Genomic DNA, 119,204 nt, shown 5'->3' with positions numbered 1-119,204 from the left:
CAGATTGTACTTTATTATATTGAAATATATTAGAACATAATATAATATCATATTTGATGTTATATGAACTGTATTTGTTGATATTTTTCTTAATTCGTATTTGTTGAATAGTATCATTCAATCTCAACGTATGTCGATCACATAGACATGTTATAAATTTATCTTTATAAATCTATTGTGACGTACATTTTATTTTATTTTTTACGTGTTAATCAAATAACTTGTGCAAAGCTAATACGTATACTCCACTTGGTTAGTGTTTCTTCTACATATTATATATATAAGACAAGTTGTGGAAGTACTATATTATTATTAATACACTTGAATTAACCAAGCTTAAGTCTAATTACATGTGTAATTTTCAGTGCATACGACATATGCACATACGTGATAACAACGTACTCTTTGTTAATTAAGATTCCTAATATATGTATTAAACATAACCTCGATAAATTGTCAAACAACTAATATCAATTTACTTAACTTTTTTACATTAATTTTTTTTCGAGTGCTAATTATTAAATACACTTTTAACAAAAAGAAAAAAAAAAGAAGTTAAAAAAGAAGAAGAAGATGAGAAGTAATATATTTAATATTTGTAGGGGGCCCAAATGATAAAATTAAAAACAAATGTTTGAATAAGTTTAGTTGCTTTCAAGCAACTTTTGACTATTCTCTTTTGCTTGCATGATTAACAATCCACAAAAATGACAAGGTCATAGCATTGTGTTTGTGCTTTAAAAGCTCTCCTTTTTTTCCAACGTGCTTACGATATGAACACTTTATATCCTCGGTGCATTGAACGAAGAAAATGTATGCGAAAAGAAAGAACCTCTCAACCTCATATCATTATTTTTTAGCGACGTTTGGTCATAAGTAAGGGGAAAGCTTCTGTCGGATTGGACTTATTATAATCGAATTATATTTAAATTACAAAAAAAGCCAATATGAAAATATGTGATCAAACATAACTAAGTAATCTCTTGAATTTATTAGATGAACATGTTATTTAAATTTTAAACTCTGATGACGTCTTTAACTAATAATTAATCGTACGGTAATTCTATTTTAAATAATTGTGTTGTGGAAGCAAAGTTATCCTAGATCTTTATTCTCGAGCGTGTATGTATTTGTTCTAAACGGGCATGATAGCTCGAATGAGAATGTGACAAATGTAAGATTAAAATTTAATATGTAGTAGATAGATATATAACATCTAAATTAATATTACCACCACAAAAAGATTTTTTATAGAGTGGTGTAAAAGATTTCTAACATCTCTTTCAATTCTCTGGTTCTAGACAAACATGTAAGGAAACAACTCACACGTCCTGGCTGACATGTCGTTTTGTTTTGTACTTTTATTTATTTATTTTTTGGTGCCTCTTTTGGGATTTTAAAATGAAAAGTATTTACTGTAATTTATTTTGGTTTCTTTTTTCTCTGAACTTTTTGCAAAGAATATTTCAGATTTTTTTGCCCGGGGGGGGGGGGGGGGGGGGGGTAGACTTTGACTACGAATCTATCTTAATAATATTAAACTATAATGAAAAATATTTTGTTAAAACGTGCAGGCATAATACGATACCGTTTCGTTCCTCGAAACTTGGTTGTGCAAAATGCCTTGGAATGTCTCTTTAAATAGAAAGGACAAGGATTCGAAATATTTCTATTTCATTTCAAAATTTTTAAAAGATTTCGTCTTCAATTACGGTTTAACGCTTTAATTACCCTCATCAAATGCGTACATAACAACTTAGATAGGACAATTTATTTAGGAAAAAATTATTTCTAAATAAATTATAATGTCAAAAACAAAAGAAAATACAAATGCGTACATATCGAAAATAACAAGTGGTTGTACATTATATTTGTTGTATCCAACTGTTTTTCCATAATAGATTATTTCTTAAAATAACCAAAACCGATAAATAAATTATAAAATAAAATTGTTATATATTTCTTATTAAAAAAAATCTTCTATGTATATACACACACATACACACAAAATGGTTAGCTAGTGATCAACTTTGAGCTTCATCAATCAGATCAATGGTTTGATAAAGTTAACTGTTTAGATTACTTCATCAATCATCACAAATTTGATGTAGGAGACTTTTGTAATATTACAATTATAAATATCAAGTAACATTCATGCTCTTAAATGGGTTCAAGCTCTCGATAACTAACACCTAATTTATTTAATCGGATATTAGTACACATTTCCTTTTATGTTAAGTGAGAGTGGAAATCTAGATGGGCTGTAATAAACCTAGTTTAGAGTAGTGCCATTGTAATATTCATATCAGTATTTAAAAAAAAATAAAATCAATGTATTGTAATGTAATTTAAAAAATAAAAAAAAAATATTGAAAAATTAAGTCAATTGAAAGTTCTTCTCTTACTCTTCCTCATCCTCTCGGCTTTATATATATATTCAAAGATACAAAACCACCCCTCGTCCTTCTTTGAAACAAAAACTGTAAAGTTTGACTTTTCAAACTCTTTCAAATCTCAGGCAACCCAAGGGGGAAAGCCATGGCAACGTCCCTGAGTTGTTCAGCGGACCAACTCGCCAGCTTCTTTGGCCCCAACGCCACCGACGCCACGTCAGCAGCCTCCTTAATCTGCTCCCAACTCGAAGCCATCAACAATAAGTTCACCGACACCGCATACGCCGTCGACTCCACCTACCTCCTCTTCTCCGCCTACTTAGTCTTCTCCATGCAGCTCGGCTTCGCCATGCTCTGCGCCGGCTCCGTCCGCGCCAAGAACACCATGAACATCATGCTCACCAACGTCCTCGACGCCGCCGCCGGCGGCCTCTTCTACTACCTTTTCGGCTTCGCCTTCGCCTTCGGCACCCCCTCCAACGGCTTCATCGGCCGCCACAACTTCGCCCTCAAGTCCTTCCCCACCTCCAACTTCGACTACAGCTACTTCCTCTACCAATGGGCCTTCGCCATCGCCGCCGCCGGCATCACCTCCGGCTCCATCGCCGAGCGCACCCAGTTCGTCGCCTACTTAATCTACTCCTCCTTCCTCACCGGCTTCGTCTACCCCGTCGTTTCCCATTGGTTCTGGTCCGTCGACGGCTGGGCCAGCGCCTCCAACACCGGCGACCTCTTGTTCGGCTCCGGCGTCATCGACTTCGCCGGCTCCGGCGTCGTCCACATGGTGGGAGGAATCGCTGGGCTCTGGGGCGCCTACATCGAAGGTCCAAGAATCGGCCGGTTCGACCGCTCCGGCCAGTCAGTCCTACGTGGACACAGCGCGTCCCTCGTGGTCCTCGGCACGTTTATGCTGTGGTTTGGATGGTACGGATTCAACCCGGGATCCTTCACAAAGATACTTAGCGCTTACAATACAGGATCTCACTACGGCCAGTGGAGCGCCATTGGCCGTACAGCTGTCACCACCACATTGGCGGGGTGCACGGCCGCATTGACGACACTATTCGGGAAAAGAATCTTGTCCGGACACTGGAACGTCACGGACGTCTGCAACGGCCTGCTTGGCGGGTTCGCTGCGATCACCGCCGGATGCTCCGTCGTGGAGCCCTGGGCCGCCATCGTATGCGGATTCGTGGCCGCCGTGGTCCTGATCGCATGCAACAAGCTGGCCGAGAAGGCAAAGTACGACGACCCTTTGGAAGCCGCACAGTTGCATGGGGGCTGCGGTGCATGGGGAGTCATATTCACTGCTTTATTCGCCAAGGAGAAATTTGTCAACGAGGTGTACCCGGGTAAACCCGGAAGGCCTTACGGGCTGTTCATGGGCGGCGGCGGGAAGCTCTTGGCCGCTCACGTGATCCAAATATTGGTTGTTGCGGGTTGGGTTAGCGCCACCATGGGCCCGTTGTTTTTTGTCCTTCACAAGCTTAAGCTTTTGCGGATATCGCCCGAGGATGAGATGGCGGGTATGGACCTGACCCGGCACGGCGGGTTCGCTTACGTTTATCATGATGACGATGATGTTCAAAGCAATGGGATTCAGTTGAGAAAAATTGAACCCACTGCTACTACCCCATCTTCGGTTTAGTTTAGTTGATTATTTTTAATTTTTAATTTTCTTTTCTATTTTTGGGTGTTTTTGTTTTTTTTTTTTTAAATTGCATGTGTAGTAATGTATAAGATAGTGTAATCAAATTAGCATTAGGGTTGGTGGATTTTAGATATGAGTGGATGGTTCGTGTAATGGGGATAATGAATACTTGGACCATGATCGTTTGTTTTTTTTTCAACTCCTAATTGTTATTCAAATCATGCCAAATTAATATTTTAATGCACGAATTTCAATTTGGTCTATTATGTTTTATTTTTTGGGAGAGAGCCAGTTGAGTCCAAGTTGGAATGTGAACGTGTAATTTCCCTTTTTGTTTGTTTTGTTTTTTTTTTTTTTTTTGTTTTTTGTGGGCTTTCTTCAGATCAGTGTTGGGTTTTTATTCACCGATGCATGGGAGCCATTTTTATGGTCCCAGGAGGAGGGAATCTTGTGAAGATGCGATAAAGTTGGAATCTGGATAACGTGAAATAACAATTAATCAATCAATTGTGGTAAAGAAGATTACACATGTTAGAGTTTGATTTGTGTTCGAGATTAATTAAATAATTAACCAGCAAATAAAGATTCGCCGTGGTCTCGATTCGCGTTATACATATGCAATATGCATGATCAATAATTCGCTGTGCCATTTCAGTGGCCTAGATTCACGTTGGATATGCAATATGCATTATCAATATAATTCGATGCGCCAACTCATTTTTCAATTTCCAAGGGACTTTTAGGTTTATGCCTTTATGGTATTACATATCTTATATTAATTGAAAAGTTGTACAATCGAGAAGGGCCGGCTAGGGTTTTGATTTTATTCAGCCAATCCTTTGAGATCTGATTTGTGTTTAATAATTATGTACATGTTACCAACAATGGCCTAATGGGTGTTATTCATGTAGGAGATCTAGCACGACCTCAGAAAAGTATATATACAAATTCGATTAGAATAATATTTCTACATGCATGATATGAAATTTTTAAAAATTTAGAGAGTATAAATAAGGAGAGAAGGATTCTAGTTTATCAAATGTATAATGTGATTATACATAGTTGATAAGAAAGTAAAATTGAAATAATGATTTTTGTAAAAAAAAAATTACTAATACTTAAACATATATCTCTTCGAACTTGCACATACACGTGAATTAATTTTATTGTAGTACAACTCGTATTTATAAGTTTATTTGGGATCATGTTCATGCAACTAAATTTAGGCCAAATTCAGTCTCATTCAATTAAACTCTAGACCTCATATGAACTAGTTATGGGTCTAACAATTTAATTAATCCATCAGAATACATTGTTAATCACATAATTAGATACTTTAGTAATCATGTCCAATAATAAGATCTTGTTTGATTAAACACCGAATGCTTGAGTGAGAAGATAAATTTAATTTGATTGTGATACATCAAGTATACAATATCGTCATGTTGATGTTTCATCAAGTGAAGAATTGCATCATCTTCTAGATCACCTTTGCCATCAATTAACAACTAGTCATCAAGAAGTTATTGACTAATGTTGTAAAATGAGAACTCCGCACTTTATAAAGTATGAACGTGTGGATGTCCCCATCTAAGAATGACTCCCAAAATATAATTAATTTCGCTATACTTGCCTTCTTCAAACACGCATCAAAATGGGTCCGATGCTATCCAATAAAGTTCAAAAGCCGAACTAATTTTGTAATTAATCTAGAGAGCCCCTACCGTCCTAGCATTAATGGAACCTAAAGTGATTACTACACGCGAACTTGAGGATGATTTTGCATTGCAAATTCTGCAACTTGCCGAACCGCTTTGGTCATACATCAATTTCTGCCGAGAAAATAATTCACTAGCTGCCAATCCTCCGGGTTTAGTGGCTTATTTTTCATTTCAATGAGTGGTAGACCTAAGTCATGGGTGAAGGATAAGACTTTTAACGGGGGTACGGTGCGACATATTTTATGTGCTTAAATTCTGCAGAGATTAGTTTTTTTTTTTTTAATAATACTGATTATAATTGTTATTAGAGTAGATATTAGTACATGTCCAGACATATGACGTCAGAAATATCTCTACTTCACTCACATTTCGTAAAGGAGATAAACTTATAAATTAAGTCCATATAATTTTCTTTTTATTGAGAAAAGTTGAGCCTATAATAACTCGAACCACTATCCTCATAATTTTTCTTAACTTTAAAAGTAGTAGCTCACTACTAGACATTAATTAGAAACGTATAAAGCTCGAATCTCATTCGCATCACATTAAAATTATGGAGATGCTTGATTTTCATTTATGTAAACATTAAATCTTTGTTGCTGTGCAGCGCTTAACCCTTTTGCACTGTTTGAACAGCACCAAAAAGAGAAAAATTAAAGAGCTGAAAAACAAGAAACTCAAAATTAATTGGCCTCTTTAAAGATGGAGAAAATTCAAAAGAAAGACTTTCATCTAAAGATAAAAAGCAAGTGGTGGAAGTTAGTTGGTTTTTTCGATAAGCAATCAATGTCAGTGTTCTAATAATATTCACAAGGCGAAGACTTATAAAGTTGCTTTGAAAACTTGGAACAAAGTGAAAGAAAAGTCATAGGATTTATCAATAGAGTGCTCTTTTTAGCACGGGCACGGCCGCCATTCAAAGTAAGCGTTCTATTATTATATGCCACTCTAGAGCACCGTACAGTATCAGTGATGCCGTATAAGGTTTTTCTTCTTCTTTTTGTGCTTGACTAAGTCATATGTTCACAATGCAAGTGGCCCCTGGCGGTGGATGAATCAAATCATTACATTGCTCACAATTCACAAGTTAGAGACAGTAATGGCCGGTGAATCTAGTGACTTGTGGGTAAGATTCTTGTCAACGCAATTTGCAAAGATAGTTGCTCAAGCCCAATAAGAGAAAGAGGTAAGAGAAAAAAAAAAGTAAAAAGGGGTGCTTAATCGTCTGATAAAGTGAAATTAGGTTACTAATAAGTGGGCTTGAAATTGAATTTTGCTCGTTCTAGGGTTCGAATGAGCCACAAAGACTTTTCTTTTACGAGAAAATTTTATTTCTGTATATTCTAACACTATATGACACATTAAATTATGAAGGTGAAAAAAAATTTAGTACATAAGCGAAAAATATAAATCATTCTTGTAACGAAAGTAAGAGGTTGTGAGTTCAAATTTAATAATATGTTTTCATAAATAGGAATGGCAAAAATCCCCACGGGGACAGGTACCCTAGAGGATTTTCCCCATTCGGGAAGAGTATGAGAATAATTTCATATCTAATTTCTTATTCGGGAAAGGGACGAGGAAATTTTTTTACCCAATTTCTTATTCGGGGAGGGGACGGGGATGAGGTGGAATCCCCATCCCCTACCCATTTCTCCAATTTAATTTTTAATTTTATTTTAATTTTTTAAAATTACTAGTAAATAAATAATAAAATTATAAATATTGGTAAAAATAAAAAATATCAAAATATTTATATTATTAAACTTTTAGGCATAATTAACTAATTAAATTTATAAATATTTATTTAGGACATTAAAAAGATCGAGTAGATTCTATTAGCCCAATTATTTTTTTTAATATTCTTTAAATATTTTAAACTTAAATCTATTATTTATTTATTTTTAGATGTTATAATTGCCCACAACGAATCACAATTTTAATATATAATTTAATCTAATATTTGCTCTTGATTTGCTCCGATTTAACTATTGTGTTGTAAAGGGAATAATCCACATTTATAAAGTGCCCACGCCACCATTGAAAAAGTTAATTTTGAATGTAAATTTGATTTTATTTGTAACAATTTTGTATTAAACTATTAATTTGTTCATGATAGTTTGTAAAAGAAGTTTGTATCCCTTGTATATTACGTTACTTACTAATTTAATGTATGTGACTTTTGTAATGGATATTAATGTAAGATATATTTCAAATTTTATTTTTATTTAAATTTTTTATTTTAATATGATTAACTCAAAATCGAAAAAAAAAATGTATTAGTTATTCGGAGATTAGGGACCCTCGGGGATCCCCTGTTATTATTCGGGGAGGGGATGAAGATTCTCTCAAATAATTTTGACAGAGACGGGAGGGGATGGGAACATACGCAAAATCAGGATGGGTACGGGGAGATTGGTCCCCTCCCCTCCCCTCCCCATTGCCATCCCTATTCATAAACTATCATTGAGGGGATCGTGGAGTTTGAATGGAAGTTATGCAAATGTTGGTTTTTTTTTTTTGGGATAGATGTTGGAGTTAATTCCCCTAACCTATAAAAATTTAATAAATAAATGTTTCAAACTCTATGGGATTGATTGCGGGTTGTAAAGTGTAATTAGTTTGAAGGAGGGTGTTTGTAATAGCAAGTAGCAACTCCATTTAATAATTAGGCTAAGGCCCAATTTGGATTTTCAGTAATATGAGTCCAGACCAAGTGTGCAAATGCATGCAACGATAAGAAAGTGAAAATTATGAAGGAAAAAACAGCTGAAATTTGTGGGGTTCTCTCTTCATGGAGCTCCTCACTGCAAGCTCTGCTACATTTTCTCCCCTATCTTCTAATTTCCCCAGCTTCACATTTAAAGCCACTATTTCCAAGGTAACCTTTCAACAAAATTATGTTTCTTTTTTTAAAATTTTTTTTCCATACGTATACATTAACTGCACAAACGGTTTCTTCAATCGTATATGTTTGATAAATTTGAATAAAGCAAGAGTCTTTTATTTATTCAGTGGTATAATGCATCTGGGTTTATTGAATTTTGTTATTTGGATTGAGTTTTGTCTATGTTCAGTTGAATGCAATTGTATTGATTCATAAACTAGAACTGCGCAACATACTAGTTCTATGGAAGAAGATTACTCATGAATTGAGAATTAATCTAATTTTTAATTAATTAGGAAATGGTTCAGACTCTGAGCTAGCTGTTTTGTGTGTTAAGTTAGTTCATTTATGGTGACTGTGATATTGGGAAGTGGATTGCTGTCAAATTTGCAGAATGTAACCATTATTTTAATGATAGAGATGCCATTTTGGTTTATAACTTTGATTGGAATTTGTACTAGTGCAGTCATGGAAATCTCACCCGGGGATTGTAGAAGCTCGACTACAGGGTTTCTTGTTGCGTACAAGGACAACTATAAGTAAAAGACTCGGAATTTGTTGTAATTCTGTTGGACCGTTTAAAGAGGAATTCTTGTTTCAGCACTTTTGCCAGCTGAACAAGGGCTTTTCTTCTCAGTGTGGACTGATTTCTATCAGATATAGGAGCAGCCTCTTGAAAGTGAGAAGTTGTTCGGACAGAATCAGGCAATGTGTTTCTGTTCTTTTTGTCCAGTTGGTTTTTACTGCGATGCTTGTGACGTCAACTACTATTGCTCTTAGTGAGACTCCATCTTGTAAGTTGATTTTTTTTTTTTATAATATAAAACATTCAGGTCGCTGTAAAATGCGGGAAGGTTAGGTCATATATTTTACTCCGCATCTTAATTCTCTTCTCCTTTTCTATTGTGCAGTGGCCCTCAGCGAAGAAAATCGCCTCTTCTTAGAGGCATGGAGAACAATTGATCGTGCGTATGTTGACAAAACTTTCAATGGTCAAAGTTGGTTTCGGTACAGAGAAAATGCACTGCGAAATGAGCCAATGAACACCCGTGAAGAGACATGTACTGACAATATTCTTTTCTTCACTTATCTTAGTTATTTTGCTGAAACTCACCAAAGAAAAATGATGCTAAAATAATTGGATTTGACTTAGATCGACATGCTTTATTGTATACTTATTGATGATTTTAATTTGACGATTTCCTTTATATTTGGATGATAACATGGTCATTACCTGACTGTATGTAAAACTTCCAACTATATCTTGTGCACCCTTCTAGCTGTTATCAATGGGGACATCAAAATATTTCCTGAAGCAACAACATATTATGGTATTAGATTGGTAGAAGGATCTGCAAACAAATGATTTGGGCAACAAATAGACTGCTTGCTGATTAATAATATTACAATTAGTTTATGGTTTCTTCTGTGTCTTTTATGTGTACCACCTTTCTAAGCCCTAGAGTTGTATCTACTTGCAGACATGGCCATAAGAAAGATGCTTGCCACATTGGATGATCCTTTCACAAGGTTTCTGGAGCCTGAAAAGTTCAATAGTTTGCGGGTATGAGATATTTTTTATACTTTAATCTATTACTTTTATTATTGAATATTGGGAAGCAAGGATAACAAATCTATGTTCCCCATAATAAGCTTGAAAAGAACTCATGCTTATTTGGAGATTACCCTTAAATCTCTTTATATCTTCTTCAAAGGCAGTCTGGCACACAAGGGGCTCTTACAGGTGTAGGCCTATCAATTGGCTACCCAACAGCTTCTGATGGATCATCAGCTGGACTTGTTGTTATTTCTTCCATGCCAGGAGGTCCTGCAAATAGGGCTGGGATTTTGTCTGGAGATGTTATTCTGGCAATAGATGATACAAGCACAGAAAGCATGGGCATATATGATGCAGCAGAGAGATTGCAGTAAGTGTGTTTTTCATCTGAAGGCAAAAATCTATCTATTTATTTCGATGACTTAGATAGAACTAGAATTCTTTTGATAGCACCAGTCTTCATGCTCCAAATATTTATAGAAATATTAGTTTGGCGTTTTTCGCATTTAGCAGTTACCTTTTCCTTTGATTTAGCTGTTGTTTGCCTCTGTTATGTCAGAGATTTGAAACATTTACCTTTTGTATTTTTTCCGATGTTTCATTAATTATCTCACTGTCCAAGAGCTTCAGAAGAAGTAGTTTTCCATGTTTTTGTTAGTGACAGTGTAGTGTAGAAGGAAGGACATTCTTTGATGGTTTTTAGTCATTCTGCAATATGTGCTCCTCTAAGACGCACTAAAATAGAAATTGGTAAATTTGGAGCAGACCTGATGTAAGTGAGTAGATGATGCTGCCTGCTTTATTACGTTGGAAACAGGGCTGTCGATACTAAACATGTTTAATGACGATTGCTCTGATTATCATTATAATACCTGCACTTATTGTTTGGTTAGTTGATTGCTCTTTCTTTTATTTGTATGAGAAATCCTTCTAGAAGAGTGTATATTTTTGGGGTCACATTTGCTTCTACTGAATGACAGGGGACCAGAAGGAAGCCCAGTAGAATTAACTGTCCGCAGTGGAGCTGAGATAAGGCATCTAGCTTTGACGTAAGTTCTTTATGGTGAAATTTCATATCTCAGGGAAACTATTTTTCCTCCTTTTTTTTTGGATTAAAGAGTTTTACATATCACAATATAGATTTTATAATTTCTTTTTAATGTTTTACTTCATATTTCACCATCTTTACTGGGTATGTTCACTTCGTGTACTCTTGTGATCGCTGAATAGATTTAACCAACTGCTGTTTTCCAGGAGAGAGAAAGTGTCACTGAATCCAGTGAAGTCTAGGCTATGTGTGGTTCCTGGTCCTGGGAAGAGTTCACCTAGGATTGGTTATATTAAGCTAACCTCATTTAACCAAAATGCTTCTGGTAAGTGGACATGAGTAGTTACTAGTTTGGCAGGATGCATAAGCTGTCATAAATGTTGCAGCAGAACATTTACTTGCCTTCAAGGCCTGAAACCTCATTGGATTGGAAAAAGAGGGAAAAAAAAAAACTTGTCAGTGATAAATGAATAGTGTGCGTAACCTGTTTTCATTCACTGAAGTTCATCGTGTGATGGTATATAAATTGCTCAAAGACTACATGATCCACATCTCCAAATATGTGACAAGTCTTAGATTTTGATATAGTTATGTATTTTGCAAGTTTGATTAATAAAAACACTAAAATATGTTTTTTCTGTTTAGTATTTAAGATGCTTGATTTACCCCTTTAAAGGAAGCTTCTTGTTATTTTTGCCATGTTGCTCTATGGCATGATTGAACAATTTGATGGACTGCTTTTAATTGAAACCTTTTTCAGTTTATCTGAATTTGATTTCCTTATACTCTTCTCCAACTTCTATTCTCTTTAAGCTTATTTAGTGTGAGTTTTCATGGTTTATAATCTTGTATATGTACTGCAGTTTGCGGTTCCTTTTTCCTATTGAGAATTACTTTTCTTGCAGGGGCTGTCAGGGAAGCAATCGATACTTTAAGGAGTAATAGTGTCAATGCATTTGTGTTGGACCTTCGAGATAATAGGTGATTAGCTTTTGAACATGCTCCATTCTTAACTTGGCCCTTTGGCAGGCTTTCTGAAAATTTGAATTTGCTGCAGTGGTGGTCTTTTCCCAGAAGGAATTGAGATTGCCAAGATTTGGTAAGTGAAATTAGCAAGGAGGATTAATGCTAAACTCTATGACCTTATGATACTTGATTTTAAAATTCATATATGGGTGCTTTAATTTTTATGCATATTGGTATCTTGTTGTTGATTAAACGTATTATGTTTTTTTTTTTTTTTTGTGTGCGTGCGTTTGTGAAGGGATGTGTCTTTATTTATTTTTCAGTTGAATGCAACAGAAATTTAGTAAATTCAAATTCTTGATTATTTCTCTTAGCACTCTTGCCAAGTTAGATGCGAAATATATTCATCATTCGATTCTAAGTTTCAGTCATGAGAGACAATAGTTCATTCTTGTTATGATTGTGATATTCCTGCTTATTTGGGATGTACTTTTGTCCAATTTATCTGTTGTCATTCAAATTCTGTATATTGAGCCTTTTGCCTCTTCAGATAAATCAAGGACGCTTTAGACGTCTTTCATATCTAACATGATTCCTGAGAGCTATTGAGCCTTCTCCTCATACCCTTTTCTGATTATGAAATTTAATCTTCAGCTCCATTCTTGAATGTTGTTGCCTTTGTCGTGTCAAGTTTTTTTCTTTCAAACTTTTCTTTGATGATTTGACCTGAGCTCATCAGGATCTCATCAAACCTCGGGGGTGGTTTTTTTTTTTATTATTTTTTAAAAGTTCATCAATAATGAGTGATAGTTTGTAGGTCAGTCCAGTAAGCTGAAATTTAAGGTTTTCTCCACAGCTGAGTAGTAGGACTGTTTATACCGCACGAGCATACACGAAAATTGGATTTTATGAGCATCAAATATAAGTGGATATATAATCTCGATATAACAAAATGAGCAAAACCAAATTTATAATTAGCATGAGCCCTGAAATGAAAAAGTTCGAGCTTACTGTTTGCAAAATAAGAAAGATGCAACTGGTCCATGTATATTTTGAGACTCTTCTTCTTCAATACGAGACACTGTGATCTCATTTTCTGCATCTGAATAACTTGTTATGGATTGAACTTTTAAGGATCTTCTAGCTTCAGTTACAATGTGATCACTGTTTTGCATTTTTATATCAAGTTTTAATTAGTAGTCCTTGCATAAATTCTAATGATTAGCTGTTTCCATTCAGGTTAGATAAAGGGGTGATTGTGTATATTTGTGATAGTCGTGGTGTTCGAGATATCTATGATACTGATGGAACTGATGCATTAGCAGCTTCGGAGCCCCTAGCTGTGCTGGTATGCTTTTTTTTTTTTTTTGGGAAACTGTGCTGGTATGCTTTTGTGTATTTCATTGTTTTAGAATTTGGTTATCCATGATACTTAATTTTTAGGATACATGCACCATTATCTCTATCTAGTCCAATAAATACGTGTTCAGGATATTCAATAAAATTCGAGCTATATTCATTTCTTATGTCTCTCGGTTCGTGGCACAATCATCTTAGTTTGTATACATATAGTTCTTTTCAGTTTTCATTTTATCTCCTCTCTCTCTGTGTTTGTATCTCAATCCTTGTGGATTTTATTTTCAAATGGTGGTACAACATTATTGATGTCTGTTCTGAGCTTTTGTCAGGTGAACAAGGGAACTGCTAGTGCGAGTGAAATATTAGCTGGTGCATTAAAAGACAATAAACGTGCCGTATTGTTTGGAGAACCCACATATGGAAAAGGGTAAACTTGTTTTCTTGTAAATCATTTATTCGTTACATCCCAGTAGTCCTGACTAGAGCTTTTGTTCCAATCTGCAGCAAAATCCAGTCAGTATTTCAACTATCTGATGGTTCCGGCTTGGCTGTTACAGTTGCTCGTTACGAGACACCCGCTCACACTGATATTGACAAGGTCTTTTACTGATTCTTAGGTTATCCCCTCTCTCACTCTTACATTAAATCTTCTTTTTCACCTTGCTACATGCTCCTATGTTCTTATATAGGTTGGTGTGATTCCTGACCATCCTTTGCCGAAGACATTTCCCAAAGATGAGGATGGTTTTTGCGGTTGCCTCCAGGATTCGGCATCAACTTGCAACATCAACGGAGGCCAGCTGTTTGCAAGATAACAAAGATTTTTCTTCTGTTTAGCTATAGCTGAGTCTTGGATGCGAGAATTCTTTGTGTAGTTTTAACATTCTTTGTGTAATTTTAACATTCTTTTGGAGGTTTATTGATTCTTTATCAAATGTGAATTAATTTGAAACGAGGCTTGGGGTGGAGAATGAAAAATGTACCCTGTGCGCAAGTGCAACTTCGTAATTTATGTTATTTTATTTTTTTATAAGTGTTCTAAGAACTCTGTTCCTACAGATTGCACTTTGTAAAACTTGTTCAATCTTCTGCTTTTGGAGACATTAAACATTCCATATTCCAAAACCAATAACTTCTGATGTGTTTTAGTGGTGAAGCAATATCAACATTTGCTATCTGCATCCCTTGGAGTTAATAAACCTCTTTGAATCTTCATAACCAAATGGATGCAACATTGCAATACAGCAATGGGTATATATAATTAACAACTCCCAATTGTTCCTCGTTGATCATGGTTGAGGGGCAATTGACAGCAGAATGAAATTGGTAATATTCCTCTGCAAAGAGTTGCCCCAGTTGTTGCCCTAAACAACTCGCTGGGAAAAAGAGGGGCTGCAATCCATTTTATTCAGAGGGAATATAGAAAATAAAATCAGGCTAAGACTTGCCACAGCAACTGAAAAGAATTGAAGAGTGAGATTAAACAACATTAAAATACCAGAAAAAAATTGTGCTTATATTCCCATTTTCTGCATTTTCCGGGGAAAAAAGCTTCAGAAGTATGATAGGTCATGAGCTGATAATCGATGAGCATCCTCGAGTGATAATGATAGAATGCGGTGATGTAGCTACTTATGGAGTAAACAACGCTACTTGTTGGAAGATTCGGCACTCAATTTCCAGCATGTACCGATATAAAACGATTCATGTTTGATGGACCAAACTGATTATCTAAGAATGCAGTGGACATTTAGAAAGACCCTCAGATCAAAATAAAATTTTTCTCCTTTTCTCTCTAATAAGTGGAAAAGAAAGGGAAACCGCAAGACATATATTACTATATCTCATGTATCCTACTCAAAGAATATATCTTTACAAGTATGGATGAATCTAAATCTCTTACCACGAATAGGACCAAATTGCTTGATGAGGAAAATTCTCAAAATAAAAACATGAAAACCTTCAAACAGCTCCACTGTCACCAGAGAGGTAAAAGAACTTGGCTCTTGAATGAACCACGATAAGGATTATTTGTGAGCAAATGGACCTTGATGGAAGAACAATTTGATCATGGTTTCAAATTTTCAACCGGGTGAAAAATGGTGAAGCAAGAACATAAACAAACAACCCCTTCAGATTTGGTGACTCAAGCTTAGCAATTTGAAGCAAAATCAAACGAACTGATGGTCCAAGTTCAAGCTTGATCAGGGCAATTCACCAAAACATCTTAGCCCAGAAACCTATAAATGGGAATACGGCAATCAGCAATCTTATTAGCAAGGGTATGTCACTTCTTCTCCCATTCCCACCTACCTTGTCATCCTCAGTCCTCTGTGATTTACTCGTCTCTCTTCTCCCATTCCCGCTTAATTTTTTCTCCTTGGTCGTTTGTGATTTTCTAGGCACTCTTCTCCCATTGCCGCTTAATATTTCCTCCTCGGTCGTTTGTGATTCACTTGTCACTCGAGATGTCCCTTGCATTGGTCTTGCTTCATCCAGAAAATCCCATCCACCAAAGTCAGGCACATCTTGGGTTCCCTTATTAACTGGACCATTATTACTACCCACCCAAGATGGAGTATCCATCTTTTCCTTTGTGGCATCCTGGGCTTCTTCTACTTCTCTGTCTTCCATCTGAACTCTACTAGCATACATGGAGGATGCTTTTCTCCTCACTCTGGACTTGCCTATAGGCTTCCAGTGCGTCATTCCCCACAATTTCTCAAATGCTAACAACAGTAACGACAGCACAAGGTAGAATCCAAATGTCATAAGGAAAGCTTTAAGGCCAGAAGCTAGCATATAGGAGATGACGACGACGGGAAGGAACCAACCAAAGGACTTGAACACCTGCTCCAAACCCATAGGCATAAAAGTACTTGCACATGTCAGAATTACAAGAATGTCCAACCTACCATTTGAACAACCAATATGGTTTCTTTATGACTCTGATGTCTCATATTAAGTGGACGAATCCGAGTAACAGACGTTATGTAACCGAAATCCATCAGAAGAAAGTACATGACAAACGAACGATTATAAATGATTTGATGCAATTTTCACTCGGACATATAGACAATGCCCTACAAACGTGCATGCTATCGCTTAGGAAATGAATGAGTAATCCCAAGCAATATGGCATTTATAGCTGAACAGAGATATACAATATAAAACAAACAATAAAAATTATTAAAAAAACAAAAGGGTAACTGAGAAAATTTACCTTAAAAATCAAGATACTTCCAACGGCTTCATCGAAAATAATCGCAGCCCTTTTCTTGTTAAGCTTTGGAGGCGGGTTCTTAGACCACCACTTTCTTTTCTTCCTCTTTTTCTTCTTTACATTCCCAGTAGAGCTTTGCTCTTCTTCTTCTTCTTCTTCCTCTTCCTCTTGGTTTTCTTCGCTGAAGCTGAAGTTGAAGTTGCGGCCAGCATTGGAGTCCCACTTGCTGGACTTGGGGGAGAGGGCAAATGAGAGACGAAGATGATGATGAAAATGGGAGGTGGTTTTGAGTTGTAAAAAATGAAGATGAGGGACGAAGAAGATGGAGCAGCAGCAGCAGCTGATGATGGGTCTCTGTGATGGTGGTAAAGAAGTGTGGAGAAGACCATTCTCCATTAGCTTGTGCTGTCCATTTGCCACGTTCCTTTTATCTTCTCCATTCAGATTTAGATTCTCGTCTCCACTCGAGACATAAATCTATCTTTCCCAAAGGCACGAACTTAACTAATATTTAAGCCCTTTTTTTTTTTCCAAAAAAACCAAATTAAGATTATTTTTGGAGGGGAAAATTTACAATACATCTAAGATATTATATTAGTTATATAATAAATAGAATAATATTATGATATGCATTTATTTTGTTTGAAAATTGAAAAATGTATGCATTTCCTTTGAAAACATTCTCCGTGAAGAATGTTTCGTTTTTATATTAAAAATATATCAACATATATTTTTTTAACTCTTTACCTGAAATTCACAAAATATTTTGCTTTTTTCAAAATCTAATAAAATATGCACAAAATGACTATTTTGTTTCAGAATATAAAAAAAAAAATTTTTATTGGTTGTTATTTTAGATATTTTTAAATTGTGTTATTATTTTAGATTGAGGAACAAATAGTAAATTGTAAGTCCCCCCACATATATTTGCACGTATGTACGTATGTATGTATAGTCTTTATCTAGTGAGGATATCCTCACTTTGTTAAAATGATGATATCAATAAAATACAAAAAAATATAATTTTTAATATATTAAAAATTGTGTTTTTTTTAATATGTTGGTAGTATCCTCTCTTTAACAAAATTTAATAAAGTGAGAATATCATAGTAGAGAAGATTGATAGGAATAATTATAATGTTTAAAGTTTCCTATACTTGGTTTTGTGATTATTTTGAACATATTTTTTATTGGTGATTTATTACTATTAAAGATTTGTTATTATTGTTGCAAATATGTTATTCAAGATATTTTATATGAGCAGAGTTCTTGATGTATATTGTAAATGAGCTAAAAATTAGCTAGGATGCTTATTTTGTGATTTTAAATTATTGAATTAGTAGGTTTGATGAGTTTACATCAAATTTTAACCATCTTTAATATTTAAAAGATATCTACTTCATTTAGATGAAAAAAATTACTTTCATTCAATTATTTTAATAATTGATGAAGGAATTAAGCCTCCACAATATTTTATGGGGGCTCAAAGTAATAGATTGAGTGGTTAAACAACTTTGTTTTTAAACGAAAAGATTAATAACAAAGATAAAAAGAGATTAGTGTTTATTGACAAATAGATTAGTTAGATAAAGATATCATAGGGCAAAATCAATACAATGGAAGGAGGTTGGCACAAATGTAATTTACATTTAAGATTGGAATAAATGATATGATGTTATTAATGTGAAACTGGACGTATGATTTATTGATAACCGGAATAAAATGATCAGAATTAGGATGAAAAATATAAAGTAATAAAAACAAAAATAATAAATTTAAAAACTTAAATTAGGGGACGTTTTGTAAATTCCTCAAACACTGGGCCAACAGGAGAGAGTGGGAGTGAAAAACGACATCGTAGTTTATTATTATTCTCCCGCTCCTTCGATTCCGTCACTGGAGAGAGAAGGGGGAAAAAGAAAAACCAAAAAAAAAAAAAAAAATGAGGCCGATGCAGATGGAATTCTTCGGAGATATGGAGGATCAGGGAGCCACGGTAGCGATGGACGTTGACGACGTCGACCCACTGGAGATCTTCGGCGAGGGCGTCATCTCCATCGACAACAAGCTCGCCGACGCCGACTTTTTCAACAAGTTCGAGGACGATTTCGATGATGCCGACATCAATTAACCCAAACGACATCGTATCTGTGACCAATTTAGGGTTTTGCTTCTTTTTTTTTCTCGTTTTCTTCAGTCTCATCAGACACTTGTTTCTTGTTTGATATTTTCTGTTGGCAAAATACAAGGGAAACAAGAGCATATGTGACTGATTGATTATTAAATGCATATGGAGTTTTATTTAATTTGAATTTTGTTGGTTGTTTTATTGTTCTATGAATTTAAATTTCTCCAATTAGGGCATCTGTGATGTTAATTTAGGCTTGCGTGAGAAAACTATTATCTTTCTTAGTATTTTTTAGGTTTTATTTAATGTACAACAATAATAATCATGAAAATTTTGGGGTTATTATTTAGTAATAGCAATTGAAAAATGGCAATTTTGAGAAGGCCTTTTTGGGTTCATCCAAAAAGTGATTTGAGGTGGTAATTTCTGATGTCGATAATGTCTTAGCCTTGATTGTAGACATACGATGTGAATTGTAGACAACAATGGTGTTCCTGAGCATTCAATTGTTGTGGGGCTTGTTCGTGTTGCATATTATATGGACAAATCTTTTGGTTACATCTTCTAATGAACATACACTGTGATGTGAGTTGAGATTGACTTTGGGTTTCTTGACGTGTGCTTGATATGTTGGAACTATTAGAAAATCAAGAGGGAACATAGATGTAGATATCTACATTCTGATTTGGTCAGATATATGTTGTCTGTGGTTTCAGTTTTGGAAATGGATTAGGTTTAGGTGTCTTGTTTGATGTCTTCTTAAGAACTTGAGGAAATCTCACGGCAAATCATTAGTTTATTTGGTGCATTCTGAGGGATATTAGGATACTGAGGTTGCATCTTTGTTGGCATTAGTGGTCATGACTTCATTTTCAGGATGTTTTTGAAGGGATAATTTGATGTAGGATCATTTGTGGTTTCCAGTGTCGACTGACCGACAATAAGAATGGATTATACGTAGTTTTATGAAATATCTTTCAAATGCTTGATCTTTCTGTGGAGGCCTCAGTTTTGTGTAGGATGGACCTGTGGTTCATAGTGAAAGCTCTTTCTTTCTAATAGAAGTTTTTGTTATCATGATATGTCCTTGATCTAACATCCAAGAACGTTTCCATAAAATTGATATGTGATGTGCACGATAATAAATAAGTTGTCGCGAGACTTTTTTGCGTAATTGAATCTGCATTCATTTTGCCATTAAAAATGGGTTCTGATAATTATTTGCAGTTCATTCACCATCAAGTTCAGTATATATTCCTTAATGGTTGCAAAAAAGCTCTTTCTTTCTAATAGAAGTTTTTGTTATCATGATATGTCCTTGATCTAACATCCAAGAACGTTTCCATAAAATTGATATGTGATGTGCACGATAATAAATAAGTTGTCGCGAGACTTTTTTGCGTAATTGAATCTGCATTCATTTTGCCATTAAAAATGGTTTCTGATAATTATTTGCAGTTCATTCACCATCAAGTTCAGTATATATTCCTTAATGGTTGCAATTGACATGTGTGATTTGCTTATTTGCGGCCTCTTGCATTTTTGGAAATTTCCATTCTTTAATAATGCATCACTTTGCATTGTGAATATTCTGAAACTGTGATATATGATCTTGTTTCAGAAGTTTATCCTTTGCCTATCTTATTAGGCAACTTTTGCTGTCCGTTTGCTTTCATTTTTTTTATCCCCCAGTTAACCTTTTAGTGTGTTCTTGACCATTATTAAGAACTTCAAATGCAAACCAGACAGAATAACAAAATCACAAGTGAAGCCTGTAAACGACATATATCAGTCAAAGAAGATTACAGATAGTCTAAAAGATATTTTTTTTCCCCAAAATTACATGTCTTCTTAACCATACCAATTATTGGTGCCCCTTTGCATCCTATGAAAGCCAGCATATAAAGAATAAAGTTAAAGAAGATTAGTGACTGTACAACTTTACACATGATTGCTGATTTACAATTCCAGCTACACCGCTTGACTGATAACACTTGCAACACTGACCAAGTCAAGTTTTATGGTAAACTTGGCCGCTGGCCCTGAGCCATACCATGCCATTCCTAGCTGATTCAAGCGCTGCTTTCTTCACTCTGAGACACAGCTGCAGGTTGGTAATATTTTCTCACATTCTGAAGAAGAAAAACAAAATTTGATATTAACATCACACAATTTGACTGGTTAACTGTGTATGGGCAATGTAGATAAAAACATTTAAATGGACTTTCAATTTGAATCAAAGGAAACTAGAAAGGGATTCAATTTTTGTACTTGCAGCGGAGTGCCTATCAAAATAACTCTTTAAGGATTCAAAAAAGAATGTTAATACTTGTCTAACTTGATATTCTATACCTCTAAGAGTGATATGTAATAGAAATCCTCCATATGCTGCATAAGTGCGCTTCCATCTCGAATTGCACGAAATATATTTATCTCAGTTTGCAATATCTTTTCAATAAGTTCCTTCTCACCTTTCATCTGCAAAAATGTTCTCAATCACCAAGAATCAGAAACCACAAAGCAACTGTGAAATGAATATAAACTACTGGTGCAGTGTCAGCTGCCCTTTATGTCAAGGAATAATTAAGTGAGGCATACAATAACAACAAATCACACAGTAGAACAATTTTCCCGTATGAGGCATCATTAACCCAGCCTCCGCAGAGGTTACACAACAGGATCATATACTGCATTTAGCATTAATTCAATATTTATACATGCATTATTTAGTTCACCCCGCAATCTAATAACTGGTTAGACACATTGTTTTCAAGGATAAAGGGGACATAAAAGCTTAAAAGTTTATTGATGCAGACAGATTTCTTAATTCTGTCAAGAAAAGCACAAGAAGAGTCAATGGGACTTCTCTTGTTTTCAAGCAACAGCATACAAAAGTGAAGAAAATGAGAAACCCATGCTTGTTTTGTGAGTTTTTATAAAGACTACATAGGAAAGTAATGTGATATCTATCAACTCATAATTCGGCATTCAATACCTCTAGGATAATCTTAGTCGAGATTTAAGATAAAAAATAAATAAATAATCAAAAGACAGGAAACGTACAAATTCACTGACGAGAACATCAGGTGTGGCCTCCCCAATCACGTCACCTTGATAACCATCTTTTAAAACCTCCATAGCAGCCTGCACAGCACATTTTTAAAGAAGTAGCTGCATTCATTAGCTAAGAGTAATGTACTGGGTATGCAGGAAACAAGAAAAAGAAGATTTTAGAGCCTATAATATGTACCATTTCAGACTGCACATATTGACTAATTCCAATTTAACTAATATGCGAATTGCACAGGAAATTAATGAGATAGTGCCAGGAAGAAGTGGTTTTAAATTTATTGGAAGAAGAACCAAAGCAAATGAAACTGCTTTACTTATGGTTCCACAATTGCTGCAGTTCTAACATCAGAAAGCTGCATATTATAACGTAGAAAAGGCTCGTTTCTTTAAGGTAAAATCAACATATTTTAGCAGTGAAACTATTTTTTTTTCTCTTTAAACACATCAACTAGATTTATTAATAAGTGACATGACAACTAAGCAGCCGAATCATAAACTTAGTTAATATGACAATTGTTTTAACCCTATATTTGTGCGGCATACAGTATCTATCCCAAGGAAAATTCATGCAACTTGGAGAATGCTCCATGTAATTTGAGATTTAAAAAGAGAATGGAACTGAATAAATGACCCACCAAAGCATCTTTTAGCTCTCCAGCAACCAGATACACGGGCTGAGCAACATGGCAATAGCCCATCAAGCGCGGAACTGTTGGTATTATGTCTCTGGGATTTACAACTCTCCAGCTATCTTTAACTTTCTGTAAACATGAGTATTGAAGGACATTTAGACATGACTGAACATATTTTAATGTCCACAACTTTAGATATGAAAGCAAGACGACCTCAACAGTTGTAAGCCATAATGAAAACAGAAGCTAGCCACAGATCAGCATATAGAAAATTAGCAAATAACTGAAAAGAACTTTAAAATCTTAAAAAGTGTGTCATTACCTCATTATAAACATCAGCAAATCTTTTGTTACCAACTCTAGGAGATCCAAAGTTATACATGGTCACAAATATTGCTCCTTGCCTAATGCAGACAAAAATGATGTAGATAAGAAATCACAAAACACATATGGTTTATCAGCAATAATATGATTCAGGAATTTCTAAGTTTATTCAAGACATCTCAAATTCATGTCATAAAACTGATTTCCTGAAATACGACCAATTACTGTTCAATCAGGAAGAAACAACTCGTATTTACCACCTGGTGAAGACATTACCAAGGTATTAAACTCAAACTATACTTCCAGGTATTCATATGTTCAGTAATTTTTTTAATTTTTTTTTTGGGGGCCCAGTATTTGTTTAGCATGACTTTGATTATGATGTTCTTCAGCATTCGCAATAATATAAAATAAATCAATAAATCATTATTTAAAGTATAACAGCTTCACTGGCAATAAAATTGGAACCACATTATTTCTCAATTTTGAATTCTAACCAATTGCTAATCAACTAATAAAATTGGAACCAGATTATTTCTCATTTTTGAATTCTAACCAATTGCTAATCAACTTATGCAAAAAAAAGGGCTTCGAATAGAGCATTAAAGACAAAAAGGATTCTCGCAGTCAACCTCAGCAGTTTGGGTCCTATGGAATTGAATTTTAGTTTAGTTGTAGCAAAATAACTCACTTTGCTAATTGACTTGATGAAAGTTCAAGGGCAAAGAGGGTGGCTAATGCACCACCCAAACTATGACCAGTCACATAAACATGCCACTTGTCCAATGGTCCAGCACTATCATCTCTGCAAAAAGAAACAGAGAGGAGATTCTTTGTCAAAAGAAGTTCAGATTTCAATGGTGTGATATATTAGATTTCAGGATAAGATAATTAGATTTAAGGACAACTTACTTAAAACCTATTGACAGTTTTAACAGGGAGATGATCCTTATTCTGACTGAATCATATGCACTTAAAAAACCACCATGAACCTGCAGAAATTAAGCCACCAATCATAAGTTAAAGAAGATGATATTAATAATATGCAAATTGTTAAAGTATTCCAAATAGCCATCCAATTCTAGAATTATCTGCATACCTGAACTTCTTGCTTGAAGTCCCCACCAATCCTTTCAGGGTTTAGCCTATAGAGTTGGCCAAAAAACAGAATTAAAAAGCAATAACATGATGTAATTTTCTATAGTTCTATTTCATACTATTTAAAGAAAATCTAGAAATAACAACCGAGGCAAAGGCCTAGCTCCACTAGCCAGTGGGCAGCCTTACCAAAACTTAGGTCTTGAGTTCAAATCTCATGTAGTCTGTGCATGTGTTTATTTAATAAAAGTTTTAAAATAAGTAATAATAACCAAGTCGGCACATATTACATAAAAAAACTAAAATTATCCCTGGCTGTAAGCTACACTTAATTGGGTTTAAAAGGGAGGAAAAAAAGAATAAAAAAAGAATATGTAAGTGCAAAAATAACAAAGAATGAGATAAAAGAAAAATGATTGCAGTAAACTGCTGCTTGACTTTTGATTTATTGCTCAGCTGGAAGCTCATTTCTGCTCTGCATTCTGTCCATTTCTTTTATTTTAGTAACAACAGAATTGCAACTCATATTATTGATGGACAACCTTTGCACGGTAATTTGTGCTCAGAAAATCAATTGAGAACCATTTTCAAGACGCACAGTGGTCTAATCAATTAGATACATTGACTGTAAAAATAAATGCCAAAAAATAGAATCACTATACAAGTCAGAAAGTGGATAGATTTCAGGGATCAAGATCTTCTCATGATTTGACCTATTCTGAGCAAAATTAACTCATATGATTGGTGGTTAATAAATTAAAAAATAAAAATATTCTAATTGTACACTAGTACTAAAAAATAGGTGGCACAAGATCTTTAAAATTTCTAAAGAGTTCAAATCAGAAGAGGATCCTAATCCATATTTCAGACCATACCCAACTGGAGCTAGCATCAGATCGGTTCGCAAGTCCTTCCAGCTTGTCTGGAAAATCAATTTATATGATCAATTTAAAATGAAAGCTAATGAGCACAACTCCACAAAGTCAAACAAGAAAAATATCATACTTGTTCTGTCCCTCTAAAGGCAACAACCAATCTTCTCCATGCAGAATCACGCCAAATTGCTACCTGTAGATTCATCCTCTAACTTCAAATTGAGGCATTTTACAACATAGATTATTCTAAAACATCTTTTTTTAATTTTAATTTTATTTTTATGCGTTGAAGTCCATGAAAGAAAAAGGATAACGATGAGATAATATATCACCTGAGTATCTGTGGATTCATTATCTAGGAAACAAATTTTCTCAAATTCAGACTTGATAAAACTTGGATGACCCAGTGAAGAAGCAAGCATTGCCCAAGCCTCCATGGCAGTTTCTGCAGTAGAAAAGAGTGCTTTCATCTCCTCCGCTTTCTTTTCATCCAACATTGAACCATCAATTGATCTAGGTAACTTCTCACTCAGAAGATATCGTGAAGCATCATCTTCTACTTCGGAAGAAGATTCTCCTTTAGTTTCATCCTTATTCAATTGAGAAACAGCTGTAGTTAAAACCATTAATGCTCCTAAAACAGAATCAGTTTGCTTTAATAAATCCTTTGTCGCCTTCTTAATGTCTGGAAGTGCAGACTGAATTGCATTACTGGTTGATGAGCCACTTGCTTTATCATTATCAACATCCTGAACTTGTGGTGTTGCCAGCCCTGATTCAACATAGTTTGCTTCTGCTATTTTCTGTGACTGTAAGCCAGCTCTATTTAACAAGTCAAATGCATCCCACTTTAATTTTTCTGGTACAGGGAGACCAAGTTTCTGAACAACATTTTGATTGACAATATCAGCAAAGTTCTTCCAGAATTGTTTATCAGATTTCTTAGTTTCAGTAACTTGTGCCATCACTTCAGAGGTATCTCCTTCATCCATAGCAGCTTTGTGAGTGTAAATTTCTTCCACATTGCTCTCTTCATTGCTGCCTGTGTTGTTCACAGAGATGTCTGAACTGCTCTCCATCTTAGAAGGCATATCTGACACAACAGCACCATTCTCAGATTTTTCTTCACCTTCTATTTGAAGATCACCACTGCTTGAAGACTGATCCTTCAAAATATAGGCATCATTGAATGATTTCAATTGCCCAAAAGCATAATCTACAAACTGACGAGCTGACACACCCTCAGAACCACCAACCATCTTCAGAGCAGACTCAAAACCATTTTTCTTAAGAAATTCAGACACGAAGGGGAGCTTCCACCACTTCTTTTCCTCTTGAATTTCATCAAAACTTTTATAACTGACCTGAAAACTCAGCAATTTTACATATATGTGAGAGCATATACCAAACAAAACTGGTTTGCTGACAAAATTCTGTTGGTTCACCAAAATAAACAAGTAAATTAGTGACGCCAAGACACTGAGAATTTCCACAAGAAGAAAGAAGTTATGGATAACCAGTCTGCAACCTAATACCAGCCTCTGCAGAATGAAAACCCAAGCAAATAGAGCTCTAATATGTATCTTAACATCTTCATTTATCAAGGAGACCAGTATCCCAGAATTAAGTTTACGTTTCAGATCAATAAGAATCTCCTTTGAAAGATTATGCATTGAGGTACCAGTTTCTGAAGAAATGAAATATTTATCTGTAAGTATTTTGTTGTGCAATGACTAGCATCTTTGCATAGAACAGCTCCTTCAAGTATTTCCAGACACACAGAGTGAACTTAAACCTTGAAAACATATATTCTCTTGACAAAGAAGTAACAGAAACATTCTTTCTGATCAACCATAGAAATTTTCTTTAACCAGATCAACTTACCTCTAGCTGTAACGTTCCACCACCCCCCATTCCTTCCAACTCCAACAGCACTTCATGTGAATCTCCTAACAAAACACATACTTTATTTGATCATTAATAACTATTTGAAGACCCACACCTTGCTCAATAATGGATGCATAATTCAGCAACTTAAAAGCTAGGCAACCATGATGATTCATCATTTTAATATTAACTCCATGCATGAGATTCATTGAATTCTCACCATCACAGAGGCTCTCCAGATTTAAGCCTGCGTTGCCCATGCGTTTATGAGGAGTAACAAAGTTGGCATCCCAAGCTGCAATCTAACATTTGATACAGCATGTTAACAAAATTAATACGCAATGTTGCTATGAAATTTATGAAATAACAATTCAAAATAAATTAATAATTAGACTAGGACTGAAGCCTACAGAATTATAACAGAATTTAAAGTTCGAAACAAGGGTCTGTATTATACAAGTGATCTCAGTGTGGCAAAATCAAACAAATTTATAACACTCCTCTATATATATATATATATATATATATATATATATATATATATATATATATCTGTCTGTGTCTGAATTTGTCTGAACATCAGTGGTTTCTGTATTACCCATCATTACATATCAAGATAACAGCTACATAAGGAATTAATAAATAGTGGAATGAAGAACATATACACTGCAAAATTGATAAGTGATTCAAAGAGAAGCATGTAGACCTTAAGACTTCTCGTCGCAGGCAGCTTAATGTTAATAGTAAAGTCTTCATTCCATGTCGGCTCCTTCGTCCTACAATCATCCAGTTATTAGTATATATACAAGTCTAATTCGGCTTTAAATTGACAGAAGGCGTACCCTATAAATTTGAATAAAGATGGATATCATTACGCTCAGGACTTAGGTAACTTTACTTGTCCACTCAGGGGAATGGCCTGAATGGTTAAATTAAAGTGATTGCAAACAGCTCAATTACATTATTTATTATTAAACAATATAGAAAAAAAAAATTCTAATCTTGTTCAGCCAAAAGTCGAGCAATGTAACAGAATATACAAGTAATCAGAAATTTCTGAGTTTCTTTAACATCATCAAAGGAAAGCCAGAGAAACTAAAGGGACCGCCAAATATAGAGAATGACTATAGCTCACGTACCCCCATTTAACATTACTTTTGACTACCTGACCATCTAATTCCATGATCACATAAGGATCGCTTGTTCCCTGAAAGCCAGTGGAACATGTATGAGTAATATTAAAACAAATGTAAAAACCAAATGAGTGACTTCTAACTTGTGAAAGTAACTTTCCATTTCAGTATAGACAAAAATTTCATAGCAATATTGAACCAATATTCAATAACTGGTTTTGATCACAGCAAATAGAAATACCAACAAAGCTGAAGAAGAATAACTTACCCAAGGATCCATGGCAGGTAGATGAAAACCCTTCTTCAACTTTATAAATAATTGGCCATCATATATCTCACGCACAAAAGACCTGCACATAAATTAACAAAATTTATATTTTTAAATGATTTTGCAAAATCAAGATCTCTTTCCTAGTTCATCACCGAGTTCACTTCTATCATTCTATGTATCAATTCACAAAGTATGAGCACACACAAAAAACAGCATCAACTAAATGATAAGCTTGTGACTAGTGTGAAAATGGCAACATACTCAGAGAGATACACAATCTTGCAACCTGCAGCATCAACTTCTTTTCTCCCAACACTCTCCTAATCACAAAGAGAAATCAAATAAATCACGTGCGCACAAAAATTAAAAGAAAAATTAAGTTAAAGTTACTTACAGAAGGGGTTGTGTAAGCCTCAAATGCAAACCCAGCAAGAATAACAGCAAGATTAATATCAAACGGTGGCCTTTCATCTTGTTCTTTATCTTCAACCTTATCAATCTCAGCATCCTTTGTTTTGCAAAAACAGCAAACCGAGTAAACCTTATCCCCTTTGGTTTTATAGCTTTCTGGGCAAGGGAAGACCAACTTAACTTTCCCAGAAAATGGTTTCTGAGGGAAGTTGAGACACTGAAGCTGGTGAAACCTGGGCAAAGAGGGTAGGTAACTGGGACAGACTTGTAACTTCATGCTGTGATCTTGAAGGGAAGCCATTAGTAAAGTGGAGTGAAGTGACAGTTGCAGCAGTTGTGTGGTGCAATAAAATAAATTAAAACATTTTAGAACAAGTGTCAGTGGCGCGCGCGTCTGCGTGTTATCGCACGTAATTGGAGAAGAAAAGAAGCTTTGAGAAAGATGTGGGAGACAAGTGGCTACAGCTCCTTGGTAGAAATTTAACGGCATTATGCACGGACAGTTTACTGTTAAATAAATTTCGAATTTCTTTTTATTTTATTTTTTATTTTACTAATTTTTATTTTTTTTAATATTTTCCTTTTCTCTAAGAAGACCAAAATGGACGTACCTATTGGTATCAGTTAAGGATGATAATGGATATAACCCGCTGCGGGTTTGTCCATTAACAAATCTACACATAAAATTTTCAAATTACTAAATTTATGCGCAACCCGTAGTGGGTTTTTATTTTTTTAAAAAAAAACCCGCTGTATGTTTTAAAAATTACCAAATTTACTTGTAAGTCGCAACCTACAATGGACTTTTTGTGGATTTTTTTTTATTTAAAATCACAAATATTAACAAATACTTTTAATAACATATAAAAACTTCAATTATATAATTCAAACCGTAAATTTATAACAATAGCCTAAAAAAACATATAGAATACTCAATTCTAAATTTTATCAATGTAAATAAGAAATTAAAATTTTAAGATTAAAAGAACTATAAAAAATATATTAATCTAACATAAAAATATTTCTATCATAGGCAAATCATCATCACTAGTATCAATACTTTATTCCATCTTTTAATCAATATACAAACGTTATCAAGTATTGACAATATTAGCAAGTAAATTTTTATACAACCACCGTCATCAATTAATTAAACAAATAAAAATCCAATTTTAGTAAGCAATCATTAAGTCATTCAAGCAAAACAAACAAAATCAATCAAATTAAAATAAAATAACAGTGATATTAAAATTGAAAATTATAAAATTTCTACTTATTGAAAGCTTATTGTGTTTGTGTGTATGTATATGCTATAGTGAGATAGGTTAGGTTTAGAAATTAGAAACATCAGGTTTAAGATTAGGAACTTTAATTTACATATATTTATGATTAAATTTTTTAATGTAATTTTTATGATCTAAATAAAAAATATAAATAATTAAAATAAAAAATGTAGGTTGGCAGATAACCACGCTGGTATCTGATGGATTTTTTTTCTTAATATGAAACCCACCCACAACTCGCAATAGGTTTAAATTTAAAATACAAAACCTGCCCGCAACCCACAAAATTACCCACAGTGGGTGGATTTTTGTCGGGAATTTGGGAAGGTTTGTGGGTTGGTAGGTAGTTTTGTCGTCCCTAACAATAATAGATTATCATACTCACACTCGTAAAAAAATTAAATTAGCAAATCTGCCAGCAATTGCAACAGATTTTTATTTTTTAAAAGAAAAATTATCTCTACACTATTTTTGTTTTGTCGAATTACATCTAACTACCACAAAATTTTAACATGTTCTTTACACAATTTTTTTCTTAAATCAATCAACCACTTTGATACTAAAAAAGTGTCTATTTTACCCCTAAATGAATCAAAAGACAATTTTTTTCTACAAAATTTTGAAAAATAAAAAAATTATAATTACAAGAATACCGCTAAATTTAATAAAATAAACAAATATCAAAATCTAAGTTTCTAATTTTTTATAATTATAACTCCATTAAAAAATAATCATGTTAAGTTTTTGTATTTATAATTTCATTTAATTTTTGTAATTAAATTAAGTATAGGAAAGTTTAATAAAAATTAACATGAAGAGAAAAGCTCCTTGCTCACTATAATTATTGTAAACTTCCTTATTAAAAAACTTCACTATATAAATTAAATGAAATTATTATTACAAAAAATTAACATGATAATTTTTCAATGAAATTATAATTATAAAAAAATTAACGTCTTGGATCTTGAGATTTATTTGTTTTAATAAATTCAAGGGTATTCTTGTAATTATAATTTTTATTTTTCAAAATTTTGTAGAATAAAATAGTTTTTTAATTCATTTAATGATAAAATGATTATTTTTCTGTATCAAGGTGATTGATTGATACAAGTTTAGAAATAAAAGTGGTGCAATGAACATATCCAAACTTTATGATGATTAGATGTACATATATCAAAACAAAAGTGGCGGAGAGATAAAAAAAAAAACTGCATATTGTGGTTTTTAATATTATCAAACCCATCCGCAACACATAGCAAACTTTTTGTGGGTTTTAAAATAAAATATTAAAAACTACTATTAATAACACATAAAAAATTAAATTTCATAATTCAGACAATAAATTTATGACAACAACCTTAAAAATCTACATATAGTACTCAATTCTATATTTTATTAACATAAATAGAAAATTAAAATTTCAACATTAAATGATTAAAACAAATAATATAATATTTCCATTTAGGCAAATGATCATAACTAATATCAATGTCATACTCCATCTTTTAATTAATATACAAGTATTATCAACAATATTAACAAGTAAATCTTATACAACTATTGTTAACAATTAATAAACAAATAAAAACCCAACTTTTGTAAGCAATTATTGGGTTAGTAAAACAAACAAAATCAATCAATTAAAATAAAATATCAATAATATTAAGCTTGATTCTAAAATTTTGTAGTTATTAAAAGCTTATTGTGTATGCGTGTGTGTGAGTATATATATATATATATATATAGTGAGATATGTTAAGTTTAGGAATTAAGAACTTTAACTTACATATATTTGTGATTAAATTTTTATGATTAAAATTATAAATATAAATAATTAAAATAAAGAATGCGTTCAGCCCATATCTGCGTAGGAATCTGACGGCTTTTTTCTTAATACCAAACCCACCACAATCCTCAATGAGTTTCAATTTGAAATAAAAAAAAACCCGCCCATAACCTACAAATAATACCCGCAATAAGTGAATTCATACATTCCAACACATAGCTTACCAATTTTTCAAATTCATACTTTCCAAGATTATAGAGTACATACATTTGTATTATATAAATTGCTGATAGAATTTATTTCAATAAATTTCTATTGAGAAGGCAATAAAATTTATTGTGAATACAATATACCACAATATGTAATTTTTTAATATATAAAAATAATTATGATAGTGCCGTTCCTTTGTTTTAAAAACGGATAATAGATATTGTAACTATCTATTTGATGAAGTTACAAGAGTTAAAAATGCTTGTTTATCTTGCTTTTAAAGGGAATAGTGTTACCACTTAAAATTTTTATCGTTAACTTTTCAACTAAAACTTTAAGGCCTTTTTTTTAATAGAAAAAGGAAGCCTAACAAAAGGCTAAGGCAGAATCAAATGAGGGTGCGCAATCCCTATACAATCATGGTACAACCAAAAATTAAGTCCCACTGGTGGCGTCTGAAAATATTGTAAACCTAAAGCCATTGTTACAGCAAGATTAGCAAGATAATCAGCTGCAAAATTTGGCTCCAGTAGTTGTGTCTCAAGATAATCTGCCGGTCGCTGTTCAAAAAATCTTTAACACCTCCCAATAGAGAAGAATAAGCATTTATAGTATGAGTCAAGTGAATTAAGAGTTGAATCACACAAAGATTGTCCACTTCAATCTGTAGCTTTCGAAATCCTTTCTCCCAAGCCATTTTAAGGCCATGAAACAACCCCCATAATTTTGTTTCTAAGTTAGAGCAGCGACCAAAGTTAATGTTGAAACCTCCACAAAAGGTATTGCAATAATCATGAACATGACCTCCAGTGTTGGCAATCCCGATCTCTTCAAAGCCCTGTCCGTATTAAGCTTAAACCATGGATAGGAAGGAGATTGCCACTAGAGCCAAGTCTCGATTTTATCCGAAACTTTGTGTAGTAATATCGGGTTTACCTTTTGAATTTATTCACAATGGTTGAGAATATCTTGCACCATATTGGTCGTGCCACTAGAGATAGTATCACGAATGAATTTATTCCTCCAATATCATAATTTCGAAGTCGCCAGTCGAATATATATGACCAATCCAAATGGTGATCAATGTGCCAAGCATTTTGTATGTTGCCCAGAAGCCAATCACATACATGCATGGAGAAAAAAGCAAGTTGAAAGCTTTATGGAACCAAAGCCTCCCATACCCTTTTTACAAATAAGAAATCACGTAGAGCATGCAAAGCATCCTCCACATCGTGTCCACATCTCAAGCAATTCATTCCGTACGTCAACAATATGTCTTCTATAAAGTTCCCAATGGGTCTTCAGTCTATTATGAACAATTAGCCACATAAAGGTACAAACCCTTTGGGTACTCTTCCACCTCCAAATGATATTCCAAATGTGAGTGTTTTCACTAGGCACAGATGGAGCCACAAACATATAGGCAGATTTCACTGTGAAAGTATCTGATCTTGACAGAACCCAATACATTTGATCAGCATCCCCATTAATCCTTGGAGGCATAGTGGTAACGATTTTAAGACTCACGTGATTAAAGAGAAAGTGAGCAAACAAATGCTACAACCATGTCCCTTTAGAGTCCATAAATTCAGCCACTGACCTTTTCACCATTTCCTGAGGAATGGACAAAGTAGAGTAGTTTGCTAGGTTATGGGAATCATCAAGCCAAATATCAAGCCAAAATCTAGTAGTTCTACCATTGCCCACTGACCAACGAATCCCACTTAAAACATGCTTCCAAACACCTCCAAGTGCTTTCTATAAATAAGAGCCATATTTAATAGACAACTCAATAGGAATGTTATGGGAATCAACACCATACTTAGTCGAGATAACCCGGATCTAGAAAGTATTTGGAGAATAGACCGTACTCCAACTAATCTTCATTAATAAATCATTGTTCATATGGTTAAGATTCTTGAACCTAAGACCTTTGTAAGTTTTCGGTTGCACAGCGTGTTCCAATTAATGAGATGGACCTTTTTTTCCAGCAATGCCACCCCAGATAAAGCTTCAACAAACTTGGTCAATTTTCTGATGTATGCTGATAGGGATTTTAGTAGTTTGCATAAAAAAGATGGGAAGAACATGTATTACAGATTTCGCAACAGTCACCTTACCCGCAAAAGGGAGACGTTTTGCACTCTAGCTTGATAAGCATTGCTCAATATGTTCAAGGATTAATTGAATAATAAGTCTTTTTATTTACCCGATAGTAAAGAAGAGGCATCCTAAGGTATTTACCAAATTATCAGTTTTGGAAAACCCAAGGGAATTGTATCTCATAGGCTATGGCTAGGGGTGGGCAAAATCGAGTTCGGATCAACCCGATCGGGTTTCGGGTTGGATAAAAATCAATCCGAACTCCACCCGAACTTAAAACCCGATCCGATCCAATCCGATCCGAATTTAATTCGGATCGGATCGGATCGGGTTAAAAAGTCGGGTGGAGTTCGGATCGGATCGGATGCGGGTTAAGTCGGGTTCGGATTAAATTCGGGTTATTCGGATGAAACCGAGTTAATTCGGGTCGGGTGTAATCGGATCGGATTCGGGTTAATTCGGGTTCGGATTAAATTCGGGTTATTCGGATCAATTCGGGTCAATTCGGGTTAAAATTAATTAATTTGGCAATTTGGCAATTGGGGATCAAACGTAACTTTAATTGAGTTACTCCATTAATTATCTTTAATTAGAGGGAAGAGAGTGAAAGGGAGGAAAAAGAAATTGTATGACTTTTAATAAAATAACTTATAAATTTAGAAATTATGTACATATGTTAAAATATTATTTGTTGGTGGTTTCATATTAGATTATGAAGACCTAAAACATCACGCTAGAATTTCTCCTGTCCAAAAGTTTTTCACAATCAAAAAATAAATTATTTTTTACAAAATTTAATCTTATCCTATGGTCATGTTTGTTCAAAATTCAAAGAAAACCTTAACAACTTGCTATGTGGCACAATAATAAGTCTTAAACTCTTAATGTCTAATAGTAAAAGATAAAACCCATTAAATCTAATATTAAAATATAATAAATCACAAAAAAAAAACCCTCTACCAAATGGCAAAACTCAATCAGTGGACTGGAATCCACATTAATTTTGTCATGGGGCCACACGTTGATACTTGATAAGGAAACATTTTTTTTCTATTTTTTTTATTCTTTTTGGCTTTTTGCCATGGGGATCTCTGGAGAAGTGGAGATACAGCCGTTTAAAAGAAAATTTACATACACTTTGCAATTTGCATACACTTTATCTAATCCAAAAGACAAACACAGCAAACGTAAGGGATTGATTCATTTTCATTCTGGCAATAACAACATGAATGTGCATGTCCTTTACAAAACAAGGATGTTTCTCTTCCACTCTTGTCACCTTGCTAACTAAGACATTTCTTTCCCACCTTCCTTATCCTCCCTCATTCATTTCAACCAACAAAAAAAGAAAACTACTATAGAATTAAATTCAAATGATTCAAAATTAAAAATTAACACAAAGCATAAAATTAAAATTAACACAAAGTTTAAATTTAATAGTCTCCATCCAAAGCGCAATGTCCAATTCTAAAATCTAAACATTAATCTTTAGAACACAAAATTAAACATAATTAAATAGTTTCCATTTTCCAAAACACAAATGACAAAGTTCCAAAATCCAAAACACAACAAAGTTTAAATGTAAATCTAGATCAACTTCCTCCACGACTCCACCGTTCCTCGCAAGCACTTTGACAACTTTTAACTTCAATTTCTTCTACTCCAAGTTGAAGAATTGAAGCATATATCCCCTAGGGAAAAATTGAAAAAATAATAGATAATTGTTTAAATACTTTCTTTAAGCCACATTACAAATAAAGGGACATTAAACACAAACACAAATGCCCAATTCATATGTGTACTTGATTAAATATAAGAAAAAAAATTAAGTCAATTGTGGCTTATTTCATGGCATTCATCATCAAGTAAATTTAATAATAATCCTAATTCCTAGGTAATACCATTCCAACAATTTCAATGTGTCTAAAATAAATGAAACAATTATAAATTAAAACTATAACAACTATTGTCTATTATTATAGTGTAAATTACAACCTAAACATATAATATGAAATTATAAATAATAATATATATTAAGAATTACCTTTCAAATATCCATAACACCCATATCAGCGCTCACTGTTTCCACCGTTGAAGCTTGTGATCTTACAAACTCTTTAAAATGTGAAAAAAAAAATGAAATTAGTAAGTAACTTAAGTACATGTAGATGCTATTTATAAAGTTATAATACATCTTAACTTTATAAAGTATGAGAAAAATATTACCTTCTTGTAGCTCCATATGGAATATCTGCTCTTTAATATCTTCCTGAAGGTTGTAGACAGGATTAGCAAAAAGTTTAGCTTGTAACCAATTTTCGATACATATCAATGCCTCAACCATACAAGGGGTCAAAGAACTCTGATATTCTTCAATGACGTGACGCCCTGTGCTAAAGGCAGATTCAGATGCCACTGTGGAAACAGGAACAACGAGGACATCCCTTGCAATTTTCTCTAATATTGGATACTTTGATCCATTAACCTTCCACCAAAGTAAAACATTGAGCTTAAGATTGCTTGGATCATCAACTGGGTCACTCAAATATCGTTCCACCTCAGATACTACTCCCTTGCCCTCATTCTGAACAAACACTTTCTAAGCATACCCAAAGAAAGGGCGAGAAACTCAGAAAATGTCATCACCATCACCACTAGGACCCTCCGGCAAACCAATTTCAGTTGTAAAATAAGGAGAATAACTTGTACCACCATAGCTGCTGCTAGGAACACTCTCACTACACATCGATGGTGTGGAACTAGAGCACATTGCACTATATGCATCATAAAGCTCATTCAACAAATCTTTCACTGCTTTGGTCATTTCTTCAACTTTCCAACCATCATTGGCAAAAATGATCTCAAAAATATGTTTGGCAAAGTCCATTTTAGCTCGTGGATCAAGAATAGAGGCAACAATCAACATTTTATTCATCTTCCCTAAAGACTCCCAATATTTATCAAATTTTCCCTCATTTGATAAGCCATAGCCACCACTCAAGGATCTCTACTTCCCTCTAATGCAGTCAATGAGCTCTCAATTAAGCCAATGGTATCATAACAAAGATTAGAAGTCACACTCAAAGAAGCAGAAAATAACAATGTGGCATCATAAAATACCTTCAAAAACTTCACAATTCGCCATGCACTCTCCCAATCCTCAGGTCCAAGCGGGCCCACCCTTTTAACGTTATTTTCTTTCTCGAGAAAATATGCCTCATACGGTTTATTCACCTCTACCATTCTATCAAATGCTGCTTGAAACTTCAACGCAGTCATCAACATTAAATAGGTGGAATTCCACCTAGTAGGACAATCCAAAACAACCGTTCCATTTAGACATTTCACTTATTGAGCACACTGTTTAAATGCCTGTAGCCTCGTTCTGGAGGATCTCACATACTTCACAGCATTCCGGATGGCGGCAACACTAGCATACAATTCATTCAACCCCGAAACAACAATCAAGTTTAAAATATGTGCACAACAACGCACATGCATATACTGACCTGCCAATACAATTGCATCATCATTCCTCCAACCAAGTAATTGCATAGTCACATAATTAACAGCAACATCATTTGTACTGGCATTATCAATAGTTATTGCAAACAACCTCTCTATCCCCCAATCTTGTAAACAAGCTACAATCTTTTTACCGATCTTTTTCCCTCTATGATCTTCAATCACACTGAAACTAATAATCATTCTGTTCAAACACCAGTCACTATCAATAAAATGAGCTGTGATCACCATGTAGCTCATGTTTTGAACAGAAGTCCATAAATCAGTGGTAAGAGACACTCGTTGTTTGTTGTTGCAAATCAAACTCTTCAACATTATCTTTTCTTCCAAAAATAAATCCATAACATCCCTACCAACAATTCTCCGAGATGGCATAACAAACTGTGGAATGGCTACACTACAGAAATGCCTGAACCCTTTGTTATCCACAAAACTAAGTGGCAACTCACCCATAATGATCATTTTGGTGACTGCCTTTCTACAAGCGTCTTGACTCCACCCTTTAGCCAAAACCATATTACTTGCATTTCCTTCCCCACCCTCAGTTGTCAAGTTTTGTTGACTTCTCTCTTGTTGTTCCCGGAATGTCTTGTATGCAAGGCAAGCCAGTATATGATTTCTCATATTTGTAATCCCATCACGCCTTGAATGACATTGATATTGTCTACCACAATAGTTGCACTTGCATTTGTTTGGATTGTCCTCGAGCAAAGTAAAATGATTCTACGTTGCAGATCTTTTCTTCATCGCTGGTCTTTTCCGCTTTGCCTTTTGAGTTCCTTCCATTTGAACACTTTGATTGTCATCATCACTCATTGAATTCGATCTTGAGTGTCCAGACATCTAAACATACAAATAAATAATTATTAATCATAAATTCATAAATTAAAACACAAAAAGACTATTAAAAAAATCTACTTAATAGTTAGTATTACAAATTGATTCAAATAATTGTTAATTTAATTTTATGAAACTTTTTGAAATCGATATTTCCAATTTTCCACCATAATGTTTATATATGATCAAGAATTCAAGATGCATATTCCATAAAAGAAAACTAAGAAATTAAAGTAATTATTTAATTTATAATATCTAATTATCCATTGGCCAAAATAATATAATATTAATTACATATCCGTATCTTAAATTCTTAATTCTTATTATGCCCACATTATATGTACTTAACCACTTAATATTTACTTATTGGTTAATGGTTATCATGCAATTAATTAAATTGATTAATTATTTGTTGAGGTTGAAACTTGAAACTACTGCAATTAAATTGGTTAATTTTTTGTTGAAGTTGAAACTATTCTACAAATACACATATCATATGACATATATAATTATAATTTATATTGTAACATAATATTTAATTTTAATTTTTAATCTAACATTACTATTCATACAAAAAATCAATTATTAATAAGTAATAGAAAATTAATGCCGGATTATTTTCATTTTATTGATAACATTTAACAATATATAATTAACATTTACAATTAACATTTCTCAAATAACATATAAAAAATAACAATTATAATTAATCATTAATGCATATATAACTATATATTATATACGGATATACCATCACTTAAACAAGTTCAAAAGCCGGATTTGCTGATTCGGTTCGGGCTTCAAGAGTTCAAGTTCCAAATCCAAACTTCCAACTTCCAAAACAGAGAGTGAAGAGACCTTTTGAGTTTTGAGACTGGAGCCGTGACCCGTGAGGCGTGACTGTGAGGGTGTGGTGGCCAGATGTCAACACTCAACAGTCGTGACCCGTGAATGCCAATGGTGGAGACTCGAGTGGATCGGAGGCAACTTGCCGAGTGGATCTTCAATCAGACTGAGTGATGGTGGAGTGGAGGATTCAAGGCTTGGATCTGGCGCTTGGTTGCAGCAGATCTGTAGATCAGGTCACGATCTTCGCGAATCAGCTTCGGCTTCGGTTGGGGTCGTTCTCGGCAGCGGTTGCTATGTGTGGTGGCCGGTTGAAGGTAGCTCCGTGAACTGTGCGTGTGTGTTTGCTGCGTGTGGTGAGCGACAGAGGCCGTAAGGCGTGAATGGGTGTGGGTTGGCTGCTTGTGCTTGACGGCTTGAGTGCTGGTTTTAGTGATTTGTGTGTGACAGTGAGGGTTTATGATATCGTGAGGCAGTGACTGGTGAGTGTCTGAGTGAGTGAGGGTTTGTGAGCCAAAATGAGACTTTGCTTTGCTTGTGTTCTTTTCTTTGTGAATTATTGAATTGTTTTGTTGCGGTGAGGTGAATACTTTGTGAATTACTGAATACTGAATTGTGAATTACTGTAAAATGTAAATCCGTGAGTCTGTGTGACACTGTGAAGTCTGTGATGTGTGATCTGTAGATTCTGTATTCTGTGAGTAAGTGAGTTACTGATTGTCTGATTCAGTGATTGTGTCGTGTACTCGTGTGGGTGTGTATTTGTATTTTGTATTATGTGATTTGTATTTGCCAAATTTTTTTTCTCAACCCGATCGGGTTGAGACAATTTCACCTGATCGGGTTTTGTTCACCACCCGAACCGATCCAAATCCGAAAATTTTCGGATCGGATTGGGTCGGGTCGGATATTTTGCCCACCCCTAGCTATGGCAATGGGAACATTTTAAGAAAAAAAAAAACTTGAGTTTTACTTTTACTAACCTTTTTAAGCTGCACAAAAATTATCAAGGACTCCACTAATAACCCGAGCTTGATCATAACTAGCTTTCGCCCCGAAGAAGTAAGTCATCAGCAACAAATAAGTGTGTGATTGGGATGCCATTACGGGTGAGCTTGATAGGCTTCTACTTTCCTTCCCGCACTACTTTGCAAATACCATGCCTTAGTCTTTTGATATATAAGACAAAAATATGAGGGGAAATAAGATCACTTTGTCTTATGCCTCTCGAAGGAGTAAAACTTTCTGTGAGATCTCTGTTCCACAAAAGCTGCATCGAAGTTGAGGTGATGCACTCGATTATAGCCCGGATAAACTCAAGAGGCAAGCCAACTCACACTAAAGTGTCAAAAAATGAAATCCCATGGTAAAAAATCATAAGTTTTCTCGAAGTTAACTTTGATTGCCATTTGCCCAACCTTTCTTTTATTTCTCTGCATTGAGCGAATAATTTCTTAGGCCAACACAATATTCTTCGTAATATATCTCCTAGGAATGAAACTAGTATGAGTGGGACCACTAAGGTTAGGGAGGATTTCTTTCAATTTTTTGGCAATTAGCTTTGTAATGGTTTTGTAAGCAACCATACAAGACTAATTGGCTAAAACATTTTAAAGGTAGTAAGACTATTAGTCTTTGGAATGAGTGCAATAATGGTTCAGTTCAGTTCAATGGGAATGGTGTTGCCAGCATTTTTAACAACTTTGCAGAGAGATGGACCCACAATATGCCATTGGCTTTAAAAAAAAGTTGCATGTAGACAATCAACCCCTAGGGTTTTTAAAGGCTTTATACTGAAAACTATTTCATGAATATCAACCTCCTCAATAGATCTTCTAAGAGCTCTCAAAGTATTATCATTGATGGTTGGACATGTACTGTAAGTAGAACTTTGGTGATAGTAATTTATCTTTAGAATAAAGGTGCTTGAAAAAAATGACTGCATGAGCTTTACGCTTCTCCGTGTCTTAAAGCCACTTACTCTCCCCATCTTTAATCATAACAGCTTTATTCTTCCTCCTTTGTTGTGGTGTTATGGTCTCTTCATTGAATCCTCAGCTTTCTACCTTTTGGGAGTCACAAAATCTCTTCATGGGCTAAGACTTCTTCTAATTTGCTCTTTAAGAAAATCTTAAGCTGTTGAAGAGATTTAGAGCAATGGGTTTTAAGGGCTTTCTGAATGCCACCAATCCTGGACAACAACTTCTATTTTCTCTTAAAAATATTCCCAAAGACATTAGAATTCCACTTATTCACCTTCTTAACAAAATCATTTACGGCTTGCACATAACCACTGCATGTACCCCAATTTGTAGCAACAAAGTTCTAAAACCGGGAATCTGTGAGCCAAGACACCAAGATTTTAAACGGTTTCAAGCCCACATGGCTACTAAAACTCTTCTCATGTCGAATAAGTAGAGGTCTGTGATCATAATGAATTTTTGGTAGATGTAAGACCATAGCTTTTGGGTAAAGACCGAACTATTCCTTATTACACAACACCCTGTCTAAACGTTTATAAAGATTACCTCGAGACTAGGTAAATAATAGAATTTTTTAATTGAGATCACACAAGTGGTGCTTATGAATCCAACCTTTAAATAAATTACAGATTCTCATAATTGTAGATGAACCACCCTTTTTTTCAGAGTATTACTAACAGACGGCCCCTATACAATATTCGCAAAAATAACCAAATCTTCCTAAAGGTGTAGCCGGACCAAGTAGGTAGGATTACTATAAACTGTTGTCACCCATGAGAAAGAGTCACCATCTTCCTTAACCTTTATATGGATAAACTGCTTATGATTGAGGACAATTTCTATTTCAAAATTGTCGTTCCAAAGGAGAAAAATTCCCTGGAGAAACCAATAGCTTTAACCCAATGCGATTTATTAAATATGCTCTTAGCAATAAACCCATTAACCTTACAACCACTGATTTTTGGTTCGAACAAAGTGACTAGACACAGCTTATAAGTGAAAACAAGTGTTCTGAAGGTTCGGAGAAACTCCTTGACAATTCCAAAACATAAATAAGTTAAACATAATAAATATAATACAAAATAAAAATGAAGCCTTTACACATCAGGATCATCAACGTGTTGATCAAAATCCATCTCATCTTCCTCTTCAAGAAAAACCATAGATTTAGAAGAGTCGAACACTTCGTCATCTTCCTCTTTATAATCACTTTCTTCGGAGTCTTCTCTGTATTTTCCATCTCTATATCCTCACCATTAAAGGGCCTACCAAATGGTCCTACCCCCTCCACAGTTACAACAAGATGGGGATTAGAATTCTTAATCCCTATAATGTTTATCGAAGGTGCCTTAATATTACGGGGATTAATGATGACAATGGTATAGTTCTTTGGGATGAGATTAGTTGGTATAGTTATGGGTTGCATAGGACAAAGTCATTACTTCTAGTCTTGGTGAGAGAACACGAGTTAGACTTTTGCATGGGTTTAGTTGAGGCTTAAGAGATTGCATGGGAAGCGGTAGTGGCACGTGAACTTGTTGAGGCATGATTATTATTAATCAGAGTAGGATTATTTTTATTTATCATGGGGCTACATGCCAATTGGGTATCTTTTGAGATATTGGCTCTACTTTTTCTTTGAGATTATTTCTAGGATTGACTGTATTTTAGACACGTGCCATGGAGGCCAACATTTTGACTTAGGTTGATATCCTCTTAATCAATTTGGTGATCGTCATCTTGATCTTTAACATCTAAAATGGGACTAAATCTTGAGCCAGCGCTAATGTTTCCATTCGACAGAAGATTGGGATCCTTAAATTTAGTATTTTCACTGTGATTCAGATAGTTGCCTTTTTTAACTACCAACAACTAAGGGTTGAATTTCGGGTGCCCAGTCTATTCCAGAATTGGTCGAGGTGGCTTCGCTTCATTGTTCATGTTTCTTTCCCATTCTCATCTTGAGGTTCCTCACCATCTCCATTCTCCGGACACCCAATGCTAACATGACCATATTTTCTACAATTGAAACAATTGATAGGAAGGCTTTCATATTCAACTTTTTGGATCCTACCATCAAGTAAAAATTGCAAACATAAAGGTTTGTCTAGAGCAATTTTCAAAGTTATTCTCACAAATTTCCTTCTAGATGCTGACCTCGTATTGAAGTCAATATGAATAACCTCTCCCATCACTTGCCCCATCATTGGGAGAACTTTTTGTGGTAATAATAATGGGGCATGTTAGAAAATTTTATCCATGCCACCATCGAATCAATTTTGTCACTTGTGCTATCGAAATATGGAGTCCATTGTTAAACCGTAAGATAATGGCCTAGGATTGTCTAAGGTCCTTGCGTTAAAGTATAATTAATAGTGGTAGTAGCGAGAACATAGTTTCAAAGGTGTTGGTCAAAGTGATGGGGCTTTCAACTAAAAAGGGATAGAAACTCGAGTAATGACGGTTATCGTTTCCTTTTCTATTGAGAAGATTTATAAAAGTGAATGGTGTGTGATATAATGGATATGGATACGTGCCATCTATTATTGGGAAGATCTTGGTTGTTCGATGTTGTTACAGTTCATAGAGGAATGGATAATATGTATGAATTTGGTGGAATAGTAAAAGCGTTTGTTTGATGCCTTTAATGAATAAAAAGAAGAATTAGGTTCTTTTGGGTTGTCTAGCGCACCAAGTACTTTCATACGCTTGATGAATTAGGTTCTTAAGACTTTTTCCTGTAAATTTATTATGGTATATTTTGATGATATCTTGATTTATTCTGTTGATATCTTAACGCATTAGAGCATTTGAGAATAGTTATGGAAGTATTGTGAAGAAATAAACTTTACATTAGTCTAAAGACATAACTTTCTACAGAGTAATATAGGGTTTTGTGTTTTATAGTTGGTGCATATAAGATTAGAGCTATTGAGTAAAAGATACAAGCCATTGGAGAATGGCCTATGGCTGAGACTGTGGGTGATGTTAGGAGCTTTCATGGGTTGGCAACATTCTATAGGAGATTCATTCGAGATTTTAGCATGATCGTTGCACCTATTACGGAGTGCTCAAAGAATGGGAAGTTCAAATAAGGAGAAGAACATAAGGCGAGTTTTACTTTACTAAAAGAGAAGTTATCTACTACTCTTGCGTTAACTTTGCTAAACTTTGACAAGTTATTTGAGGTCAAAAGTGATGCTTCTGGCAATGCTATTAGGGTTGTTCTTTCCCAAGAAGGGCGACCAATTGAGTATATGAGTAAGAAGCTTAGTAAAGCCTAAGCAAGATGTATACAAGATGAGTAAGCTATATGTAAAAGTTCACTTTTGTTGTAAAGCATAAGTCTAGGCAATAGAATAAGATAGTAGATGTACTCAGTAGGCGAGCAACTTTACTACTAACTATAATCAATGAAGTTATTAGTTTTGAGTGCTTGAAGGAGTTGTACGCTGAAGATGAAGATATTTGGGTTTACTACATAAATCATTAAAAAACTAAGGATTTCTTAATTCAAAATGGATATCTATTCAGAGTTAATCAGTTGTACGTGTCTTAAAGCTCTTTAAGGAAGTAGATCATCTGTGAGTTACATGAAGGAGGACTGGACAAATATATTGGAAAACATAAGACCAAGGCGCTTGCGGAAGAGTGTTATTATTAACCGCTGTTGAATAGAGATGTGCGAAAGATTGTGAAGAGGTGTCTGGTATGCCAAGAAGACAAGAGACACCCACAGAATCCTTGCCATTACCTATTCCAAAAATATTTAATTGGATTTATCTATGAATTTTGTGTTAGGATTGCTGCGCACAAGGACAGATCGAGACTCTATATTGGTGGTGATATATAGGTTTTCGCAGATGGAGCATTTTGTTGCTTGTAAGAAGACTGAAGATGCTGCTTCAGTTGTGTATCTATTCTTTCGAGAAGTGGTGCGTTTGCACGGTGTTCCAAAGAATATCATTTTTTACAGAGATGTGAAGTTCATCAGTAAGTTTTCGCATAATCTCTGGAATAAATTTGGCACATAGTTGTAGTTTAGTAGTGCTTTTCATTTGTAAACAGATGGTCAAACAGAGGCAGTCAATCGCACTTTGGACAATATGTTGTGGTGTGCTTGTGTTGACAACTAATGAAACTAGGAAACCGCCTTGCCTCAAGTCGAGTTTGCTTACAACAATATGGTAAATTGATCTACTGGTAAGACTCCTTTTGAGATTGTCTACACTTGTTCCTCATGCCATGTTTGTGATTTGGCTGTCATGCATATGGCAGCAAAAGAGAGCAAAGTAGTGGATAATGTGGTAGAAAGGCTCTTCAGATTTATACTGAGGTTCGAGCTCATTTGAAGGCTGTCAATGCTAAGTACATAACTGAGGTAGACAAACACCGATGTAAAGAGTTTCAAGAGGGAGATTTGGTGATGGCATATTTGCGACGTAGTCGTTTCCTTGATATTCGTGCCAAGTTGGAAAAACGGAGATATGGTCCATTTCACGTGGCATGGAGGATTAATGATAATGCTTTTGTGCTTCAGCTGCCAGATAATTAGAATATCTCTCACAATTTCAACGTAACGGACCTGTTCCCATATCATCTAGATAATGAGGAGTTGTATCAGCCTAACTCGAGGATGAATTCTTTTCCAAGCAAAGGGGACTGATGTAAGATGGTTGTGTATTACAAGCAGGATACCTTCTGGAGGGCATAATTTAGGCTACAGGTGTTTGTTTTTTTGTGTATAATATACTATTTCAAAGCTTGTGATGAGATGAATCTAAGCCGTAACACCTTGCGCTGTTCTGACACATGGTCAAACAAAAAATTCCCTTTCTTTTCTGGTCATTGTTTAGTTTTAAGATTTTTTCCTTTTTTTCTAATTCTTCTCAAATTTTTATCTTTGTTTAGAATTCGGATTTGAGTGTAATTTATTTTCCTTTTCTTGGTTTGATTAGGAGAATTTTGTTATAAAATAATATTTTGGATTTGTCAATTTTAGTAAATTCGCGTTATTTATGGCTATTATATAAAGAGATCTAAAACTCTAGTTTTGTACTATTCAGAATTATTCAAATAACTTCCTTATTTAAAAACTTTATTTCAACTATTTTAAACCCTTTCACACTTCCGTTCCGTCAGAAATGCATTATTCTTTTAATTGAGTACTTTTTTCACTTTGTGTAATTTTTTATATTTAAAAAAAAAAAAGAAAAGGACATGTCTAAATATTATTTAACACGCTCCAAAAAGTTAATTTAAATTTATATCTATTTTGGTTATTGTATAATAAAATAACACATTTGTAATAAAATTTACCAAATGCACACTGCTTTTTAAATTCACAACAACCGCAGCAGTATAGTTTACCAAACACTAAGGTGTTTTTTTAATCAATAGCTTATCACATATGCACAACAACTGATACAACTTATTTAATCAGCAATCACTAATTTGGATGTGGATAAATTTTTCTCCATTAATATGAGTGAAGTAGATATTTTCTAATATTATTTGAAGGTAAGATGTTATTTTATATGATAAATTTTTAATTGTAAATATTAATAAAAATTCTAATTATAATATTTCAGTACTTCAAAAAAAAAAAAAAACATCACGGAATAAATTAAGATCTAAAATAAACTTGCCCAAAGTCGTCCTTTGATTTGATGGTAGTGGCAGATTCACTGAATTCAATTTACCTTAAGGCAATCATCTTTTGGACCAAAAGCTTCGTCAACCTCCTCCAGTCCAGCAAGACTGCCAGAGCAAACTGACAAGCACCTTCACTAATACAATTATTGCTCAAGTATATGTGCAGTGGCCCATTGATACTACGAAGGCTCCATGCTAATATGCTATAGAAGATAAGCAACCATCTGGTACACATAGAATTAATCAAAAAGCGAAGTTACCCGTGCCTTCAAAAGAGAGTGGAATCAGTGTTTCATATATATATATATAATTTGAATTTCTCAGAATAAGCTTACTAAATCCAAATCCTACTTCATGAGACAAACTTTACAAAGCCTGGCAAGCTCCTTGCCTAGATGCAGCTCTGAAGTAAGAGCAAGTTTCAGGAGCGTTTCTTCTCTTTCTTCTCATAAGATTGAAACATCACCACTGTTATAGAACTTTCAACAACAATAAAGAATACGAAATTATTGTGTAAGATAAAGTGAGATTCACATTTTGTTCAAGTTACCGGACAATTCATATCCCAGTGCCCCCTGTAGGGTTGCTTCAACGGGGTACAGGGTGCTAAGACATGATAGCTATAGTAATTAATTGGAAACTTAAATATATACCCAAAGAAACAGCGAACAGCTTCACAGACTTTACTCTCTTTCAAAAATTCATGTAATCTGCGTTGTGCTTGAGTTAGAAGGCAACATCATTAGAGTCCACACTAGTCATCATCTCTACCTTGTCATATTTTCTCCTTTTGTACATGTTGCTTCCATGATGGTAAGTACATACTTAAGAAAGGGCATTATTGAAATAAAAAATCAATAAAACTTACTCAAAATATCTGGACAAGTGTTTGTTTATGTTTAATTGTGTTCCATCCAACAGAACTTGCTGCTGGAAGAAAGTTTAAGGCATAGGACTAACCTCAACAGCATCATACTGGCCACGTTTAAGTAGGATAAGTGCAAGCTGAGTTGAAAACTTCAAGAAAGAAGAATATTCCTCCCCAGTATCCCAAATAACCACACTGGAAAGCGCCGCATTGGACCGGTAAGTTCTAGTGGTTTTCGGAGCCATCTTAATGAAATGCAGCCAGTGTCCCTAGGGAAACTCCGAATACTCAGCAAAAGTACAATCGCCAAGAAGAAGTAACATTTACCAAGATTGTCATTCCACGATCCTTTGCCAGCATTGCGACGTGACATCGACCCGACTCCCATTAAAAAAATCAAGAATTCTTTAGGAGATTAATTGATCGTGGTCCAACTGAAGTCAACTATACTCAACTCGTTATCCGACCTCAATAAATAAGTTAAAGAATTTTATCAAAAAAATTAATTAGTTGTCGTCTAATTAAGGTAATGTATACTCAACTCATTATCCGACTTGATTAAAGAAGTCGATAATTTTTTTAAGGAACTTAATTATTGTGGTACAATTGTAGTTGAGTATTATTGACTTATTACTGGACTTACATAAAAGAAGTCATAAATTATTTGGAGGACTTAATTAGTCGTGGTTCAATTAAAATTTAGTATACTCGATTCGTTATACTCCTTCCACTCCCGCGCTCTTCAACGCCTTGAGGCTCTCGTCCATCGCCTTCTTTCTATTCACAGTATTCGACGTCGTCACGCTGTCCAGCGGCATCACGAACACCGGCACTGCCTTCCCCTTATCCTGCGCGCCGCCCCGCTTGTGCATCTCGCCGCCAACCTCCTGCGGGAATTCCGTCACCTCCTGCCCCGTCGGAGACTCCGTCGCGAACGCGCGGCACTCCACTGACAGTTCTGCTCGGATGCTCGACATTACTGGCCACCGGTAGGGGCTCATTGGTGGCGATATTGTGTCCTTTAAATCTGGTTTTTGGATCGCACAGCGCAAATCTGTTGACACCGCTTTCCATTCCGCCGACGCATTCACCGTCAAATGATTGTCAAGTACGTGAGAGCTGTTACTAGCTTTAACCGAAACTCAATCCCAACTGCTTTCTCATTCACCCGAATACACACCATGGCAAATCAACTGAAGAAATGCTCCAGTGTTAAAGAACTGGAATGTGTATATGCCACCATGGTCAAGACCAATGCTAACCAAGACTGTTTCCTTGCTAATCAATTTGTCAGCTTTTGTACGAGTAGGTTCCACCGTACAGATTACGCTATTTTAGCCTTTACCCAGATGCAAGAACCCAATGTTTTTGTGTATAATGCACTTATCAGAGGCTTAGTTCACTGTGGTCACCCACATCAGGCTATTATATTTTATTTACATATGTTGAGAGCTGAAGTTTTGCCCACAAGTTACACTTTTTCATCCTTGATTAAGGCTTGCTCACTGTTGTTGGATATCTGTTCTGGAGAAGCTGTGCATGGGCAGGTTTGGAAGAATGGATTCGGTTCCCATGTGTTTGTGCAAACTGCTTTGGTTGATTATTACTCGAATTCAAATAAATTTTTCGAATCGAGAAGCGTGTTTGATGAAATGCCTCAAAGAGATATTTTTTCATGGACTACAATGGTTTTAGCCCATGCTCGAGCTGGAGATTTATGTTCTGCGAGGAGATTGTTTGATGAGATGCCTGAAAGGAACATCGCCACGTGGAACACTATGATTGATGCATATGCAAGATTGGGCAATGTTCAGGCTGCTGAGTTATTATTTAACAAAATGCCTGCAAGGGATATAATTTCATGGACTACTATGATCACTTGTTATTCTCAGAATAACCAATTTAGAGAAGCATTGGATGCTTTTAATGAGATGAAGAAGAGTGGGATTAGCCCTGATCAAGTTACCATGGCTACTGTTTTATCTGCTTGTGCCCATCTCGGAGCCCTTGATTTAGGGAGAGAAATACATCTTTATGTAATGCAAATTGGATTTGATATCGATGTTTATATTGGGTCTGCGTTGATTGATATGTATGCAAAGTGCGGGAGCTTAGATAGATCCCTTTTAGTTTTCTTCAAGTTGCGTGAGAAGAACCTCTTCTGTTGGAATTCGATTATTGAAGGTCTTGCAGCCCATGGTTTTGCGCATGAAGCACTGGCTATGTTCGATAGAATGATATATGAAAATGTCGAACCAAATGGGGTCACTTTCATTAGTGTTCTAAGTGCATGCACACATGCAGGGCTTGTTGAAGAGGGTCGCAGGAGGTTTCTGAGCATGACCTGTGGGTATTCCATAACTCCTGAAGTCGAGCACTATGGATGCATGGTTGATCTTTTGAGCAAAGCTGGCTTACTTGAAGATGCCTTAGAACTAATAAGAAGCAGTAAATTTCAACCAAATGCAGTTATTTGGGGTGCCTTATTGGGTGGGTGTAAGCTTCATAGAAACTTGGAGATTGCTCATATCGCTGTTAATGAGTTGATGATTTTGGAGCCAAACAATAGCGGGTACTGCACTCTTTTGCTTAACATGTACGCTGAAGTGAGCCGATGGGCTGAGGTCACCAAAATTAGGGTTGCCATGAAGGAACTGGGGATTGAAAAGAGATGTCCTGGTTCAAGTTGGATTGAAATGGAAAGGAAGGTTTATCAGTTTGCGGCCTCTGATAAATCTCACCCAGCCTCCGATGAAATTTACTCGTCACTTTCTAAATTAGATGAGCAGCTAAAGCTAGCCAGCTATGTACCTGAACTCGAGGCTATGTTATAGCAGTACAATGTTCATCAATTCAAGATATGCCTTTAGAGGAGGTAACTAACTCTACTTTTTTAGGGGATGCATTGGTGTCAAACTTGCTTGAGTTAGTGATTAATATTTACCAACTAGTTTGATAATTATTTTGCTGATGTAACAGTTTGATTATTACTTGAATGTTTCAATGGTCCACATGGCAATGTTGGCCAGAGCCACTCCCTCACATAGCACCGTGGGGTTTCGAACCACTTGTCTCCCACATTTTTCTCAAAGCTTCTTTTCTTCTCCAATTACATGCTAACATGTTTTAATTTATTGCATTACACAACTGCTGCCACTATCACTTCACTTCAATTTACTAATGGCTTCCCTACAAGTTCACAGCATGAAGTTACAATTCTGTCCCAATCACATTTCCTCTTTTCCAGGTTTCACCGCTTCCAGTGTCTCAACTTCCTCAGAAACCATTTTCTGGGAAAGTTGAGTTGGTCTTCTTTGCCCGCGAAGCTATCAAAGCAAAGGGGATAAGGGTTATTCAGTTTGCTGCTTTTGCAAAACAAAGGATGCTGAGATTGATAAGATTGAAGATAAAGAACAAGATGAAAGGCCACCATTTGATATTAATCTTGCTGTCATTCTTGCTGGGTTTGCATTCGAATCTTACACAACCCCACCTGTAATTAAATTTAACTTAATTTTTTAAAAATATTTTTGTGCCCATGTGATTTATTTGGTTGTTTTGTGTTTTGCTTTGTGATTAGGAAAGTGTTGGGAGGAAAGAGGTTGATGTTGCAGGTTGCAAGACTGTGTATCTCTCTGAGTATGTTACCATTTTCACTCTAATGATTTTGTTTTTCTAATCTTTTTGAATGATGGGTAGCAATAATTTTCCATGCTGTTATTTATGTGTGCGCATGGGCTGTGAATGAACATATAGAAAGGTAGAGATGAACTCGGTAATGAACTGGGAAACAGATCATGATTTTGCAAAATCATGTAAAAATCCAAATTTTGTTAATTTATGTGCAGGTCTTTTGCGCATGAGATGTATGATGGCCAATTATTTATAAAGTTGGAGAAGTGTTTTAATCTCCCTGCCATGGATCCTTGGGTGAGTTGTTCTTTTTCAGCTTTGTTGGTATTTCTATTTGCTGTGATCAAAACCTGTTATTAAAATATTGGATCAATATGCTTATGAAATTTTTTGTCTCTTCTGAAATGGAAAGTTATTTTCAGAAGTTAGAATTCACTCATTTAGTTTTTATTTCTGTTATAAGATTACTCATGCATGTTCTACTGGCTTTCTGGGAACGAGTGATCCTTATGTGTTCATGGAATTGGATGGTCAGGTAGTCAAAAGTAAGGTTAAATGGGGGCATATAAGTTATAGTCACTCTCTATATCTGGCAGTCTCTTTACTTTTGCTGGCTTTCCTATGTTGATGTTACAGAAACTCAGGAACATCTGATTATATATTGTTACATTGCTCGTCTTTTGGCAGAACAAGATTAGAGTTTATTTCTAAATTGTTTAATGATAAATAATGTAATTGAGCTGTTTGTAATTACTTTAGTTTAACCATTCGGACCATTCCCCTGATTGGACCAATAAAGTTTCCTAACCATGACGATATTCATCTTTATTCAAATTTATGGGGTTACACCTTCTGCCAATTCAAAGCTGAATTAGACTTATATATACTAATAACTGGATGCAAACTTTGTTACGCCTCATAAACACACCGGCAACGCAGGCTTAAATCTGGATAGCCTCTGTGATGGTGAGAATTCAATGAATCTCATGCATGACATTGATATTAAAATGATGAATCATCATGGTTGCCTAGCTTTTGCCTAGCTTTTATGTTGCCGAATTATGCATCCATTATTGAGCAAGGGTATTGTGTTTTTGTACTCATACTTGAAATGGAGCTTTCTAATAATTTTGTTCGCAACCTTGCTGGTGTAGGGCAGATTAAAGCTAGGTGGGTCTTCAAATAGTTATTAATGATCAAATAAAATATGTGTTTTATTAGGAAATTCGCATGAAGTGCTGGTGGAGTTGGAAGGAATAGGATGCGGTGGAAAATTACAACTAGAGGTAAGTTGATCTGTGAAAGAAAATTTCTATGGTTGATCAGAAAGGATTTTTCTGCTACTTCTTTGTCAAGAGAATGCACGTTTTCAAGGTTGTGTCTGGAAATACTAGAAGGAGCTGTTCTATGTAAAGATGCTAGTCGTTGCACAACAATTGTGGAACCATAAGTAAACCTGTTTCATTTGCTTTGGTTCTTCTTCCAGTAAATTTGGAACCATTTCTTACTGGCACTATCTCATTAATTTACCTTGCAATTCACATATTAGCTAAATTGGAATTAGTCAGTATGTGCAGTCTGAAATGGTATATATTTTGAGGCTCTAAAATCTTCTATTTTCTGTTTCCTGCACACGCAGTACACTACCCGAAGCTAATGAATGCAGCTTCTGCTTTAAAATGTGTCATGCAGGCCGCTATGGAGGTTCTGAAGGACGGTTACCAAGGTGATGTGATTGGGGAGGCCACACCTGACGTTCTTCTTAGTGAATTTGTATGTTTCCTGTCTTTTGATTATTTATTTTATTTTTGTCTTAAATCTCATTTAAGATTATCCTAAAGGTATCGAATTCCGAACTGAGTCAATAGATCAGCAATGTATCTAAATTTAAAAAGATATAACGTAACTTTCCTATGTAGTCTTAATAACAACACGCAAAACAAGCATGGTTTTCTCATTTTCTTCATTTTGTGTGCTGGGCTTGAGAACAAGAGAAGTCTCGTTGACTCTTCTTGTGCCTTTGCTGACAGAACTGAGAAATATGTCTGCTATCATGAAACTTTTAAGCTTTTATGTCCCTGTTATCCTTGAAAACAATATGTATAACCAGTTATTAGATTGTGGAGAGCTAAATAATGCACATATAAATATTGAATTAATGCTAAATGCTGTATATGATCCTGTTGTGTAACCTCTGGGGAGGTTGGGTTAATGATGCCTCATAAGAGAAAGTTGTTCTACTGTGTGATTTGTTGTAGTTACTCTTTAACTCAGTCGATTGTTCTGTTAGACCCATGAAAACTTATGTTAGGCGCAAATATAAAGGGGCAGGGGCTGTTTATTAATTTTAGGGGCAGGGGCAATTTAGTAACTTTATTATTAATTAGGGTTTAGATATAAATAAGAGATTATGGAGTCATTTAGGGTCTATGTTGAGTTTTGTTTGGTATTAGGAACCATTAGGAGTTTTGGGAGAGATTGACCTACCTCTCGAATCGTAGGTCAGGATTGATTGTTTGTTTTCTTTTGATTTAATCAATAAAAGTCAGCCCTAATTTAGCCCTAAGTCCTATCAAAGTGGTATCAGAGCAAGAATCCTGAGACAATGGCAGTAAAGAAAGTGGACGTGCTTGAAGAAAAATTTGGAAGCGGAGATTGGTTTGCTCAAGGCCACCATTGACGAGCAATTTAATAGCGTTCAACAAAAATTTTCATCCCTTGAAGCCATGTTGCTGAAATTAATAGAACTCCACCTCAACCCACCACTGGTAATATCAACAGGCCAAGGCAGTGTGGCAGGAGAAGGATATGATGACACGAAACCCATGCTCGGTGACGGCACAAAGGGTGGAGGGCCAAAAACCACCAATCTTACTCAGCTAGGGGCAAGAGTTCACGGCGGATTTGGTGGCGAGGAGGTCAGCCTAGGGGACTTACGGCCTAGGGGAGCCTTTCCTGGCGTTGGGCGTGGCAAAGGAGGCTGGGTTGCTGCTGGGGGGCGGTGGATCTGAGGGTTACGCGGTTGGAGGAGGCAGTTTAGGGTTGGGAATCGGTGTTTCAGCATCAGAATGGGTCGCGCGGGAGTCGGGGGTGGCCGGGCTTGGCGACTCGGCAGCGTTTGGGGGTGACTCACGGCCTAGGCAGGCCAAATTTTGGGTTGGGCAGGGCCGTTTTGGGCCAAGGTAGGCCGGGCAGGGCTGTTGTGGGCCGGGGCAGGCTGGATTTAGGCTTGTGCAGGGCGGTTTTGGGTTTGGACAGGTCAAATTTAGGGGCAGATGGCTAGGAGGAGGGGTTACCGGTGAGAAAGAGAGTGGTTATGACCAGAATGCAGTTGGGCGAGGGATTTCAGCCCAATATGGGGCTGGGCTAGGTCTTCGGGATTTGCGGAAAATGGAGTAGATTCGGGAGGTTGGAGACGTTCAATGGCGCGAAATTGGGCCGGGCTGACTCAATTTGGAGCCGATTTTGGGGTAAGGAAACTAAAAATGCTCATTTTCGAAAGCGAGGATGCCTATGGATGGGTGTATAGGGTAGAGCGCTATTTCGCCATCAATGGACTCTCGAAAGGGGAAAAACTGATGGCGGCTGCATTATGTTTGGAGGGAAAGACCCTTATGTGGTTTCAGTGGCGGGAACAACAACAACCATTGAGGCCGTGGGGTGAATTTAAGGACCGGCTGTTGGAGAGGTTTCGGACCACTCAAGAGGGAGATTTGCACGAACAATTTTTTGTCCTGATCCAAGAGAAAACAATCATGGAGTATAGAAAAAAGTTTGAGCTGCTATCGGGACGTCTAGGGGACATCTCAGAGGCAGTGTTGGAAGGGAATTTTATGAAGGGACCAAAGCTAGAAATCTGAGCCGCGCTACGCTTGCTAAGGCCAAGAGGGTTAGGGGAGTCAATGGAGTTGGCACAGAGGATTGCGGATAAGAACACAGCAGCAGTTTCTTGGATTCCACCTTGAGGACAAGGTGTCTTTTTGGGAGGGGAGTAATGTTAGACCCATGAAAACTTATGTTAGGCGCAAATATAAAGGGGCAGGGGCTGTTTAGTAATTTTAGGGGCAGGGGCAATTTAGTAACTTTATTATTAATTAGGGTTTAGATATAAATAAGAGATTATGGAGTCATTTAGGGTCTATGTTGAGTTTTGTTTGGTATTAGGAACCATTAGGAGTTTTGGGAGAGATTGACCTACCTCTCGAATAGTAGGTCATGATTGATTGTTTGTTTTCTTTTGATTTAATCAATAAAAGTCAGCCCTAATTTAGCCCTAAGTCCTATCATGTTCCTAGACATAAAGGGCAGCTGACACTCCTCCAATAGTTTATATTCATTTCACAGTTACTTTGTGCTTTCTGATTCTTGTTCATTGAGAACATTTATGCAGATGAAAGGTGAGAAGGAACTTACTGAAAGATAATGCAAACTGAGATAAATAAATTTCGTGCAATTCGAGATCAAAGTGCACTTATGATGCATTTGGAGGATTTCTATTGCATATCACTGTTAGAGGTATCGAATATCTAGTTAAATAAGAGTATTGAAATTCATTGATCTGTTTTTAATCCTTAAAAGTTATTTTGATGAGCACTCTGCAACTACATAAATTGAAGCCGTTTCCAGATTACTTTGATTCAAATTGGGAGACCATTTAAATGTTTTATCGAGCTTACATTGCTCATACATTCAGTTAACCAGTCCAATTGTGTGATGTTGAGATTGAATAATTTTTTTTTTCCCCTTCAGAATGTGAGAAGGTATTACCAACCTGCAGTTGTCTCAGAATGATGCACAATGCAGCGTATGAATCCGCTAGGAATGGCATGGTATGGCTCAGGGCCAGCGGCCAAGTTTACTATAACTTAGAAATTATGAGGAAAAAGTAGTATCCTTCATATTTACAATCAGTACAAGGATCCCTTTTAAATAGAGCAATTATAACAGAAAAGGAAACTAATTAAGAGCTAATATTTGACAGCTATCATCTATATTTACAGAGGAAAGGATCCTAAAATATCTCTAGGATTAAGGCTAAAATCAAGGCCTAATTTCCAACACTCCCCCTCAAGCTGGTTTGAAGATATCTTCCATAGCCAGCTTGCTAGTCAACTTATCAAATTGCTTCTTGTGCAATCCCTTTGTTAATACATCAGCTAACTGTTCAGTTGTTGGAAGATATGTCATACATATTATTCCAGTGTTGAGTTTCTCCTTGATGAAGTGTTTATCCACTTCTATATGTTTTGTTCGATCATGAAGAACTGGATTATGAGCTATAGAAATAGCAGCTTTGTTGTCACAATAGACTTTCAAAGGAGTTGAGAAAGTAAATTTCAGTTCTTCAAGAATTCTTTTTATCCACATAACCTCGCAGATTCCATGGGCAATAGCTCTGAATTCTGCTCCTGCACTACTTCTAGCAACCACATTCTGTTTTTTACTCCGCCATGTAACTAGGTTCCCACCAATAAAGGAACAGTAGCCAGATGTTGATCTCCTGTCAGTGACACTTCCTGCCCAGTCTGCATCTGTGTAGACTTCAACTTGAAGATGTCCATGTTTTTTGAACATTAGGCCCCTCCCTGGAGTTCCTTTTAGGTATCTTAAGATCCTGTAGACTGCCTCAAAATGCTCAGCCCCTGGTGAGTGCATAAACTGACTTACCATGCTGACTGCAAAGGCGATATCAGGTCGCGTATGAGACAAGTAGATAAACTTCCCTATGAGTTTAGGATACTGTTCCCTATCCTTTACTTCTTCAACCTTAGCAGGTTGTAACTTCAAGTTAGGATCAATTGGGGTCTCTACCATCTTACAACCAAGCAAACCTGTTTCTCCAAGGAGATCAAGAACATATTTCCTCTGATTCACAAATATACCTTCCTTGGATCTTGCAAATTCCATTCCAAGGAAATACTTAAGGACTCCCAAATCCTTAATTTGAAACTTCTTTGCAAGTCTCTTCTTGAGGGCTGCTAATTCTGTTTCATCATCACCGGTTAAAATGATATCATCAACGTAAACAATCAAAATTGTAATTTTACCGTCTTTTGAGTGTTTATAAAATATTGTGTGATCCCCTTGACTCTGCAAGAAGCCATAACTGATAACTGCCTTTCCAAAGCGTTCAAACCATGCTCTTGGTGACTGTTTGAGACCATATAATGACTTTCTTAATCTGCAGACTTTATCACTACCAAGACTCTTCTCAAATCCTGGTGGTAGACTGATGAACACCTCCTCTTTAAGATCACCATTGAGAAATGCATTTTTAACGTCAAGTTGGTGTAAATGCCAATCACAATTCACTGCAAGAGATAACAAAATTCTGATAGAATTTATTTTGGCAACAAGAGCAAAAGTCTCCTGATAGTCAATCCCATAAGTCTGAGTGAAGCCTTTAGCCACCAGCCTCGCCTTGTACCTCTCAACGCTTCCATCCGCATTACATTTTATCGTAAACACCCACTTACACCCAACTATTTTCTTGTCTCTGGGTAGATCAACTATCTCCCAAGTACCACTTCTCCTCAAGGCATTCATCTCCTCCATGACTGCTAATTTCCAATTCGGGTCATCCAGTGCTTCCTGTACATTTCTTGGAACAAACAAGTGTGAAATCCTAGATGTGAAAGCTTTATGGTTTTTTGACAGTCTTTGATAGGAAAGATAATTTGCAATAGGATGTTTGGTGCAGTTTCGAACACCTTTCCTAATAGCTATAGGGACATCAAGATCAGAAATAATTAGTGAATTATTGGAAACAATCGAAGGAATCAAAGCTAGAGTTGGGATTTGATTACCTGAAATTTCAGTGCTGGAACTCAATTTTTCAAATTGGGCTTGTGTAGGATTGGCATTCAAGTCTTTACTTCTTAGATGAAATCTCTTCCTAGTATAAACCTGAAGTTCAGAATTTAGATCATGTTGATCTGTTTGTAGTGCTTCTCCCCCTGAACGAGAATCTCTTGTACTAGGCTCTAAAGAACTTGTTTTTCTCAACTGATCATTATTAGAAAAGTGTGGTCCTTGAATAGGACAAATAACTTTTGGAAGTGGGATAGAAATGTCCCAAAAATTGTCTTCTACTCCATTTGTCTCCCCCTGAAGAGAATTTTTTATGAAATAAGGAGTTTTTTCCAAAAACGACACATCCATACTCACATGAAATGTTTTTGTTTGAGGGTCAAAACACTTATACCCTTTTTTGTTCGATGAATAACCCAAAAATACACACTTTATAGCACGTGGGTCAAGTTTTGAACGAAATTGACTTGGAACATGAACATAGACAGTACACCCAAAAACTTTGACAGGTAAATCAGAAAACAACCTTGTTGCAGGAAAAAATTCTTTAAGGCAATCAAGAGGTGTTTTGTATTTTAACACCTTGGTAGGCATCCTGTTTATTAAATAAGCTGCTGTTAAAACCGCTTCACCCTATAAATACTTAGGAATATGCATGTAAAACATTATGGCACGTGCTACTTCAAGTAAATGTTTATTTTTCCGTTCTGCAATGCCATTTTGTTGAGGGGTATTCTGACATGTAGATTGATGAAAAATGCCTTTATCATTCAAAAACTCACCCAAGTGCTCATTGAAATATTTTGTTCCATTGTCATAATGTAAAATACCAATTCTAGTTTGAAATTGATTTTCAATCATAGTGTAAAAATTTTCAAATAAATATTTTACGTCAGATTTTTTATGCATGAGATAAATCCAACATAAACGAGTATGGTCATCAATAAAAGTAACAAACCATTTTTTACCGGAAAGGGTAGTGACATTAGAAGGACCCCAAACATCACTATGAATCAAATAAAAAGGTTTAGAGGCCTGGTACTGTTTTGGCAAATAAGTAGAACGATGAAGTTTTGCAAAAGTGCAACATTCACAATAAAAAGAAGAGCAATCAATCCCTTTAAATAATTCTGGAAATAAGTATTTCAAATAAAAAAAACTAGGATGTCCTAGTCTATAGTGCCATAGCATTATTTTTTCTCGAACAGAAATTGAACTAGTACTAATAAAGTTCTGAGCTTTTTTATTACTAATAAGTACTTCATCAAAGTAGTAAAGACCTTCAATCATCCTAGCACGTCCAATCATCATCCCCGAGTTCTGGTCCTGAAATTCACAATGTGATTCAAAGAAGGTAATACGATAATTAGAATCTCTAGATAATTTGCTAACAGACAAAAGACTGCAGGCTAATTTAGGGACATGAAGAACAGAATTGAGATTAATTTTCTCGGTCAGTTTGATAAGTCCTTTTCCTGCAATAGGTGAAAAACTACCATCGGCAATTCTAATTTTTTGATTTCCAGAACAAGGAGAATAGGTATTAAATAAATGAAAAGAACTAGTCATGTGATCAGAGACTCCAGAATCTATGATCCATGGAGAAGAGTTTAAACAAGAAAGGGCTATAGGATTTCTACCTGTTTGTGCCAAAGAAACACTAGGAATACCAGACGAGAAGTTGGATTTTATCAACTTCAGGAGTTTATCAATCTGCTCTTTGTTGAAGTGGCCTGAGTTGGCTTCATTGGCTGAAGGAATCCCACGATTCTTCTCTCCTTGCTTGCTGCTTTTCCAGTTTTCAGGTTTGCCATGAAGCTTCCAACACTTCTCACGTGTATGGCGAGGCTTGTGGCAATGATCGCACCAGGCCTGTGACTTATCATCAGACCTACACTGATAATTTGCAGTCTTGTAGGCTGCTGCATCAGTAATTAAGGCAGAATTCTCAATTGACTCACCGGTACTCCTTTTCCTGAGCATTACGCTCCTTCGGCTTTCTTCTCTTCTGACTTCAGCAAAGACTTCGCCAATGGGTGGTAGAGGAGGTCTGCCAATAATCCTCCCTCGTACTTCATCAAACTCAACATTGAGGCCGGCAAGAAACTTGTAAATACGACTGTCTTCCACGGTTTTCTTGTGGTGGCTGCAGTCATCAGCGGATTTCCATTCATATGTGTTGAAGAGGTCAAGATCTTGCCACAACCTTTTCAAAGAATTGAAATATTTGGTGACAGAATCATCACCTTGACGAATCTCTCCCAACCTTAAAGTTAACTCAAAAACCTGAGATTGGTTGCCCAGGTCAGAATACATCTGACTAACGTTGTCCCACAATTCTTTAGCAGTAGGATAGCACATATAATTGGAGCTTATATCCTCCTCCATGGAGTTGACCAGCCATGTCATAACCATGGAATTTTCAGCATCCCAAGTGGCATACAGCGGATCATCATTAGCAGGAACCTTCTTGTCACCAGTGATGTAACCAATTTTTCCTTGCCCACGGATATACATCCGGACAGATTGCGACCAGCGGAGGAAGTTGTCGCCATTTAAGCGGATGGTGGTGATTTGAACAGAATGAGAGTTGGAGTGGTTTCGCAGGGTCTCAGATGTTTTTTCTGGAATGGCAGCAGCAGGGGTTGGAGTGGTTTCAGACGTGACTTCTGACATGGTTGCAGACACGATTCCCTATGCTCTAATACCAACTTAGAAATTATAAGGAAAAAGTAGTATCCTTCATATTTACAATCAGTACAAGGTAGGGATGGCAAAAATCCCCACGGGGACGGGTACCCTTGGGGATTTTCCCCATTCGGGGAGGGTACGGGGATAATTTTATACCCAATTTTTTATTCGGGGAGGGGACGGGGAAAATTTTTTACCCAATTTTTTATTCGGGGAGGGGACGGGGATGAGGTGGAATCCCCATCCCCTACCCATTTCCCCATTTTAATTTTAATTTTTATTTTTAAAATTACTAATAAATAAATAACAAAATTATAAATATTGTTAAAAATAATAAATATCAAAATATTTATATTATTAAATGCTAATAGGTATCCTACATTAGCTCGAATTGCTAGAGATATTTTGACAATTCCAATTACAACAGTTGCTTCTGAATCAGCTTTTAGCACCGGTGGTAGAGTTGTGAGCCCACACCGTAACAAACTTCATCCAAGCACATTGGAGGCCTTAATGTGCTGTCAAAGTTGGTTACGAGCTTACAATAACAATATGAGTTTATTTTACATTGTGATTATATTATACAGTTATTAATATTTGCACTTATAAGTTACTTTACTTATATTATTTTCATTCTTTTATAACTATTTTAATAATTTATATTTTGAATGTGACTTTGTAATGGATCAATATTAATGTAAGATATATTTTGAACTTTATTTTTATCTGAATTTTTTATTTTAATATGATTAATTTAAAATCGAAAATAAAAATAATGTATTAGACTATTAGTTATTCGGGGACCGGGGACCCTCGGGGATCCCCTGTTATTATTCGGGGAGGGGATGGGGATTCTCTCAAGTAATTCTGACGGGGACGGGGAGGGGACGGGGACATATGCAAAATATCGGGGATGGGTATGGGGAGATTGGTCCCCTCCCCTCCCCTCCCCATTGCCATCCCTAGTACAAGGATCCCTTTTAAATAGAGCAATTATAACAGAAAAGGAAACTAATTAAGAGCTAATATTTGACAGCTATCATCTATATTTACAGAGGAAAGGATCCTAAAATATCTCTAGGATTAAGGCTAAAATCAAGGCCTAATTTCCAACACTCTAAAACTTGCATTAAGCGTATGAGTGTTTGAAGTGTTATCAGACAAGCAGTACCTGCAATTGCAAGTCAGCATGGGTAAACTTGTACAGTCAGTAATCTTCTTTAGCTCGCATACTTCATATTACTGGCTTTCATAGAGTGAAAGGGGTACCAATAATTGGTATAGCTGAGAAGGTCTCTAATTTTGTTTTTCAAAAAAAAAATTTGTAATCTTCGTGAATTCGTATACTTCGTTTGCAGGCTTTACTTGTGATTTTGTTACTCTGTCCGGTTTGCATTCGAAGCACTCACTAATGGTCAAGAACACACTAAAAGGTTAACTGGAAAAAAGAAAGATGAAAACAAACCAACAGCAAAAGATGCCTCATAAGATGGCAAATGTTAAACTTCTGAAACTCACAAGTTCGTTCATCACAATTTCAGAATTTTCATAACGCAAAGTGATGCGTTGTTAAAGAATGCAACTTTCACAAAATGCAAGCTGTGGCGAATTAAGACAACAAAAGTAAAAACCAAATGAGTGACTTCTAACTTCTGAATGAAACTTTTCATTTCAGTAGAGACAAAAAAAAAATTCAGAGCCATATTGAACCAATGCTTAAATAACTGGTTTTGATCACAGCAAATAGAAACACCAACAAAGCTGAAAAAGAATAACTTACCCAAGGATCCATGGCAGGGAGATTAAAACCCTTCTTCAACTTTATAAATAATTGACCATCATATATCTCGCGCACAAAAAACCTGCACACAAATTTTAAAAAAAAAAATTGGATTTTTACATGATTTTGCAAAATCATGATCTCTTTCCCAGTTCATCACCGAGTTCACTTCTATCATTCTATGTATTCGTTCAAAAGGTATGAGCACACGTAAATAACGGCATGAACAAGTATTCAAAAAAATTAGAAAAACAAAATGACTAGAGTGAAAACTGAAAATGGCAACATACTCAAAGAGATACACAGTCTTGCAACCTGAAGCATCAACCTCTTTCCTCCCGACCCTTTCCTAATCACAAACCAAAGCACTAAACAACCAAATAAATCACATGGGCACACAATATTTAAAAAAAAAATTAATTTAAATTTAATTACAGGGTGGGGTTGTGAAAGCAAGATTAATATCAAACGGTAGCCTTTTATCTTGTTCTTTATCTTCGATCTTATCAATCTCAGCATCCTTTGTTTTTCAAAAGCAGCAAACTGAATAACCCTTATCCCCTTTGCTTTGATAGCTTCGTGGGCAAGTGAAGACCAACTCAACTTTCCCAGAAAATGGTTTCTGAGGAAAGTTGAGACACTGAAAGCGGTGAAACGTGGAAAAGAGGAAATGTGATTGGGACAGAATTGTAACTTTATGCTGTGAACTTGAAGGGAAGCCATTAGTAAAGCGAAGTGAAGTGATAGTGGCAGCAGTTGTGTAATGCAACAAAATTAATTAAAACATTCTACCACGTAACTGGGGAAGAAAAGAAGCTTTGACACAGATGTGGGAGACAAGTGGTTCGAACCCGCACACAGCACACTGCTATGTGGACCATTGAAACATTCAGATTAATGATTAAACGGTTACATCCGCAAAATAATGATCAAACTAATTGGTAAATATCAATCACTATCCTTCAACTTCCTTATGTCTTAAGCAGGTTTGACGTCAATGCAACCCCCTGAAAAGGCAGAGTTAGTTACCTCCTCTTAACGGCATATTTTGAATTGATGAACATTGTATCGCTATAACATAGCCTCGAGTTCAGGTACATAGCTGGCCAGCTTTAGCTGCCCATCTAATTTAGAAAATAACGAGTAAATTTCCTCGGAGGCTGTAGGGATGGCAAAAATCCCCACGGGAACGGGTACCCTCGGGGATTTTCCCCATTCGGAGAGGGTATGAGGATAATTTCATACCCAATTTCTTATTCGGGGAGGGGACGGAGAAATTTTTTTACCCAATTTCTTATTCGGGGAGGGGACGGGGATGAGGTGGAATCCCCATCCCCTACCCATTTCCCCATTTTAATTTTTAATTTAATTTTAATTTTTTAAAATTACTAGTAAATAAATTATAAAATTTAAATTATAAAATTATAAATATTGGTAAAAATAAAAAATATCAAAATATTTATATTATTAAACTTTTAGGCCTAATTAGCTAATTAAAGTTCTAAATTTTTATTTAGGACATTAAAAAGACCGAGTAGATTCTATTAGCCAAACATTTTTTTTTAATTTTGATATTCTTTAAATATTTTAAACTTAAATCTATTTTTTATTTAATTTTAGATGTTATAATTGCCCACAACGAATCACAATTTTAATATCTAATCTAATCTAATCTAATATTTACTTTTAATTTGCTCCGATTTAACTATTGTGTTGTAAAGGGAATAGTCCACATTTATAAAGTGCCCACGCCACCATTGAAAAAGTTAATTTTGAATCTAAATTCAATTTTATTTGTAACAATTTTGTATTATACTATTAATTTGTTCATGATAGTTTGTAAAATAAGTTTGTATCCTTTGCATGTTGCGTTACTTACTAATTTAATGTATGTGACTTTTGTAATAAATATTAATGTAAGATATATTTCGAACTTTATTTTTATTTGAATTTTTTATTTTAATATGATTAACTCAAAATCGAAAAAAAATGTATTAGTTATTCGGGGATCAGGGACCCTCGGGGATCCCCTGTTATTATTCGGGGAGGGGATGATGATTCTCTCAAGTAATTCTGACGGGGACGGGAAGGGGATGGGAACATACGCAAAATATCGGGGATGGGTACGGGAAGATCGGTCCCCTCCCCTCCCCTCCCCATTGCCATCCCTAGGAGGCTGGGTGAGATTTATCAGAGGCTGTAAACAGATAAACCGTCCTTTCCATTTCAATCCAACTTGAATCAGGACATCTCTTTTCAATCCCCAGCTCCTTCATGGCAACCATAATTATCGCGACATCGGCCCATCGGCTCATTTCGGTGTACATGTTACGCACAAGGGTGCAGTACCCGCTATTATTTGGCTCCAAAAACCATTAACTCGTTAACAGCGATATGAGCAATCTCCAAGTTCCCATAAAGCTTACACCCACCTAATAAATAACTGCATTTGGTTGACATTTCCTGCTTCTTATTAGTTTTAAGGCATCTTCAAGGAAGCCAATTTTGCTCATTAGATCAACCATGCATCCATAGTTTTCGACTTCATGATTTATGGATTTGGTTGAACTCGTGTGCGTACACGAATATGAGCCCAAAATCACCTAAGCTTGCATGACACGTTTTTTATTTTCTTTTAAATATTTTTTTTTTTTTGGTAACATTTTCACATCTTTTGAATTCAAAAGATTTATAACAGCTTCACAATTATTTTTTGGGCTATTGTGCAATTTAATTTTTGAATTCAATAGGCTGAATTGAATTGTTTAAATTCAATTAGCTGTTACAATATTAAATCACATATATTGAATTCAGAAATTTAATTTTATACTACTGTTACATACTCACATGTATATAAAAAGACAGCTTCTTCTTCTGTTTTTCACACGCAAGAACAACTAGCACACAGAGTACTTCAAAATTTCTTTTTTCCTTCTGACGTCTTATTTTTTACCGAGTTTGTACGCTGTTGTGATTCGCTAGAATTATTTTATCTGTGCTTGACGGATAATTCGTACCCATTGTATCATGAGAAACAATTATCAGCAAACCTAAAGCACAACAGTATGTGGTAAATTTGTTTTAAGACCACTGTTTTACAAGCTTCGGGTTTATTTCCTTTGTTTCGTTAATTTTTTTTCCCTGATTTAATTCCAGATGTTGTTCTTGCTGCTGTTTAACTCACTGTTATTTTTTCTAACACATGGTAGCCCATGAACGTATATCCCTTGCCGGCAATTTGTTAAATAATAACTCAGCGGCCCCAACATTCCCCAATGTTGCATATGCATCAATCATAGTGTTCCACGTGGCGAAGTTCCTTTCAGGCATCTCATCAAACAATCTTCTCGAACTCGAAGAACTTACATCTCCAGCTCGAACATGGGCCAAAACCATTGTAGTCCATGAAAAAAGATCTCTCTTTTGAGGCATTCATCAAACACCCTTCGCCATAGCCGTTTGCACAAACACATGTGAACTGAATCCCTTCTCCCAAACCTGCCCATGCACAGCTTCTCCACAACAAATACCCAACAACAGTGAGCAAGCGTTAATCAAGGATGAAAAACTTTTAACTTGTGAGAAAAACTTCAGCTCTCAACATATGTAAATAAAATGTAATAGCTTGAAGTGGGTGACGCAGCGAATTAAAGACATGATACACGAAAACATTGGGTTCTTGCATCTGGGGGAAGGCTAAAATAGTGTAATCTATAAAGTGCAACCTACTCGCACAAAAGCTGATGAATTGGTTAATACTGGAGCATTTCTTTAGTTGGTTTGCCATGGTGTGTATTCGAGTGAATGAGATTGAGACAGAAGTTGGGACTGAGTTTTTCTTAAAAGCTAGTAATAGCTCTCACGTATTTGACAATCATTTGCTTGCGGATTTGAATGCTACTGTAACCAATTCTTCTACTCTTTTCACACAAAAAGGCAGCGACCCTTTCCTCTTATGACATATTAGAGTCTACCCCTTCAAATTTTGAAATCCCCTATAGGTGCTGTTGTGATAATGCGACATAAATTACAGATCTTCCGGGCACAAATGCAAGAACTTATAATAGGAAGTTTCATAGCTGAATAAATTTGTTTTATTACATTACATCTGGTTTAACGTGTTTATAGAAACAATACATATGTATATAAGTGACTTAACATTTTAAAAAGCTACAGCATAATAAAAAGAGCCATAGCAAAATGAGGGACCTAGTCATTTTTTCTAACTTGAAAGAAAACTTGCAACAAGGCATGTCGTAACAAAACAAAACATAGCCTTTTAGTGCATAAGGGCCACGGCAGCCTCTTGCACCAATGGCTGGGTCACATGGACGAAGTGCTCAGCTTCGCGCTCCACTTGCTCCAAACACCGGTGAACATCCTTCCCTTCATTCATCTTCTTCACAAATGCCACAAACTGTCTCCAATTATCGGGTTGGAATAAATGTGGATTCATCCTCAAGTACGTGAATGCACACATCTGTTTGTCTACATCAAGTGATGCTGCTCGCAAGATCTGCTCGTGAGCGTATTCATCATAACGTGGCAACGCATTTTCCCCAGCCAGTGGAACGTGTGCTTTCTGAGTTGCTGAAGCCACTTGCTTGACTAGCTTCTCAGGTGCACAAAGGGCATCTTGTGGTTGTTCATGATCACGCATCTCTATGCAAGTAAAGTTGAATATGGCACCATGTCGTGCTAGCATCTGGGCAATAGGGAGGTAACCATCACGGAATCGTGTATTGTAATATCCAGCTGTGAGCTCAGGGGCATGGGACCTAGACCCATAGTGCCAGTGGATTCCTGCAACCTTAACCGAGATCTTAACACCTGTAGCATCGAAAATTGCCTTGGCAGATGAGAGAATTCTCTCTCCGTGATCTAAGAGCATCTGCGAATACCAGCTTAGGAAAAATTCACCATAAGGGCTACACCAACCACCATTTTCTTTTCGGAAAAACTGTGTATCTTCTGGCCAGTTGTTGTAATGTCCAGCATCAGTAGGGCCTGTGCTGCCCCATTCTGGCTTACCAGCAGATTCAGCTGCTGCTTTTAAGCTACTGAGCATATACTGCATCAAGACATCAAACACCAATATGAGAACCACACGCTACAAATCCCACCGCAAATTTACCAGACTCAAAACAACACAAGAAAAAAAAAATTAGCAAATACCTTATCATAACACTGGAAAGCTCCAATTCCTGGGAATTTCCATGTCCCATTCTGCTCTGGATACGAAGGGTAACGCAGCTCACCAGCTGGACCCATTCCCACTTGGATTTCCTATATGTAACAAATAATTTAGCATTCATCAACCAGCCTTCTACTTTAACAATCTAAATTGAAAAGTATTAACAAGTTATGTGAGTATTTACCACAATGGTGTCACCAAGAAGGTCCTTGAACTTGTCTTTGAAGGCACGCATGAAGTCAGAGTAACACTGGACAGGCATTCGACCTTTCAGGACCGGAATGGTATCACAACCTAGTGAAATGTACTCGTAATTCCTCATCCCCCATTGATCAGTATACACAAGATCTTGGTCTTTGTCAACTTCTTCTACAACCCACTTGGGTAAAGGGATACTGTACACAAAAGTAAAAACAGCAATTTTATTAATGAGGTGAGGGACATTTTGGTCTTTTCATAACTATGCCAACATTGAACACTAGCATTTTGGCAATTATAAAAATCCACGTCATCATTTGACAGATGACTTTCAAAATTAAGATATCCAAAATCCAATTAAGTAATAACTTCTCACATGCTTATCTAATAACATTATGTATTTACTTAATTCTATAAATTATTTTACTTAATTCTATAAATTATTTTAAATTCTTTATTATTTTAGTAAAACTTTTAAAAATTAAAAAAATTATTTTCCCAATACCAACAAAACCTTTAATTTTAAACTTTTAACAGTAAAAGTTAAATAACTTATTAAAATATTAAAATATCTAAAAATATTCTTTATTTATTTAACAATATCAACTCTTCCCTTTCTTAACAAAACTTTTAAAAGCTTATCTAATAATTTTAGATTTTTAATAAAAAATCTCGATAACAATTAAACATCTAAATTTTTTGGTTAAAAGTTCTACATAAAAGTTCTTCTCACGATAAATAAATTCTATTAAAAAAATTATATCATATTTAGAGAGATTTCTAGATATACCAAACAGAGCCTAAATAAATTTTAAAAATTAAATAAATTAACGTAACGTGTACGTCAACGTAATCCCGTGTGTATTCATTCTCATCTTGGTACGATCTATTCATGCATCACGTGTGAATGAAATCTTTCCAAAATGAAAGGAAAGTGACTCAACTTTTGAAACAAATTAAAATCACGCGCTCTTCTAGAGGCGTGTTACGCACATTAGCTAAACTAGTATGGAACAATGGATGAAATTGAAAAAAAAAAGTAAATTTATAGTAATACGTACGAGACGGAATCACCGACGTTGCCGCCGCACTGGTGAAACGACATGACGGCCTGAACCTTGAGGCCGTGTCGTTTGGCCATTTCGAGCAAGTCAGAATAGCCACCCCAATTGTAATGGCCGGGCTGGTCCCTCTCGACCAGGCCCCACCACACGTCCATCATAACTCCTTCCACTCCCGCGCTCTTCAACGCCCTGAGACTCGCGTCCATCGCCTTCTTTCTATTCACAGTATTCGACATCGTCACGCTGTCCAGCGGCATCATCACGAACACCGGCACTCCGTTCCCCTTTTCTTGCAAGCCGCCCTGCTTGTACATCTCGCCGCCAACCTCCTCGGAGAACTCCGTCACCGCTGCCGCCGTCGGAGACTCTGTCGCGAATGCGCGGCATGCCACTGACAGATCTGCTCGCATGCTCGACAGTACCGGCGACCGGCAGGGGCTCACTGGTGGCGACATTGTGTCCTTCAGATCAGGTTTTTGGATCGCACAGCGCAAATCTGTTGACACCGGTTTCCACACCGCCGATGCGTTCACCGTCCCCGTTGAATCGCCGGACACGACGCCTGTGTCCATCTGAATTGGTGTTCCAGCTAGTGTACCGATCTGGTGTGTTAGATTCAAAGCCATTTTGCGCGAAGATTTGATTTTCCCGAGAAAATAACAGAGAAATTTTTTTTTTTGTTTTTTATCTTTTTCGTTCTTTAGTTTTTTTTTTTTTTTTGGCTCAACGTTCTTTAGTTTTTTTGAATGGAAAGTCTGATATCGTGTGCTTGTGTAGTGGGGCTCCTGGTTGAACAACAAGCCTTGTAAATATATAAGCCTCAGGTTCGGATAAGATTAAAATATAAATCCAGAGGGTTGCCATTACGTTCGGGACACGTGTCGAGAGGAGGGCGGTTCAGCAGGCAGCGGCTACGATTGCTCGGTGCATGTGATCATGGACGGTGAGATGGACGATGCGCGTGAACGTTCCAGCGGACGCGCTTTTACCTGCTTTAAGTTAAAAGATCTGAAAACTGACCCGCTAGGAAAGCCGCTGCATCACGTGTCATGTTCTTTCGGCTTAAGAAATGTTAAGGGGTTGTCGTTTTACTTCGCAAGGTTCTTTTGACGTCCACGCGAAAAGAAGTCTAAGGAAGTCGAGGCCGACACGTCTGGTGGATAGTGCCATGATCAGTTAGCGATCGCCACGTGCAGGGCCTAAACATCTCCAGTGGGAACTGCATAATGTATATATTCTATCAGGATCTCGATGATTCCTTGATCAGGATTTTGTCAGTTAATATGTGGCCTTGGTTTGATCTGAGGTGGGCCACCACTGAATCATGATCGTTGAATTTACAATCTGCTCAAATAAACCTAACTTCTGTCGCTTGTGTTTTCAATTGGCAATTTGCATAGTTGTTTATCCAAAATCGTTGGTTCAAATTTTTTGATAATGAGATTATTCGTTAATATTGCCATCTCATAGCCTTTTGTTAATTTGTTATTTGTTGTTAATTAATTTCTTGGCAAGTGCATTTTTATTACGGAGGCCAAGCCATTTTTATTAGAGAAGTACATCTTAAATTTTTTATTCGTAAAATCTATATTAAATTAGAGGCAAATGTCAATTAATTAGTAATAGTATAAATAATTCACTAAAATTTTATAAAAATTATTATTAACCACTCAATTAATGATATATTATTTAAAATAAAAAAAAATTGAGATATAAATTATTATCCTTTTTCTATTCTTCAAAAGCAAGGAACATACATACAACTTTTTGTTTTTTTCCGGCAAGGTTAACAAATATAACTTAATAATTAAGGCTAGTGTCGCAACGCATTGTCACATGATTAATATGTGGCACAGTAATTGTCATGACCAAGATCACAAGATCTGGGGCTTTAGTGCTGTAAAAACTTAAACAAGTTGTGCAAGTCACAAATCGGCATTTTAAGTCAAAAAACTTAGAGCCACTCCCTCACAAATATGAGGGAAGTGGTTCGAGTCTCCGCAGATGTATTGCAGGAGTTTAATTTAAATTATTTTTTTTTGAGTCGTAAAGTTTGAGTGAAGGCAGTCTTTCTCATAGGATAAGAGTTGACGTTCCTTAAATATTTGAGAGGGTTAAAAATCTGAACGGTGCCATATCAGAATTGATGTAAATTGGTCTCAGTACTTATATCATTATAAATATCATGAGTAATAATTCTCATTCAAAAAAAAAAAGTCAAACAACTTAATTCGCATGTGAATTAACGAATATTCGTTGCATTTAGAGTATCTAAGACTATGACGTTTCTATTTTAATATAATGTCATTGAAAAAAGGCACAAAAAAAAATGGTAATTTTGATGTATGCAAAATAACTTATGGAGAGGCATATTTCTCTCTTAATAGTAAGAGGGCTACATCAGCTTATCAAATTAAGCCTCTAATAAAACTCCACGTCTATAGCAGAATTACTCGCTCTTCATCTTCATGGATCAATCGACACATTTGCTCAACAAAATTAAGTTTTTGAATCTAGAAAAAGCCTAAGGGAAAAGGATTAAGTTTTTAAATTCCATAAACACAAAATTTCTTCTGAGAAAATATGTCTAACATACAACAAGCAGTCAATACAATCGAAGCTCAAGCCCAAGCACAATTAACTCAGGCAAGACAAATTATCTTTTTATTTAGCTACATGCCTACCAGGACTTATATTTTGATGTTTAAGCTTATTTCGAGTGAAATTTATTATTGTTTAAGGGAAAAAGACATAGTAAGGGCAAGAATCTTAGAATCTTAGACCTCAAATGAGTAAACTACGGGGCTAACCATGTAAATCATATGCTTTTAACAAGCCTAAATTTAATTCATTCTATTGAACTATGTTGGTGCTATTGGTTTGTGTTTTGGGCAGGAAAAGATCGAAGAGTGGGTACAGTCTGTGCAGCATGATGCAGATACAGCTCGGACCAAGACTGCAAACGCAGCTAATGATCCTGCCCAACCACAGGTCTTATTTATTCTTATTTATCTATTTATTTTTTTAAAAATACCAATTGAAATCTGAAATGCCAATAAACAGATTTTTTTTTTAACAACTCATTGTGTGAGACTACAACTGATATTTATGATTATCTTTAATATTTGAAAAATATTTATTCCACTCATATTTCGAAAAAGAGAAAGTCACATTCACTTAATTATATACCATAATTAAGAAAGAAAATAAGTCGTTACATATGAGTAGAGGCTTGAACTGCTGCCGTTTGGCCACTCAACTTCTTTATTTTTTGAGAGAGCAATTGATTTGTTATCTCTAATTTTTGTTTCTTGATTTAGTAAGAAATTACTTTTCAAAATCACCTACCAATTGAAATTTTTGGGTTAGTAATTATTAGAGTTAATTTTAATTAAATGAAAATACTGAAGTGCAAACGTCCGTAATGCCCCTTCTTACAATGCTGTAACAGTGCACATCCACACAGAAATTTACGTGTACACCTACAACGGAGCATAACTCTTTGATTTAATAATTAAAAATTTATGTAATAATATTTAATCCCGAATATTTGGGATTTTACAGATCGGAGAGAAAGTGCCCTTCATTGTAGAGGATGATGCGGATTGCGGAAATAACACATCCAGAAAAGGTGAATGCGACAAGTTAAGTGGATTGAAGTAAATTGTTGTCTTAACTAATTTATGACAAAATTAATTTAGGATTTTTCATTCTTTTTAATAATGCTTTTTGCTATTTATGGATAAGTGAGCTTTCCCGTTTGAGATTTTCTCATTAAGAATAACTCACATCAGATGTAATAAACCCTTTTATTTATTTACTTTCTCATATATATTTTCTTTTAGTTAAATTTCTTCCTAGTTTGTTTACTTCCTTGTTGCAGTAATAAGGTAATAAAATATTATTTTTAATGCAGTTTAAAAAATTATTTTTATTATTAATGCAAGTGATGGCAATGAGCTCTTTTATTAGTCTCTCTCGGTATCACAAATTTTAAGTATGAGTCATGGGACCATGATCCGATGCTCAGCTGATCTTGTGCTGAGCACCGGATCAATAGTCAGCAATTATTTAAAACTCACATGAGGTAATTGTTGACCATTGATCCGGTGCTCAGCACAAGCTCAGCTGAGCACCGGATCTGTTTCCATGAGCCATGAAGCTTTTGAAATTTGAAATGGTTTCCCTCAACTACTTATACGAATTTAAATTATCACCTCTACCGTCCAAATTTACGTACATATTTGAAAATGACATATTGGACTTGTTATAAATTTTAGATGAAGTGATGAACCATATAAAATTAGGGTCTGATTACGGTACAACAGTAATATTATGTCACCATTACATCCAATCATTTAATTTATTTAGATGGATAAATTTATTAGAATCAAACGATTGATTGTAATAATAGTACGATACATCGTTATACTATAATTTTCTCCATAAAATTATACGATTTAGACCCCTATTTGAAGGTATTATAAGTTTTTTTTTTCTTTTGGCCACCCACGTGTCACAAAACGCTATTATGTGCTCATAGTAGCATTGATCAACTTTTCATTAATAAAACAACAAAAAGGAATGATGATTTACGGGGGTTGTGATGATAACTTTTCCACGTATCCTCATGTAAAGATAAGCTTAAAAGAATTCATATCAAGAGAGATTGAAAATTCATTCATATTTATTTTTTAGAATTTTAATGCCATAAGAATTTTGTGTGGTTCAAAAAGTTCGGCTTAAAGTTGATCGACATTAATGTATATTAATAATTACGCAAAAAAAAAAAAACAGAATGTTGTCATTTTTTAAGAGTGTGGCAAATAATGAGCAACTATTTATGTCATTTTGATATAATGCGGAAGGTTCTAACATGATAATCTAATTATAAAAATAAAATTAAATACAAAATAATTGTTAGAAGTTGGAGGAGTAAATTACCAATGCAAATCATGGGTTTAAATGTAATTAAAATTTTTAAGGTACATAATGTCCAATAAAAGTAATTGCCAATGGAATAAAAGTGAAAGCAAGTACTATCATTGGTTGGAGCAGGCTTAGTTACAGATTCTGTAACTTACTGATTGTGCTTAACCAGCTACCAGACAAAAGCATTTGCACCCTTTTTTTCTCCATAAGCAGGACACCTGTGGTGCATGCATTGGTGCTGTATGTTACAGAATCTGTAACGTAGTAAGCTCCTCATTGGTTACACAAGTTAAATGAGTTAATGCATGGCCTATTTAGCAAATTACTATTAGTCTTTTTATTTTGCTAACTCCACTTATTTTGCAAACTCTTTGAGTAAGTTGCCCATCATATTTATTTTTATCTCAGTTAGTTTAGATAAGTTTGATTTCAGTTTTAAAATCTAATATGCTCCATACGGTCTAGTTCTAGGTTACAACTTTGAACTTAACAATGAAGCAAAAATTATTGATATCATCATAATTCTTAAACTATTCTTTCTAATATTTAAAAATAAATTTTAATATCAATAATGTCCTAACAGTTCCGATATTTACACAAAAGTGTGCACAAAAGCCTCTTCGTACGTGCATCAAACAACACACAAGCACGCAAACTCCCTTCTCCCCGCACCAAATCCAGCAAAATAATGCAGCTCCTCTCTCTCCTGTCAATCTGATCAGGCGTCTCCAATAGGGGATGGTAATGGGCACCGCCCGCAGCAGGATTGCCATTACCAAACCCAAACCCGCACAAAATTTAAATTATCAAACCCACCCGCAACCCGCAGCAGGTTTTAATTTTTTTAAGAAAATCCACCCGCAGCGGATTTTAATAATTACTAAACTCGCAATGATACCCGGTGAATTTTTTGTAGGTTTCCGCATTTAAAATCATAAATATTTAATATATAAATTTATAATAATAACCTCAAATTTTATATAACATACTCAATTTTATATTTAACCAATATAAATGAAAATTTTAAATTTTAACATGAATCCAACACAAATTCTTAAATATAAGTATAAATCACACAAATTCATTTAAAAAACACAAACTACTACCTAAAAATAACAATTACATTTCATATTATCATTTAAAACAAACTCCAAGAGAAGATCTTCATTTCATTCACCACAATAAGCACTCATCCAACACGATTCCTAAAATAATAATTAAGATTAATAGTTTCAAATACTAATTCGGAGAAAAAAAATTATAATAATAAAATAATTCATGTATTAAGGTAAAGAAAAATACTACATACAAAATTATAATAGGTATATAATATACACAACTTTAGGCCTTTTGATATTTGGTAATTCGAATTATTACATTATTTTCTTTCTACATTTTTTAGATTAAAATTAAATTAAAAATATTTGGAAAAAATATTGCGGTTTGGTGGATATCAATGCGAGTATCCATCGGATATAAGGTTAATACCAAACTCACTCGCATCCATGTGCGGGTTTTAGTTTATAATAATAAACCCGCCCGCAACGGATAAAATTACCCGCAACGGACAGGTTTTGGCGGGCGGATTTGCGGGTACAATTGCCATCCCTAGTCTCCAAACTCATCACTCCGTTCTGTATTCTCCGTCACTCACCACGCAGCTCCTTTCTCTGTTTTGTCTCTGCTCCCTCACTCTCTTGGTTGGATTTGGTGTTTCTTGCGGCCTCTCTCTCGCCCAAATCCGCAGGCATTGCTCCCTCAACAAAGTGATTTCAAGGTCAGCCATTGCTTTATTTTCTGAAATGGTTGCCAAGGGTTTTAAATTCCACAATGTCTGTAACTAAATAATGTTGTACATAACACATGCTCTTTTGTTAGAGTTAATTCGCAGAAAATGATAAATTAATTGTACTAGAAGAATTAATTAAAAAAAATCACTTCTTTGAAAATCTTGTTGCTTATAAATGAACTGTTTTCCATCTTCAAGAACTCTTCTTTCTTCTACAACAGCAATTGGTAAACACACAAATTAACTGTACTGCGATGTGTGTAATTACAATTTCTAGCAAAAGTTGGGCTGCCTATAATGCTCACGGACATTGACAAAACAATGCTATAATTGCACTTAATCATTTTTTCAATAATTTTATGTGGTATTTAAATTTATAGCACATTTTCTTTTTATAATTTATGTTTTTTCCAGTTGGTTAATATGAAATATATTCATTTTGTACGGATAAAGAATATGGAAAAAACTATTGAAGTTGAAGAGGACGATTTAGAGGGTGATGAGCCAATAATTGAGATGTTATTTGATAGTGAAACTGAAATGTTTAATTATTATAGAGAATATGGTTAAAAAAAAAAGAGTTTCCAATTATGCGGAGAACTAGTAATAAGGGTAGTCATTTTATATATATATATATATATATAATCTTATCTAGTGTATTTCTTATTATAACATGATGTTTTATTTTGCATAATAGCAACTACAACTCCAGCAGCACGAACATTTTTAGCAACTATTCTTTCAGCAAGCTATTGAATATGGAGTTAGTATGGAGTTTCGAAGTGACTTCACAAAATAACATTGTATTTGTGTTTTAAAAATGAAGAATCACGAACCTTAAATACAATACATATAATTATTTGTGGGACATATTTGATGTGCTCATATTTATCTATTATTTTAATGCTTCCATAACTTAATTTTATGTTAAATTATATTTTATTATGATAATTTTATCTTAATTTTTATATTTTCTTATTTTAGTACAATATGGGATTAAAGAAGAATAAAATCGGAACATTCAGGAGGAAATCCACTTAAAGGAATCAAAAAGGGAAAGAAATAAAGAGAATTAATTGGAACAAATCACAAAGGATTTAATTTAATTAATTATTAAGCACGCATGCACGTGAGGAAGCATTGAAGAATTCATTTACAAAGAGAATATGGCAAGTCACGTGGATGGGCTTTGGTTTCAATTCTGATTGGCTTAGGAATGAAACAGACGGCTAGGCTTTTGCTATTAATTCTTTTCATAAGAGGATTTTACAAGCCACAACATTATAAAAGGGAAAAGCCAAGCGAAAGCAACAGCAGACAAGAAGGCAGCCGCACAACAACTGAAAAATGGAGAGAAAATCGAGAGCAAGAAAAGAACAAGAGAAGCTGCTGGAAATCCGGGAGCAACAGTTTAGAGAAGTCAATTGTAGATATTGGAGAGAGATAACTTCTTGAGTTTTTCTTTCTCTCTTCTCTATTATCTAACTTGAATGTTTCCCATAAAATTCATGGATTCTCTTTATATTCTCATGAACTAATTTATTTTACTAGGGCTACGATGTAGTCTAACTATGAAGATTTGATTCCATAAGTCTGTGTTATTTTTAATTTATTATTCCATACTTGAGTGTTCATTATTGTGCTTAATGCTTTTAAATCTCTGGCCAATATTTGAATGATTTGAGGATACGTAATGAGACCGAGAGTAGATTTATGTATTTTTGCTCTGTGTAATGGATGTCATGAATTGAACGAAAGACAGAGATGTGCCAACGTGATTCGTGCAGTTTTTCTAAGAACTTCCATGGAGCTTAATGAATCTTTGCATATTTAAATTCACATAGAGATATAGTGGGTTAATGTGTGAAGATATTTTTAATATTACTCGAGAGAGGATATTGAATGGATTAGGGAAATTCACTGTCAACATGGGTAGTAAATTTTAATAACATAGATGGAGAATTAAATTGAATTGGTTATGGTGAAATCAGACGTCCTAGTGTTTTAATCTCTTGGTATTTTCTATTACTGTCTGCATCTTTATTTAATTTTTAATTATTTTATTTTATTTTATTTTATTTTAATCTAAATTTCCTTATTCGATTGTTCAAATAAATTAGGGTTAGAATAATTTCGGTAACTAATAAGATATACAATCTCTGTGGGACGATATTCTACTCTTCATTATATTACTTGTGCCGACTAATACACTTGCTAATTTACGCAACAATATTTTACAATAACACTTGGTTGTCTTCGATCTTCATATTGTCGTCTTCGTTGAAGTTCTTTTTCAAGCAATTGGAATTTAAGAGACAAGCATTCCATTTCATGCTTGAAGACATTATGATAGAAAACCAGGATGCTTCCTTGCCAATGAAGAGGCAAGCAACTGAAGGAAAACAAAAAAAAAGGCCACAACAGTTTCAACAACCAACAAACAGTTAAACTAAAAACATATATAGAGTGGCAGCAGATACTACAAGCAATGTAAAGCTATAATATTGAAAGCAAGGAACTAAATTATTGATGGAGATGACAAGCTCAGTGATGGAACAGTATGAAGATAGATATTTTGTTCAAGAAACAAACTCCAGCAGCATTCTTATAGAATATATGAAACCATTAAATTCTATTTTGCTTGTTTCACTTTACAAGTCCTCAGGTACAATTGAAGTTGAAGTTACTTAAATATAATCAAACTAACGTATCAACAAACCGTATTACAATTGAATCATCCACTGAACCCTTAAATATAATCAAACTAACTTGTGCATGTAATTAAAGCAATCCCAGTTTCTACATTCTGGAAATTACAACAATAAATTAAAGCGGCTAATAGTGAATCGGCAGGTTATCAGGTACATATGCTTTAGGATTTTTAAAACTCACTACTTTTAAAACTAAAATTTAGTACTTATAAGAATACTCCGTTCTCCGTCACTTTACATTACTAAATTATGATCCATTTGGGATAGCTATTAGCCGTTACTACAAGGGAAAAGCAATCCCAATTCGGTTTTCTAGGATTTTCAATTCCACTATCCCAATTTAACCATTCCGGAAATTAAAGCAATAAATTGAACCGGCTGAACTTGAAAAGCTGATTGTGTTGGGTGGAGAGAGAGCAACGCACTGAAATCACTTTGTTGAGAGACCAACGCCCGCGGATCTGGGCGAGAGAGAGGCCACGAGAGACACCAAATTCAGCTGAGAGAGGGAGGGAGAGTGAGGGAGCAGAGACAGAACGGAGAAAGGAGCTGCGTGGTGAGTGACGGATAACGGAGAATGGAGCGACGAGCTTGGAAATGCCTGAGCAGATTGACGGGAGAAAGAGGAGCTGCATTATTTTGCTGGATTTGGTGTGGGGGATAAGGGAGTTCGCATGTGTGTGTTGTTTGGTGCACGTACGAAGAGGCTTTTAAAGCTTTTAAAGCTTGCACAAAACGCACCGTTTTGTGCAAGCTTTTGTGCACACTTGTGTGTGAGTACCATTTTTCATGTCCTAATTAGACGATGAACCGACGAACTTTGTAACTTTAATATTTAGTTTCCTCTAACATTTTAACTTTTTTTTTATGCTTTTTCAATAAATATATTTTGATAGAATAAGGATGTTATGCTTTTTAAGCTATAAAAAAAAAGGTAAGGAGCATACTATGGACTCATATATTTAATAAATAGATCAAAGCCATTATTGTCTTTTTCATACATTTTTGTGCGAAGATTTAATAATAATCTTTGTGTGGAAGTTCATATACTTTATGCCTAAAAAGATGATAACTCCGAACATATGATTGAACACGATTTTCATGTAAAAAGGGTCTTTATTACCAAAAACGAAAACAAAAACAAAAATTATTTTACAACCTTTACATAAAACAGCTATATTGTTTCATTTGTTGTTATTTTTATGAAGAGTGCTAGCGACAATCGCTCTTATGAACGACTATCGCACTCGCCTCTTTCTAAGTAAGACACGTGTCCTCTTACTTAGATTGTGGTGCAGATTTAATTTGTCTCTGTTTTAAATTTAAGAATTACATCACTTTAAAGACTGAATTCACCACATTACCCTTACCTTCTAATTTCTTTTAAAAAAATTACTCAATCATCAATTCACTTCCTCCACAATTTTTTTTATTTTAAAATATTTCATCCCTACCTTTTTAGTTCAAAATATCTATTATTTCAATAATACTTTTTCTCTTGTGAGATTTTACTTTTCTCACAACTTTCTTTGCATTTGACGAGCAAGTTCAAAATTTGAAAAAAAACTAAATTAATAAATAGTAAAAACGGAATGCATCAAATTCTTTATCCCAACATATAATATTCAATTTTTTTTTTAAAGGAACAAATCTAGATTTTTTTCACACTCTTTTTCTAATATCAGCATTTGTGTATAAATTTTTTAATGGAGAAAATATGAATTTTTAACATCAATATTTATTAATTAAATTTAGTTGAAGAGAATCTTAAGAAAAAAAATTGTGGTGGAAGTAAATTGATGGTTGAGTGAGTTTTTTTTATTATTATTTTGAATATAAAGTTAATGTGGTAAATTCAGCCTTTAAAATGATGTAATTCTCAAATTTAAAAAAGAGAGAGGTTAAATATGCACCACAATCTCGTAAGAAGACACGTGTCTTTGCTTAGAAAGAGGCGAGTGTGACATATGCTTATAAGAGTGACGGTCGCTAGCACGCCTCTTTTGATTATTGTTATGTTGTCGTTGTTGCTCTGAACAGGGAAAAATGAAGGGGCCAAAGGAAACTATACATATGAGAGTGCAGAGGGCCAGAGGGGGAGACATTAGCAAAAGCCTTCACCGTGTTCTCAATTTGAAAATTTGAATCAAAACGTTGTATTTGACTTTTGTAATAAATTGCCTTAAGAAATATATTTCTTAAGATATTTCTTAAATGACCACATTATTTTTTAAAAAAAGATAATAATTCGGGAATAAAATTTTGAAAATCATAACTGGGGAGAATGACACGCATCATGTTTTTTTTACCAATAATGTTCCTACTATTGTTTTTTAATTACTAGTTACATCCATAATGTTAAATAATAATTGAATTTTTTTTTTGTTGATGCTGAAATCTGATCGCCCTTTGACCGACCAGATCGTTCCACCAACGCTTGTATGGTCAATGGACAAGATGCCGCCCTCTCCCTACTTCGGCAATTATTCCAGCTCTTGGGGTTGGAATCACCCTTTCTTTTCGTTCTAATCTTGCGTTCACAGAAACAAATCAGAGACGCCGGTAGTTTTGCCGACGTAAACCCTCCGATGCTTAAGTTAGCACAAGGTGTTTACGGGAAAACTATGTAATTTAAATTGTGTGAATTCCTTATAATGCTCTCAACCTAAGGTATCTCCAAGATTTGTATGAAATATAATCTGGTTGCAATTTGGTAGAGTTTTCCCTTTCCCTCAATTTTTGTTGTCCCCTTCTTCATCGGTCTCTTGGCTTCTTATAGCAATCATCCTACGTTTTCTGAGTATTCTTCATGCCCCCCATTTTCGGGTGATGACAGGCTCTCATGGGTCTCCAACCACCGAATCGTGGGTAAACGTGGGACGTCACGTTCTCCCCAGCGATTCGGGACATGGCGAAACTATTGCGATTTCGTGAGATCGTGTCCTCTTTCTTTGGGTGATGAGCATCTGGACGGTACGTATCTCTGGTCGGTGCTCGTTTCTAGTTGGCACATGCCCGTACATGACGTTTTACCAGGACTCTGCTCGTGCCATTCAGCTGGGGAGATTTGCCTCAGGGTGAGGATGAGGACATAGCTGAGCTGGTACTTTTCATTACTCACATAACTGAGCTGGTCCTTTTCATTACTCAACACTTCTTTTCCCCTTTGGTTTCGTTTATCATTATACTCTTTATATCAGTCTAACGTGATGTGTTCATGGAGCAAAACCATTCGTTTAAATGCATACAACTATAATAAAGTAAGTAATGGATTATTAAGCAATAACTATTGGGGTGTGACACTGTAAACCTTTATCTTTATAAAAATCTGCATTTTATTACATTTTTATTTACACCGACGTTGTGTTCAAATTTATCCAAAATTGTAATATATCATAAAATGTTGAGGACACAACTATTTCTTAAGCCCAAATACTAATCGACTATGATTTTTTCCCCATTAAAAAAAAAACGATAAATGTTCTCTGTCGTTTATTTTTTATTTATTAAAGGGTAAATTTAGTAATTATCACAGTATTTTAATTTGACTTATTCCTTTCATAGAGGATGGAGGAATGAACTACCGAGTACCAACTATTATTTTTGTTTTGATTGTTTGTCTGAGGGTTTTTTTTCCTATGCTTTTGGAAAGTCTCTAGTTTTGTTTTAATAAAACTTTAACATTTTAAAAAATAATTATAATTCCGTTTATAAATAAAGTAAAGCTACAATACAAGTATCTTGTACAAAATAGGATGATAATAACGTGTGATGATAAAATTGTTTCTTAATAACATTTTCACTACTTTCCGTTTGGAACCATAACAATTAGGGTTGGCAAAATATGGGCTGAGACTGGGTTTTTCCAAACTCAAGCCCAAGCCTCTATTATTAATAATAAGTCCAAATTCTTTAAAAGCTTGTCAAAGTTTGGACAGGTCAGGCTTGAGCTTTTCTTTTAAATATGAAATAATTTTTTTAAAAAATAAAAAAAAATTAAATTAAAGATAATTGTCCGATATATATAATAGAATAATAGTTTAATATATAAAATATTAATTATACAACATAATAAATCACAAATACTATTATAAAAAATTTATTAATTTAATATTTTGAATTTTTTATTTAAATTTAATTTAATTTATAAAAATTCAGGCCAAATCCAACCCTAATCTATGTAAATTTTAAATTTTTTGTCCTATATTCATACCAAGCCTATACAAGTCAAGTACTAGGTCCACAGACTTGGTCAGCCTGAATTTTTTTGCTAACTCTAAATTAACGATCCAAAAGCAAAATTATAAAATGATGTAAATTGATCAAAATATTAAGGAATAAAATCGATAACTAAGTACAATGTTCGACTAGAAGGCATTGTCCGATTAGGAAAATATCAATAAAATTTGATAATTTTATGGTGTATAGAATATATGGAATGGAACTCTGAAATACCATAGTCAAGTTCGTTCATGTGTTGAAACATTCTAGAAAAGAGAGATTGATTTTTTTTTTTTTTTTTTTTTACAGAGGAAAAACAATTATAAAAGGAAACTATAGAAACCTTTTTCACAAATTCCAAGCACCCACGCGGTTAGCGTAAGTTACAAGTTGTTTTAGAATGCGCTAATATTCGGACAAATGGCGAAACGTTGAACAAATTCCAGTGAGCCGTAACGAATTATTATTATTTTATTTTATTTTATTGTAAGAGAACTTTAAAATTCAAGGAGTCTTTTAATTCATTCGCCGCTTCTTAGAATTTTCTCGGAAACTCTTCATTTTCTCGGGAAAATGACACAAAAATTGTAAACAAATAATAACAGTTAAATAAAATAATAATCTGAAACATGAGAAGATCAATATGGGCGGACGATGCAAATGCGCCATCAGGCTCGAGCTCGGAATCACGCTTTCCTCCTCAAGCTGCTTCTACCCATCGCAATTCGAGGCTAAGGTGCTCAGTTGATCTTAATTTGAATGAATTGATGTTCTTTTTCATATGTCGATTTTTTTTTTTTTTGCGTAATTTTAAATTCTATTTTCTATTAATTCAGCTTGAAAATGCATTTTTTTTTGTTAATGTTAACAGCTGTAGTTTGTTACATTTAATTAGGAACTTAAATGTTAATTAATGTTGCTAAAAGTATTTGAAATTAATGTAATTTCTATGTTAATTGTTAGTCACATTGACTGATTAGCCAAGATTTTATTTGTATTGGTTTAAGCTTTACTTCAGACTCTGCATTTAATTTGTCCTCTTTTGCAATAAAGCAGTTGATTAAGTTTAAATTTATGCTGCAATTAACTAAGAAATGGCAGTTAATACTTGATAGCACAATAAGTCCAAATTAAGCAGTGGCACTTTGTTTGTGTGCTTCTTTCTTAATATTTCAATTGGCATGTGCAATGCCCATAGCTATGTCTGTTGTGTTCTGTGTGGAAAAGATCAAGTGTCTGCTGATTTAATTTAACTTTTTTTTTTAATTTTCTTCTTGAAATTTGGTAATGTCAGGAATGTTTTTGGACTGTTGGCGCAAAGAGAGGTTGCTCCTCGGACCAAGCATTCATCCAAAAGACTATTGGGTGAAACTGCTAGAAAGTGTTCTGGTTCATTTTCACAGATTTTTGAAGCGGGAAGAGATGCAAGGCGTGGTCTTGCCTCATGGTGATTTCCGGATTTTCTTTTTCCTTTTCTTATCTTGATGCATGCTACAGTGTCAGAAAGCTTCTTCCATTTTAGATGGTTAAATTTACTGTGGTTTTTAGGTATTTGACTTCATTTTTCAGATTTGAACTTGCTGCAATGTATTCAGGGTAGAAGCAGAATCATTACACCATTTAAGACCCAAATATTGTCCACTGTCTCCTCCTCCAAGGTCAACTATAGCAGCAGCCTTCAGTCCCGATGGCAAGACACTTGCTTCTACACAGTGAGTTATGATTTATTTTCTTAATTGATTCTAGGAGTTAAGGGTGATTTATAGATTTTGTTTTATGAATGCCAAGATGTGCTTAAATTTTCCAATTGCAATTGGATCTATCCATGCAGCGGTGATCATACTGTAAAGATTATTGATTGCCAAACAGGAAGCTGCTTAAAGGTTTTGCATGGTCATCGGAGGACACCCTGGGTGGTAAGGCTCTGTTATGTTCACTTTGACTTGGTTATCTATTTTCTTGATTACCCATCAGTTTCTACTTGCTTCAAAGAAAATATTATATGAACACTGCCATGAATAAGGAAATAGCATATAAGATTTGGCATTGCAAGTGGTTTTTCGGTTAGGGCTTTGTTGGAATCATAGTCTGTTACTATTAGCTTTTTTCTGTTTGCTTATTTCCCTCAGTACATGCCAAAGCTATACGCTTTGAGCATCCTTGCAAATATAATTGATTTCAATCATCCTAGCTTAAGTTCCCTTCATTCTTCCATATCTAACACAACACATCATTACCTTTTGTCCAAATTATTACTATTATTTTTTAATTTTATTTTTACCTTTAAACTGCTCAAATTCTTTGTTCCTAATCTGCTGTCATGAACTGTCTTTTCTTAGATTACAGGTTGTCGGGGCTCTTGGCTTTTCCTCAGCTCTTTTTTATTTTCATTCTTCATCTTTTTCGTTAAATTACTTCAACATGTCGAAAATGATCTTTATTACCAGTTGTTACTCTTCTTGAATATCATGAATTACTTGAGCCACCTCTTTCCTTCTCATGTAGTTGGAGTTCTTTTTCAGGTTAGGTTTCATCCATTGAATCCCACGATTATTGCCAGTGGAAGTCTAGATCATGAAGTCCGTTTGTGGAATGCAAGTACTGCAGAGTGTATTGGATCACGTGATTTTTGTAAGAACTTATCATAATTCCTATATGCAGCATTCTTATTATAAGATTTCATCCCAATTATTAATCTGGGCTGTGAATATGGTCTTAATTTGTTATATTGCTATTTAGACCGCCCAATTGCTTCCATAGCTTTTCATGCCAGTGGTGAACTTCTTGCTGTAGCCTCTGGTCACAAGGTCAGTTCTTGATTTTCAATCCAAATTGAGGAGTTTCATCCTGGCCTGCTATTTGATTTCTTTGGATTGGAACTTCTGTGTCAGCTATATATATGGCGCTATAATATGAGAGAGGAGACATCTTCACCTAGAATTGTGTTGAGGACACGCCGTTCACTACGAGCTGTGCATTTTCACCCTCACGCAGCTCCATTGCTTCTAACAGCTGAGGTGATATTTTTTATCACATAGAAATGCTATTTGCTTCTTTCTTCTTGTGGATCCTTATGTTCTGCTTATTGGCAGGTCAATGACCTTGACTCATCAGAGTCCTCATTGACACTTGCAACTTCTCCAGGTTATTGGCGCTATCCTCCGCCTGTTATATGTATGGCTGGTGCTCATTCTAGCAGTCATCCTGGCTTGGCTGAGGAAGTACCTCTCATCACTCCACCGTTTTTACGTCCTTCATTTGTTAGGGATGATGAGAGAATATCTTTGCAGCATACTGAACACGATAGTGGTGCAACTCGTACACAACAGAGTCTCAGGTCCTCTTCTTCAGTGCGCCTTTTGACATATTCCACTCCATCGGGGCAGTATGAACTTGTGCTGTCTCCCATAGGATCTAATAGGTCATCTCCTATGCCAGATGGAACAGGGACAGATTCTTTTGTGAGTGAAATAGATGGCGCACTTCCTCAAGCCGCTATAGGTGCTGTGGGAACTTTGGATGGGCTGCCAGAAGAGAGAACTAATTATTTGCCCTCTTTTGGTGATCAAACAAATTGGGAGCTTCCTTTCTTGCAAGGCTGGTTTGTTGGGCAAAGCCAAGCTGCACAATGCACAACTGGTTTGCTTAATGGTTCTGATCATGAAAATCTTGCAGCATCTGGTCAAATAGAAAATGTGCTAAATTCCTCAGCAACGCCAATAAGTGTTGGTCAATCTAGAGCCAGTGGTAGATCTGGTTCAGGGCATCAATCTACACATTCCCAAATGATGTATACTCCTGGATCCGCTGAAGGTACTGCTTTCATTAACATCCCACACAGTGAAAGTGCTAGGCAACCAGTTACCCGATTCCAGGCAGAAGTCGCCACCTCTGTGGCTGCAGCTGCGGCCACTGAATTACCTTGCACGGTGAAGTTGAGAATTTGGCCACATGATATTGCAGATCCATGTGCTCTTCTTAAAGGAGAAAGTTGTCGTTTGACCATACCACATGCTGTGCTTTGCAGGTATGTTAAATATCTTGAAATGTTTTAGTGACTCAAAAATCAGTGGTCCGGGGAAGTATCATTGTTATTTTGCTATTATTTTTTTACCTCTTTGAACATATAGCTATTACACAGGCAGTATTTGAGCTTGAAAACACATATATCGAGATCAATTTGCAAATTTCATATGAGTATTGATGATCTTTGTCTCTCTTGTCAGATCTAGTTACATAATTATTTATACTGGTGTAGCATCACAGGGCCCATCTTTCTGAATGATTATTTGTTAATTTGCAGTGAAATGGGTGCCCATTTTTCACCTTGTGGAAGATATTTAGCTGCCTGTGTTGCATGTGTTCAGCCTTATTTGGAAACTGATCCTGGATTTCAAAGTCAAGGTTACCAGGATGCAACGGGGGCTGGAACATCCCCAACACGACACCCAATTTCTGCTCACCAAGTTATCTATGAGCTACGGATATATTCGCTTGAGGAGGCAACGTAATGCTTAAGCATCTTATACTTATGAATTGTTTGGTATTGTTTTATCATATATATCAATTTACATTTTCCCATTCTAATCAGATGTTTTTCTTCGCCACCCAGATTTGGTACAGTGCTCACGTCTCGGGCAATAAGAGCTGCTCATTGTTTAACATCAATTCAGGTCAGTTTAATCATGGTGATTGATGCTCTGTCATATCAGCTATTATTTACCGTAATTTGAAAGTACTATTTTGTGGTTCTGTCAATGAGACTAAGAATTAGCATTTTTACTCTATTTTGGAAGTTTTGTTCTTCCTATTTCTATTTTTTCTCCAAGAAATGTGAGAAATCATGAAAAGGATATTGTAAGATTAGTAAATATTGATTCTCTATTGATAAACTGCTGCATACCTGCTATGGCTGCTTGTCATCAAAAAGTTGCCTGGGGTTGCTTTTTTGTTGTAGGTTTGGGGCTTTGCATGTTCAGTTTATCTTGTCCTCTGATGAAGTTTCCATGTGTAAAAAATTTATGACTAGCAAGTGCGGTATTCTGCATTTTCCTTTGGTCGATACCATGATTGTGATATGAGGCTTTCGATTTTTACTTATGCTGACAAGATTTCTATGTTAAAAAGGGTATATTTGAAGTTTTATAATTTTTTTCCCATTAATAGTTTCAAAAATTATTAGTGTTATATGCATTAATGAGTTGCCATTGTTTACTGTTCTAAAAGTTTGAGAACTGTTTCACAGGCATGTTTGTTTTGTTGCCTCATAGGCCTGCATACCCTTATCTTTTTCCTTGGGGCTAGGGAAGATGTAGAGAAAGGATAGGAAGGAAGGGAAATGAAACAGAAGCAAACTTTGTTTCCTACATTTTTTTATTAAGTGAATGGAAAAGTTTCAAAATAAGACAAGGTGCTGGGAAAACTCTTCAGCTCTTGGACTCCATTTATTGGAACAAGCTGATTAGTGGGCCATAGAGTTAGTTGAGTTAGTCCAGAGCCTTCAAAATTCTTTTCTGATTTTATGATAATCAACTTCCAGGCATTTAAACAACTGGTTCACCATTGACAATTATTATATGACAGAGAAATGTGTTATGGGATTTACCAAGTGCTAGGGCCTAGGCCTACTTAATGAGACCAATATGTGCCAAAAGAGGTTTCAGTAATTTTAGTTTCTTTGAAAAGCAAGTTTGATGGATGGTCCGTGGTCCTTGGAAAGTATAATAGGCTGGTATTTCTTTATTACTGTGTCTCTTTCTCTTGTAAATAAAATCTAAAATTCATCAATCAACATTTCAGTCGGATACAGAGTCCATTGTGAAGAGAAATCATAATTTTAAATCAATGACTTATTCCTGGTGAATTATTAATTTTATTTTTAAACTGTTCTATTTTTGCATGTTCCTGGAACTCAAACATTCTATGCTCATTTTCAGTTCTCACCCACCTCGGAGAACTTATTACTTGCATATGGTCGTCGTCATAGTTCACTTCTAAAAAGCGTTCTCATTGATGGAGAGATCACAGTACCTACATACACAATTCTGGAGGTATTATTAATGTACCTTATCCCACCCCCCCTACCCCCCCCCCCAACTTTTTCTTTTCACTTCCCCCTCCCTATTCCTCTCTCCTCTTTTTATGATCATGTCCTAAATCAATTAATAGAAATCAAACCCTTTAGACCTCAACATTTGGAGTTAATTGAGTAAGAACCTAAACATGGCCAGCAAAGAGCTTAAGTGATCTGCACTGTTTGATTTCAGTTTTTGTCTAAGCTGGTTTGGCCCATGTTTTGGTATGTAAGAAATATTACTAAAAATGCTTTACAAGAGATGCTGTTTGCAGTACAATTTGGGAACAATTGGTTTTTTAATGGCTGTCTATTTTTCATTCTTTCATTTATGTGTGTGTGTGTGTGTGTGTGTTCTTCTTCTTGATTAAAAATTTGATGGTGATACTCAGGTCTACAGAGTTTCTGATATGGAACTTGTTAGAGTTCTTCCCAGTGCAGAGGATGAGGTCAATGTAGCATGTTTTCATCCTTCAGTTGGAGGTGGTCTAGTTTATGGAACTAAGGTAACTTGAATTTTCTCAAATGTTTTTCTGTTTTTATTTTGCTTTTTGATGATGCAGCTTACACCTTTAACTTCTATTATCGATCTTCTATACATTTGCAGGAAGGGAAGCTACGGATCCTGCAATTTGATGGTTCTTATGGCATGAATCACACAACATCCTGTTTTATGCATGAGAACGTGCAACTGGTAGGAGTAGGGTCAGAACGATAGATATCCCAGCCCACAGTCTTCTGACCAATTGTGTTCTCTGGATTTAATTTCTTAAAAAGATTATTTAGCAGAAAAAGTCATAATTGGTGTTTACATGTTTCTTATCTTATTCTGCAGCGGAGATTCATTGTGATTGTGATTGGCTGTTATGCACATTCTTTTGATTATATAAATCAAATTGTTTTATTTTTCATGTTTTGCTAAGATATTGACCTTTCAAACTTTGCTGGTCTAAAATCCTTTTTTGCGGACGTGAATTCTGGTTTGAGATTGATACTTATGATCTTGTCCTTCATAAAAAAAATGCATAAGAGTAAAGCGGTTCACTTGAAGGTTTAACACTATTATTGGCCTTTTAATTATTTGATGGGAATCTTAATTGTACTAACCTACTTTCTTTGACTTTTAGAGAAATTCCAATCCATTTCTTTGATTTCCAAAATATGCCAACAGTACAACCCTGTTTTAATCCATGCTTAGCTAGATTATTATTGACAAATTTTGGTTTTCTGAAAAGAGGTGAAAAGATAGTGAGCTTTTCCTCTGTTTTTAATTCTAAGGGTTTGAATTTTGAGATTTGTCACTAGGCAAGATGCGATTAATTGATAGACTTGATCCTAGGGTTTGAATGAAAGTAGAAATGATCATATTTGCTTGTGTAGTGAATTCCGAGTTGTTGATAGATGCCATTGGGCTTTTATTATATGGTATGATCAAGTCTATGCATGGTTAGGGACTTTCTTTGTTAATACTCTGCTTTCTTATGTTATGTTATTGTTTTCTATTCTATTGTAGGTCCCCGCACAAGCTTTGGAATGCTAATGATAATTCATCACAACCCACGTACTAGATCTCCAATTTAAGGTTCATTTCTTTTTCAGGATATTTTTCTTGATTTATGTTGGTTGATGTTCTTGTCATCTTTCCTTCAACTGATTTTTGCTGTTAGTATGGAGTAGTGGTCAATCTTTTGTTTCATTTTGGATGAATGAGAAATCTTTCCAATCCTGATACTTTACCTTGTAAGCAGCAGGAGAAAGGGGTCACTACAAAATAATGAATATGTGGTAGTGCTTGAGAAGCTTCCTGTTTGCTTCTTTGAGGAACTTGTTTTGTGGGATAGAAACTATGTGGTTACCAGCCCACAGTTTACTTTGAGCCTTTGGTGGGTTGAAAATCAGATATTTTGAAAACTCCGGAAGGATATGATGGAAAATGCTCTAATTCTGTAAATAGAATATTTTAGCTGGTTGTGAATTCATACATTAGAGTATACAATTGGTCCCTCTTCTTGTTCTTGTTCTTCTTTTTCATTTTATAATCTAGATGGGGGGTTTTTGGGAGAGTCTAAAGATGGTGCAGCCTCTTCTATGAGAAAATGGAGACAAATTACAAGGACAAGCTTTGAAGCAGGTAAAAACTTGGTTTCACCCTTCAGAGGGAAGTAAAGTAGACAAAAATTGCAATATATAGCAAAAGTGGGCGCTTGTCTGTAAGAGGTTTTAAATATGGCCATTTCTCAAGAAACCATTGTATTGAGTCCTTAAACTACACCTTAGGTAAGTATAAGTTCCCTAATACAATTCTGTATTAATTTTCATTGCGTGATAATTTTCCTTTTTAATCTTTTATCCCAATTATGTTGGAGGCTAAGTGTAGTGTTTAATCAGAAAGTAACTGAACTTTTTCAGGGTCCACCATCTCTATCCAGTAAAAAATCCCGGTGGTAATGGCTTTTATGGGAATCTGTGTCAACTCTTGCGTCTGTAATAAGCTCTAATCCATCAAAATAGGGGAGGAAGCCGATCATCACTTCTCCTGCAATTCTTGCATGCTGCATTGTACTCGCTATGTGGAACTTGGAAAATCTTAAAGAGTGGAAAAAGTATGGGGGCAACAAAAGGATGAGAAGGTTTAGAGAATAAAGATGGAGATTTCTCCAATTCGGGGCTAGTGGTAAGTTATATAGCTTATTTCATCAGCATTTGTTGGTATGGGTGGAATAACAAAAGAAAGTGGTAATTCAATGGCATTCTTGGAATGGAAATAGGTGCATTTAGAAAAGTTGACAGTTTTTTAGTTGTTGTGGTGTACTTATTTCTCCTTGTCTAAAATATGGGATTTTTAGCTAGGAGAGGAATTTGTGAGCTTCATGTTAGTGCTTGCTGCAAAGTTAATGTGTCTACAGAGAGACATACAAAGAATAGTTTTTTCTAACCTGTAACAATTGAGTTTCAAAAGAAAATGTTAGTATAGTGACTCTTGTTCCAAAAGGAAATGTTTACTTTTTTGAAATTTCGATTGCTGTGCCAATACATATTGCACTGGCAAGCCAATACAAAAAACTATACACAACAATTGTTATTATGAATGTCACTTTGTATTGTTCGAGACGGATAATAGTATTCTTGGGATAATTATTTGGAATGTAAGAGTTATCTCTTGATATTACTGGACAGTTTTTAGAATATTATTTATTTTATATCTTTTTTAATTTTTGACAAAATCTTGGTTAGTCAGTCACGCGATATGACTTTTATCTTTTTTTTTTTTGAAAGGAAAGTAGAACTTTCATTGAATCAACTCATTGAGTACATGCAGAATTTCAGGGGAAAGTTCCTCCACCAAACAACAGATTGCGAATTTTCTAATGCCAATTTAGCTATAGAATGAGCACAAAAGTTACACGATCGAGGCACATGTTTTGCTTCAAAAGAGCTAAAATCCTTCATCATAGCTTGGATTTCTTGAACTCTCCAAAAAATCTCAGTACTGCTCTCTTTTCTTTTGTTGATCAAATTCGCTACCTCTTGAGAATCAGTTTCCAGAATGATTGCTTTCAGCCCTGCTTCCTTTGCAATACGTAAACCCCACTAAGCTGCTTCTGCTTCTACATAAGAGACATCTCCCTTGAACTTTGATTTCTTATTATACACTTTCCCGTACTGTCTCTGATTACTACCCCAAGCTCAGAACATTGTCGTTCTCTGTCAGTGGCTGCATCCATATTAATCTTCAGGCAGACTAGAGGAGGAGGAGTCCATGCATTTGGCTTCTTTTTTTGCAAGCTTTCCCCATACATCATATCTGGAAATTTGGTTCTGCTAAATGCCTCATTTACTGCTTCAGCTTTGGCCAACAAACTTGTTTCGAGCATACCATAAAGTACTCACCAGAAGCTCAAGTCTGCTCTACACAAATTTTTTCTGTAGCCCCATCAACTCCACCAATATGTCTGTGCTTCTCATATCCTGAAAAGCACTTGCCAAAGCTGAATTTTGCCACACTTTCTTAGCTGCTTTACAAGAGATCAAAGCATGCCAGATATTTTCCACTCCATCTCCAAAACGTTTGCAATGGACTTCTTGAATAATTTTGCGTTCCCATAAGTTCTCTGCTGTCGGTAGTAAATTCTTTGCTGCTTTCCAAATGAAGATCTTAATCTTTTCTGGAATTATGAGCTTCCATATAACGCTCCAATTATTTCCTCTACTGTTAGAACAACTAGGAAGGTCTGAGAATTTCATATTAAGAGCCACTTGGTAGCCGCTCTTAACAGAAAATCTTCCTTGTTTATCATAATGTCAGATCACACTATCCTCCATTTCTCTTCTTGGAAGTGGAATGCTCAGGATTTCACCTGCATTTACCTTTAAGAAATTCCCTTAGATAACCTCTTTCTTCCAGCTATTTTCTTTATCAATCAACTTAGCTACAGTGGCATCAGGGGACATTTTTAGAGTAGAATAAGGTTTGAAAGTGGATGGCCTTAGGATCCAATTATCTCTGTAAATTGAAATACTCCTTCCATTGCCAATTCTCCATCGATAGCCCTTAAGAATCACTTGCCGTCCCAATAGCAAGCTTCTCCAAATGTAGGACGAATTACAGCCTGCTGAAGCATTCAAAAAATTCCCTTCTCTAAAATATCTGGCCTTTAAAATTCTAGCTACTAAAGACTCTAGATTTTGAATCAATCTCCAGTCTTGTTTTGCCACTAAGGCTTGGTTGAAACTTGATATATCTCTGAAACTCATTCCGCCTCTAGACTTGGCTTGACTCATCCTCTCCCATTTTGTCCATAAAATACCTCTCTACTCTTTCTTTTTGCTCCACCAAAATCCAGCTATAGATTGCTGGATATCATTACAAAGCCCCATAGGTATCTTGAAGACACTCATGGCATAAACTGGAATAGCTTGAGCCACTATTTTTATCAGCACTTCTTTCTCTCCACTTGAAAACAATTTATGCTGACAGCTAGAAATCTTGCTCAGGACTTTTAATTTGGTCTCATTAAAGAAAGCCTTCTTCTTTCTTCCAATCTTGAGGGCAGCCCTAAGAATTTCTCATGCTCAATCACTACATTAAGCTGAAAAATTCTCTTAATTGCTGAAATCTGGTTTTCATGAACCTTGTCGCTGAAAAACATACAAGACTTCTCAAAGTTGAAGACTTGTCCGGAGGCCTTAGCATAACAATCAAAGATATCCTTGAGGTGTTGGCAGTCTTTGACCGAAGCTCTAGAGAAAATCAAGCTGTCGTCTGCAAAAAGGAGATGAGAAATGGATATATGCTGGCCAAACTTTAACCTTTGAATTTGATTCTTTTTCTCTGCTAGCCTCAACAAGTTAGATAATGCTTCTGCGCTTATTATGAATAGGTAAGGAGATAGCGGACACCCTTGCCTTAATCCCCTTTGGGGGGTAATCAAACCCTTTGGAGATCTATTGATGATTATAGAAAAAGAAAAAGTAGTAATACAATTCATGATTAGCCTCACCCATTTATCCTCAAAGCATAGTCTAATCATGCTTTGTTTTAGAAAGCCCCATTTCACCCTATCATAAGCTTTACTGATATCTAGTTTCAGAGCCATCGGCCCCCTTTTCTTGCCTTTACTATGCCTGATTTTATAGAGGCATTCATACCCAACAATGATGTTATCGATTATCAATCTGTTGGGGATGAATGCACTATGAGATAAATCAATTACATCATGTAAAATGGATTTCAATTGGTTGGCAATAGTTTTTGCAACAATTCTGTAAATTACATTGCACAAGCATATTGGTCTAAATTCGGTCACTTTCCTAGGTTTTTCAACTTTCGGAATTAAAGCAATAAAAGTATGGTTTAAAGGGGCAATGGTGCCTGCTTCATTGAGAACATGAAGGCATGTATTGATGACTCCTTCTTTGATTGATCTCCAATGCTTTTGATAGAATGCAGTCGGAAGCCCATCAGGTCCTAGTGCCTTCATTAGGCACATTTGGCCTAAAGCTTCTGTAATCTCTTCCTCTGTAAACGGTTGGCTCAGATGTTCATTCATTTCTAGTGACACTTTAGGAACCATTCCCCTTAATGCCTCCTCTATTTGATCGTGAATTGGGTTGGAGATTGAGAATAACTCTGTAAAGTATCCACATATTTTTGTCTTTATTTCTTCATCTTCTATCCTCCATTGTCCTTGTGTATCTTCAATACCTCAGATTTTATTCTTTTTTTTTTTTTCTGGATGAAGCTTTTGAATGGAGGAACTTTATATTTCTATCTCCCTCTGCCAGCCAATCTGCCCTAGACCTCTACTTTTAGTAGATCTCCTCATTCAGCAAAAGGTGATAAATCTTTCTCTCAATACTTTTCACTTCTTCTCCATTCTCATACTACTTATTGTGTTCCTGGAGCTCTTTTAATATATTCCCCAGCTTCTCCAACATCTTCTTACTGTCCCCAAAAGTTCTCTTACTCCAGTGCACTAATTCCACTAATGAATTTTTGCTTGTCTTTTTGAATAGCTAGACTGCATTGTTCCCTGACCAGGTTCCATTTTCTGCTCAAGTTCTCTCAACTATGTCTCTGCATTCATCATATGAGTTCCAAAAGTCCTCATAATGGACCCTTGAAAAAAAATTTCTGTTGTAGTGCCCTCCATTACTGCCTATAACTTCCATCATAATTGGGCTATGATCCAAGCACCAGTTGACCAGATTTTTTGCTACATGATCTTGAAATCATTGAGTCCAATCTATGCTACGTAAAAATCTGTCCAACCGCTCTTCAACAAACTAGGGGCCAAATTTCTTATTGGACCAAGTGAACGGGTAACATGAGCAACCTAAATCCTTCAGATTACACTCCTGGACAACTTTTCTAAATTCACTAATCATGTCAGCCTCTCTATCGTTTCCTCCCCTTTTTATCTTCAGTTTCAACTTTAGCATCAATCTGGTGGCTATTGAAGGAGGTAATGTTTACCTTTATGTCAGAGTCCCAAAGCATAGTTAATCCACCACTCTTTCCATTGCTACTAACAACAACATAATTTTTAAACTTCAACTTCATTCCCACATTATTCATATGTATAGTCTTCAGCTTAGTGTTGAGTGTTAGAAAATACATATTTATAAAGGAGAAAACCGTCATTTTATATTTCAAGTCTTACTAACAACCCTTACTTTTATGTATTTAACCTTCTTGTGATTTAATTACATGTGTTTTATTTTAATTAAGTATTTTATGTATTTTAGGGGCATTATAGTCATTTCACAATAAAGGAGAAATCAGACGGCAAAACGGACATCACTTTTGAACTCAGGACGGTCAAAAACCTTAGGAGGAGCATAAAAGAAAAAATGGCACTATTCACATATACGGTACTATTCACGTGTACGGTACTGTATACGTTACTGTTCACGACACTGTTCACATAGACGGATGATGACGTGGCATTGAACGATGATGTGGCATTGACTGATGAGGTGTCACGATCCTGTTGGACTAAAATTCTTATGTACTGTTGATGGTGACGTGGCAGCATATCAGTGGACGAAAAATCTCGCGTACGGTGCATGCATCACACAAGATTATTTTCAACCAAACCGCGTTAATGTTCATCCGGGTCAAACCGCGTTACTGTTCAAAGTCGGGTCAAACCGTGTTACTGTTCATCCGTGTGGTCAAACCGTGGACTATTGACTGATGACGTGGCGCAATCCTGAGCGTCCAAATTGTTTTTAATCCGATGGCCATGATTTACTCCATGTATCTATAAAAAGGGGGCCTCTCCCCCCTAATTTGATATCTCTGAATCCATTTTTGGGATCCATTTTCTGTAATTCCCTCTCCATCTTGTATTTTCTTCGTATTTTAATAAATTTCCATTTTGCCCCTAGTTCAATTATGAGTGGCTAATTTTCTTTCAAGCTTGGGTTGAAGGTGAAGTCTCAACATGTGTCATGGGCTTAATTTGGTAAATTTATTTTCTCTTCCCCTCTAGTTTTTGTGGATGTTTTGACTTCTCGTCGACAAATAATAATAGTCTTGTCTAGATACCGCCTTGGTTACACCGGCTCTCTAGTATAAGGTTATTATTATTTGGCACGATAAGCCCCTAGCACCATATTGATTAGAGTGTGGTTCATGAGGTGTGGATTCCCCCCTCATGGTTTAATTGGCATTAATACGGATTATTTAGCCCATGATGCATGTTGATACGGATCCAGATACCCAAGTACGTCAATTTAATAGATTTTCTCTTCAATTTATTCTGTCAATTGCAATTCCAATTTTAGAATATATTCTCGCCATTTTAATTTAATTATTAGCATATTCCAAATCATTTCCACCATAAATCCAACTACCCATTTACAAAATTAATTCTATATATAATTAAAATCCACCTCCTCGTGGGATCGATACTCGTCACCATTAGTCTATACTACAACAGATTCGTGCGCTTGCGAGTACATTAAAATTTGCACAACAAGTTTTTGGCGCCGTTGTCGGGGAGGTAAGTAATTTTAATTCATAGAATTAATTTTTGTGAATAATTTCTTTTATTTGTTTTCTTATATTTTTTTTATTATTAAAAAAAGAAAAAAAAAGTGAATTTACATTTAAAGGTTAGTATTTCTTTCCTTTTTCTCTTCTTTAAAATTCTGTAATTTAATTTTTAATTTATTTTTCTTTGTAATTTTTTTTGTTTATTTTATTAATTTAATTTTTAGTTAATTTATTTCACGTATTTGTTTTTGTGTATTTTTATAGAAAGTTTGTAATAGCGCAATAAGGTTAGTATCGTAATTTCTCCCTCTTCTTTATTTTGTTCTCATCTTTATTTTTTATTTTATTTGTTTTGCATGCATGGTCGAAAGTCATTATTACCCAATCTTGAACCTATAGACCTTGAACTTGAGAAAACACTTCGCACACACAAACAAGTAAAAAATAAAATGGATTTACAATCACAGGAGAGGCCATTTAAGGATTATTTCAGTCCTTTAGCAAATTTGACCACATCATGTATAAGATACCCAAATGTAGCTGCTAGGAGTTTTGAATTAAAACCTAGTGTGCTAAATTGTCTCCCCACATTTTATGGCCTAGAAAATGAGGACCCATATAATCATCTGAATGATTTTCACGCCGTTTGTCAAACTTTTAAATATGAAAATTTTTCAGATGATGATGTTAAACTTAGATTATTCCCATTTTCTTTAAAGGATAGAGCTCGTTCATGGCTTAATACATTGCCTGGCAATAGCATTTCATCATGGGAACAAATGGTAACTAAATTTTTGAATAAATATTTCCCAGTGCATAAAATCAATGCTATTCGCAGGGAAATCTCGGAGTTTACCCAGAGAGAGGACGAGCAATTTTTCGAAACATGGGAGCGATTCAATGGGCTACTCTTGAAGTGTCCACATCATGGGTACGAGAAATGGCACCAATGTCAATACTTTTTGGAGGGATTACTACCGAATGTGCAAGAATGGCTAATGGCAACAAGTGGAGGAGAGCTAATGTCAAAAAGTGCATCAGAAATTTGGGAATTCTTCCAGCGATAAGCAGATAATTCCCAACAACGGAGTCGATCACTCAGGACTATTAGAAGAATTAAAGGAGTGAATGAGGTTCAAATTGGCGAATCAACTTCAGGAATCAAAGAAGTCAAGGAGATGGTTGAAGGTCTTGCTCGACAAATAGCATCGTTATCGACTGCTAAATCAACAGAATCACATGACCATGACTCATACTCAGATCAAGCCAATGCCATAGGTGTAATAAGAAAACCATCGAATTACAACCCATACTCCAACACATATAATCCTGGATGGAGAGACCACCCCAATTTTTCATGGTCTCAAGGATTCCAACAGAATGGACCAGCAACTCCAGCTCCACTAATGCAACCAATTCCACAAATTCCTCAAGCCTCTCAGCCCCCATTTAGACCATACAATCAAAACCAGAACTACTCTCAACCCAGACCATGGGAGGATGCATTCCAAAATTTCAAGAATGTTACTCACTCCACGATTGAGCAACAGAACCGCACCATTGATGGACTACGAAATGAGTTGAGAGCAGGCTTCAATTCACAAGCCCAATCAGTTTCAAGCCTCGAGAAGATGGTGAGACAACTTGCTTCTTCAGTTCAGACCTTGGCAATGACCGTTGAGAAAGGTAAGTTTCCAAGTCAACCAGTGCCTAATCCTAAAAGAGTGCATGAAGCAAGTAACAGTTCACCACAGCAGCATAGAGAGGTCAAAGCAGTAATGACCTTGCGAAAAGGAAAGGAAGTCGACAACAAAGTGGAGATGCCGGTGACAAAAGAAAATCAAATTGTACATGTGAATGTTGAGGACTCACCACCGAAGGAAAAAGAAGAAACCAACCCACGAGAATATGTTCCTAAAGCTCCATTTCCTCAGAGGTTAGCGAAAGGAAAGAAGGGAAAATCCACAGGTGAGATTCTTGAAATCTTCAAACAGGTAAGTGTTAACATCCCTTTGCTAGATGCTATTAAACAAGTTCCATCTTATGCCAAGTTTCTTAAAGACCTTTGTACTAAAAAGAGAAATATGCATGTTCAAAAGAAGGCATTTTTAACAGAAAACGTTAGTTCTATACTCCAACATAAAATTCCTTTAAAATGCAAAGACCCAGGCTCCCCCACTATCTCATGTAGTATAGGGAACCACACAATTGAGAATGCTTTGTTGGATTTAGGAGCTAGTGTAAATTTATTACCTTACTCTGTGTTTGTGAAACTTGGACTTGGAGAATTGCACCCAACTCCAGTGGTGTTACAACTTGCAGATCGGTCCACGAAAATACCTCGTGGTATTGTGGAGGACGTGCTTATCCAGGTAGACAAGTTTTATTTTTCTGTTGATTTCATTGTAATTGACACTCAACCAATACAGGATTTCAAGAAGCACATCTCCATTATTCTAGGCCGACCTTTCTTGGCAACTGCGGATGCTCACATTCAATGCAGGACTGGAAATATGCAGTTGTCCTTCGGCAACATGACTATGGAGCTGAACATCTTCAACATTTCCAAACAACCTCACAGTGCAGATGATGGAATTGTTGATGTGGATTTAATTGAAACAATAGTTGATAACACTTTTCTTTCAAACCTTAGTGATGATCCTTTACAAACATGTTTAACTCACTTTGGTTTGGATTTTGATATTGACAGATCGGTCGATGAGGTCAACGCCCTACTTGACTCAGCACCATCTATGGACACTAATAAATGGAAGTCAAGAGTTGAACAACTAGCACCATCAGAGAAGAAACTCATCCCATCATCAGAATCACCACCGAAACTCGAGCTCAAACCATTGCCCAACACATTGGAATATGCATTTTTGGGAGAAGACAGTACTCTGCCGGTAATCATCTCATCATCCCTCAATGACGAACAAAAAGGTAAGTTGTTAGATGTTTTGAAAGAGCACAAAGAAGCATTAGGATGGACCATAGCAGACATAAAAGGTATAAACCCAGTAGACTGCATGCATTACATTCACCTTGATGAAAATGCTAAAACTACTAGGGAGATGCAATGTCGGTTAAATCCTAACATGAAAGAAGTTGTTAGAACATAAGTCCTTAAACTATTAGACGCAGGTATCATTTACCCAATTTCTGATAGTTCATGGGTCAGTCCTGTACAAGTTGTCCCTAAAAAGTCAGGAGTCACAGTAGTTATGAATGCTGATAATGAATTGATACCCACTAGAGTGACTACAGGATGGCGTGTATGCATTGATTACAGAAAGTTGAATTCTGTCACACGTAAAGACCATTTTCCCTTACCATTTATTGATCAAATGCTTGATAGATTAGCAGGTCATGAATTTTATTGCTTTCTAGATGGCTACTCAGGATATAATCAGATCCCCATAGCACCAAAAGATCAGGAGAAAACCACTTTCACTTGTCCTTTTGGCACATTTGCATATAGGAGGATGCCATTTGGATTATGTAATGCACATGCTATATTTCAACGATGCATGTTGAGCATTTTTTCTGATATGGTTGAACGATTCCTTGAAGTCTTTATGGATGACTTTTCTGTCTTTGGTGATTCGTTTGATCAATGTTTACATTATCTAACACTAGTTCTGCAGAGATGTATCGAGAAGAACTTGGTCTTAAATTGGGAGAAATGTCATTTTATGGTAAAACAAGGTATTGTTCTCGGTCACATCATTTCGAGCAAACGTATTGAGGTTGACAAAGCTAAGGTGGATCTCATTTCTAATCTTCCTCCACCCAAAACAGTCAGAGAAGTAAGATATTTCCTTGGGCATGCTGGTTTCTATAGACGTTTCATTAAAGATTTTAGCAAAGTTTCTAGACCCTTATGCAATTTACTTGCTAAGGATGTACCTTTTATCTTTAATGATTCATGTCTTATGGCGTTTGAAAAATTAAAACAGTTGTTGACATCATCACCCATCATTCAGGCCCCAAACTGGAGCTTACCATTTGAGCTAATGTGTGATGCATCTGATTATGCAGTAGGAGCAATATTAGACAAAGAGTTGATCGAATTCCCCATGTTATTTATTATGCTAGTATGACATTGAATGATGTACAGTTGAACTATTCAACTACTGAAAAAGAAATGCTAGCAGTAGTGTTTGCATTGGAAAAATTTCGATCATATCTCATTGGTTGTAAAATAATTATATTCACGGATCATGCTGCTCTTAAATATCTTCTCACAAAGAAAGATGCAAAAGCCAGACTAATTCGTTGGGTGTTACTTTTGCAGGAATTTGACTTGGAATTCAAAGATAAGAAAGGCACAGAGAATGTTGTGGCGGACCACCTCTCTCGTCTCCATTTTGACACAATTACAGAATCATTACCATTGAATGAGTCATTTCCAGATGAACAATTAATGAGTGTGGAAGTATTACCTTAGTATGCTGATATAGTTAATTATCTTGTTACAGGTAAACTTTCAGAGCATTGGACCAAGCAAGACAAGGCTAAATTCTTTGCAGAGATAAAGAATTTCTTTTGGGATAACCCGTATTTGTTCAAGCATTGTGCTGATCAAATTGTTAGACGATGTGTCCCAGAAAATGAAATTTCGAATATCCTTTCATTCTGCCATGAACAAGCTTGTGGAGGCCATTTCAGTGCTAAAAAAACAGCAACTAAAGTTTTACAATGTGGTTTCTATTGGCCAACTATATTTCGAGACGCTTACACTTTCTGTTCTTCATGTGATAGGTGTCAACGAATGGGGAGCATTACGCGAAGGAATATGATGCCATTAAATCCAATTTTAGTGGTTGAAATTTTTGACGTATGGGGTATCGACTTCATGGGACCATTTTCCCTATCTTTTGGCCATCAATACATATTGGTTGCTGTTGACTACGTATCAAAATGGGTAGAAGCAATTCCATGTAGAACCAATGATCACAAGGTGGTGATAGGATTTTTGAAAAGTAATATTGTCTCATGCTTTGGATTCCCTCGAGCAATAATCAGTGATGGTGGTGCCCACTTTTGTAACAAAGCATTCAAAGCTCTTTTGACAAAGTATTCAATCACACACAAAGTGGCGACCCTGTATCATCCGCAAACCAGTGGCCAAGTTGAAATCTCCAATCGAGAAATAAAGCACATATTAGAAAAGACGGTGAGGCCGGACAGAAAAAATTGGTCATTAAGACTTGATGATGCCTTATGGGCATATAGAACGGCTTTCAAGACCCCGATTGGGATATCACCCTACAGGCTAGTGTATGGAAAAGCTTGCCACCTACCTGTGGAACTCGAGCATCGTGCATATTGGGCCATCAAGAAATTCAATTTTGACATGCAGCAAGCCAGCTCAGAAAGAAGATTACAGCTGGCAGAACTTGAAGAAATTCGCAATGATGCGTATGAAAATGCCAAGATTTACAAGCAACGAATGAAAGTCTTCCATGACAAGCAAATTATGAGAAAATCTTTCACTCTAGGTCAGAAAGTGCTTTTATTCAATTCTAACTTGCACCTATTCCCAGGTAAGTTACGCTCTCGTTGGTCTGGTCCCTTTATTGTTCATACTGTTTTTCCACATGGGGCAATTGAAATTAAGGACCCAAAGAACGGTTTCACGTTTAAAGTTAATGGTCAAAGATTAAAGCCATATCTAGAGTATCAACCACATGACGAAGACACCGAAATAAATTTGAGTGACCCACCAAATTTGAATTGATTTTTTTTTCTTTTCGTTGATTTGATTTTTCTTTCTTTCTTTTTATTATTATTCTTTTGCTAATTGAAATTGTTTTTGCATAAGTGTGTTTATTTTACCATTAAGTTTTCTCTTATCATTTTTAATCATGAGTCTCATACTTAGACCATTCCTCCTGAACATTCTTAAACCACTTCAACGTGTCAAAACTCATCTCAAAAGGCAGATTCAATTTTGTAAAACACAACGCATTTGGGCTCTACAACCACCAGAGTTAGTAGCCTATGTTGAGGGTTTAGAAAGCCAACTCAGAGACATTGAGAGAAGTGTTTACAACATCCAGTTGGAGCTTGAGGTAAATTTAATAAGAGGACGATTTTAATTTTCTTTGTGTGTTTTAATTTGTTTTTCTGTTTGTGTGCTTTAGTTTGTTACCCCGGTGAAGTGGCGGATAACGGTACTCCGTGACAATCAAGTCGGTTACTTCAGTTTCCCATAATAACTGCTATTCTGAGGCGAAGGTATGGACAGAAACGAGATTCTAGCGAAACTTCACAAGCGATTCCCTTCACTTCCTCAGAATGCCCTCCTTACGATCTATAAAGCTCGGTCCGAACGCATGCGATTATTCATGAGGAATAACATACCTGCTGACATCCGTTGGTTAATTGAGGCTAAAGTACGATCGGCAGGTGAGTTACCTCCAAAATTTATTGCATACATGCCTGGTTGTGGTAAAGGAAATTATGCAAGAAAACAACGAGCTCGAAGAATTTCTGTTGCTTGTCATAAGTGTGCCAGAATGAGTTGCAATAAAAACCCATGTTCTTTAGGCATGATGTCTGATAACAGGGAAGATAAGATTCAATTAATTAGGGATGACTTGAATAATGAGTCATTGGATGATATCCTTTTATCTCTTGAAACGCATCCCAGTGGATATGTGCAAGGAGCGATTCTCCAGTTATGACCATTATTCCAGAAAGAGCATGCACGATATAGTCTCGGGACTCTGACTATAAACGACCTTGTTTGCCAGTTTATAAGAAAACTGGATAGGAAGCCTATCCTCGACCCATAGAGGGCGTTCAAGCCGTTTCTGGACGTAAAACCAGAGGAAGATGTGAGCCACAGTCGCAACTACCTGTAAATATCCTTTTACTTTATTGTTATTTTATTTCACTATTGTCTTATTGTTTGCATTATTGTCTTTAATAATTTTATTACTGTTTGCTTTTTCCTTTTTACTGTTTTCTTTTTGACTTGCGAGCCACGTGCTTTACGCGTTATTTGACACTGACATATTACCTCATACACAACCATGATCCATTATCACCGAGACTCTTAAATGTGATTTCTTTTTTGTCAAGCACTCACAAATTATTTTTGAGAAGTATCACAATGTCAGCTACTCCTAATAGACAATTCAAGAACATTTGTGTGCTTTCTGGATTTACATATGGCAAACATAAAGAGTTCGTTGAGGCAGCCATAGATCTTGGTCGAAGCATAGCAGCGAGAAAATTACACTTGGTGTATGGAGGAGGTAACCGAGGGTTATCAAAAATGGTCTCAGAAGCAGCTTTTATCAGAGGAAGTCAAGTGTTAGGCATCATCCCAAGAGTCCTAAAACCATTGGGCAGTTCGTCTGACTCATCAACTGGAGAAGAGTTAGTCGTCTCAGGTATGCAAGAAAGAATAACTGCAATGCTTAATCATGCTGATGCTTTTATTTTCCTTCCAGGAGATCTTGCAACACTAGAGGCACTTATCACACTAGCATCTTGGGCCCATCTGCACATCCACCAGAAACCCATCGGTTTGTTAAATGTCAATAACTTTTATGATGGCTTTATCGCATTTCTTAACCATGCAATAAAAAACTATTTCATTCCCGCTAATGTAAAAAAACTCTTTATTTGTGCTCATACTGCTAATGAGCTACTTGATCTGTTACAAGCTTATAGACCGGAGCCAAACCCCTGGACCTTTGTGTTGGAGCGTTCAAATAATGATGGTAACAGTAGCAGCAGTAAGAAGTACAAATTAGATTTAACTCTCCGCCTGTAAATATTTTCTTCTGTGTTGCACCACCCAGGTGATGTCTTCTAAACTCTACTTCTTTCATTTCAAACATTGAGGACAATGTTTCGTTCTGGTTGGGGGGAGGGAATAGTCGACAATTATGGAATTTTGGTTAAGTTTTTACTAATTTTTTGTTGTAGAAACTAACTGTTGCTAACTTTTTGTGTTGAAGATGGCTGAATATGGAGTGTAGTGACTCTAGAAACGCATCTTCATCGTTTAAAAAAAATTAAAAAAAAACTTTAAAAAAAATTCAGACATTTTCTTTTTTCTTTATTATGTGTTTATGTTTATTTTTCTTCTTTTTAATTTCTCCTCTATAAATATACATTTTCCAACTTTTGAGTCGAAGATGGCTGAATATGGAGTGTAGTTCCTCTAGAAACGCATCTTCTTTAAAAAAATAAAAAAATCATTTTCGTTTTCTATCATTTTACGTGTAACTTTTCTAATTAGTTTTTATGCATCATTTTCACATTTCTGCATGCATATTTTCCTTTCATGTTTAGAATAGGTTGAGGGGTAGAATGTTGTTTAAAAAAAAAAACATTTTTGTGATTTGTTTTAACATTAGGTGACATGATTAATTTTAAATTTTAGTATTTGTATTATCTTTGATCTTAAGTGATGTTACATTATGTTTGCTACTCTACATGTTGATGTCGGAGACATATATGAGTTGCTTGAAGGAATGAACATGTCATAATAAGTACCAAGTGAGTTTTTGAGCCTATCATTTTTCTTGGAGAGTAACCCTTTTGCCCATTCTTTATACAGCTTAACAGTTTATTATTGTATACACGATCTCTAGATTTCTTTTGAGTTAACCCTTAATAAAAATTAAAAAAAAAGAAAAAAAAGTGTGTTGCTACATTTGGAGGCCCATCTAACTAGTAGATATGGAAGGTTATTTAGAGCCCTAAAAGACGATGGAAAGGCCATCTTTGATCCGTTTGAGCCTTTCTAGCCATCCCTTTTATTAAATATCCATAGTTAACCCTTTTGAGCCTTTAAAAAAAAAAAGACGTTTTCTTTGTCAACTTATCATCTTGACCCACTCCGATTTAGAGTATTACCCGATATCTTATAAGTTTCATCACCTATTTATGTTTGAGAAAATGTAAATAATTATGTTGTTCAGTGAAGTTATAGCAAAACAAAAAAAAACAACAAAACAAAAGTTGTTGTTTCAAAAGAATAAAAATAACAATAATAGGTGAAATCCACCTTACAACTTCCGAAAAAAAAAAAAATTTCTCTGCATTTTTCTCAAACATACACTTTGTTTTCCTTATTTCCTTTCTTTGTTAACCATGTCCCTAGCCTACGTTACATCCTAATAAAAGTCCTTCCTGATTTTAGGGAACTATAATCTGAAGTAGAAGCTAGTTATATGGGCTAAAAAGATGTAGTGGTGCATATAAAAAAAATAAATAAATTGGGTTGACTAACAGTTTTTATTTGACTTGAGATTGTATTATTTTTAAGCTGAGGGCATATTTATTTCATCTTGGTGAGAGCATGTGATATCACTTCTTCATTATTTTCTCTCAATTATCATTCATTAGAGTGACTATTTTTATTGGGTTTAATTTCTTTGTGAGAGTGTCACTACTTCCAGTGAGATTTTGGGGTTTGACATGTCATTCTTGAAAGTAGCTATAACAAAGTCTACTGGACTGATTCATGTGGATGGTTAATGTGGGTGTGATGTTGCTTTAGACTGGAGATAATGCTTATACTTTTATTTGATTGCTATCATTAATCTGATTGAATAAACACGAGTGTTTCTAAAAAAAAAAAATCATTTTGAATTTGAATTTTGTTTTCACTTTATTTGCTAGGGACTAACAATAAGCTGGTTGGGGGGTGTGTTGAGTGTTAGAAAATGCATATTTATAAAGGAGAAAACCGTCATTTTACATTTCAAGTCTTACTAACAACCCTTACTTTTATGTATTTAACCTTCTTGTGATTTAATTACATGTGTTTTATTTTAATTAAGTATTTTATGTATTTTAGGGGCATTATAGTCATTTCACAATAAAGGAGAAATCAGACGGCAAAACGGACATCACTTTTGAACTCAGGACGGTCAAAAACCTTAGGAGGAGCATAAAAGAAAAAATGGCACTATTCACATGTACGGTACTATTCACGTGTACGGTACTGTATACGTTACTGTTCACGACACTGTTCACATAGACGGATGATGACGTGGCATTGACCGATGATGTGGCATTGACTGATGAGGTGTCACGATCCTGTTGGACTAAAATTCTTATGTACTGTTGATGGTGACGTGGCAGCATATCAGTGGACGAAAAATCTTGCGTACGGTGCATGCATCACACAGGATTATTTTCAACCAAACCGCGTTACTGTTCATCCGGGTCAAACCGCGTTACTGTTCAAAGTTGGGTCAAACCGTGTTACTGTTCATCCGTGTGGTCAAACCGTGGACTGTTGACTGATGACATGGCGCAATCCTGAGCGTCCAAACTGTTTTTAATCCGATGGCCATGATTTACTCCATGTATCTATAAAAAGGGGGCCTCTCCCCCCTAATTTGATATCTCTGAATCCATTTTTGGGATCCATTTTCTGTAATTCCCTCTCCATCTTGTATTTTCTTCGTATTTTAATAAATTTCCATTTTGCCCCTAGTTCAATTATAAGTGGCTAATTTTCTTTCAAGCTTGGGTTGAAGGTGAAGTCTCAACATGTGTCATGGGCTTAATTTGGTAAATTTATTTTCTCTTCCCCTCTAGTTTTTGTGGATGTTTTGACTTCTCGTCGACAAATAATAATAGTCTTGTCTAGATACCGCCTTGGTTACACCGGCTCTCTAGTATAAGGTTATTATTATTTGGCACGATAAGCCCTTAGCACCATATTAATTAGAGTGTGGTTCATGAGGTGTGGATTCCCCCCTCATGGTTTAATTGGCATTAATACGGATTATTTAGCCCATGATGCATGTTGATACGGATCCAGATACCCAAGTACGTCAATTTAATAGATTTTCTCTTCAATTTATTCTGTCAATTGCAATTCCAATTTTAGAATATATTCTCGCCATTTTAATTTAATTATTAGCATATTCCAAATCATTTCCACCATAAATCCAACTACCCATTTACAAAATTAATTCTATATATAATTAAAATCCACCTCCTCGTGGGATCGATACTCGTCACCATTAGTTTATACTACAACAGATTCGTGCGCTTGCGAGTACATTAAAATTTGCACAACACTTAGTTTCGCACAAGAACACCAACCGAGGTCTATACATCTGGAGGAACCTTTTAAGGGCTATGAACAAGGAGATGGAGAGAATTTGAGAAGAAGAGAGTTGTAGAGAGGTAATTAAAACATAAAAATGAGGCTCTATTTATAGAAAAATAAATTCACAATCCAGTGCTTTGCGGTTCATCATAAGCTTCATGCATGTGCTCCTCACAACCCTTAGATCAAGATCCAATGGTTGTCAAACTTCAAAAGTCAACATCACACATGGCATCATTTGACTCGTCCGATTTGCCCAAAGAACGGTTGAGATTTGGCGGGTTAATGGGTGGATCGGGTCGACCCGAATACAAAGATTCGGATCCTCCAACTTGCTTCACCAACCATTGCCACGTGGCACAATCATGGCCATTGAATCATGAACGGTTGAGATTTGGTCAAGATTGCGAGCTATCCCATGCACTCATATCTATTGTAAGCTCATTTCATCATCCAATCAGTGCTCGGTCAACAGGAAAAGTCAATTTTTTTTACACAAGCCTAATTTTAAGCCGATCTTGACTGATCTTAAGGTTTTCAGACCTCCGGAATCCAAATTTGACCTCCGTTTATCTGTTTGGAGCCTCAAAGTACGTGAAATTAATATTTTTCCTAATAAACACATAAAAATACACAAAATTAAATATATTTAAAACATAATTAATAATTCACAATATATTACATAAACACAAATATAAATTATAACATAAGCATAAAATAACATATTATCGCTTGATAATTAAACAATTTTTAATACTAATCACACCCCCCAACCAGCTTATTGCTAGCCCTCTAACAATTAAAGCGTTATATTAAATTAAGATTTATAAAATTCACATGCAAGTTAATAGTTGTTCATCTATCCTTTAAATTACCAAATAAATGAACTCTCCCAAATTCCTTTACCACATTGATGTTTACTCATTATCCAGAATATCATCAAACATTCTTTTGCGCTCAAGTAATTAACACAATACTTATGGGGCTTCATTAAAAGAAAAACAACATTTTCGTTCCAAAATTCATTAGAAATTATATCTTTAGGCAATAGATTATTCACACATTTTTTTTTAAATATTACATTTCTAACCCGTGTAGCGAGCTTTAGGTCAGTGACTCCCAGACCAGTTGGTCTTAGGGCACTAGGTGTTGAAACACCCCTACGGACTTAATTACTCGGGTTTCTAATAAACAAACAATATATCTATTACCCATGTAGCGAGCGTTAGGCCAGTGACTCCCAGACTAGTTGACCTTAGGGCACTAGGTGTTGAAACACCCCTACGGACTTAATTACTTGAGTTTCTAGATATAACAAAATTAAAACATTTTTTCTTCTTTTTTTGATTTTTTTTTTAGAAATATACACTTTCTACTACCTTAGATACTATTCCTAATAAATCAAAAGAACTAAATGCTGTAAAACTTTAACTTACAACCCACTAGTATGTGTCATAGTGTGTGTGAAGAATGATTCAATAATACCTGTTAAATGAGTAAACAATTAAATAACTTAATAACCAAGTGGAGAGTTCACAAATTTGAGTAATTCAAAGAAAATGGAACAAAAACAACTTACTATGAATCTCAAAATCAAAATATAATACAACAAGACTATTAGAATGCGTCTCAAAAGTCGTGACTCTTTACACGGCCATCCTAGACAAAAAAACAATTTTTTTTGTTTTTTTTGTTTTTTTTAACAAAGAAAAGAAAAAAGAAAAAAGAAAAACAACACACATATTTAAAATATACGTAAATTATCCCCACCCCACAATGTAATCTAAATATTATCTTAACATTTTATAATTTTACAGCTATGCAAAAAGAAAAAAAATAAAAATAAAAGAGAATAATAAAAGAAGAAGAAGAGGAGATCTCACCTGAACTTGATGCAGAAGCTTAAAAGCAGATAACAAAGATGAAGAAAAAGTCATTTTTTTTTAACAACACCCTTAAGATTAAGAAGATGCGTTTCTAGAGAGACTACATTCTCTATATCCTGCCATCTTCGACTCAAATTTGTCATAAGTTAGTCTTTACAGAAAAAAAAATTTTATTTTTGTTTTTGTTTTTTGTTTTTTGTTTTTTTGTAAACACATAACCAGGACTAAGACATTCCACAATTATTAACTATTTCTTCCCCCCAACCTGAAAAAGACATTGTCCTCAATGTTTTAAAAGGAAAGAGAAAGAGTGTAGAAGACATCACATGAACACTACAACAGAAAATATTTACAAACGGAGAGTTAAATCTAAATCGCACTTCTTATTACTGCTACTGTTACCGTTACCATCATTAGTCGACCAATTCAGTGCAACAGTCTGTGGATCTGGCTCTGGTGTATAAGCTTGTAAAAGATCAAGTAACTCATTAGCAGTAGAAGCAGAGATAAAGAGTTTTTTTACAGAATGTGGAACAAAATGATTCTTTATTGCATGGTTAATAAAAGTTAGCAAGCCGTCATAAAAATTATTAACATTTAACAAACCGATGGGTTTTTTATGAATGTTCAAGTGGGCCCAAGATGCAAATGTAATTAGTGCCTCAAAAGTTGCAAGATCTCCTAGCAAGAAAATAAAAGCATCAGCATGATTCATCATTTCAGATATTCTCTCTTGCATACTTGATACAACTAATTCTTCTCCAATTGGTGGGCCAGACATGCACACTAGCGGTTTCATGGGTTTTGGGATAATGCCGAGTACTTGGCTTCCTCTGGTAAAAACAGCTTCTGAGACAAGTCTTGATAACCCTCGTTCACCTCCTCCATATACAAGATGTAGTTTCCTCTCTGCTATGACACGACTAAGATCTACAGCTGCCTGAATGAACGCTTTGTACTTTCCATAGTGAAACCCAGAAAGCACACAAATATTTTTGAATTGTTTACTCGAAGATGCTGCCATTGGACTAATTTTTCAAAAACAAGTTGTGAGTGTTTGAAAAACGAGCTCATATTTAAAGATCTTGGTGACATAAATAATGAGAAATAGCTGTAAATGGGTTGGCATATTTGTCAAATGACGAGGAAAGCTCGTGGCTCAATAATTCAAAAACAAACAGTAAAAAAAAAGTAATGATTAGAAAAAGCAAACAGTAAAAGAAACCAAATATTTATTAAATACAAAATCACATCGCTAAATGCAATAATGCAAATGATAAAATAACAGTAAAGTAAAATACCAGTGAAGTGAAAGGATATTTACTGGTAGTTGTGATTGTGGCTCACATCTTCCTTTGGTTTTACGTCCAGTAACGGCTTGAACGCCCTCTATGGGTCGAGGATCGGCTTCCCATCCAGTTTTCTTATAAACTGACAAACATGGTCTTTTTTAGTCAGATTCCCAAGACTAAACTGTGCACTTTGTTTTTGGAATAGTATCCACAAATTGTAAATCTCACGTTGCATAAATCCGCTTCGATGCGTCTCAAGAGATCGTAAGATATCATCCAACGATTCTTTACTCATGCCATCTTTAACGAATTTAATTTTATCTTCACGAGTATCAGAAACCATTCCTAAAGATTTACAATCCGGTCGTTTGCAACCAAGTCTTACACAGTTATGACATTTTGAGCCAAGTCGTTTAGCTCTCCTTTTCTTAGTAAACGTACTTTTACCAAAACCAGACATGTAAGAAACAAATTGACCAGAAAACTCACCTGCTAATCGGACCTTTGCTTCAATTAACCAACGAATGTCAGAAGGAATGCCATTGCTCATTAACAAATGCAGTCGTTCACAACGAGCTTTGTAAATTTTCCTAAGGGCATTTTGAGGGAGAGAGGGAAAATGCTTATGGAGTTTATGTTGTATTTCTTCCATGTTTGATTTTGGGGTTTCAGTTATTGTGGGAAACTGAAGATACCGACTTAAGAAGTCACGGAGTACCGTTATCCGCCATTTATACGGGAAAATAAATCAAAACACACCAAAATCAAATCTACAAAATCAAATTAAGCGTGAAAGCAAGCAAAAAGAAGCACACAATATAAAAGGAAAATGAACTTACATTCGTCCTCTCATTGAGTTAACCTCAAGCTCCATTTGAAATTCATATATGCCACTCTCTACTGTTCTGAGTTGTCCCTCTAGATCCTCAACATAGGACACGAATTCTGGTGGTTGTAGATCCCAAAGTGGATGTGATTTACAGCTTTATATCAGGCCTCTTAAGTGAAATTTTATATGCAGAAATCTTTTAAGATGTGCGAACATGAATTTTCTCATTAAGGTGCTCATGATGTAAAATGAAAATTGATGAGAGAATGTACAACTGTCAAACAAACACGCGTACACAAGAAAAACAATGTTAAAAAAAAACTATGTACAGTGCATCAATCTAGAGAAAAAAAAAATCAAACAATGAAACGGTAAAATAATAGTAAAACAAAACAAAAAAAAATAAAATAAATCATTAAAGACTTAATCAAGAACTGGTGGGTCACCCAAATTAATTTCGGTGTCCTTGTCACGTGGGTGATGTTCCAGATATGGTTTTAATCATTGACCATTAACTTTAAATGTGACACCGTTCTTTGGATTCTCAATTTCTATGGCCCCATATGAATATACATTTTTTACAACAAATGGGCCACTCCATTTTGACTTTAACTTTCCTGGAAATAAATGAAGACGAGAATTATAAAGCAACACTTTTTGACCAATCTCAAATGTTTTTCGAAAAATTCTTTTTATCATGAAATGCTTTTGTTCTTGCCTTAATAATTCTTGAATTTTCATATGCATCATTCCTTAATTCCTCAAGTTCATTCAATTGCAATTTTCGCACATTACCAGCATCATCCAAATTTGAATTAAAAGCTTTAATATCCCAAAGTGATTTATGTTCAAGTTCAACATGTAAATGACAAGGTTTTCCATAAATTAACCGATAGGGTGACATTCCTAATGATGTTTTAAATGCAATGCGGTAAGCCCAAAGTGCATCATTAAGTCTAAGAGACCAATCTTTTCGGTTTGGGTTAACCGTTTTTTCCAAAATTTGTTTTATCTCCCTATTTGCTAATTCAACTTGACCATTTGTTTGAGGATGATAAGGGGTAGCAATTTTATGTGTAATTCCATATTTTTTTATTAAAGACTCAAATGACTTATTACAAAAATGTTTACCTCCATCACTGATAATGGCTCGAGGGATTCCAAATCGACTTAAAATGTTTTCTCTTAAAAATTTAATTACAGTTTTACTATCATTATTTCAACAAGAAATTGCTTCAATCCATTTTGAGACATAATCAACTGCAACTAATATATACACAGATCCAAAAGATGATGGAAATGGACCCATGAAATCAATTCCTCAACAGTCAAATATTTCAATTTCAAGTATGGGATTTAAGGGCATCATGTTTCTTTTTGTAATTGATCCTAATTTTTGACATTTTTCACAACTTTTGCAGAATTCATATGTGTCTTTAAACATGGTAGGCCAATAAAATCCACACTGCAAAATTTTAGTAATAGTTTTTCTTGAATAAAAGTGACCACCACATGCTTCAGAATGACAAAAATTAATGACACTACTTACCTCATTATCAGGAATACATTGCCGAAAAATTTGATCTGGGTAATATTTGAACAAATAAGGATCATCCCAATAAAATTTCTTTACTTCAACAAAAAATTTCTTCTTCTCTTGAGCATTCCATTGCAAAGGCATTTTACCTGTAACAAGAAAATTAACAATATTAGCATACCATGGCATTGAAGTAACAGAAAATAAAAATTCATCAGGGAAAGAATCATTTATGGGTGTTATATCATTGCAGAATTCGGATGTGAGTCTTGATAGATGATCAGCAACAACATTTTCAGCACCATTTTTATCTTTGATGGTAAGGTCAAATTCTTGTAGTAACAAAATCCAACGAATTAGTCTCGGTTTGGCATCCTGTTTACTCATCAAATATCTCACAGCAGCATGGTCAGTAAACAAAACAGATTTAGAGCCAAGCAAATATAAACGGAATTTGTTTAATGCAAATACCACAGCAAGTAATTCTTTTTCAGTTGTAGAATAATTCATTTGAGCACTATCCAAAGTCTTACTCGCATAATAAATCACAATAGGCTTACCATCCCTTCTTTGTTCTAAAACAGCACCAACAGCAAAATCACTTGCATCACACATTAATTCAAATGGCAAAGACCAATCAGGAGATTGCATAATAGGTGCAGATGTTAAAAGACAAATTATTTTTTCAAAAGATTTTTGGCAATCATCATTCCATTCAAACTGTGCATCTTTTAATAAGAGGTTACAAAGTGGTTTGGATATGACACTAAAGTTTTTTATAAACCTCCTATAAAATCCTGCATGTCCTAAAAAGGATCGCACATCTCTAACTGTTTTTTGTTGTGGCAATTTAGATATGACTTCGATTTTTGCTTTGTCAACTTCAATTCCTTTAATAGAAACAACATGACCCAAAAAAATTCTAGAAGTAACCATGTAGTGACATTTTTCCCAATTCAACACGAGTTTTTTTTCAACACATCTTTTTAGAACTTTCTCCAAATTATCAAGGCAATCATCAAAAGAATTCCCAAACACAGTCAAATCATCCATAAAGACCTCTAAACAATGTTCAACCTTATCACAAAAGATGCTTAACATACATCTTTGAAATGTTGCAGGAGCATTACAAAGCCCAAATGGCATTCGTTTAAATGCAAATGTTCCAAATGGACATGTAAATGTGGTCTTTTCATGATCATCAAGTGCTATAGGAATTTGATAATAGCTTGAATATCCATCTAAAAAACAGTAGTAGGGATGTCCTGCTACTCTTTCTAAGATTTGGTCAAGGAATGGTAATGGAAAATGATCTTTTCTAGTGGCTTCATTTAATTTTCTATAATCAATGCACATGCGCCAACTAGATGTAATTTGTGTTGGAATTAATTCACCTTTTTCATTTTTAACAACAGTGATTCCAGATTTTTTAGGCACTACTTGTGTAGGACTTACCCACTTACTATCAGAAATAGGGTAGATAATTCCCATATCAAGTCATTTAAGGACTTCTACTTTGACTGCCTCTTTCATGTGTGGGTTTAATCTTCTTTGAGGTTGTTGACATATTTTAGCATTTTCTTCCATATTAATTCTATGTGTGCAGATTAAGGGATTAATGCCTTTAATGTCATTTAAAGTCCATCCTATTGCATTTTTATGCTTTTTAAGAACAGTAAGTAACTTACCTTCTTGGTCGCTTGTTAAAGTAGAAGAAATCACAACAGGACAAGTTTGTTCTTCTCCAAGAAAAGCATATTTCAATCCTTCAGGCAAAGGTTTCAATTCCATTTTAGGCACTTCTCGTTGTTCTGTCTTTTCAATACTTCCAAGCTCCTCAAATTTTGGCTCGTCATCATAATTTTGTGAAGTCTGCATAGAATCAAGCAATGAATTTATATTAAAAATATCAAGTTCAAATTGCTTATTTGACTCAATTGAATTAACTAAACAAACATTAGAAAGTTCAGAAAAATCTCCTTTTTAAATATTTTCCTTGATACAAGATTCAAACAATTCCTTTTATTCATCAGTATCATCTTCATTCTCATTTTCATCATTAGGTTGCCTACACATGTTGAAAACATTCAATTCCAAAGTCATATTCCCAAAGGATAAATTCATTAAACCATTCCTACAATTTGATCAAGGCATTAGCAATTGCTAAAAATGGTCGACCTAAAATTACAGGAATTGGTTTGTAATTATTCACAACAGGTTCAGTTTCTAAGACAATAAAATCCATAGGATAAATAAATTTATCAACTTGTACTAAAACATCTTCCACTATTCCTTTTGGTACTTTAACTGATCTATCGGCAAGCAAAAGTGTAGTTGAAGTTGATTTTAACTCACCAAGATTAAGTTGAAGATAAACTGAATATGGAAGCAAATTAACACTAGCACCAAGATCTAGTAAAGCATGCTCAATTATGTGGTTACCAATAATACAAGAAATGGTAGGACAACCAGGATCTTTATATTTCAACTTATTATTAGTAGACAGAATTGTACTTACCTATTCGGCCATGAAAGCACTATTTCTTACCTTCAGTTTCCTCTTAACAGTGCACAAGTCCTTTAAAAATTTGGCATATGAAGGAACCTGCTTGATTGCATCTAATAGAGGAATGTTAACTTTCACTTGCTTAAAGATTTCATAAATTTCAGAAGAGTGGTTTGATTTCTTTGGTTTATTCAATGCATGCGGAAATGGTAGTTCAGGTGGAACACTAGTTATTTCTTCACTAGGTGTAAGTTCATTCAGTCCTTCCTTACCCTTTGAATTTTCATCATTTTCATAAGGTTCAGGCATAGGTCTATCAACAACCTTACCACTACGAAGAGTTAAAACTAACTTGACTTGGTCTGTGGGTGGATTTTGTTGAATTTTAGGATTTGGTTGTGGTTGGGCTGGAAATTTTCTTTTTTCTTGAATGGTGAGTGCAGAAGCAATTTTAGCAAGAGTATCTTTCAAATCAGAAAAAGTTTGTGCATTTTGATTGTTAATAGCATCTTGCTTTCTGATGAATGAATGCATTGTGTCTTCCAGATTTTTTCAGGGTGGTGGAACATATGGTGCATAAGGCTGAGGATTTTGAAAATTTTGTGGAGGTGGTGCTTGTGAAGATTGTGCATTATTATTATTCCTCCAACTGAAATTCGGATGATTTCTCCAATCAGGATTATAAGTCTGTGAATATGGGTTTGGTTTATTGAAAGTGTTAATGACATTAGCTTGATCATTTAGACATTCTTTAAGTGCAGGCAAAGTGGGACACTCTTGAGTGAAATGATCATTCGAATTACATATGTTACATGCAATTTCTTGAACAGATTTTACTTGATCACTCTTTTTATGCTCCAAAGCATCAACTTTCCTAACTAGGGATGCAAAATTTGCTTGTAAATCATGATCTTCCCTAAGGTTATGGATTCCTCCACTAGATGGAGATGATTGTTGCTTATTTGTCAATTCAAAAGTTCCAACAGTATCCCAATGTTGTGCATTTTCAGCTAATTGATTAAGGTAATCTAGTGCATCTTCAGGATTTTTATCCTTAAATTCACCATTACAAATCATTTCAACAACCTGTCTACTTTGGGGTATTAAGCCCTCATAGAAGTAAGTGACCAATCGCCAAGTTTCAAAACCATGATGTGGGCATATGTTAAGCAACTCTTTAAACCTATCCCAACATTGGTATAATGTTTCTCCATTTTTTTGAGTGAAAGAAGTGATTTGCCTTTTAAAAGAATTTGTTCTATGAGGTGGAAAGAATTTTTTCAAAAATTGTTCTTGCATGTTATTCCAAGTTCTTACTGATCCAGATCTAAGGTTTTTAGCCAAGTTTTAGCTTTATCTTTTAATGAAAAAGGAAAAAGCTTTAATCTAATTATGTTCATGCTACAATTTTGGTCCGTGTATGTATTACAAACTTCCTCAAAATCTCTTAGATGCAAGTACGGATTCTCAGATTCTAAACCATGAAATGTTGGTAAAAGTTGGATAATATCTGGTTTAAAGTTGAATCGAGATGCTTCTGGAGGAAATATTATACACGACGGTGCTCCGGTTCTGGTTGGATTCATGTAGTCTCTCAGAGTCTTTGGTTGATTCTGATCATGCCCATGTTGAGATTGGTTGTCTCCCTGATCAATTTGAGGATTAAGTTCGCCCAAAACGTTTTCGTCTTCATTCTCATCCATGATTGGTGGTGGAGATTGAGATCTACGAATTAACCTGCCACTTGAAGATCGAGACCAACGTCTCATGCAAGGGTTATGTTATAAAGATAATATTTACACAAATTGATAACGAAATAAAATAAAAAAAGCAAATAATATAAGTGTACAAAAGAAAATTAAATAACAATTTTGGTGGTTGAACCCACCAATTAAGTAATGCAAAATAATAATAGAAAAAAAATGGTGGTTGAACCCACCAATTAAAAAAAATACAAAATTAAATAAATACTAAAATTAAATAACTGAAAATAAAAGTTAAGAGTTAGTAGTTAGTTTGGTGGTTAAACCCACCAATAAAGCAAAAATAAATAAATACGAAATTAAATTAGAAAATTAAATAACTGAAATTAAATAAAAGTTAGGAGTTATCAGTTAGTAAGTTAAGAGTTAGTAATTAGAGTTAGTAGTTAAAGTTAGTTATGTCCAAAATAAGTCCAAAATATGTCCAAAGTATATTCAAGTCTTGATTATTTTGAGGAATTTCGTCTAGGGATTCTATTGCAAATTATTTTTAATTTTATGGTCAAACTGTAATTTTTAGAAGTTTAGAATTAGCAATTTGGGATGAAAGTGAAACAGTTGAAAGATGTCGGGGTCCGATCGTAATTACCAAAAGATTGGGCTAGAAACGAAAATTATTGGGATGAAACAAGAATTATGAAAGATATGAGGACAAAAGAGAATTTAAGAAAAGGAAAAGGGGGCAAACGAAATTTTACATATAAGAGAAAAATAAAAAACAGAAAAACAAACCAAATAAAAAAAACTTTTCCCTGGCAACGGCGCCAAAAACTTGACACAACTTAAAAGTAATTTTTAACTCCCAAGTATAAGAGTGTCTTGTTGTATTATAACTCGGTGAGTTCGATGTCGATCCACAGAGAAAATATTTAATTAGTTTATTTTATTTTATCTAAAAATTGAAATTAAAACTTGAATATAAACAACTTAATTTAAATGAAATTATGGAATTGAACTAATTA

General features: G+C 35.3%; 9 protein-coding genes, 1 long non-coding RNA gene and 2 other non-coding genes across 19 annotated transcripts; 6 read left to right on the top strand and 6 right to left on the bottom strand.

Moving 5' to 3' along the window:
* The first annotated feature begins 2,444 nt into the window (after nt 1-2,444).
* LOC102628413 (ammonium transporter 1 member 1) lies at nt 2,445-4,307 on the top strand. The gene has a single exon (XM_015525882.3). It carries the CDS (start codon nt 2,539-2,541, stop codon nt 4,039-4,041), a length of 1,503 nt encoding a protein of 500 aa, XP_015381368.3. The 5' UTR covers nt 2,445-2,538; the 3' UTR covers nt 4,042-4,307.
* A 4,171-nt stretch (nt 4,308-8,478) lies between these two features.
* Nucleotides 8,479-14,641, top strand: LOC102628122 (carboxyl-terminal-processing peptidase 2, chloroplastic). The gene is made up of 13 exons (XM_006493936.3): nt 8,479-8,646; nt 9,119-9,446; nt 9,564-9,713; nt 10,134-10,216; nt 10,372-10,580; nt 11,191-11,259; nt 11,465-11,583; nt 12,164-12,239; nt 12,316-12,357; nt 13,464-13,572; nt 13,913-14,010; nt 14,088-14,181; nt 14,273-14,641. The coding sequence occupies exons 1-13, from the start codon at nt 8,560-8,562 to the stop codon at nt 14,396-14,398; spliced, it is 1,590 nt and encodes a 529-aa protein (XP_006493999.2). The 5' UTR covers nt 8,479-8,559; the 3' UTR covers nt 14,399-14,641.
* Nucleotides 14,642-15,350: 709 nt separating this feature from the next.
* On the bottom strand, nt 15,351-17,297 carry LOC102627828 (uncharacterized). The gene is made up of 2 exons (XM_006493935.4): nt 16,807-17,297; nt 15,351-16,433 (listed from the first exon to the last, which is right to left on the bottom strand). Exons 1-2 carry the CDS (start codon nt 17,200-17,202, stop codon nt 15,798-15,800), a joined length of 1,032 nt encoding a protein of 343 aa, XP_006493998.2. The 5' UTR covers nt 17,203-17,297; the 3' UTR covers nt 15,351-15,797.
* Nucleotides 17,298-18,637: 1,340 nt separating this feature from the next.
* LOC102627536 (small acidic protein 1) lies at nt 18,638-19,112 on the top strand. Its single transcript, XM_006493934.4, has one exon. It carries the CDS (start codon nt 18,749-18,751, stop codon nt 18,935-18,937), a length of 189 nt encoding a protein of 62 aa, XP_006493997.2. The 5' UTR covers nt 18,638-18,748; the 3' UTR covers nt 18,938-19,112.
* A 1,581-nt stretch (nt 19,113-20,693) lies between these two features.
* On the bottom strand, nt 20,694-63,384 carry LOC102627249 (uncharacterized). 3 transcript variants are annotated; one of them, XM_052434430.1, is made up of 18 exons: nt 63,082-63,384; nt 62,937-62,995; nt 62,647-62,728; nt 27,962-28,029; nt 27,529-27,598; nt 27,043-27,124; nt 26,820-26,899; nt 25,268-26,299; nt 25,066-25,128; nt 24,936-24,982; nt 24,062-24,107; nt 23,875-23,954; nt 23,654-23,767; nt 22,961-23,042; nt 22,642-22,767; nt 21,998-22,078; nt 21,287-21,412; nt 20,694-21,066 (listed from the first exon to the last, which is right to left on the bottom strand). In XM_052434430.1, exons 1-18 carry the CDS (start codon nt 63,367-63,369, stop codon nt 21,007-21,009), a joined length of 2,586 nt encoding a protein of 861 aa, XP_052290390.1. In that variant the 5' UTR covers nt 63,370-63,384; the 3' UTR covers nt 20,694-21,006. The 3 variants fall into 3 exon arrangements, with proteins under 3 accessions (XP_052290390.1, XP_015381370.2, XP_006493996.2); XM_015525884.3 differs by lacking the exons at nt 62,647-62,728; nt 62,937-62,995; nt 63,082-63,384 and adding exons at nt 28,224-28,305; nt 28,488-28,546; nt 28,621-29,047; XM_006493933.4 differs by lacking the exons at nt 62,647-62,728; nt 62,937-62,995; nt 63,082-63,384 and adding exons at nt 28,224-28,305; nt 28,488-28,546; nt 28,621-29,044 and having other exon boundaries at nt 26,820-26,884.
* On the bottom strand, nt 35,228-36,444 carry LOC127900049 (uncharacterized). The gene is made up of 3 exons (XR_008052029.1): nt 36,246-36,444; nt 36,064-36,134; nt 35,228-35,710 (listed from the first exon to the last, which is right to left on the bottom strand). It is a non-coding gene; the product is annotated as an uncharacterized LOC127900049 (long non-coding RNA).
* Nucleotides 48,420-56,062, top strand: LOC102626966 (pentatricopeptide repeat-containing protein At1g06143). 3 transcript variants are annotated; one of them, XM_052434432.1, is made up of 7 exons: nt 48,420-50,607; nt 50,980-51,196; nt 51,313-51,371; nt 51,581-51,662; nt 52,587-52,651; nt 53,058-53,138; nt 55,756-56,062. In XM_052434432.1, exon 1 carries the CDS (start codon nt 48,830-48,832, stop codon nt 50,564-50,566), a length of 1,737 nt encoding a protein of 578 aa, XP_052290392.1. In that variant the 5' UTR covers nt 48,420-48,829; the 3' UTR covers nt 50,567-50,607; nt 50,980-51,196; nt 51,313-51,371; nt 51,581-51,662; nt 52,587-52,651; nt 53,058-53,138; nt 55,756-56,062. The 3 variants fall into 3 exon arrangements, with proteins under 3 accessions (XP_052290392.1, XP_052290391.1, XP_052290393.1); XM_052434431.1 differs by having other exon boundaries at nt 50,980-51,227; XM_052434433.1 differs by having other exon boundaries at nt 50,980-51,227; nt 53,058-53,866; nt 55,578-56,062.
* LOC127900048 (uncharacterized) lies at nt 59,357-60,957 on the bottom strand. Its single transcript, XM_052434434.1, has 2 exons — nt 59,816-60,957; nt 59,357-59,501 (listed from the first exon to the last, which is right to left on the bottom strand). Exons 1-2 carry the CDS (start codon nt 60,849-60,851, stop codon nt 59,467-59,469), a joined length of 1,071 nt encoding a protein of 356 aa, XP_052290394.1. The 5' UTR covers nt 60,852-60,957; the 3' UTR covers nt 59,357-59,466.
* Nucleotides 63,385-66,701: 3,317 nt separating the features above from the next.
* LOC102626673 (beta-amylase 1, chloroplastic) lies at nt 66,702-69,903 on the bottom strand. The gene is made up of 4 exons (XM_006493931.4): nt 69,100-69,903; nt 68,025-68,235; nt 67,822-67,932; nt 66,702-67,717 (listed from the first exon to the last, which is right to left on the bottom strand). Exons 1-4 carry the CDS (start codon nt 69,726-69,728, stop codon nt 66,926-66,928), a joined length of 1,743 nt encoding a protein of 580 aa, XP_006493994.2. The 5' UTR covers nt 69,729-69,903; the 3' UTR covers nt 66,702-66,925.
* A 13,225-nt stretch (nt 69,904-83,128) lies between these two features.
* On the top strand, nt 83,129-91,990 carry LOC102626177 (uncharacterized). 4 transcript variants are annotated; one of them, XR_003062916.2, is made up of 16 exons: nt 83,130-83,491; nt 84,050-84,202; nt 84,351-84,467; nt 84,587-84,671; nt 85,278-85,386; nt 85,495-85,562; nt 85,647-85,772; nt 85,848-86,782; nt 87,059-87,262; nt 87,368-87,428; nt 88,692-88,805; nt 89,221-89,334; nt 89,436-89,522; nt 90,342-90,410; nt 90,577-90,959; nt 91,238-91,990. XR_003062916.2 is itself a non-coding variant. In XM_006493930.4 (15 exons), exons 1-14 carry the CDS (start codon nt 83,385-83,387, stop codon nt 90,366-90,368), a joined length of 2,307 nt encoding a protein of 768 aa, XP_006493993.2. In that variant the 5' UTR covers nt 83,130-83,384; the 3' UTR covers nt 90,369-90,410; nt 91,238-91,990. The 4 variants fall into 4 exon arrangements, 2 of the variants coding, with proteins under 2 accessions (XP_024949543.2, XP_006493993.2); XR_372537.4 differs by having other exon boundaries at nt 90,577-91,105; XM_006493930.4 differs by lacking the exon at nt 90,577-90,959.
* A 6,171-nt stretch (nt 91,991-98,161) lies between these two features.
* LOC127900174 (small nucleolar RNA R71) lies at nt 98,162-98,265 on the bottom strand. Its single transcript, XR_008052190.1, has one exon. It is a non-coding gene; the product is annotated as a small nucleolar RNA R71 (small nucleolar RNA).
* A 19,358-nt stretch (nt 98,266-117,623) lies between these two features.
* LOC127900112 (small nucleolar RNA R71) lies at nt 117,624-117,732 on the top strand. The gene has a single exon (XR_008052135.1). It is a non-coding gene; the product is annotated as a small nucleolar RNA R71 (small nucleolar RNA).
* The last annotated feature ends 1,472 nt before the right edge of the window (nt 117,733-119,204 follow it).

Source organism: Citrus sinensis, chromosome 9, assembly GCF_022201045.2.
Source record: "Citrus sinensis cultivar Valencia sweet orange chromosome 9, DVS_A1.0, whole genome shotgun sequence".
Classification (NCBI taxonomy): Eukaryota; Viridiplantae; Streptophyta; class Magnoliopsida; order Sapindales; family Rutaceae; genus Citrus; species Citrus sinensis.
Note: the sequence above shows the minus strand (reverse complement) of the source record. Positions and strands in the feature narration are given on the sequence as shown.

Bases quoted from the DNA above. Each gene is read 5' to 3' on its own strand.
- LOC102628413 (XM_015525882.3), top strand. From the start codon at position 2,539: ATGGCAACGTCCCTGAGTTGTTCAGCGGACCAACTCGCCAGCTTCTTT.
- LOC102628122 (XM_006493936.3), top strand. From the start codon at position 8,560: ATGGAGCTCCTCACTGCAAGCTCTGCTACATTTTCTCCCCTATCTTCT. The intron at 8,647-9,118 runs GTAACCTTTCAA...GTACTAGTGCAG, and splicing joins TTAAAGCCACTATTTCCAAG to TCATGGAAATCTCACCCGGG. The intron at 10,581-11,190 runs GTAAGTGTGTTT...ACTGAATGACAG, and splicing joins GATGCAGCAGAGAGATTGCA to GGGACCAGAAGGAAGCCCAG.
- LOC102627828 (XM_006493935.4), bottom strand. From the start codon at position 17,202: ATGGAGAATGGTCTTCTCCACACTTCTTTACCACCATCACAGAGACCC. The intron at 16,434-16,806 runs GTAAATTTTCTC...GGTTTGGAGCAG, and splicing joins GAAGTATCTTGATTTTTAAG to GTGTTCAAGTCCTTTGGTTG.
- LOC102627536 (XM_006493934.4), top strand. From the start codon at position 18,749: ATGAGGCCGATGCAGATGGAATTCTTCGGAGATATGGAGGATCAGGGA.
- LOC102627249 (XM_015525884.3), bottom strand. From the start codon at position 28,938: ATGGCTTCCCTTCAAGATCACAGCATGAAGTTACAAGTCTGTCCCAGT. The intron at 28,306-28,487 runs GTATGTTGCCAT...ATTTATGTGCAG, and splicing joins AAGATTGTGTATCTCTCTGA to GTCTTTTGTGCGTGAGATAT. The intron at 24,108-24,935 runs GTATGGTCTGAA...CCAACTCTATAG, and splicing joins CTGATGCTAGCTCCAGTTGG to GCTAAACCCTGAAAGGATTG.
- LOC102626966 (XM_052434432.1), top strand. From the start codon at position 48,830: ATGATTGTCAAGTACGTGAGAGCTGTTACTAGCTTTAACCGAAACTCA.
- LOC127900048 (XM_052434434.1), bottom strand. From the start codon at position 60,851: ATGTCAGAAGTCACGTCTGAAACCACTCCAACCCCTGCTGCTGCCATT. The intron at 59,502-59,815 runs GTAGAAATCCTA...TGTGAATTTCAG, and splicing joins TGTTTCTTTGGCACAAACAG to GACCAGAACTCGGGGATGAT.
- LOC102626673 (XM_006493931.4), bottom strand. From the start codon at position 69,728: ATGGCTTTGAATCTAACACACCAGATCGGTACACTAGCTGGAACACCA. The intron at 68,236-69,099 runs GTACGTATTACT...TTTTGTGTACAG, and splicing joins AACGTCGGTGATTCCGTCTC to TATCCCTTTACCCAAGTGGG. The intron at 67,718-67,821 runs GTATTTGCTAAT...GTCTTGATGCAG, and splicing joins CTTTCCAGTGTTATGATAAG to TATATGCTCAGTAGCTTAAA.
- LOC102626177 (XM_006493930.4), top strand. From the start codon at position 83,385: ATGAGAAGATCAATATGGGCGGACGATGCAAATGCGCCATCAGGCTCG. The intron at 85,773-85,847 runs GTGATATTTTTT...GCTTATTGGCAG, and splicing joins CATTGCTTCTAACAGCTGAG to GTCAATGACCTTGACTCATC. The intron at 87,429-88,691 runs GTCAGTTTAATC...GCTCATTTTCAG, and splicing joins ATTGTTTAACATCAATTCAG to TTCTCACCCACCTCGGAGAA.